Raw genomic sequence first — 140974 nt, 5'->3', positions numbered from 1 at the left:
TTTCGGTGGTTTGTGAGGTTTAAAAAGTGTTTCTTGTGCTGACAAAATCCGCCCCCTTTTCTCCAGTCAGTAAGAAAACTAGCTTTATTTTGTTCCTCTTTTTGTCACTAACCCAGAGGATTTGAGATTTACTGGAAGTGGCATTTGGGATGTAATAACTCAGCATGTAAAACAACAGTGTATGTGCTGTATTACCACATATAGGGCATGCCATTAGCCTAAATTATGCCATTTCTAAACGTGTCATAGAGACTAGCCTTCAATCCTGTTATAGCATGGTAAAGAAGGTCGAAAGCATTTGACAAGTTAAACGAGACGGAAAATCATGTTTGCTTTTATTTTCGGGGCCACTTCATATCTTAATTTATAGAGCGTCTGCCTTGAAGTCGTCTCTAAAACCTGAGATAAAACGAAAAAATGGTACTTCTTGTTCTCAGCCCTAAAGAGGCCAGAGCAAAGAAGCATAACTGGTTTTGACGCGATGTCAGTATAATGTGACTGGGCGGGGAGTCATGTCTTATCAGCCATGATCACACACCGTAAGAGCGCACTGGATGCTAACGGGGGTTACCAGGTTATGACCAATGTATAACAGTTCACGAAATTCTTCATTGTGCACATTGAGTACATTGTCGAGACCAGTATATCGCGCTCGGAAAACCATGCCAGTAAGCAGGATGGCACAGTATATCTTATTTATTTATTTGATTGGTGTTTTACGCCGTATTCAAGAATATTTCACTTGTACGACGGCGGGCACAGCCGGTGGGTGGGATGGGGGGCGACCCACGACCATCCGCTGATTGCTGAAAACCTTCCCACGTACAGCCGGGGAGGAAGCCGGCATGAGCTTGACTCGAACTCACCACAAGTCATTACGCTGCCCTAGCATGGAGGTCCCCTGCGGCACAGTATAAGCCACTGCATTTGATTAATCAGCTATGAAAAGGCGTTTTGAACAAAGCTGATGTTAAACAATGTGGAATTAAAACTCCTCAAAGGGCTTGACCACTTGACAAGAATAAATTACCAAAGGGCTAACAAAGGAAAACCAAACCCGAATCATTTGGTTATCACATTAAATTATTTATTTTAGGCGAGTATCAAAGATATATATTCAAACTGTCAACACCTAATTTTCAGATCTATTTTCTTAAGGCCAAAACAACTTTCATCGTAAATTTTCCCAAAAAATGTAACTATTATTGTCCAAATTAGCCCGATCTAGAATTATTCGCAAAAAACTATGACGTGTTGATATATATTTATCTGGCTAGCAGTACGTATATTTCAAAGATAAACCTTTACATGGTACCCATGAAAGAAAAGGTTTATTAATGATTTAGGTGAAGTGAAATTAATTAAACATTTAATTTAAAATGCTGTAATTTAGACAAACAGAACCTCCTTCAGAAATGACAAAATTCATTTTAGTATATAATCCCTCAGCATGTGGGGCCTTGGTGGTCATTGTTTGACCTTCATACTGTGAAAACTCAGACACCCTGAGCTCAACTCCTGACTTAAAGCCTCACTGGAACCGCTATTTTCAGGGGTCTCATGAATGGAATATCAATATATATGGATGTATTTGGTGCTGACGATGGCAGTGTACGTGAACGCACTGTTCCAGTATTACCGGTACTTGGATTATTCACAAATATTAAAACAAAGCTAACGTGTGCTGATTTGATTAATATTCACAAATAAACCCAAAGCGTGAATAAGAGAGGTGATCATCTAACGCCCATTTCCCCGTATAGTGACCAAGAAGCACCAAGCCGTTCTCGGGGGAAAGTGGTTCGCCCTTATGCCAGTTAGGACTGTCTATCGGCAGTTCGTCGCCATTCAACCAGAAGAACGCGTTCGTCACCCAACGAGCTCCTACCCAAAGCTGCCAACCTGAGGAAGGAAAATGTCGGTGTTTTAGAGACGAATTATATACTCAAACCTTTTAAAAATTATATTTTAAGATACATTGGAACTTGTTAAATGAAAGGTTTCCCGCCATATTTGAATAGCTTTTGTTACGCAGCAGTAGTTTATATACTAGTATTTATCTGATTGGTATTTGACGAAATCTCTTCCGAAATAAAACTTCACTAGTACGACGGCGGGCAGCATGATGGTGGGAGGGAAAACTCACGACCATCCGCAGGTTGCTAACAAACCTTCTCACGTTCCATACCAGAATTTGATCACTGAATGATATTCATCAAACTATCGCCTGTCAACGAATATCAAGACAAAATGGTGAGTAAACTGCCATTTACATGCAGTATAGCCCATAAAGTTTACCTCGTGATTCATACAGCTGCTAGCCGACTACATTTAATATGGTGCTAGCTGACTGCAATTAATTTGGGGAAAGCAAAAAAACAAAAAACAAAAGTAAACAACAAAATTATAAGTAAATGTACTTTAAGACACGGTCTTTTTCCTGGTTCACTTCATTTTCCGTGTCTTCCTTTGAAAACGAAAAACTGCCATCTAAACTGCATTTAAGTTTTTACTGTGAAATCAGTTATATGCATGCTTAGAACAGAAAGGCGTACAAGTACACATTTTTATTTGAGAACTAAAATGTAAAAATTCCGATATCATTTATTCTTCTACAGGTTAACGTCCCATTAGCACCTTAAACGGGCAGTCTCACATATGTTGCTTTATGTATATCGGGTGGGCATAAAAACGGGCTGTACTTTGACACTCACGATCTCCGATACCCGCTTATGCCAGCTTCTAAAAATTTACACACTCAAAGCCATTATGTCCTAAGCATACAGACCAAATTTCAATTAAATCCTTTAAGATTTCTGTTCATGGGATAAAAATAGAGTCAAAAACGCAAGTTCCGGACATTTCAAAATGATGTTCTACCTTCTTTTACTTGGAAAAGTAATCAGTTGGTCCTCCATCTTCTCGGTATACCCGCACTATCAAACAATAACTACGATAAAGACTGACTAGCCTAATCTCCCAAAATTAAAACTGTCTAAAGCTACGTCGGCTAACCATAGCCGGATATGAAGTCTGGATGCAGCAATTTGATTGGTAGAATCCATGTTGATGATTGTTAAATTGGCTTCAATATGTATAAATAAATTTTCACCATGTGCAAATAACACCGAATGGTGACAGTTTCTTCTTCGTTTTTGTTTTCATCAACACTTGAAACCAAAGGGCGGTAACTCTCACAAGACAGTCGGAGCGAAGCAAGAACAGTGGATGCGTTTTGGTGGTTTGTGAGCCAAACAAGAAAACAGCAAATTTATTTCCACTTGCCCCCAATATGAACATTATAAAATGGGACACCTCAAACTTCAAATCTGTTTCCTCCTAGCCACATTCCCTCGTTACTAAGGGTTTTTGGGTATCAATCAAAATCTAACACAAAAAGCTCTAGTCGATATCCAAATATTATCCATCTAAGCTTAGCCTTTAACTTTTGTTTGTGAAACTGGTGTCAGGCTTCCAACTAGCGCGCTCAGAGTCAGGCACCAAATCGCCATAATGCTGCCCGCAAACGTACCAATTCAGCTCGGCATCAGACACAAGTACATTTGCAACAAATATTAATTTGGCCAGAGGAAAATAATAATGTCGGAATTTTATCTCACACAGAGTTTCAATACTTCATGTTTACTTCAGAGATGGAGGCTCCGAGAGCCACAAGATTAGCTCACTTATCACGGGGTCGTCAAACGCTTGAAGAAAGCCGTGGTATTTCTCCGCAGTATTGAGAACCAGCAGGGATCCGCCATTGATGGCACATTTGTCTCTGGCGACTTCCCACGACACTTTCTTGGAGATCACCTCATAGCACAGATCCAGGTGTCGCAGGTACGTTCTTCCGCTTTCACACGGGCACCGGGCTAGAAGAAGAATATATGACTGATTTATTGATTTATTGACTGATTTATTGATTTATTGACTGATTGATCGATTGAAACTCACTGACTAGAACGATTAATCGAGATTGAGTGATTGACACTAAGTGATTGATTGATTGATTGACACTGAGTGATTTATAGAGATATAATGAGAGAACAAACGATTGATAGATTGAATGATTTAAAATGTATTAATTGGGAAAGTAATTGACTAAATGTTTGGTTGATTCTTAATTGGTTGGTAAGATGATCGACTGATTCATTGATTGATTGGTTGTTTGACTGATCGTATGATATATTGGTTGATGGATTAATGCATTGATGGATCGGAGGAAGAACTTAAACTGATCGGTTGTTGGTAAATAAAATTAACAAAATGTACTTTCAAAAATATCTTTTCTGTGATGCTTCCTTCTTTTATGTTTCACTTTTTAGTGGAGTACCTCGACATCCCCTGAAGGGAGGTATTGTATCTGACATAACCCTTTCATACTGCAAGGAGCCCTACTGCCTAATGTAACGTAAAGCTAAACTGTCAAGTGCTGATATTGTACCCTTGAGTATTATGATAAAGAAAACACCTCTTTGTTTTGTCTGAACACATCTGATAACATACATCGGCATACATTATAAGCACGCGTTGCAAAGGATGAAATCATGAAAAATCGTGAAATATTATGTCGTCTTGGAATGTACACAATGTAAACTACACTCTCTCTGAGAACACCGCTGCTGTAAGTTTTGTACAAGAGTCCATGTGATAGCAAACACCACTGATGGGACTGTGAAGTACACCACCATTCGGAAAGTGGATAACTTAAATATTATTTCGGACTAAACGATCAAGTTGTTCTACAGGAATGACCCATGCGACACGGATACATTTCCCGAACATATCACTCTTGTCTCTACACATCAATGTCATTTTATAACCACCTTTCATGATAACAGTGCTGCTAACAAGCTTTAATCATACTAACAGCCCCCTGATCTGTTAAAAAAAGCTGTTCCAAAGTTGTCCTTGGGGCATGGTGGCGTCTCTTCACCATGTGTTGCAATGGATAGATACTACGTTAGGTGCAATTACTTTGCAGAACAGGCACCAGTCGATCGAATCTGACAATATAAAAGACCACGGCATAGAAAGTTAATCCCGAGCAGTAAGTACAGTGAGAAAGATTTGCAAATATCCACATGTAACCGATGAAATTCGGCCTCTTGTCAGTTTTCCTCTGTTAGGGTTTTAATTTAACTGTTTATGTATATGATTAAGAAGTAGGCACGCACACGCCCTCTTATAACATGGCTTAAGCACAATCATATAAAATCAATCTTGTTACGTTAATAGCAATTGATTACATGTCACTGATGTAGGAAGCTATTTAACATTTCAATACTTGTGTAGAAATATAGAAACCATATTTACTACAGCGCATGCCCCGCTCTCTACATTCGCTTTACATAACTTCCACTACTGTCAAGTTTTATATCTATGTCTTCAACAACGCTAAAGCCATTGTTGTCACGATAATGAGGCATGATATGACGCCAGAAATAAAAGATAAGTCTCTGTTCACATTAATACCCGATAAACATGCATTCTTTTCACATACACTATGTACAAACATTATTTTATTGGACGCCTGAAACAATTTTATTGTTGCATGCTGATTATAGATTTATGCAAAGACATCCTAGCAGTCCAGGTGGCAGTAATCCGAAAGGAGCGTAGAAAAGAGGAGATGCGCTGTGAGGGGTGTCCAAGGAAACGAATCAGACAACTGCAACCATTTATGGCTTGTTAGTTCCCCGTACTGGATGCCCGTGCGATCAGCGCTGCCAAATACTAACTGTGACTATATACAGTGTTAAAATGCAGTAGCTTAGTCGTTTGATAGGTCATATTTTTCCACATATGTAACAGGTGATATACTTATTTATTTATTTGATTGGTGTTTTACGCCGTACTCAAGAATATTTCACTTATACGACGGCGGCCAGCATTATGGTGGGTGGAAACCGGGCAGAGCCCGGGGAAACCCACGGCCATCTGCAGGCTGCTGACAAACCTTCCCACGTACAGCCCGAGAGGAAGCCAGCATGAGCTGGACTTGGACTCACCGCGACCGCATTGGTCATTACGCTGCGCTTGCGCGCTAACCAACTGAGAGCCACGGAGGCCCACCAGGTGAGACATAAGCCTCCTTCTCCTTGCTCAAGAAAATGGTCAACTAGTCAACCGTTGACTACAAACCAAGAGATCGTTTGTCTAAAATCCAAAATGTCGCCACACGTGGCACTGAGAGTAGGGTTGTGAAGCCTTCGTGGACTTTGTGTTTGTGTTCGACATTCTTTTTTTGGCATGAGTAGTTACGAGAAAGTGAGAAGGAAGACGGGGTGGAGACAGAATGTAACGAGGTGATATATCAGCGATATCTACCTCCGGGCTATAAGGAATTTACATTTAACTATATACATGTGGTGAAAGCGTGTGCGGAAAGCCCACCTTAAAATTCGAAGTTTTCAGCACCTTTAATTCCTTTCACAAAATCTAAAAAACAAAAGAACGTATATTCATGTATAGTTTTAGGTGATTTGCCTATTTACGCCTACTTCGATTTTTGGAAGTTTCCAATCGATCACCAAATCAACCCGTGTTAGCAACAATTCGGTTACCTTCATGGACAATATCTTCCTTAATTTCCATGAACAAAACGTATTATCCGGAATTTTGCTCACGTATATCTCTGATCATTTTCCCGTTTTTCATATAAACTTAACAACCTAAGTAGCTTTTCAAGGAAAACTTCAAAAACAAATTCATGTTTAAAGGAACATGGATGGTACTAAACCAACTGCTTGGTAAAAAAGCAGAAAACCTCGTCCTGACGTTTTTGAAATAAATAACATAGACATATGCGATAAGCAGTCTTTTGCTGTCAATTTTAACAACTATTTTATATCCGTAGCTTTCAACCTCGAGCAGATTATACCGATTATACCGTCTTCCCACACTTCTTTTCACAAGTATCTCACTAAGCCAATGCAAGTTTGATCTAGTATCTAAGGAAATGGTCACCTCGGTTATACTCAACAGTAAATCATCTCCTCTGGGAACAGATTGGATTCCGAGGTCTGTATTGAAAATAGCTTCAAACGCCATCGCTGATTCCCGAGCGCATATTATTAATTTGTCAATGTTAATTGATCAGTTTCTTAATTCGTTAAAAATAGCCAAATTCCACCAGTTTATAAATAAGGAAGTTGCCAAAAAATAAATAAATAAAAAAATTATCGGCCAATTTCAGTTCTATCCAATATCTGTAAAATTTTTTGAAAAAGTCACAGCAAATATGATCACAAACTTTCTAGACTTTTTTGAAAGTAACAATAGTATAACTCATCATTGGTGTGGGTTTCGATCAAATCGTTCTACATTTAATTCCGCATGTGATCCCTATGACACAGTTGTTGCTGCCAAAGAAAATAAAGAATTTAACGTACCAACGTTCCGTGACTATCGAAGATATTCGACACCTTAAATGACAGCATTTTACTCGACAAAGTGAAGCATTATCGATTCCGTGAAACATGCAAGAAATGGCTTGAAAGTTATTTTTCTAATCGTTATCAATTTGTACAATACGATGATGTTTTCGCACGGCGTCCCCCAAGGCTCTATTTTGGGCCCATTACTATTTTTGATCTACATTAATGACATCTTTGCTGCAACCAGCTTAGCCAAATTTATCTTATTTGCCGACGATACTAGTAACCATACCTCTTCTAAGAGTCAAAAAAGCGCAACAAACATAATGGAAATGGAGATTAATAAAGTTAAACAGTGGCTTTTATTCAACCGCCTATCCCCTTATATGGCCAAAACTAAGTATATCCTAATGAAACCTATCAGAAGGGAACACACAAATGAACCCCCCCCCCGCCCACCCATTTAATAAAAAACGGTGAAATTATCCCTTTTTCAGAATTTAAATTCCTTGGAATTGTCTTTAATGAAAAACTTTCATGTGTCTCTCATATAACGCACATCTGCAAAAAAATATTCAGATAGACAGAAATCCTAAGTCACATTAAATGTTCACTCAACAAAAAATGCCTTGCTTACACTATTCCCTGATTAACCCTTATTTAACATGTGCAAAATCTCACATCTCTTATTGTTAATATATGATTACCTGCACGGAACAATCAATTTTGTATAACTATTGGGATAGAACAAGTCCATAGGACTTCATTCACGCCCTCCAACTTCGAAAGACACTTGCCTACTCATGTACTAAACTATACGGTGAATAACACAAAATTAAAAAAAAAAAAAAAGAAAATGAAGATTAACACTATAGGGTATGTATGATGAAAGTATATGAATACAGTTGAATGCCCGGTTTCCAGCGAATTATATTTCTTTTATTGGACAGGTGTTTTACGCCGCACTCCAAAATATTTCACTGGGTTTCATTATGGTTATACTGCTTGGAATATGTTGCGAGGAGACCGGTCAGAGTCCGGTCGAAACACACGATTATCCACATGTTGCATGTTTGCATAAAATCATATATAGTTGACAATGTACGCCCATGAAAGGAAATAAAAGACAAAAAGCAAAACTCAGTTTTTATTCTGTTTTTTTCCTTAATGGTGACGTTACACTGTCAAACTTGGCAAATACAAGTCATGATTTATCTATTATTACATACATGTACTTACTTTTGAGGCTGAAGGCTTCTTCGTTGCATTTATATAATCGAAGACCATTACCATCTGTGTTAAAGGATAGGCAGTTGAGGTCAGAAATACAAGCCAAGGCTCCATCCATCAAATATTTTCGTGAATCTTTAAAATTTTTACCAGTTATTGTTTTGTACGGCTCCTTGTTGTTTGTGTTATCGTTTTTCCCGTTAAAACTGCTTGAAAAATGGAAACTCCGCACGTCTCCAGTTTCTTTCAGTTCACAAACGGATAAACACTTCATCACCAGTATCAGCAACAGCAACATATTATCTGTATAAAATGCGATGTTTACAAATCTCCGATTATATCTGCTTAACGTAACAACCAGTACGAAGAGAAGCCTGTTATCAATTCAGCAACGCTGTGTGAAGCTTGCCAGAGATTGCTGCCGCTTTACTGCAGATTAGCAGCAATCCGTTTCTTCTCCACAGTGACAGAACCTTTTGTACCAATATCGGCAAACAAAATCCGGCGGAATTTTACTTACAATCGATACCTTTTTGTGGAGCTACAATGTAGTACGGCAATCTATGTAGATCTTCTACGAAAGCGACAACACAAGTATATGCACTTATATTGTATATAAGTGCCCCTCTACTTAAAATATATATCGCATTGTCTCATATAGTGTAACACCAACATAACCCCCTCGTGGAGTGGAGTCATATTATCTACAAATATCTGTATAGGCTGAAATGTTACCATGGTGCAAGGTCATTAGCATAAGAATTTACTTGCACAAAACAATGCTTACAGCTCTGGAAACAGCCATCATCGGAGCTTGCCACCTAAATCAATATACACTTTAGGTTTGTGCTCCACAAAGGATGGTGTTATTCACCCCAGTTTGTTGTGTCTTATATTTCTTTTAACAATAGTTAAGAAGGTATTCTCGAAATATAAAGTACTGACATACCAAGAGCTTCTATGGATTTTTTAAAAGAAATTTATGCATTCTTTTGTCGCTTGCAGAGAAACCCTGCGAGAAAAGAATCAGTGAGAGAGCACCTGGGGTGAATAAGTGCATGTCCGATCCCGCAAGGATGCTGACCCTGTCTGCCTAAGGCGACTTAAGAGTGTCCGTGATTTTAATGAGAGTTTGGACATGGGCCTTGTTGATTTCCTGGGGAAACCAGACACATCCTTCCGGACCGAGCGCCCACCTCGAGACCCTCAACGATACAGACCAGTTTACTCGGTGATGCTCTCAGCTCTATCTTCCACTGGACAGACTGTGTTATCTCCTGCCACACTAGAACCGTCTCTTGCCACCTATGCTTGATTCCGCTTTGTAATTGTACACATCTGTATGTTACCTTTATATTCTTCTGTACTTCATACTTGTTCTGCCTTCTACATCATAATAATGGACAGATCTATCCTCTAAATATAAAAATGGAATACAGTACTGTCGATTAATCCACATCCACAGCGGCTGCGACTTGCTGAATATGCTTTGCCACTCCTCGATAGTGCCTATTTAAGCGGTTATGTGTTCAATTGTGCAAATGTTCAAAAGGCAAATTGGACTCCGTGGCAAGTTGGAAACGGTCTAGAATGGCACTAAATATAAAGATGGGAAACAGTACTGTCGATTACTCTAGATTCCACAGCGGCTTCGACTTGCAGTACATGTTTTCTGACCGCTCAAATGTAACCGTATAAGTGGTTATCTTCCTAAGAATACCCATTTTTTTCAGAAGGCACTTTTGACACCGTGGCAAGTAGCAGACGGTCTAGAATGGCACTAAATATAAAGATGGGACAAGGTACGATTAATACCCATACCAGACGGTTTTCTGTCATTGAGTGTTGGTCTGTCGTTTTCTAGCCAATGGCTTCAGTGGTAAATTTTTTTGACTGATGCCCTGCATCAATCTCATCTGTCGATACTGATCTCACGCTCTTCTGATGACTTTAAGGCACTTCTCATGGTCGGCTCACGTGATAGTCTTGTCTTCCCTTTTCCGTGGAGCGTTTTGTTTTTTCTTTTGAAAATTGATGCTTCTACTTCTACATTAAACGCTCATCGGAAAGGTTTGTAATCTGGTTTTCGAAAATGCTATCAGGTTACCAAGATAGCCAATCCGTTATTCGGTGCTACATATGATCCTGTGACTTATCATGTTACGCAATTAGCTTATGTAGATGACATTGCCAGAGAACACATTACATTTTACAAATCTCTGAAGCTACACGGAAAAAACATGGACGTGTGTGTGATTATAATTTTCATGGTTGTTGTTGTTTTTTGGTTTGTTTTTGTAGAGCTTCTGTTTGCTGAAAGCTTGTTGGGTGAAATTTTACTTCAGAGAGAAACTGTAATTTCTAATACAATGTTTAAAATTAAAACCCATCGACAAGCATGCGAACTTCTCCATACCCACACAGAAGCCCATCTATGAATTTCTTTTGTTATGTTTAGCAAAGTCACATTTGAAATGATTTACCTGGTACTGGTATTGTTATATCTGTCAAATCTGAAGATGGGACACACACAATACTGTCGATTATTCCCCATTGCCACTTGCAGTAGATGATGTTTGATCCGACCAATGTACCATAAGTGTTTGTTATCTTTTAAACATTACCCATTTTTAGAAGGCTTATTTAATAGTTGGTAGATGATGAGAATGTGCATGAAGAGGGTATTTAGCTGAAATAACAGTGAATGTCGTTCACTGGACAATGCAATACATATGACACAATTTGTTGTCTAGTGGTGTGTTGTATTTGAATATTGTGCTAACATTACCACGGCAGGTAAAAAGAAAAGTTGTACAAGTTACATTTTGCCTTTTTCTACTCCCACATTAAACGCTCATCAGAAACGTTTGTAATCTGGTTTTCGAAAATACTGTCAGGTCACCAAGTTAGCCAGTCTGTTATTCGTAGCTACATATAATCCTGTGACTTATCAGTTTACGCAATTAGCTGATGTAGATTACTTTTCCAGAGGACACATCACTTTACATAACAAATCTCTAAAGCTACCTCGAGAGAACATGAAAATGTGTGTAATTATAATTTTTGATATTGACATCTCGACTATAAAACTAGGACAAGACTATTGCTTATTTTAAATGAACATCAGCTTGCTGAAAACTTGTTGGTTGAAATTTTGCTTCAAAGACAAACTGTAATTTCTAATACAATGTTTAAAATTTAAACCCAGCGAACTTCTCCATACTCACACAGAAGCCTGTCTATGAATTTCTTTTGTACTACTTAGCAAAGTCATATTTAAAATGATTTGCCTGGTACTGATATTACTAAATCTACTTAACAAACCAGTGCTGTTGTATCACTTTCTAACATCTACCGGTAGAATCCAAGCATTTTGATTTGATGTTTACCGATTGAGTCTCTTTCACTGGTGATTTATCAGCTACTCATGTGTTACAACACAAACTGTCTGTATTATAAAGAGATGGCTTGTTCAAAACCAGCAGATTTTATTTTTCAACAATTTATTAGGTTTAACAAGAACAGATAAAAAGACTTATACAAATACTAAAGTACTTAAGTTTAACAAGAAAGGATAGAGGTATCTATACAAATACTAAAGTACTTACATGTACGATGGTGTCAAGTCCAAACGGACGCATATACTCCACAATTCTTAAAAAATGCACAGAGGCAATATTCACAAGAGGGAAAATCCACAGTATAACAGAGTGTATGACGAAATATACACAAAATTCCACAGACAGGGTCCGTGTACTAATAAGCACTGTGTACAGAAGAGCACAAATTAAATATACAAGTTCAGACTGAACAAGTGCTCGGTGGGGATAGGATATAACAAAGCCAGAGGCTATAAAGACACCAAAAGACAGCACAAACGGCCTACTATAGTAACACATAGCGAAAGCATCCCAAACTCTCAATAATTCTCCTTTCCCTTCCTTTGACCTGCTTTCATAGGTCTTATATAGACTGGTGGAATTTTCTAGAATAGGAAAATTCTTGAACACTTGTAAACAAACAGAGCGTATTCTGGAACATTCTGGAAAGAATTCTGGAACATTCTAAGGCAGAGGCAGACAGCAGGTCCTGAACTCAGCATATGTAAACAGTGGCAAGCTAAATTTAGAAGCTAACGGCAGTTGTTCACATAACGGATGTTAAAAAGTCATACATATAAGAGCCGTCCCTTGACGTTTGCACTTCTTTTACTATGTCGTTCGATGGTACCTTTAGTGTGAATAAGATTTTCTGCTATAATTTCATTCAGGCCAGTATTATCATTAACTCAACTCATTAACACAATTAGCGGCCTCCGTGACCTAATGATTGTGCGTGCAGCCAAATGGCCCAGGAGAGTCTCACCAAAATAGTCCATGTGAAGTCAAGTCCAGCTTAGGATGGTCGTGGATTTCCTCCGTTTTCCTCCCCTCATAATGCTGTACGACGTATTAAACCAATAAAATAATTAAATAAATAAACATTAAATAAACAGAATTGTATTATGTTGTTATGAATTCATTCCAGTTGTCTATGTAGCCGCCACAGTTAGTAGCGGTGTAAGCTGTTCTTTTTCTATCTGACAATCTTTGCGAAATATTTATTTCCAGACAGATGGTTATTTAGTGAATTTGCTTTCTTCAATTTGCCAAGGTAATAGCCCAAAACAGCATCAGTAAACAACCCCTTCATTGTCGAAAATAGCAAGTCAAGAGCACTCTGCAACATGTATAGCATGCATGTATACTAGGGACGTTTTCTTTTTAATCCGATTTCGTTGACAGCCTCTTTCGGTGTCAACTTATTTTGAAGATAAGCCGCATCGCAGTTAGCTTTTGTGCAACAACAACCAGTTACCATTATGTATAACAAAGTTTTTTTGCCACAGTGATAAACTGGTCGTCGGGTTCGTGAAGATTTTTTTACGTGATATTTCCGGAGACATTTTCCTAGAGATTACTACTCCTGCCTCGTCTGATTTTGTTTTAATGCATTTTTACATGCTGGTGGCTGGAACAAGAGTTCCATATATACCTGCATTTCGCGCCGCAATGTTTTGATTTACTGCTCACAAGGTTTTGTGTTTACTGTATTGCCGCGATTGACGGGTCTTCGGAACTGGCGGAAAGAATTATATTAATTCGAATCTTTTTAACAGAATTCAATCCATAATCCTTGCATCAATACCAACAGTGATATGATCAGTGGTATTTTCACTCCAAACACTTATATCATGCTTGATATATTGACATACTGACTACTTTTAAAGACTGAAATATTTTAGTATAGTATCGAAATTTCTTTTTCTACACTACAACTCTGTTCCTTTGGTAAACAAAATATATTTCATTTTGTACTGTGACGTATGTGTGAGGTAATGTATGTAATTTTTCATGTAAAAAACTTTATTATCAAAGATTCACCGTGGCGTAATTATATCATCCTAATTCGTCAGGTCGATTTGTAAATATACAAGGATTAAACAATCTGATATATAATTACTACTTTATTGATTTCCAATGTATATGTATGTTAATGAGCCGTATGGGGATTATCAACGACTCTTCTAACTGACAATTAGGATAGCTTGACTTGGCCCAGCGGTACCTGAACAGGGAATTCCTACATTTCCCCGCCCTCATTGTTTCGGAAGGCCTTAATTTACATTAGTTCACGCTAATAAGCGGCCAGTCTCTCACGGGTTCTTTACGCTGTCTGGCGTTCGTTGAAGATCATGTGCCATCCATCATGCCTTACTAGTATCTACATGTATGTCACACTTGAGAAAGTGTAGACATGTAAACAGGCTGACATCTGGAGATTGGTCTCGTTAATGTTAAGATGGAAAGACAGAGTTCTGTCACCTCTACGATATGTACCATTTATTTGTATGTGCAACCAACTTATAGATAGGTAGCATGATGCACGTGTGTTAACAGACTTAGCAGCGATACTAAACATGACTTCATTAATCAATAAAGCAAACATTGAAGAAATTAACACATATTAGATATGCAAATCCATATCAAAGTTCATTTGAAAGCAAGAAAGTGGTGTAGACTTGGGTTTTACAAACTTACAAAATACATGCTCTCCACACCCAACTCATGTTCTCTTACTTTGCTCACATTCTCTTAATAACACACCTGCCCACACTCTCCATAGCTCACTCAGGTCACATTCTCTCCATAGCACACCCAGCTCACACTCTCTCCATAACACACCGAGCTCACACTCTTTTCATAACCCACCTGCCAACACTATCCTTAGCTCACTCATGTCACACTCTCTCCATAACACACCCAGCTCACACTCTCTTCATAACACACACAGCTCTCACTCTCACCCGATCAGACTCAGCTTTCTCACCCTCTCCAGAACACACCCATCTCACACTCTCTCCATAACAGACCTGCCCACACTCCCCATAGCTCACTCAGGTCACACTCTCTCCATAACTCACTCAGCTCACACTCTCTCCATAACACACCCAGCTCACACTCGTCCATGACACACCCAGCTGTCACTCCCTTCATAGACTTCAGTTCACGCTCTCTCCTTAACACACCCAGCTCACGCTCTCTCCATAATACACCCAGCTCATCCTTCCCATGACACACCCAGTTCTCACTCTCTCCATAACACGCTTTAGTTAAGATTCCATCTCTTATCCTGCTCACATTTCCTTTAAAACATTCAGGTAAGAGACTCTTTACAGCTTATAGCCAGCTCACATTCTCTTCAGAGCATATTCCAGCTAAAAACCTGTTTCTGCGCATGTACATCTACCATGACTTACAAAACGGCTGTCGCGCTTTTAGGGTATTTTATAGTCATTACATGTAAAGCACTGGCAGCACTGGGCCATTTATGCACTAGTCGCAATAACAACTTCGGATGAAAGGAATTTTATTTTTTCCGCTTTTGTAGATTTAATGCTGCATTTCGCCGGAACCGGCATAGGAGTACAGTAGCGATGATGGTGACCAGAGCAGCACCAGAACCACACCCCACGGCAAATAATTATGCTTCCCTTACTGAGACCGACCTCAGCCAAAGTCCTGAAATGACGGGAAAGAGATTATGATCACTTTTGTGGACCTGTAAGGCGTAGAATACCAATAAGGTTCCTATTTAAAGTATACAGAAAAAGTGAAGTGCTTCTCGCACAGAAACAGACAAATTCATTTCATTTTTTTATTTTGATTTTGATCAATTTGTTTGTATTTACCTCGTGTTTTAGGAATGCAGAAATATGAAAGTGAGTGTAAACAAGATAACTTTGACAAAGCTGGGAAATCATATTCAAAGGGCCTGGTACGGTTAGGCGGAGAACTGGCACAAGAGAGGAACGATAAAAAAGTGCATTCTAGACCCCCGGCACAATTCTGTAAATTTCCAAATGAGAAGGATAAAACTTGGTCGAATCACCCATAAAAGTTCTAAGACCATAAAAGAGTTGATTGCCAAAAGTGAACTCTCGATCAAAATCGCAAAGTTTGGATTTAAACGGAGCACTGTGTCCTTACTTCACAGTATGAGGATCAGCGTTAACCGAAAACTATCTTTATTAAAGCTTTCATGTGCGTGTTTCTACGTGCTGTCAAAGCTCTGTTTAGATTAACGTTTGTCTTCATTTTTAAAAAAATAAACTTTATGAAGTGATCAGTGATATTTTGGCAAGATTATAATCCATATATCTGCATTACTCCGTGAGGTTTCCTCTTAGTACAGTGAAACAACGAAAATTTGATGATTATGCCACTCTCAGCTATAGTCAGTTTCGCTTTTTGAAGTGCGAACCGTGCGAACCATGCGAACTGAGCCTACTCACTTTGAACAGTGCACGTAGCTTGAGCATATTCGGACAAGGCAATGTACCAGTCGGGCTGAAGTCTAAACTGATATAACACCCCAAGTTGTAGATTGTTCACACAAGTTCATCCACACCCAGGTTCCTAACGGGTTCTTTCGTCCACACAGCCTCTGTGCCTTTGTATTGTAGATTATAGTATCCCACCAGAGAGTTGTCAATCCCAGAGACCCAGAAAAGAGAAGCCTGGTTGTTGGCGCATGACGTCACCATTAACTTTTTTCGGAATGTCGTGGTATTCTGCATTAATAATCATATGGATTTACAAATTGATAATGTCTACCTGAAAACGATCAACGCTATAAAGTACATGTAATATACAAGAACTTCAAAACATTGCACGAACCTTTCAGATGCATCTAAATTTAGCAGAAACAGAATCACATAGAAACATTTTATTTTACCTAGCATAACGAATCAAAAAACAAATACCTGGCACAGTTATTTCCATTTTTTAGGACCCTGCGCTGCTCGTAGCCTCGATCTGATATATTCCGGATGATGTATTTCCGGGTGTTTCAAATTCCCATGTCACTATGCTGACGTCATGTTCTGGACAGTGTGGAGAAATTCTTATAGCTCCCTCAAACATTTGACCATCTTTAACCGACAGCATATTGGCATCCGGGTTTGCTATGATTTCACATGTTATTTTCATCCGTAGGTCCTCTAATGTTGCCACGTGCATTTGGTTACAAGACATCTTGGGTGGATCTGATGAAAAATATGTACGGGAAATAGAGAGTACTTGTCCCTCAGGCGATCCCCATGTGAATTTATTTGCAGTTATAAATCAAAAAGATAACGGTATAAAGCAAAAATCTTTCAGTTATCTCACGTGTGTTTTCGGATGAAAGTTCAGATGAGTGGGAGATTAAGTAAAGTGTTAATTTTGTACCAAACAACATCATGATGGAATGACAAAACCTTTGTAATAATGTGGAAGGCTCAAAGGTAGGTCGGTTGCGACCTTAAAGCCTGCCAAGTACATAACAATGGATGTCGGTGACCGGTATCAGTCATAAATACTTGCGTGCAGTCCTAAATCGCCATATGAAAACAAACAATGAACAAAAAAAACCTGATTTTGATATATGATTACTGACTGCAAAAACTTTCTAAATACTAAGATTTCTGTAAAAAAAATTTTGCTTTCAAAAATCTAAATTTTCCGAGCTAAACATTCTTGACGGTAACAGGTCTGATTTATTTATCAGGCATATTTATACATCAGTATCACGTCTACAAATCGATCAACATTCATCTAGTTTTATGTTAGAAAATAACTGACTCACTACTCACATTGTATATTGAGGGTGTAGATTTGTGACCGTACAGGGATATCTGTCACACTGTTGGAGGCGTTACAGTACAGCTCAGCTCCGTTCTCCTCGCCACTAGCTGTAAACGTCACTGTCCGGGTTGTGGCCTGTATCGAGCTGGAGTCCTGGTTACAGTTACCCGGATCTAGCTCTCGGGCCTTACCGGAACTCCGTATGTACCACATAATACAGGGTTGGGGATTACTGTCCGATGTCACACAGGTAAAGTGGCTGGGGTGCCGCTGATTTACCTCCTGGCAAGCTGCTTTCCTACCTGCGGATGGCCGTGGGTTTCCCCCGGGTTTTGCCCGGTTTCTCCCACCATAATGCTGGCTACCGTCGTATAAGTGAAATATTCTTGAGTACGGCTTAAAACACCAATCATTCAAACGGTGCTTTCCTCTGCCCACAAACCTGATTATCATGGAAAAAGTGAAATTTTCTTAAGGGTGGCGTTATTGAACTATCAGATAAGCAAACAACTGATAATTATTGAGGGCGGGCCGTGGTCGAGCGTTCCTTTAAGCATTGGGACACACACTGAACGGGTTTAATCCTGGTCTTTGACACGGAATTTCTGAATTCCCGTTTTCACAGTTAGTGAGACCTTGTTAACAATATGCGTTCGATCAGGTCGTTTGCGGAGTATAAAGTTTGTTGAAGATCAATTGTCCTTTAACAGTATGGCATGCAGATCGACTTTACAATTCTATCAACATACGCCTCATTTTTACCATTTTTGTGCGCACATAATTTGATACATGCTCAAATGCCTTAGTGGGTACTGGTTATATTTGAATCTGAACCTCCACCCCACTCGCTCAAAAAAGGGAAAGGAAACTAGAAGCCTCAAGAGTGAAGGAACTCATTAAATCTTAACTGTTTGAATGCCCACGGGCGCCACAATCGCTGTTAAACTGCAGCCCCATACCAGAGTAAAATCGTACATGGTCGTGTTCTTTCGACATTCTAAAAAATTAATTTCTAAACACTGTACAAAGACCACAGCATTTATTGTCTTCCGGAGTCATATACAAAATAAGGGCATTTCAGCTCAACATGGTGTAACGCGTAGTCATTGTTGAATGACATGACAAAGATTGCATTCTAAACGTCGCGCCACGATTTTATTAGAAATTTCTCTATAAATATACTTGACTTCCTTGACTTGACTGTGAAACGTACTCATTGCCGTTGTATTGTAATGTATTGTATCTTTGCACAAGGAATTTTTGGATTTTCCGGTTTTCAATGTTGAAGCAGGCCTAGATGGCAATAAGCGGTCAATGATGCTGTTGTGACCGTTTGCGCAGCAGTGTAATCGCTGAAGACTACCTCTCTTCCCCTACTGTGTATGTAACGCAGTGTTCTTGATTCAAAGACATAAATATCATTTACGTCAGCTTGATACAAAGATCAAGACACGTTCTCCTTTTTTACACAACAGCCTGAAAAATATCTCACAAATAGCACGTCGGATTTTACTTCTCCCCGCCACATGCATTTTACTTCTCCCCGCAACACGGATTTAAATTCTCCCCGCCACACGGATTTAACTTCTCCCCGCCACACGGATTTTACTTCTCCTCGCCACACGGATTTTACTTCTCCCCGCCACATGGATTTTACTTCTCCCCGCCACACTGAGCTATAAAAAGTACATCAGTCTCTGCACACATTTCACATAAATTAGAAACAAATCTCTTTTGTGTTAACTTCATACCCTCTAATATACTATACAAGTTTTTTTTCTATTTGTAAAATAAACATGCTTTATTCCATATTAAAAATTAAATTAATATATAGATACAGGAAAAAGGGGGTTTTGAGAATTTGAAAAGAGACAGCTCCTCAAAACTAACACTTCAACTGTAACATATAACATGTAATGTTACAAATAACTCGCAGCGTGTGATGTTACATGGGATTAGCATCGTGTATGATCCGAATATATATGCATCTTTCGCAGTTTGAAATACAATGACTTGATTGCAAACCAACAGTACTTGGTTTGATCCCGACACTCACTGATGCAGGGCTTTTAGGTCAATCTGGTGTTTTCATACAGACGATTGGTGTCAACTATGGGTGCTGGATTCGTCTGCAGTCTCTCATAGGCTGGGTCTGCGAATAGGAGCAATGAAGTGGTCAGCTCTAATGTCCAAAACTAGTACCATAGCCAACCCAGAACCGAATTAAGACATTTTCTCAATACGCTCAAGTATAGTCAACAAGCTAAACTTATCAAATTTCCCCAAGACGCTATCAGTGTCACATTATTTGGAGCATCTTATAGTATCAAATAACGTAGTTTCAGCTAACGTAGACATTTCACAAACTTATTCAGATTTGCCAACTTTTCACTTTTTCAGTTTTCGTTATTTCTCTCAGGCCCTTACCTGGGTATTGAGATAATTACATAGTGGGGATACAAAAGTTGGCGAAAAGGAGATCAACTACGATTCAACAACACAAGAAGAAGACAAAGTTAAAAACTAGACAAGACGTGATTAGCATATTGTGCTAGCCTTCTCATAACCTCATTGCTTTTATTTACGGACAAGCTATTTAATCATTTGTTGCCAGACTTTTTCGTTCCTTTCGTCACTTAAGCAGTTCAAAAATATAATGCTTTCCATCATTTTCATCTACACAGTTTTGGCACTTATCACTAATTTGTTGATAAAAGCCTACTTCTATTTGACAACTTTCACAGGTAGTGATAGGTTTGACGTTCGAAAGCGCAGTAAAGAAAGTGAGAGTTGTTCAGGTAAGTCGTAAAGGTATTTTTTCCAACTCCAGTTTGACCATGATTTCCTGTAGTAGGAAGTGATGATATTTTCTGTCCATTTTCGAATAAATAGATCCCCTAACCATTGGTAGCAATAGCTATTTGCTAATTGTTTAAGAATAATTTAATTTGCTTTAGCCATGTGTAACAATCACATTTTATCACCAAATGTCTAATACCTGTGGAGTCATTTTCCGTTGTCAGTGTGAAAGTATTCTCATACTCGGGACTCGGAACACTGGAAAAGTAACATTGGCACATAGAATGTTAACGTCATTTACGGGTAGTAAAATCAAATTGAAATTCAATTCATAGTAAAAAAAATTAAACTGTAGCACGCTTTCTCCTCGGTCTACGTAACCCATGTGTGAATTTTTTCCATGGTCCACGTAACCCATGTGTGAATTTTTTCCATGGTTCGAGTAACCAATGTGTGAATGGTTTCCATGGTTATAATTATACGTGTTGAGCTCCACACATGTGAAGACGAAAAGCCTGATATGTCACAAGGAAACAAAAATGAGTAATAATAGGAAAGTGTACGGTTTTGATTATTACCAATTTTCTAACTAAAATACATCCCATTAACATGTCTTTGCTGTTGTTTGTTGAAATGAGGTTACTCACGAATTGACGTAGATGGGAATCTCTGGGGAAGATGATGGCAGGTTTAAGGTTTGATAGACACGCGCTGAAATATAAACCAATGGGATAGGTGCCAAATAAGGATGGTAATACACATTTGCCGCAGTCGTTATATCATAAAGCGATTGTTGTGCAAGACTTCAATATCAACAGTTTTTTGTGTCTCCTGGTTTTTGATTCATGAAATGAGGATAGTCTATTTACTATATGGCTTGCTGACTTTCAATGAAGAATGTCATGTTTGGTGCCATTCTCCCAAAGCTGAAACATGGGTAAAATGTAAAAATGACGGCATCGACAGATACAACGGGCTCCCGCTGTGGTATATCAAAAATGCACGTTGAAAACGTGATATTTTTAAACATATACAAAAAAAATCAGAATTATAGTTATGTTTGTAATCTTACGATTGGTGCGAACCTCCGTCATTTCCTGGTGATTGGGCAGTGTTCTGAAGAGACATCAGATACCAAAGTAATTAAGTGAAAGTTCTTCTAAGAATAGATTCTATAATTACTACATGTAGGTGGTCAATAAAACAAAGTAAAGCTGTACTAAAATATTGGTGTCTTATGGAATGTTGGTGTAATATATGCAATATAATTCTGGCCTGCAACTCACTAAATGAATATGAAAAAATATTTTACTAAGCAAGAAAGACATATCTTTGTTATAATACAAGCGTCATTAATACAATGATGCCATACAAGTATTATTTGGCTTATTATTTTTTTGGGTTAGTGTTTGCCACACTGTTCAAGAATATTTCACATATACGATGTCCGTCATTTATTACAGGTGGAGGAAATCGGACCGTCTACTTCCTGGAGATGGAACACTTAATTGTATCGCCCGGCTTTAAAGAGTAATAGAGTATTTCAGCTGTTATTCTCTCCCTTCAGACTACAAATAAAAATTCAATTTTCCTTTTAAAAAAAGCAAAAACATTATCTTATGGCACCATTACGCTTTATTGTAGGTTTCTTTTGACCGTGTTTTGTTCTACTTACATCGCAACACGTCATGTTTTGTGTTACACCCTACCTTTGACCTTGGGACTGTGTTGTGTCTGTGCCTGGAAAAGAGTCGGATTAATCATAAACATTATAAAGGCAGAGTAGACTAAACGTATTTAAGTTATAGGTGGGAATCTTTCTATTAATAAAAAAGATTACATACTGCTCTGATCAAGGGTAGCATCAATTGTTCATACAATTTTTGTGTGAACTAGAATGAAATGTCTTGAATGTCAATCTTAACACATCCATCTGCACAAACGCATGAACATCCACCTGGTCGAATAAAAGGCATGCACTTCCACGTACACATTTATTTGCACAAACGCATACAGTTCCTTCTGCTAACAATAAAGACATGCATTCCCACGCACACAGTTATTTTCACAAACGCATACACTTTCATCTGCTCACAATAAAGACATGCACTTCCACGTACACAGTTATCTTCACAAACTCATACACTTCCATCTGCTCACAATAAAGACATGCACTTCCACGCACACATTTATCTGCACAAACGCATACACTTCCATCTGCTCACAATAAAGACATGCATTCCCACGCACACAGTTATTTTCACAAACGCATACACTTTCATCTGCTCACAATAAAGACATGCACTTCCACGTACACAGTTATCTTCACAAACTCATACACTTCCATCTGCTCACAATAAAGACATGCACTTCCACGCACACATTTATCTTCACAAACGCATACACTTCCATCTCCTCACAATAAAGGCATGCACTTCCACACACACATTTATATTCACAAACGCATACACCTCCATCCGCTACCAACAAAGACATGCACTTCCACGCACACAGTTATCTTCACAAACGCATACACTTCCCTCTCCTCACAATAAAGACATGCACTTCCACGCACACAGTTATCTTCACAAACGCCTACACTTCCACCTGCAGATGGAAAACACATGAAGTTCTAATTACACATCCCTCTCCACATAGAAAACAAATCAACACTCCATCTCCACACAAACACCATTTGTAAAAACATTGTACTCTATCAGATCTCCTTTTATGTACAGAAAACAAAAGAAAAAGTCAGTAAGAAGGCCTTCAATTTGACGACGAAATGTGAAAACTAACCTGATTTTTTTCCGTCGTTTCGTTATCAGAAGGATTGTTATGACGATCACAGTTATTACCAAAAGCCCGGCTGTTGTACTCACGCCAGCTATAACTCCCACCAGGGATGAGGGTGAAGATACTGTGGCAATAGCTGAAACTGTTAATAAATTACCGTTGAACTTCATAGTTTATTTGTAGAATTAGCGTTTGCGCGGTAATTAAAAAAATATTTCACTTATACGACGGCGGTCAGCACTATGATGGAAAGAAACCACTGAACGCCACAAACAGATTAGTCACATTAGCAGAACTCGGAATCAGTGCTTGAACTATTAACTGTTATCCATGATCAGTCAGCACGTTGGTCTTGCAGAGCTTAATACTTGTAAACACGGAGAATGGCTGAACATTTTAAGTACATGCAGAAACTCCCTCGTCAAAGGCCTGTTTAGCAAGTAAAAATTTTCTGTTACCTGAACAAAGCCTTGATTTTTAACAAATATTTGTGATGGTAAAGCTGGTCCATACCGTGTCAGTTTTGTTAAACTGAACTCTTTTTTCTCAAATTTACCAGTGACTAGAGCAAAGTAATTCGTATTTGCCCTTTCACAGCCTTCTAGTTCCACTGTTCTGGACATCCACAACACAATGATCACATTCACCGGAGACTGTACAGCTAGTCTATGCCACTATGGTATTACTTAACGGCACAATATACCTGTTCATCTGTCTTGTTCACCTGTTATACCAATTGTTCTCTTGTACTTAAAACATAACATGTTACATATATCTCAGACTTGCCTGCAACTGTACAACTCATATCTGCCGTGTCACTTTTGTTCAACCTGTTGACGCCGTACACCCTGAAGCTGTATTGTACCCCCTCCTCTAGACCCCCTACAACCTCGCTCACTGTCAAGTCTTCACCCGGGTCTGTTATATCCTTGAGTAATTCAACCCAATTACCCCCCTTCTTTTTGTACTGGAGCTTAAAAGTCTGAGTGGAGCCGCCATTGAAACACGAAACCCACGTCACATTGGCCATATGATTTTCACAAAGGACGCTTGTTAAATTGGGAGGACATGGACGATCTGGAAAACAAGGCAATGAATAAAAACATATATTCCTGATCTTATTATCTTTAATCATATAAATTAAGTGTTGGCTGCATGTGTATACTTAAAACTAAATTATATTATTTTAAGCTCATCGCAAGTTTGTCAATGGAGAATTTGCAGTTCCATTTCAAGTTAGTTTCATATGAAAACATCGTCCTCGGGCAGAAGTACCAGGGGAGCTAGCAGGGTTTTAACAAATTCGGGAACACATTTAAAATAAACAAGAGGACTTTATGATAGATGACGCAAAACTTTAATAAATTTATAGCAGCTCTGACATGCATAAGGGAAGAGTGTATGGTACACTTGGGACAGAAAATGAATTAACAGTGTCTTGTACCTTGTATTAAAAATACATGTATATTTTATTTTTACATGTATACATAGCATTCTCAAGTAATTAAGTCGAAGCTATTTTGTCTCCTAACGACAAGCACATAGCGGGTTTACAAGGGCCTGTCAACTGTATATTATTCTCGTAATACATTAAGTTCAATCTGATTTCGTTCAGCATGAAAGAGATAGTGCAACGACTGGTTGACCCGTATGTGTTTAGTGGCTCGGTTGGGGCGACTTTCTTGCCTTCGGTAAGGCGCCTCAGTGAGGGAGCACTAGATAAAGAAGCGGTGGAAATCCGCCCCGCAACAAGGAGGCACATTACGTACACTCTAAGGATTCCTTCGTCGTCATATGACTGAAAAATTGTTGAGTACGACGTTAAAGCCCAAGCACTCACTCACTCAATCTGATTTACAGTGCAGACATGACCTGATTCCATTCAAAACTTCTTATCTGAATAAAGGAAGTTTATATAAACGTTGAACTTGGCCATGCATTTTATATACCATATCTATTTAATAATTTGATCCATGTTTAATGACGTATTCAAGACTGCTTCACTTATTAGGAGGTCAGCTTTGTGGGTTAACGATCGGATGTATGATACATGCTGGGTAATGAGCATATATCCCATTGTAAGTGAGAATACTACATTACCTATGAAGTTAAAAGACATGATGAACTCAGAAGATCTAACGCCATTTTCAGCAACAAATTTGTATTGCCCGAAGTCATCATGTTTAAGGTCTTCTGTGCTGAGGCTGTTTCTAGGTCAACAATATAAAATATCAGAATATTGTCGTTATATGATAAGAAGCATTTTAGATATGTCGTCTTAGGGTGAAAACTGCTACATATTTGGCCTGGGCTCGTCCCTCGTCGTTTTACCTTCCGTCATTGCCGATTCAGTGTACTTTGCAGTGGGAGAATGTTTAGTGTAGCCTCACTTAATGGTATACGGCTTGGACTATGCTGTAATATGTAGGCTGAAACATCAGAAATTAAAAAAAACATACATGGATATTAAGACCAATCAACAAATTGTAAAGATGTTCATATTAAAGCTGCATTCATAATGAAGAAAGACTTACACCTGACATCCAATGTTAGGTTGGAAGATACACGTTTACTGCTTCGAATACCAGATCTCCGAGCTCCACATCTGATGACGTCACCATCCTGATATCGATCAACTCTCACTTTGTACCTTTGTGTTGTCAGGTAACCGTGATTGCGCCCTGGCGGTGAGCTGACCTGTGATATCTCTGCTGCTGCTATAGGCCTGCTGTTGATGTTCCAAAAAAGGACGGCAGCAGGATTGGATTCACTGGTGTTACATGTAAATGTCACGTTGCTGTTTTCAGTGACGGTGACTGTGTTTCCCGATTGTCCGAAATCTGCCCGGAGCTGTATACTGTCAGGTCCGACTACATACATCAACAAACATGACATACATTACGGTAAATAGAAACACAAATACATAAAACATGGTGCCTATATGCATCATTTTCCAGAAAAGGTTTTGAATAAAATAGTCACCTTGACACAATTATTCGAAATTTGGACATTATACGATATAAATGTTATGCCATGATTGTAACGGTCTACATGTACGTGTGAAATGTCTTTATGTGTAATAAAATATTGTGGACAGAAATTAAGCCTATATATTTTATTGTGGACTTCCCTGCCTGTACTCCAGAATGAACTTTACAGTCAGCCAAACAAAAAAGTCTTAGCCCCTATATAGTCAGTATACAGTGCAGAATTCCTTTCACGCCTAATTTATTGCCTGGCAGAAAGAAAGAGAAATCAGAACGGTATCCGAGCTTATAACACATTTATACACCATTTTTGGTAAAGCAGAAAGACTAAATACCAATTCTGCAGACTGAAGGAAAACGACGAAAAACATGATCTCCAACGTTTAATCAGTAGGGAGAAAGCGAGTATTAAGTTTGGAAGCTCTAATCGGAAATGTTTATCTTTTTAGAAATCGTGCTAATAAGATAAAACATTTCCTGAAAAAAAATTGCCAAGTCTAAAACCTATAAAATTTAGAAAAAAAAGTAGAAAAACCTACTGCTTCTGAGTTCAGAATTTAACGAGGTCATTTGCACGTTGAGAAAAAAATTGTGTAGCAGAAAAGACATGTACCAGCATGGGAAGCCTTTATCGTGTCCAAAAGCAATACAAATGCACACACACACTCGTACCAGGTGTATGTCAAAGGGAAATCAGTTATAAAGGAGATGTGATTTGATAGTTTTGCTATTCTAAAACAATAATGTAACTCAACCTCTGCGGAGGTCAGCCAGTGACCTGTGGATTGTCGTGGGTTTCCCCCGGGGTCTGTCCGGTTCCTCCCACTGTAATGCTAGCCACCGTCATATAAATAAAATATTCTTGAGTGTAGCGTAAAACACCAGTCTAATAATTAAACAAATAAAGTCACTCAAGCTTTGTATTTATCATGGCCTAGGAATATCTAAACTTTTCTAAAGAGATCTGGTAATTGGTAATTACTGTCCATTCTATAGAGTCATTCTGCCAAAGCAAAAAGGCATTAAATCAAAAACACCTGTTGCGATATTCAGTGTTTTCGTTGCACGCATATATACATACATACATCTGCTGTATTTGTTGAGCTTTACATAGTGCTATAGATTCAAACGAGTATACAACTGCTCAATACACAAAAAAACTAAAAGGTAAAAATGTTCAAACCCACACAACACATTAAATGTTCTGCTCTTCTGCTCTATCCATCTTGTCATAGCCCCATCCTGACTCCCTCTACACACACACGTCTTCTGGTTCAGGGACGGACTGACAGTTATAGTGATACTGATCTGCTGACTTCCATCGTTTCCAGGGATTGTGTTTGTCTGGCCACACTCTGATGACCAGGAGAGCGCTGGTTTGGGATTCCCCTTTCCCACCTGACAGGTCAAGGTCAGTTTTTGTCCAGATTCCACCGCTGTGTTGTTAGCATAACCTGACAGGCGGACGCCACTCTGTGGAGGATCTATGCGAAATATACACTATTGTATATTTTACATACATAGAAATTCATTACTTGTCCCGATGGATTAATGGTATGAGCTGAATTAGAAAGGTTACTATCTGCTGAGAAGGTGTTGATAATACCGAAAGTCATCTGTTGTAAACTGTGCACGGTTAGTATTACGCTTGTCCCTTGAGTTACAGAAGACACAGTTTGTATATCGAGTAAGATGGATTGTAATATCGTTAGAGGTTGAACGAAAACCGAAACATACTAGTTGCTTCTAACATCACGTGTTTCTGGTTGTTGTTCAGAAGTCTTTGATATGCATGTTGTGTTGTTACACTGCACAACATCGGGATCAATCGTGTAATTCTGCTGCCATATAAACATGGAAAGTAAGGAAAATGTACAAGTTCCAAGGAATTCCCATTCCAACGTTAAGAGAACCTGCTTAACACGTATATAATACATGTATATTAGTATATATGAAATACATGACTGATATCAGCAAAAGTGGCCCGCGTTTGTTCTAGATAAACACTATAATATTAGTAGACAGATAATTTTTAATACTCGAACATCATTGTTAAACATAGCAAAGTTCTCCAACAAACAGAAGGAAAAAGAAATTTTCCCTCGGTGCCTAATACGTGTAGCTACATTAGCACATATCACGACACTCGTTTTACTACAACGCAGTCATTTTCCACAGGACGGATCCCTGGACCCTGGCTTAAATTGATGCTTAGCCCCCGACTTCGGAAATGGTTCCGCTGCAACTGTTCTTATGTATTCACCAGAAAGGTAATCATACTTGAGCAATGTCCTCACATGGTTTGATCCAGCTCACCTGGGTATGATGATGTATTTGAGATCAGCAAAGCTTGGTCTCAAATATTTTTACTCAGCAGACATCACACATATTAGCTATACATCGAAATTGCATCGATGCATTGAAGACCTGGTTCTCTATATTTATATGACTACTAACATAATATGTACAATATGATTCTATTCAAGTGAATACTCACACTGTACATTGAGTGTGTAGACTTGTGAGCGTACAGGAGGATCCGTCACACGGTTGGAGGCGATACAGTACAGCTCAGCTCCGTTCTCCTCGGCACTAGCTGTAAACGTCAGTGTCCGTGTTGTGGTCTGTACCAAGATGGAGTCTTGGTTACAGGCATGCGGGTCTAGCTCCCGGACATTACCGGAACTCCGTATGTACGCCCTTATGCAGGCCTGGGGCTTACTGGCCGAGGTCACACAGGTTACGTTGGTGGGTTTACCAGCTAGTACTGTATATGGAGGGTTCGTCAGGGTCACCCGAGTCACCGGTACTGAGAAGATGAAATATTACACATTTTTCTTGATTTTTGAATTGACTGATGACAATCGGAAAATATTTACTTAGGCAAATTGTCAAATTCAGTTTGAACTAAGTCAAAGTTTGTCATCTTTTTATTTCTCTAGAACAAAATCACATATCTTTAATAAGAGGTGGACGTCTAGACAAAGAGGAAAATACCATTCCGCAGATTCAAAAAGCATAACCTTACTTGCGGTTAAATTGCAATAAACCTATCGCCGTCAGCTCTGTTGCGAAAAACGACGCCTGGGTGAATTGACCGCTTGAGCATGCTTAGTGTGAGACAGCTATGCCTGCAGCACCTTTAGTTCCAAAACACAATCTCAAGAAGCTTTGGATTTTGTGTGTACTCTAGCCATAATGGGCATAAATGATTTGCACATGGACGATGACCTCTCTGTAAATACCTGTGATACAAAAAATATCTGTAATATATGATACAATGTATACTGAAATTGTTTGTATGGTATACGGAAAACTTTACACTAACCCAGCTGTTATATTCTAAAAGACAATTCTTAGAACGCTATACTTGGCAACAAAATAGTTTGGCAGCATATTTCGATATCCGATATCCGTCATGAAAAACCGATTGAAAGATACATTCAGTGTGACCAGATCTCATGACCACGTCTACATACTGTGGATGTTCACCATGGGTTTTGATGTACAAATGTGTTGTGGTGCGGACAACTACACAGCTGGCGGCATAATCTCTCATTTAAATATGGCCTTCACACACAATACATTTCTGAGCACCAATAAGGATCAACACGCCCACCAAAACACTAGAAAACGTGACGATAGGTTTAATTTGAGCATACATTTCTTACTCGAAAAAATGAAAGCAAACAAAGGCATCAAACCAATGAATACAATTATTTCCTCAACCTTTAAGAATATTCTTCTTATTTATAAAACTTATTACACAATTCACACCACATCTGGGCGTCAGAATCAACCTAAAATAAATAACAAAGTAAGCTTAACAAAACACACGCACAAAAACCAGATACCCTTCTCTAGTACATAGTATGCACTAGTCACTTCAAAACGAGGTCATATTTAATTGTTTGCATGGCAAATCTGGCAACCGCCTGAAATATGCTTTTCTTGCTGTAAGTGAGAGCTGACATACAGGTAAAGGCTGCAAGTCAGGAAAGTCTGTTGCGAGCAATAGTAGGACTCGCACAGAGCAATAAATAAAGAATTATTGTGTCTCGGACTATAGACAATTTTGACAGTTCCTATTGGGGTAGTGACCTAATCGGAAAAGATGAATGATTACAGGAAAGTGGTGTAAAATCACGCCACAAATTAATGCATCTTCTTCCACAGCAGATTAAAGTTGGAGAGCATTACAGAAGGCTGGACAAGAAATTTATCTGACATTTGTTCGATTTCTCTTGCCGTCTGTAGATAAAATACTCCTTATTAGCATCGACATTACATATGAGGACAACGACTGCTTGGCATAGCTGTCAGACAATCCATTCTGGCCAACACTTGAATCATCAGGAACTCACCCCAAAGACACAACAACAACACCATAAAACACCCTTTTGACGATATGCAGAATGCCATAAAATAAGGCGGAGATCGAGACTAATGTAAGTTACTTAATGAAGTTAAATGGTCCGCCAGACTGAGCAGACTTAAATATTTGCACCTTTGACTGTAGACTGAATGGCCCATAATCGGGCATTACATTTTTTATGTGGGAAAACCAGTAGTTTGCCTATTAACATAAAGACTGACGATTTTTATTTCAATTATTATCAGAAACATTTTGACAAAAATATATAGTTTGGTTTAAATAGACGACCTACTTTTTCTTTGATTAAAATATTTTCAAACGATGGAAATGACGGTCTAGAACACGCCTAAGCATGTATAATGTTCTGTTTTTATTCAGACATTCAGACAAGGAAAATATTATCCACTGGTTTTTCGGATTCCTCAGCGGGTGTACGGGATGTGAGGTAGGCTATTATGGTGCATACGCGTGTATGTAAACTATATATGAACACCAAAAATTCATCAACAGACATGCTTGATGTATGTATGAAAACGATAGTTATGTAAGTGTGCACCATGACCCACTTCACATGTTTCTAAATTTTAAATGAATAATATCACCTGAGATGTTCAAAGTCTTCTTGCAATGTCTTTAACATTTAATCTTCCACTTTCGAGACAGGCTTCAAACGTGTTCTATGTGTGCTCCATGTTTGAGACATGTGCTCCATGTTTATGACATGTAGTCCATGTTCATAAAAATAAATGGAGGAGATCAGTCATTCATGTTGCATTGACCTTGAATAACAGCTACCCGTCGGAAGAAAATGTCATTGTGAAAAACATACTGTGTTAAGCTATGTGTTTCTCTATAATAAAACTGGCTTCTCACAAATCACCTTTAACATCCAGGGTAACGTCGATGTCCTGCCCTTTATACTGAGATGTCCATGTGACTTGGGCTGTGTCTTGTGTGACGTTCTCTATCGTCAATGTGTAAACCTCTTCACCGTTGACGTGTTGACATCCCCCTGATAACCCTGCTGGTGATTCTGATGATACCGGTATTGACGGTGTACACACACGGGTGGAGTATATATGGGATATGTTCTGATTATAGCTGTAATACCAGGACATAATATTCCTGTCACCTGCCGGTCTGGTTATCTTACACTCCAGAGTAAACGGACGACCGGCTATGACATCTCCCATTGTTGTGACTGACAGACTGGATACGGATACTACTAAAATGGAAACAACGGACATGTACAAAATGATTTATTCTTACTGGTTACTAGACAGTGTTAAAAGAGTGTTTATTATGTAAAATGCGTGTAAATTACACGTTGTGTTGTGGCCTGTACCGAGCTGGAGTCGTGGTTACAGGCACGCGGTTCTAGCTCCCGGACATTACCGGAACTCCGTATGTACGCCCTTATGCAGGCCTGGGGCTTACTGGCCGAGGTCACACAGGTTACGTTGGTGGGTTTACCAGCTAGTACTGTATCTGAGGTGTTCGTCAGGGTCACCCGATTCACCGGTACTGAGAAGATGAAATATTACACATTTTGTTGATTATTGAATTGACTGATGACAATCGGAAAATATTTACTGAGGCAAATTGTCAAATTCAGAAAGTTTGGACTAAGTCAAAGTTTGTCATCTTTTTATTTCTCTAGAACAAAACTACATATCTTTAATAAGATGTGGGCGTCTAGACAAAGAGGAAAATACCATCCACAGATTCAAAAAGCACAACTTTACTTGGGGCCAAATTGCAATGAACCTATCGGCCTCTGCTTTTTTGCGAAAAACAAAGATGGAAAAAAATGCATGGTTGAAATTACCATTTGAGCATACTTCCGGTGAGACAGTTATGCCTGCAGTACCTGAAGTTTCAAAACACTAGAAAACGTGACGATAGGTTGAATTCAAGTATGCAGTCCTCACTCGAAAAATGAAAGCAAACAAAAGCATCAAACCGATTAATACAATTATTTCCTTAACCTTTATCTACATTCTTATTCGCTTAAAACGTAATTCTGAACAAGAGTACACGCAAAGACTTTTCACTTTATATGTGATCTAACTTCCACACCCAGTATACGTGCTTCATCAATAATCAACAAATCCTCTACAACCGATAATAAGAAATGTTTAACATAAATGAAACGAAAACCTCGTCATTCTGGAGAATCAACTTGTCATTAACGTTTATTACTTCATTTCCTGCTACACTCCACGAATCCTTTATAAGCACTCTATATCATACAAAAAACGCAACAGATCAACAGCAGGGCTATAGCGTATTAAGTTATCCCCTTTGAGCACCCTGTGTTCCATAAGAGGCAGAAACATTATTGGTTTTCAACTTTCGTCAGTGTTCTTATCAAAATTACTTTCCTTGATTTTGTGAGCATTCAATTTTTGGGAAAATGTGTAGTTGTTTCTATATAACAACTGTTCATGTCATGCCGACATCCGGTGAATGCTATTTTAAAACTATTGTTAAGTTTTAAGCCCTCCTCCACTGGAAAAAATGGTTATAATATCATTTGTGGAAAAAAAATCTCCCTGTACTATCCGACTGACTGGCTGGTTGGTCGGTCTCTTGAATTTATTGGTGCATGGAAATTTTTACACTATTCACACAACATCTGGGCGTCAGAATCAACCTAAAATAAATAATGAATTAAACTTGACAAAATACAAAAAAACAGATACCCATTTCTAGTATATCGCATGCACCAGTCACTTCAGAAAGAACATATGTAATTCTTTGCATGGCAAATCTGACAACCGCCTCAAATATCTTTTTCCTGCTGTAAGTGAGAGCTGACATACAGGTAGAGGCTGCAAGTCAGGAAAGCCTGTTGCGAGCAATAGTGGGACTTGCGCAGTGCAATAAATAAAGAATTGTGTCTTGGACTATAGACAATTCTGACAGTTTCTATTGGGGTAGCGACCTAAACGGACACGATGCATGTTTACAGGAAAGTGGTGTAAAATCACGTGACAAATTAAAACATCGGTCTCCCTGGACAGTGGATTAAAGTTGGAGATCATTACGGATGGCTGGACAAGAAACAGAAGTTTCCCTTTATTTGACATCTGTTCCATTTCTCTTGCCATTTGTAGATAAAGTAATCCTTATTAGCCTTGTCATGAGAAAGCTGTACATGGACATTACATATGACGAGAACGACTACTTGGCATAGCTGTCAGCCAGTCCACTCTGGTTAACATCTGAATGTCCTGGAACTCACTCAAGACACCACAACAACCCCTGTAAAACACATTTGACGACATGCAGAATGTCACAAAATAAAGGCGGAGATCGAGACCAATAAATGTTACTTAATAAAGGTTTGTGCTTATATGGTCCGTCAGACTGAACAAGGTTTTAACAGGCTTAAATATTTGCATCTTTAACTGTAGACTAAGGAGCCCCTAATCGGGCATTACATTTTTTTAAAAAATCTTTGTCTTAGAAACAATAGTTTGCCTAATAACATAAAGACCAACGATTTTTATTTCAATTATTTTCAGAAACATTTTGACAAAAATGTATAGTTTGGTTAAATGGAAGAGCTACTTTTTCTTTGATGAAAATAATTTTAAACGACGGAAATGTCCGCTTTAAACAAACACAAGTCTGTATAATGTTCCTTTTTAAGCAAATGGTTATCAAGGGGATTTTCTGATGTACACAGCGACATGTAGGTGTAACGGGTGTGGCTTGTATATGTAAGGTAGACTATTATGGTGCATACCCGTGTACGTAAACTATATACATGTATGAATAACAAAAGTGTATCAACAGACAAGCTGGATGTATGTCATAAGATGATAGTTATGTAAGTGTGCGAAGTATTAAAAAGACGATACACATTAAAGTGTGCGATGTATGTAATAAGACATATTCATGTAGGTGTGCGGCATAACGCACTTCACGTTTTTAAATTTTAAATGTCTTAAACATGGAGCACATGTCTCAAACATGGAGCACATGTCTTAAACATGGAGCACACGTCTCAAACATGAAATATATGGCTCAAACATGGAACACATTTGAATTCTGTCTTGATTTGAAAAGCGATTAAATGTTGAACACGTTGTAAGAATACTTTGAACGTCTCAGGCGACATTATTCACCTCACAATAGATGGAGGATATCAGTTATTCATGTTGCATTGACCTAGAATAACTGTTACCGGTCGGAAAAAATTGCCATTGTGAAAAACATACTGTGCTAAGCTATGTGTCCCTCTATAATTAAGCTGACTCCTCACAAATCACCTTTAACATCCAGGGTAACGTTGATGTTCTGTCCTTTGTACAGACATATCCATGTAACCCGGCCCGTGTCTTCTGTGACGTTCTGTATTGTCACTGTGTAAACTTCTTCACCGTTGACGTGTTGGCATCCCCCTGATAACCCGGCTGATAATACTGGTATTGACGTGTTACAATCACGGGATAGGTATATTACGGAGTTGTTCTTATACCAGGCCGTTCTATTCCTGTCACCCGCTGATCTGGTTATCTTACACTCCAGGGTAAACGGACGACCGGCTAAGACATCTCCTGGTGTTGTGATTGACAGACTGGACACGGATACTACTAAAATGGAAACAACGAACATGTACAAAATTATTTATTCTTACTGGTTTCTAGACAGTGTTAAAGAGCGATCATTATGTAAAACACGTGTAAATGTACATGTATATACAAGAAACCATGCATGCATTTTGCATTATGCAAAAAAGTTACACATGTACCCTAGATTTGGGTTCAATGGTGCTCTCCTAACATGTCAGCATAACTGATTCTTATTTTTGATGCTTTGATAATGCAATGATTATTACCCTAATTATTGTTATTAAATTTGGATTATTTGGATGAAATAAGTATTATATGTATGTGAATTTAACATGTACCAATTAAACAGCATTGCGCCATGAATTAAAAACATTCTGAAGCTTTTCATGACAAAATTACATTGATTTTATATAAGTAGCCTAAGTAAAGGCGCGAGGTGCACGCCAGGTTAGCAAATTTAACCATACATACAAGAATACTACAGCGAAAAACGAGTAATGTCCCTTCAACTACAATACAGTTGGCCCTATATTTTAGTGAGCTATAGATTTATATTTGCACAATGTTTGTCTAAACATGCATACTGATAATGTTTCCCAAAATAATCACTAGATGGTGGAGATAAACCTGGAGAAACTATACATGATAAATTTGATCATGTTTTCCTAAATAATGGCAGTGTGAATCGCGTCGACAATCACAGTTCACGTTCTTCGTTATGCTAATGGTGGGCACATTCGATAGTGACTGCTGTGAACTGTGATTACCGACCACTCTGTTTTCACGCTGTCGTAGCTCCTGAATTATTGCCCTAAAATATGAAATTTTGGTGAAAACTGAAGCCACAATTGATAATGAATACCTACTTTAATTGTTGAGTGAACACATTATTTATTACTGAGAGAAAACAATATCAAATCTCTTCGGGCCTTTATATTTTTGTTGAGTATACTTTGTGCCCAATGTCATACTCCTGTCATGTTATATGCGCAAGAATTAATCAGGATCCAAGTCGTGTGCCTTACTACGTTATCATTTATATTCACCCGTGAATATATGTATCTCATCTGGAATTTGATTGTACCTATTTATATGTCCAACATGGCGATTTTATTGAACACGATGAACAGAAAATTTAAAACATAAATGATGCAGAAAGACGGAAGGAATTTAAGAATGGAATATCACAGTTCACGCTCTTCGTTATGCTAATGGGGCATACATTCGATACTGACTGCTGTGAAGTGTGATTACCCGACCATTCTGTTTTCACGCTGAATTAATCAAGATCCAAGTCGAGTGAGGTTCACTCGTCACCAGTGAATATATGTATCTCATCTGGAATTTGATTGTACCTATTTATATATCTAACATGGCGACTTTATTGAACACGATGAACAGAAAGTTCACAACACATACGATGCAGAAAGACGGAAGAAATTTAAGAATGGAATATCACGTTAGTTTTGGTTATGAAAATTTGTGACGTTGACTGAAATCACTACACAAGACACAATGGTCCCCACTACGGGCCACAAGGCGAAGTATGTACACGAAACTTACAGGACTTTTCAGTGCATAGCCATGAAACTAAAAATACTTAACAATTCCAAATTAAAGCACTTCTTTCTGCCGTAAAATCTACAATAAAGGAAACCGTTGAAACGCGCCTTGAAGTAATATATAGGCCGTTTATGAAATGCATAATTTTACAACGATTGCTACTGTCATTGTAAATCTTTTACCTTTTTTCTAGCCTTTTTCCTTTAACTGAACATGTCGCTTGATGTAGGTATACATTAGACCTATACTTACCTTGGCAAAGGCAGACGAGAAAAGTATAAAAGCTTTCCATTACACCTGGTCCGTCTATGTCCAGTTAGTGACTCGTTCACCTGTAGAGTACAGATTACACCATTAGCATCGCATCCATGCCCACGCACTTACAGCCCTCTGTTCACTTCGTCTGACTTCGTCCAGTTAGTGACTCGTTCACCTGTACAATACAGATTACACCATTAGCATAGCCTCCATGCCCACGCCCTTACAGCCCTCTGTTCACTTCGTCTGACTTCGTCCAGTTAGTGACTCGTTCACCTGTACAGTACAGATTACACCATTACCATAGCATTCATGCCCACGCCCTTACAGCCCTCTGTTCACTTCGTCTGACTTCGTCCAGTTAGTGACTCGTTCACCTGTACAGTACAGATTACACCATTACCATAGCATTCATGCCCACGCACTTACAGCCCTCTGTTCACTTCGTCTGACTTCGTCCAGTTAGTGACTCGTTCACCTGTACAGTACAGATTGCACCATTACCATAGCATTCATGCCCACGCCCTTACAGCCCTCTGTTCACTTCGTCTGACTTCGTCCAGTTAGTGACTCGTTCACCTGTACAGTACAGATTACACCATTAGCATCGCATCCATGCCCACGCACTTACAGCCCTCTGTTCACTTCGTCTGACTTCGTCCAGTTAGTGACTCGTTCACCTGTACAATACAGATTACACCATTAGCATAGCATCCATGCCCACGCCCTTACAGCCCTCTGTTCACTTCGTCTGACTTCGTCCAGTTAGTGACTCGTTCACCTGTACAGTACAGATTACACCATTACCATAGCATTCATGCCCACGCCCTTACAGCCCTCTGTTCACTTCGTCTGACTTCGTCCAGTTAGTGACTCGTTCACCTGTACAGTACAGATTACACCATTACCATAGCATTCATGCCCACGCACTTACAGCCCTCTGTTCACTTCGTCTGACTTCGTCCACCTGTACTATACAGATTATACCATTAACATAACATGTAAGATCATGTCCTGGCAACCCTGTATTACCCCTGGTCTGTCTACATCCACTCAACCAGTTCGCCTGTACTGGACAGATTACACCATAAACATAACATCAAAGAGCATGCCCTCATAGCCCTGTATTACACATGGTTAGCCTACGTTCAGTTAGTGAACCGCTCACCTGTACTGTACAGATTACACCATGAACATAACATACAAGAGCACTCCCTCATAACCCATTATTACACATGGTCTGCATACATTCATTTAGTGAACCGCTCACCTGTACTATGCGGAATAAACCATGGACTAACACTCAAAACCACACACTGATAGCCCTGTATTACACCTGGTCTGCCTACCTTCAGTTAGTGATCCGTTCACCTGTACTGTACAGATTACACCATGAACATAACATCCAAGAGCATGCCGTCATAGCCCTGTATTACACCTGGTCTGTCTACGTTCAGTTCACCTGTACTGTACAGATTACACCATTAACATAACACCAAGATCATGCCCTCAAAGCCCTGTATTACACATGGTCTGCCTACGTTCAGTTAGTGAACCGCTCACCTGTACTGTGCGGAATAAACCATGGACATAATATTCAGGACCACACACTCATAGCCCTGTATTACACCTGGTTTGCCCACGTTCAGTTAGTCAACCACTCACCTGTACTGTACAGATTACAACATAAACATAACATCCAAGAACATGCCTTCTTGGCCAAGTAATACACCTGGTCTGTCAACGTTCTGATAGTGAACCGCTCACCCGTACTGTACACATTACACCATGAACATAGCACTCAAGACCCCCCCCCCCTCCACCACCAGCACCACCAACAGCCCTATATTACACCTGCTCTGCATACGTTCAGTTAGTGAACCACACACCTGTACTTTACAGATTATACCATAAACATAACATGTAAGACCATGTCCTCACAGCCCTGTATTACACCTGGTGCAGTTAGAGACTCGATCACCTGTACAGTACAGATTACACCATCAACATAACATGCAAGACCATGTCCTCATGGCCCTGTATTACACCTGGTCTGTCTACATCCACACAATGAAAAGTTTACCTGTACTGCACAGATTACACCATGAACGTAACATCCAAGAGCATGCCCTCATAGCCCTGTATTACACCTGGTCTGCCAATGTTCAGTTAGTAAATCGCTCACCTGTACTGTACAGATTACACCATCAACATAACATGCAAGAGCATACCCTCACAGCCCTGTATTACACCTGGTCTGCCAATGTTCAGTTAGTAAACCGCTCACCTGTACAGTACAGATCACACCATGAACATCACATCCAAGAGCATACCCTCATAGCTCTGTATTACACCTGATCTGCCAATGCTCAGTTTGTCAACCGCTCCCCTGTACTGTACAGATTACACCATGAACATAACATCCAAGATCATGCTCTCATAGCCCTGTATTACGCCTGGTCAGCCTACGTTCGGTTAGTAAATCACTCACCTGTTCTGTATAGATTACATTTATTCTTCGATTGGTGTTTTACACCAGTCAAGGAATATTTCAACAATACTTCACTTATACGACGGCGGCCAGCATTATGGTGGGAGGCATCCGAGAAAAGCCCAGGGGAAACCCACCACCATCCGCAGGCTGCTGCAAGACCTTCCCACGTACGGCCTGAGAGGAAGTCAGTATGTGCTGGACTTGAACTCACAGCGACCGCATGGCTGAGAAGGTTGTGGGTCAATAAGCTGCACTAGCACGTTAACCAACTGAGCCACAGAGGCCCCGCTGAACAGATTTCACCATGAACATCACATCCAAGAGCATGAATTCTTACCCCTGTAATACACCTGGTCTGCCTACGTTCAGTTAGTAAATCGCTTGCTGGTACTGTACAGATTACACGAGGAATATAACATCCAAGAGTATGCCTTCTTGGCCATGTAATACACCTGGTCTGCCTACGTTCATTTAGTGAACTGCTCACCTGTACTATGCAGATTAAACCATGAACATAGCACTCAAGTTCCTCCCCCAACAGCCCTGTATTACACTTGGTCTGCCTACATTCAGTTAGTCAACCGCTCACCTGTACTGTGCGGATTGAACCATGAACATAGCACTCAAGACACCCCCCACCCCACCCCACCCCCCACCCCCGCCAGCCAACAGTCCCGTATTACACTTGGTCTGCCTACGTTCAGTTAGTGACCCTCTCACCTGTACTGTGCAGATTACACCATCAACACCTAGTTTTTAGTGACTTGTTTACCTTTACCACGCATGAAAACGATAACCAACACAGCTCTACTCGCTTCTCGTTTGCAGCTCCCAACTTTAAAGCACACTCGATTATCCCGGAAGTAAAATGTTTCGATCTAAATCAGGTCAGTGGTAACTCCAGTCTGCATGGTATCTGTTATGCAGGGCTATCATTGGCCCGAAGGTGAGTGTCCCATTTGTGTTGGGGGTTTTATCTATATTTCAGTAATATGAATTCCATTCACACAATATACCGTGGTATTTTATGTCAATGTGAGTCAAAGTCGGTACTCTAAAAACTTCTGTCAAATTTAATAGAAAGCCTGTTGTCTGAGTGATGCTAGAATGTTTTGTTTTATTGGAACAGATTATTCTGTTAAATATAGCACGTATATTCTATTAATTCGACATAAACATCGTATTAGACCAACAGAACATTATGTTGAATATGACCCAGTATTATGTTAAAATAAAAGAACACACTCTAGCATAACTCAGACTTATATTTTTGATTGTGTGCATATTATAATGTAGCGACATTTTATGAAAGGATTAATATTTTTACTCGTTTTATAAAATTACAGGTGTATCATTAAAATACTGGGAGTATACAGTAAAGTATTTTTTCTATGAGTCATTCCAATGAATATGATGTACTGTTTGTGAAAAGAAGTCCAGAAAAAGGCTTCTAAACGGACTAACAGAATGACTGACGAACGGAATGACGGATAAGATATAAACCTTTAGTCGGGTGTATCGGTAGGCAAATAATAAAATAGTTAATTGAATTAACATTTTTTTTAGAAAAGACGTCATTTAAAAGGAAAATAACAATAACGTAATGAAAAAAGCAGACAAGAATATATTTTAAAACAAAAACTTTTATGACAGCAAAAAATATTGTTCTATATACAAGAGTGCTTTGCATGTGGTTATTCATGTACCTTATGAACACACTTGAATAGCTCCACCAAAGAAGGCATGATAATTGTAAAATTGCTCAGGCGTCGCTTAAACCTACCCACACTTTTTATTCCAATGCGCAATTTCCCCGAACAAAAACCCAAACCTCAAATCCAAACAGGGTGTCATGGAAAACTTTCTTTATGACAGGTGAGTGAGTGTGAAGCGATCTAGGATTGACCCTGGATCTACCGCTCCCGAAGCGGACGCTCTACCAACTGTGATATCAGGGGCTGTCTTTATGAAAAGTTACCGTTATATTAGGCTAAGGGAATAAATTGTTAAATGAGAAAATAAAGCCATTATAACCATTTCTTTATTCAGTCATATTGAGAAGAATAAGCAAAAACATATTAAGGCTTCGTAACATTCCTAGATGCGATCTATGTAGCTTGATTGGTGGGTTTAAAAACTGCACACAAGGCCACATATAATTATTGTTTATAGGTAAACATTTCATACAAAACTTAAACTAAAAGCAAAATTTAAGCTAAAAGCAAAACTTAAACTTAAAGCAACGAATAAAGCTAAACACTCGACAGATAAAATATCCAGTAAGATTGAGATGCATGTAGACTCAGACGTTAAAAGAAGACAAAATAAAGTAGTATCCGACGACAGAAACATAATAATCACGTTTAATATCTATATGTTTATATCAGAGTTTTAAAAGTTCATTCCTTAATGTTCGGTTCGATATCTTTATCTCCGATTTGTCAACCATGGCAAACAACACTTCATTTTGAAATATATTTACATGGTTTAATTAAATAACTACACATAAAGCCATATTTTATTTACAAGCTGGTTGGCAGCATTTGTTTCCTGATAAATTTGTATTGTCGATAGTTTATTCTTAGTAAGTTTATTGTCTTAGCTTTGTTATCGGTATTTTTCTTCAAATTTAACGCCGAACAATTCCCAGATGTACATATCACATATCCCATGGTATGGGAGAGATTTTTTGTGGAAGCTGAAGTGGAAACATGGCTAACCGATGTCAGAATAGATCGAGTTGCGAATCCATGACGATATGTGATAAATGAATTACAGCCTCGGGCTGATACCGCAGTCGAGACCTGACAAAAAGACTGATATCAAAGCGGGTATGTAATAATCTCTATGTACATGTAGCGAAACAAAGCCGTTTATGTTGTTAATAGACAGTTGTCTTTATGCACTGATCGAAAAGGTGGTTGAGCTGTAGTTACACACAAGTAGCTATTTGTGGTTGCAGTCTCCAATGTTCCATGGTTTCCTAATCACACGTGCATACCTATTCTAGACATAGACTTACAACATTGACAAAATTACTGGAGGAATATATATTCTCCTGAAAAAAAATTAGGTAAGGTTAGAATTAAACTCATGCGGCCAACCCGAGTCTTCTCAGCACATTGTTCAGAACTCTTCTCACAGCGCACTAGTGTTCTCGTAATCCCTGTTGCCGGAGGCCCTTGATGGTGACGTTTTTCTTGAAAGAGTCTCGTACTGTGATCCTGCAATTATAATTAACGAATGGTAAACTTCCATTAAACTTGCATTAACTGCATGTTGCTGGCAAACCGTCCCACATAAGACCGGAGAGGAAGCCAGTGCATGCTGGACTCATAAACTCATAGCAACCTGTGTGTCAGTGATGTGCACATAATGTGTTTGTTGTGTGTCAGTGTTGTGCACACAGGGAGTTTTTTCTTGTGTCTATGCGTACCTGTTATGTGTCTGCTGTGCGCCAGTTATATGTCATTGCGTGTAAACAGTGTGTCCTCGGTGTGTCCGTGATATGTCTGTGATGAGTCCTTTGTATGTGTATATCTGCCGCGCTGATACGCCAGTCACCAGGTCACAGAGGCCCCAGGAAGTTTTAAATTCTGACTTTACATACTAAAGAATCATACCTGCATTGCGTGTAATGTCCAGGTCTTCGTAGGCACCTACACCAAACGAGAAAAGAACACTGATATAATGAAAAAAAAATTCTTGATAAAGAAGAAATGTTTTATTTCTTTTTTTTGGGGGGGGGGGGGCTTAAAACACATTGCTTTGCAGCTTTATGGTGGCCCCATTTGAAAGTATTTAGAAAAGAATGGCTTATCGGGATGCCTAAACAAACCGCGCACATTGAGAAAATCAAAGATGTCTCCATGATGTTAATCTTAGCCAATTAGCGGCAGACTTTTATATAACCGGAGAATTCGCTTGTTCAGCTGTGACGTCACACGGTTTCTGTTAGCCTTTATTTCATACAGGATAGAGAACGAAACATACGAGTGAGGCAACGTCGTGTTTTTGGTGCCTTTAATATGGCATAACGCATGGCCTTCCAAGAATTCCCACGCCCTGTTGTTCGAAAGTGTATTAGTTAATACTGGTATTAAGTCATACATGTATTTTATATATGCGATCTAAGCCAAATCCAGCAGCCAATGCATTTGTTCAATGTCTAAGTATTACATTAGTAGGTTTAGTTAAACTATTAATATACTGTGACGCAATAATTTCTGGGCTAAGTACAAAATTGAAGAGTTTGTTTTGGTATTAAATCTTAAAACAGGACCAATATTAACAATCTATACCCAATACAGCCAGAATAAAATGAAATCGGCCGTTTAAATGTTTTTGCACTCATCGCCCGAATTATGTGCTGTCTTTTATTTTAATGCAAATGGAAGAATAATTTGGTTTACCTGATGTGGGATCTTCAGGACCTGTCGTTTTTTCAATGGCCCTGTCAATGCAAGCACGATTAATGAAACAAAACTAAATTCAGATATACTATACGTCTGTCGTTTACACATAATACACCAAGCATGCGAAAGGCCTTAATGACTTGACTGAAGCTCTGCAATATGACACCTGTGACAGGCTTCTATCTTTTCACAGAAAATAACCTAGCATTCATGATAGGGCTTATAGCATTCATGATAGGGCTTATAGGGCTTATAACGCTGTAGTCTGTAGAAACTGTACAGAAATAATTAGGACATCCTCTGAGTGTTCTACAAGCAGTCCACTGACACACAGCATGAAAACTCCAGCCAAACTACTGCCTGTCCAAACCCACACCACAGATACACCACAACCTGTCCACAGACACACAAAGGACACACAACAGACATCTTACAGATATACATACTAGTATACAACCGACTCACCACGGACATCCCACGGACACACCGAGGACACACCGTGTATGGACACATAACTGGCGCACAATAGACACATAACAGATATGCAGAGACATAAGAAAGACACATTATGTTCACTTCACTGACACATGGCAGCATTATAAAGACACAACCGACAAATCCAAGACACACCACGATCACACCGAGGACAGACAAAGGATCCATCAAAGACATACCACAGACATATCCAAGACACACCATGAAAACACCGAGGACAGACAAAGGATACATCACAAACATACCACAGACATATCCAAGACACACCCTGGGCACACCGAGGACAGACAAAGGATACATCTCGGACATACCACAGACATATCCAAAACGCACCACGGAAACACCGAGGACAGAAAAAGAATATATCACAGACATGCCACAGACATATCCAAGACACACCCTGGGCACACCGAGGACAGACAAAGGATACATCTCGGACATACCACAGACATATCCAAAACACACCACGGAAACACCGAGGACAGACAAAGAATACATCACAGACATGCCACAGACAATTCCAGACACACCACGGACAAAACGTGAGCAGACAAAGGATACACTATGGACATACCACAGACATATCCAAGACGCACTAAGGACACATCCTGACCAGACAAAGGATACACTATGGACATACCACAGACATACCACAGAAATACCGTGGCCACACAAAAATGCACAAAATGGCATATCACAGACACATCGAGGACAAACAAAAGAATTACTACAGACATACCAAAAACACACGACAGACACGTCAAGGGCACATCATGAGCACATCATGGGCACGTCAAGGGCACACCATGCACACATCACAGGCACACAACAGACACACAACACACACTGAGGATATATCATGGGACCAGAACAGACAAGTGAAGAATACGCCATGGACACGTCAATAGCATGCAACAGACGCACAAAAAAAAACATATCACAGACCCACCACGAACACAAATAACTCACTGCAGACACACCACAAACATATTTAGACACACCATGGTCACACAACAGACATACAAATGGCACATCAAAGACATAGCTGGGTTTGTAGGAAAGCGAGTCACATGTAAAACGACTTTTAATTTTGGTTTGTACCTAAACCACTCGAAACTTCGTGAACATTACCATTTAAGGTGCTTTAAAATGGTATTGTTTAAAAGTGGCACAGTCAAGAACGTTTATATTTAAGTCCCATTTACATAGATACCTCATGGCGTGTTCCGTATCTTGTCTTTTGGGCACATGCTGCTCTGAAACCGATAAAGCAAAAGTAAGATAGAGGGCGTGGCAAGTTCCTTATGTATCTATGTATGTTTTACGATTGTGGCTTGTTTGAGTATTTAGTTATGTTTAAATGTATTTATTTACTTTTACTCACAACGTTTTTATATTGTGGCGGTCAGGTTTACTGATCGAGGAATCGAGGACAGCCCGGGCCCAAATGCACGAAGTCTCCTGAAAGTTGAGCTCGTAACTAACATGGCAACCAGCACTGTAGGCATTACGTTGCCATGGTGCTCTCAACGTTACGAGGGTTTCGTGTAAGTCCGTTACCGTTAAATTTAATTTATTACATAAACCTACATTAGAAGTTGGAATATTTCAGTAGCAATATACATCAGTCATGAAGTGTAAACTTGTACGTGGGAAGGACTACCGCAATCTGCGGCTAGTCGTAGTTTTCAGAAGTTTTCTCCCACCATTTTCCTGGCGGGAGTGGAATGCAAATAAACAAATAAATAAATATATATGTGTGCTTGTAAACAGTGTATCGGCCGCAAGCCAGATGAACTAGTCTTTAAACATTATTTCATGGTACATGTAAACTGCTTGAATTATATGAGTCTGTCTTCGCTGCACTGCATTCTGGTTGCCATACCGGTCCACTATGTGAGGTAAGTTTGCTTCACTCCACTATGTGAGGTAAGTTTGCTTATGTACATGTAGCGAAACAAAGTCGTTTATGTTGTTAATAGACAGTTGTCTTTATGCAATGATCGAAAAGGTGGTTGAGCTGTAGTTACACACAAGTAGCTATTTATGGTTGCAGTCTCCAATGTTCCATGGTTTCCTAATCACACGTGCATACCTATTTTAGACATAGACTTACAAAATTGACAAAATTACTGGTGGAATATATATTCTCCTAAAAGAGAATCAGGTAAGGTTAGAATTAAACTCATGCGGCCAACCCGAATCTTCTGAGCACACTGTTCAGAACTCTTCTCACAGCACACTAGTGTTCTCGTAATCCCTGTTGCCAGAGGCACTTGATGGCGACATTTTTCTTGAAACAGTCTCGAACTGTGATCCTGCAATTATAATTAACGAATGGTAAACTTCCATTAAGCTTGCATTAACTGCATGTTGCTGGCAAACCGTCCCACATAAGACCGGAGAGGAAGCCAGTACATGCTGGACTCATTAACTCATAGCAACCTGTGTGTCAGTGATGTGCACATAGTGTGTTTGTTGTGTGTCAGTGATGTGCACATAGTGTGTTTGTTGTGTGTCAGTGATGTGCACATAGTGTGTTTGTTGTGTGTCAGTGATGTGCACACAGTGAGTTTTTTCTTGTGTCTATGCGTACCCCTTATGTGTCTGTTGTGCGCCAGTTATATGTCATTGCGTGTAAATAGTGTGTCCTCGGTGTGTCCGTGATATGTCTGTGATGAGTCCTTTGTATGTGTATATCTGCCGCGCTGATACGCTAGTCACCAGGTCACAGAGGCCCCAGGAAATTTTAAATTCTGACTTTACACACTAAAGAATCATACCTGCATTGCGTGTAATGTCCATGTCTTCGTAGGCACCTACACCAAACGAGAAAAGAACACTGATATAATGAAAAAAATTCTTGATAAATAAGAAATGTTTTATTTCTTTGAGAGGTGGGGAGCTTGAAACACATTGCTTTGCAGCTTTATGGTGGCCCCATTTGGAAGTATTTAGAAAAGAATGGCTTATCGGGATGCCTAAACAAACCGCGCACATTGAGAAAATCAAAGATGTCTCCATGATGTTAATCCTAGCCAATTAGCGGCAGACTTTTATATAACCGGAGAATTGGCTTGTTCAGCTGTGACGTCACACGGTTTCTGTTAGCTTTTATTTCATACAGGATAGAGAACGAAACATACGAGTGAGGCAACGTCGTGTTTTTGGTGACTTTAATATGGCATAACGCATGGCCTTCCAAGAACTCCCACGCCCTGTTGTTCGAAAGTGTATTAGCTAATACTGGTATTAAGTCATACATGTATTTTATATATGCGATCTAAGCCAAATCAAGCAGCCAATGCATTTGTTCAATGTCTAAGTATCACATTAGTAGATTTAGTTAAACTATTAATATACTGTGACGCAATTATTTTTGGGCTAAGTACAAAATTGAAGAGTTTGTTTTGGTATTAAATCTTAAAACAGGACCAATATTAACAATCTATACCCAATACAGCCAGAATAAAATGAAATCGGCAGTTTAAATGTTTTTGCACTCCTCGCCCGAATTATGTGCTGTCTTTTATTTTAATGCAAATGGAAGAATAATTTGGTTTACCTGATGTGGTATCTTCAGGACCTGTCGTTTTTTCAATGGCCCTGTCAATGCAAGCACGTTTAATGAAACAAAACTGAATTCAGATATACTATACGTCTGTCGTTTACACATAATACACCAAGCATGCGAAAGGCCTTAATGACTTGACTGAAGCTCTGCAATATGACACTTGTGACAGGCTTCTATCTTTTCACAGAAAATAACCTAGCATTCATGATAGGGCTTATAGCATTCATGATAGGGCTTATAGGGCTTATAACGCTGTAGTCTGTAGAAACTGTACAGAAATAATTAGGACATCCTCTGAGTGTTCTACAAGCAGTCCACTGACACACAGCATGAAAACTCCAGCCAAACTACTGCCTGTCCAAACCCACACCACAGATACACCACAACCGGTCCACAGACACACAAAGGACACACAACAGACATCTTACAGATATACATACTAGTATACAACCGACTCACCACGGACATCCCACGGACACACCGAGGACACACCGTGTATGGACACATAACTGGCGCACAATAGACACATAACAGATATGCAGAGACATAAGAAAGACACATTATGTTCACTTCACTGACACATGGCAGCATTATAAAGACACAACCGACATATCCAAGACACACCACGATCACACCGAGGACAGACAAAGGATCCATCAAAGACATACCACAGACATATCCAAGACACACCATGAAAACACCGAGGGCAGACAAAGGATACATCACAAACATACCACAGACATATCCAAGACACACCCTGGGCACACCGAGGACAGACAAAGGATACATCTCGGACATACCACAGACATATCCAAAACACACCACGGAAACACCGAGGACAGACAAAGAATACATCACAGACATGCCACAGACAATTCCAGACACACCACGGACAAAACGTGAGCAGACAAAGGATACACTATGGACATACCACAGACATATCCAAGACGCACTAAGGACACATCCTGACCAGACAAAGGATACACTATGGACATACCACAGACATATCCAAGACGCACTAAGGACACATCCTGACCAGACAAAGGATACACTATGGACATACCACAGAAATACCGTGGCCACACAAAAATGCACAAATGGCATATCACAGACACATCGAGGACAAACAAAAGAATTACTACAGACATACCAAAAACACACGACAGACACGTCAAGGGCACATCATGAGCACATCATGGGCACGTCAAGGGCACACCATGCACACATCACAGGCACACAACAGACACACAACACACACTGAGGATATATCATGGGACCAGAACAGACAAGTGAAGAATACGCCATGGACACGTCATTGGCATGCAACAGACGCACAAAAAAAAAACATATCACAGACCCACCACGAACACAAATAACTCACTGCAGACACACCACAAACATATTTAGACACACCATGGTCACACAACAGACACACAAATGGCACATAAAAGACATAGCTGGGTTTGTAGGAAAGCGAGTCACATGTCAAACGACTTTTAATTTTGGTTTGTACCTAAACCACTCGAAACTTCGTGAACATTACCATTTAAGGTGCTTTAAAATGGTATTGTTTAAAAGTGGCACAGTCAAGAACATTTATATTTAAGTCCCATTTACATAGATACCTCATGGCGTGTTCCGTATCTTGTCTTTTGGACACATGTTGCTCTGAAACCGATAAAGCAAAAGTAAGATAGACGGCGTGGCAAGTTCCTTATGCATCTATGTATGTTTTACGATTGTGGCTTGTTTGAGTAATTAGTTATGTTTGAATGTATTTATTTACTTTTACTCACAACGTTTTTATATTGTGGCGGTCAGGTTTACTGATCGAGGAATCGAGGACAGCCCGGGCCCAAATGCACGAAGTCTCCTGAAAGTTGAGCTCGTAACTAACATGCCAACCAACACTGTAGGCATTACGTTGCCATGGTGCTCTCAACGTTACGAGGGCTTCTTGTAAGTGAGCCCCAGAGTAAACCAAAGTTATTTTAGCATACGTAAACTAATTAGAAGGTTAGGCATGTTTTACACTACACCGAATATCTAATTCGGATCTAAAGAATTTTACTTACCCTTGTTCTGCATGCCTAATGCTTCTTTTCGGCGGAACCAACAGCCCAAGGCCACACCAATGACGCCGACCAAGGCACCACCACTCACAAACCCCACAGCAAACATACCTTCTTTACCGAGGCCGTCCTCAGGTAAGGCGTCGTTCGGTTCTGCAGAGAAAGAAAACATGTTATGTGGCTACAGGGGTAACCTCTGTATGAATATGAATCGTTAAACACCCTAATCATCACAACAGATAAGACACGCCATCAAGATCTCGAGTAGACGATTACCACTGCTCCCATCGACCAGCCTTACGGGTATTCCTAAAATAGATGCAGTTGTAACCCCTTTTCATTTTCCTTTTAAGACCGTAAAATACAAGACGTGCGCGTTTTGCGTTTTAGTCTGGATTTATTCATTTTAAATCAGCTTTCGTCGACTTATATTCATCATGCGCTGTCAGTACACTGATCTTGTAAAACAGAATAGAACAGGTTACTTGAGAAAACAAAGAGCATTCTCACTTTCGGTTTTGCAGTCAGCCTCGGCATATTCGGATAAGGCAATGTCCGAGTTTGGCTGAAGTCTGAACTGGTATAACACGCCGGACTGTAGATTTTTCACACTGGTCACCACAAGCTCCATTCTGCCTGGGTTTTTAATGAGTTCTGCGGTCCACTCCTCCCCTGTTCCTTTGTATTCCAGTTTGTAGTATTCCACCAGAGAGTCGTCAATTCCAGACGACCAGACAAGAGAAGCTTGGTTATTGGTGCACGATGTTATCATCAGCTTTTTCGGTATATATTGGCCTTCTAAAATTAGAAGTATGCAGGTGTTGTGAAGTGATAATGTGTGGTCAAAGATTAGTATTTTACATCACATAATAAAGTATAGGAACTTAAAACCTTACATTGTCTGCATAATTCAGATGCAGCGAAATTAACCGTGAATTGAAACACATGACCATGTTTTTTTCATTGGTGACTAAGAAAAACAAAACAAATACCTATCACACTAATTTCCACTTCCGTGTTGGAAGACCCAGCGCTGTTCCTGGCCTCAATTACATACATTCCGGCAGACATCTTCGTAATTGTTTCAAACTCCAGTGTCGATATGGTGACGTCATCTCTCGAAGGATCACGGACGGCTCTGGAAGCTCTCCGTCGTTTATCCTTTACCCACACGATGTTGGCTTCCGGGTTGGCCATGACATGACAGGATATGTGCACCCTTTGGCCCTCAAAGGAAGTCATTTTGATTTGGTTACAGGTAATATTTGGTGGATCTGATGAAAAATACACACGGATAAATAAGTCTCAACAAAATAAAAAACGGCCAAGAAACGGAAGGATCAACAACGACGAACAAGATGTTCAAATGCTAATTTTGCTTTCTAAGGTATCTGGTCAGTTTATAGAACGGTAGAGTCCATTTATAATTCAAAATTTAAACATAATTGAAAAGGTGGCACGATTTATCAACAAGTTACAAGTACAAGTTATAAAATGATTTAAAACGCTTTAGATCTCCCCCAAACCATTGTGCCCTAATATAATCCGTGATGGTATTTCAGAGATGGACGTTTAAGTGTCTCAAATCTTTCAAATGTGTCTCAAATGTTGTAACGATGTACACGAATGAAAAGGGTGAAACAGAATGTGAGGTAGGCTAACGCTGAGTGCCCTGGGTAAATCACCAAAATAAGGCAAGATACTAATGAACTTTACATATCATAATGGTAGAAGAAAAATAATATTAAAACAAATATTAAGGCTATCCAAGCGCTTATTGTCCCAGAGGCCCCACAAAGTCTCCCACTGTGCGGCGGGGGAGTTTACAAACTCCCCATCAAAAACCCGGTACCCCTGATTTAGTAGCAAAGAGTATGTTGAGGGAAAACGTTGTTCCCGCTAAAGCAGATCGGCATCTGACTAATGGTTACTAAAAATTACGTGCAAGTAAAGAAAATAGATGTCAATAAAAATGTCTAAAACTTAAATAAAATTGCATTTTCTGACGTACCTGTGACACTTCCCGATCATAGCAAGCCTAATACTTAAAATGAACAAATTGCTGTAGCCTCTTATTATATGTGCCCATGATTGTTTATCTACAATCATAGAATATCTTAGGCTCTTGTGTATCTACAATCATAGAATATCTTAGGCTCATGTTTATCTACAATCGTAGAATGTCAGAGGCCCTACTCACACTGTACATTGAGTGTGTAGACTAGTGATCGTACAGGAGGATCCGTGACATCGTTAGAGGCGTTACAGTACAGCTCAGCTCCGTTTTCTTCGGCGCTAGGGGTAAAGTTCAGTGTCCGGTGTGTGATCTTTGGCCAGCGGGAGTTCTGGTTGCAGTCACTCCGTTGAGGCGGGTCTAGCTCTCGAATGTTTCCGGAACTCCGTATGTACCACCTCACACAGGCCGTAGGTTTACTGGCCGAGGTCACACAGGTAAAGTTGCTTGGGAGGCCGGCTAACATTCCATCTGGGAGCTTTGTCATGTTGACCCGTGCTACCATTACTGAAAAAAATGGTTTCACTTACCGTTAAATTTAATTTATTACATAAACCTACATTAGAAGTTGGAATATTTCAGTAGCAATATACATCAGTCATGAAGTGTAAACTTGTACGTGGGAAGGACTACCGCAATCTGCGGCTAGTCGTAGTTTTCAGAAGTTTTCTCCCACCATTTTGCTGGCGGGAGTGGAATGCAAATAAACAAATAAATAAATATATATGTGTGTTTGTAAACAGTGTATCGGCCGCAAGCCAGATGAACTAGTCTTTAAACATTATTTCATGATACATGTAAACTGCTTGAATTATATGAGTCTATTTTCGCTACACTGCATTCTGGTCATCATCCCGATACATGGTTACCTGTGTATTTAAGTAATTGTGTTGAGACAAGTTTCATTGTGTGCTACATTGGGAACATTCTAATTTTCAAGGATTCTATAGTAGTATCCCCACATTGATTCCTTGGAATATGCGGAATTACGTCAACAAAAATGAAGTGATTTAAATCGCAGTTTATTACAAATCAGAGGGCTGACCTCAAGGCGGTCGTAAAGTTACGACGGTCGCAATTAAAGGCGACGTATGCCATCAGTATGCATCGTCATGGTGATAAAGTCGGCCTAACGTTACGACCTCTTAGAGAAACAGCCCCCAGTGGTCTAGAACTACTCAAAGCGCTGCGTTGTCATCACATTTATTAAACATTTACATGAACATTTACAAAGCAAAAGGACTAGGCCTCGTTTATGCTTAGTCCGGCATCAGAATCCTGGTTTATAAAGGTACACGTACACGCGCTACAAGATGGAGACTGAAACAAAAGCAGTGTTACGAAATCGACGTGCATCTACTATACGCTATACACTGGCTGAGCCAGAGTATCTATTTTTAGCTTGTTCATCGAACCTGACGGCAAGAGGAGCCCACTATGTGAGGTAAGTTTGCTTAACTCCACTATGTCAGGTAAGTTTGCTTCACTAGACTGTGCTGCCATGCCGGGCCAGACGAGCCCAAGCGAACCAAGACGCAGTCGGCTGGTAGCGGCCATCCCACGCTTGGGGCCGGTAGGACGTTTGCGTCATACCACTGGGTATGTGTGAGAAGCACCTCTATGGCCGTGAACATAGCGCCAACGGCGTGGCTGCTATTTTGACTGTTTCATTGAGGTATGGAGCCGAGGCCGCACGCGCCGTAGAACTTAACGAGAAGGCCGCATATAGCCACGGACTGAACCGCAAGTCGGGGCAAATGAAGGGCTTGGAGCCAGCGGCCTGTCAATCTTGTGTAAGTTGGCGGTGGCGCTGAGCAGCATTTTCTCTGGAATATTGGACCGACCGAGAGGGCCGGAGACCGCGACGAGACCGGTACGTGGTCGCGAGGGCTGCGAGGCGACCGGAGACCGCCTGAGGGCCGCGACTGTCTAACGACCTTAGTAGGCTACGACCAGCTGGGCCGCGATACTCAAGGACCGTTACGCCGAGGGGCCGTGGCCAGGCCGGGGACCGCGGAACCGGAGGGAGTGTGTGGCCGGTTATCCGTCCACCCAAGGACGTGGCCTTTACCAGGTCAGCGCGTTTTACCTTTCCATCGTTTCATTTCACCTTTCATGTACACTGTTAATACCTGTATTGCACTTAATTCACTTTATTGCTTCTCTCCACCTCCTAGACCCTGCATGGTGACATCTGGTATATCGCTGAGAAGTCGAGAAAGTGAAATATCGAGTTTTGTGTGTAAAATTGTGTTTTGTGTATGGAAATTAGTTGTCCCGAAAATTTTGCTTTTACCGGCAAGTTTTCTTTATCTATGTTTTACATAATATCCTATGTAGCGGCATGCCATTTACACTCTCTGACAGCTCTGAATTATCTTCAACAAGCACTGCGCTAGTGCAAATAAATGATCTTCAGTCAGGGATCTCAAGAAAAATGTTATTGTGGTAAACAAAATGAGCAATTTTACCACATGCATGGTTAATTGATTTAAACCTAATATAAAACATTTGATACCAATAGGAGTACATGTACACATCAAGTTTGATCTCAGTTATGGTGATATCTTTACCTTTGACGTTTAGATTAATGACGTCCCTTTCTGAGCCAAACTGACACGTCAGTTTGTCCATGCGCATTTCCCAAAACCAAGACTTTGTCATGCGTTCTGTTACAGGATTGATCGTCAGTGCGTAGACCTCTTCGCCGTTGACGTGTTGGCATCCCCCTGTTATTCCAACTCCAGGATATCGAAAGATGTATGAATCACCATGTGATACTGATATGGACGATGTACATTCATTGCTTCTGTATATGTAAGAGTCTTTCCTAGAACCATACCTCCAATAGACCGTGTCATTGTTACTCTGAGTTCTGTTTACCCTACACTCTAGAGTAAGTGCGCGTCCGGCGATAGCATCCCCTGATGGCGTAATGGACACGCTGGACACACTGGACACAGATAATCCTGAAACACAAGTGTTTTGCCATAGACAATCATTACTTCTGGTGTATATTACACATGACAATATAGTTGTGAGTATAGTTGTTTTGCGGTAGTGCTCTAACCACTGAGCCACTGAGGTTCCGACATGAAAATCTGCTTACATGCTGCAAAATACATACATGAATTTGCTGAAGATAGGACTTACCTGTCCAAGCGCAGATGATTAGTATTATCAAATCGTTCATGTTGTATAACTACCACAAAACTTGTTAAACCATCATAGAAGCATGCACAGCAGGAATATACTTCTACAGGAGGACAAGAGCAGTAGCTGACTGTAAGGGTGATAAGTATTTCTAAATAGGCATATCCCTCCCATGTTACGAAAATTATCTAGCAAAATGACCTATATTTTATACACTGACAATGTTTATTAGTGTAAATCCCTATACAGTTTTCAACTACAGGGAAGTAACCTTATATGGTTAACAATGGACAGATGTAATGGGCTTTGTGTGTAGTTTTGTCAAATCGTGAGAGAGTGTCTGATATTTACTTCCCGGTTTCTACATACGAATTTGAAAGCTGCCCGTGGCTTTTTCAGTAAAAAAAATACTCTGCACTCAATGACAGAGGACTCCAGAATGTGATTGAATACGTTTGTACTTTACTATGTATTATATAGTTACTATATATTTTTACAACGGCCTTGAAATCTTTCACATTTAAACATAGTAAATACTTTTTTAGAACTTTGTTTCCAATGCCTCTTCACCCTTGGAGGTCGAAAGAAGCCAAACTCTCCACAAAGTAGACAACATTTACAGAATCGGAAAATTTAATTTTCTTCTAAATGTTTTCTTGTAGTTAATTTAAGTATTTGATATAGTTATCATTGCCATGCGCATTTACTGTTAATATAGCATTGCGTTTTCTTGATAGCTACGAACACCATGTGTGATGAGCCCTGGCTGTGATTTTCTCTTTGTTAAGATGTAGCCCCGTAAATTATACACAGTTCTATTCATGACAGCATTGCCTGTCGTCATGGAAATCAAATACGACGCTGAATAAAGAAAGACAAGCGCGTACATGTATATATATTTTCAAAGCTACACCTTGCACAACATTTTAACATTGCACGGCACTTTCATCGTAGCTTACATATTTTGCTACTATTTCTGCATCCCCCCCCCCCTCTCCCCACCACCACCACCACACACACATACACTTCCTCTCTAACTCTAAATGCCATACTGCAGACTGTATTAAGAGTTTACTAGACCTGCCCAGTGTCTACAACTCTCTCTCCCTCGCTGCCCATCCACCACTGTTCAGCACAGGGGGATCTACAGAAATATCTGCATCACCTGAAGCAGTTTGTTTCTTCCTGAAGATTACGAGTTTGAAGATGTTCTAGCGGTGTCATGGAGTCCATCATTAGATAAGAACAGCCTTTCACACGTAATATATGATTTCTTTGAGGATTGGGGGAAATCATCGGGTCATCTAAAAATTCATGAAAAATGTAGATTTCCCCATCTTTCCGATTTCCTCATTAGTTTTACCCGCTCATCATTAACAGAACTCGGCGTACCTCTATGAGATGGGATAAAACCTTCCCCTGTTATTGCATGTGCCATGGACTGAATCGAAATGACTCGATGGTGGGCATTTCTTATACTAGTATATGTCTATGTCTCCGGTCGTACGTGGGAAGGTCTGCCAGCAACGTGAAGATGGTCGTGGTGGAATCGTCCCCTTCCATTGTTTTAATGGTATTGTAAGTTAAATGTGACGACAACACAGCATTTTAAGTAATTCTCGACAAGTGACGTTTAATAAATCGCAGTTAACATCACTGCATTTTTGTACCTAATTCTGTTTCAGTCACGGTACTAGGGTGAGTGTAATTTGCTACTGCTATTTATATGAACAGTTAGAATAAAACCCTAACTGAGGTAAACTGTAAAGAGGCCGTATTTCACTGGTGACGTGTGAACATTTGCCCATTGTCACACTGTGGTCGGTGCTCTGGCTTTTATCTCTATGCTGTACGACTTAATTAAACCAACTTCAAACATGCACATTTTCAGATTGCCACTTTAAAGAACTACATTTAGAAACATTTTATATAACTTATACTGAAAGCTTTATGAGGAGTTCAGTGAACACGCCCTCATCTTTGCAAAGTCCCAGAATCAGGCCCAATCAGGCCACCAGCACGTAAACCTACACCAGCATACACACCGCCATTTTGTTCATATCATGACAATATCTAGTGTTACTGTGTAACGTCGAGCTATGAAAACCATTCGCAGGCTCAGTTTGTTAGAAGCTTACATGTTCTCCTAGTCCGCTGAAAGAAATCAGTTTAGAGTCGATTAAAGCCGTGTTGTTACGGTATTGAAAACAGCAACAGAAAACAGACTCAGTGACTCAATATACAATGTAAACAATGCTTTATATATATAAAATGAGACGTACAGTTTTACAGACAGTTAAACAACAACAACTTACAACAACAACATACACATCAGTATTACCGGTCTTTACAAGTTTCCAGTTCACCTTTGCATCCCAAGGAATGTATTCCAGGAAATCCAACGTAAAGACCATGGAATAAACACACAATTCACAAAAGTCACAAATTGTCCTAGACAGGTACTTCGCCAGATTAGCGAACACGAACACAGTACACAGGTTACACAGAACTGGAACAGTCAAGCCTTTGAATGACGTCACACCCGCAGAGCACAACACAGGGTAAATACAGGCATGGAGGTATAATCCACTTCAGATCAGTCACAGCTCCCGCAGAAAGCTCACAAACGAGCCGTTCAGAGACGTAGAGTTATGTCACCTTGTGGCAGAACGAACGTCCTTTGCAAAACTGAAAATTTCAGTTTAGAGTCCTTGACGACCTTGTCGTCAGGTGAGGTCAGCGTGTTAAACAAATTACACAGTCCACACTGTAAATCATAATAAAGATCCGAACACCAATAAACGTGGACTTCCGCAGAAATTCACATAAACCAGACATCAGTACTACTGTGGTACACAAACGGTGCCGGCATAAAAATCTGTCCTCCCAAATGAAACGGCATCACCAGCTCATATAAAATAATGGACTCGATACGAGAGCGTCTCACACTCTCCTGGCTCCCAGTGGATGCAGCAAAAATACCTCCCCTCTGCACAGAAAACACGGCTTATATACGTGCCAGGTGGATTCAACTATTTTTCAACACAGAGTTTAACAGCCAATGAACAGCCAGTTAAATAAACAGAGCCTTGAACAAGGTGCTTTCGGCCAGGTCCGCCACTGTACATATATAAACAGGGCCTGTTATGCTTTCACAAAGGTCCGCAGACTAACAGTACATGAAAACGTTAAATAGTCATACATAACAGTGTGCACAAAAGCTTCCTACATGCTCGAGTGCGTGCAGGATTAAAGTAATGTTGCGTTTTTGATATGCCTCAAACTAGGTCACTACGTGCATATCAATCCCGTATGCTATTTACAAGTGCATTGGTAGTCTCGGTGTTCCCCTTTTTAGTGTGCAGTAGACCCCACTCACGTTCACCTGGAGCATCAAGTGACGCAGGGTAAACGGTCAATAATATTCCATATTTTTCAACAATTTATCAAGGCCAGCCATATTACTAATAGTGGTTTTACAATCATTACCAACGACAAAGTGTTTGTGTTATGTGTAGGAATGAGATATTTCACTGTTTCTCTCTGTAACTGTAGCAACTGTATTACTCGATGAGCTATCCCACCCTGAGTTCCCCTTTACATGTAATTGGTGTCTTGTAGGTCTTAATCTGCCCATCATGACTTGCTGTATCGACTGAGCCAACGAAAGTTCCAAAAACTCACCAGAGACAAACAACTGGCGGACGAGTAAAGGACTACTAGGTGGTTACTACTAGAGAAAATTTTTCTGCCGTTGTCGGCTTTTTAGACTCTCACAGAACAGTTTCAGGAATATATCCGTCGGGCACTGGGTAAAGGCTGGTAAGTTCAGCTCAGCCGTGAACCGTCTTTCAAAGACCCTTAAAGATGCAATTTCAGAAACCACGCCTGTTCCACAGAATAATTCTCTAGGACACTGGAATCACGATATATCATTGTAACATGTTAATATGTGGAATGCCTTTTCGCGGTGTTGTAATAATGTGACTGTGTGGGCTGTTTCGTCGTAGCGCCATGATAATGTGACTGTGTGGGCGGCTTCGTTTTAGTGCCATGATAATGTGACTTTGTGGGCGGCTTCGTTTTAGTGCCATGATCATGTGACTGTGTGGGCGGCTTCGTTTTAGTGCCATGATCATGTGACTTTGTGGGCGGCTTCGTTTTAGTGCTATGATAATGTAACTGTGTGTGCGGTTTCGTTTTAGTGCCATCAAAAGGTGACTGTGTGGGCTTTTTAGTCGTAGTGCCATGATAATGTAACTGTGTGGGCGGCTTCGTTCTAGTGCCATGATACTGTGACTGTATGGGCTGTTTCGTCGTAGTGCCGTGATAATGTGGTCGGCTTCGTTTTAGTGCCATGTGAGCGGCCGCGACAGCCTAGCTGGTAAAGCATCTGCTTCGCGGGCGGTAGATCCAGGGACAATCCTGGTTTGGATCACACCTGAGACCTCAAAAGAGGGAGCTGTAACTTCCTGGCTTGGCGTTCAGCATTAAGGGGATAGTGCAACGACTGACTGACCCGTATCAGAATAATGGCTCGAGTTAGGCGGCTTTCTTACCCTCGGTAAGTCGTCTCAGTGAAGCATCACTGGATAAAACAGCGGCGGAAATCCGCCCTGTAACAAGGAGGCACATTACATGCACTCTAAGAGCTCCTTCGTCGTCAAATGACTGAAAATTGTAAAGTGCAAAATCAAACTTCAAGCACTCACTCGTTGTTAGTGCCATGATAATGTGATCGTGTGGATTGGCTTATCATATGTACTGTCATGCAAGTGTGACTGTGTGGCTTGGTTTCCGCTATGTATATATTTAATTATTTAGCTCCTTTCAGTGCTAATCAGTCTTGATGGAATTCAGTGTTAGGAAAACACTTTCACCTCATATGCTATATGCAGTATACGTGCGAACCTAAAATTTGCATGTTGCACTGATCAGGAAGTAGTTGCAAGAAGTAAGTCATACATTCTCGGCTGCAGCTGTAAATCAGAACAATGTTTAGTTACTTGACAAAGTATTCCTAAATCCTCCACCTGCGCATTAAACATAAGGTATGTGTCAGTAATATCACCTTTTTATTTAAATGGTGTTTACCTCCGCAGACAAAAATCACTTATACGAAAGTGGTCAAGATTATGGTTCGAGGCAACCGGACAAAAACTGTTTGAAAAGTAGCTGACGCACCTTGTAAACTACCTGATAAAGCCTCGGAGAAGGCCAATAAGTTAATCAACCTACCAACCTTCCAACGCACATGTACTGAGCAATCAGCTAACCCACCAACCTTCCAACCCACGTGTACTTAGCAATCAACCAACCAACCAACCAACCTATCAACCCACATGTACTAATCAATCAACCAACCAACATACCAACCCACATGTACTAAGCAATCAACCAACCAACCAACCTACCAACCCACATGTACTAAGCAATCAACCAACCAACCAACCTACCAACCCACATGTACTAAGCAATCAACCAACCAACCAACCTACCAACCCACATGTGCTAAGCAATCAACCAACCCGCCAATCTACCAACCCACATGTACTAAGCAATCAACCAACCCACCAACCTACCAAACCACATGTAATAAGCAATGAACCAACTCACCAACCTACCAACCCACATGTACTAAGCAATCAACCAACCAACCAACATACCAACCCACATGTTCTAAGCAATCAACTAACTTACCAACCTACCAACCCACATGTACTAAGCAATCAACCAACCAACCAACATACCAACCCACATGTGCTAAGCAATCAACTAACTTACCAACCTACCAACCCACATGTGCTAAGCAATCAACCAACCCACCAACCTACCAACCCACATGTGCTAAGCAATCAACCAACCCGCCAATCTACCAACCCACATGTACTAAGCAATCAACCAACCCACCAACCTACCAAACCACATGTAATAAGCAATGAACCAACTCACCAACCTACCAACCCACATGTACTAAGCAATCAACCAACCAACCAACATACCAACCCACATGTGCTAAGCAATCAACTAACTTACCAACCTACCAACCCACATGTACTAAGCAATCAACTAACTTACCAACCTAGCAACCCACATGTGCTAAGCAATCAACCAACCCACCAACCTACCAACCCACATGTACTAAGCAATCAACCAACTAGCCAACCTACCAACCCACATGTACTAAGCAATCAACCAACCAACCAACATACCAACCCACATGTACTAAGCAATCAACTAACTTACCAACCTACCAACCCACATGTACTTAGCAATCAACCAACCCACCAACCTACCAACCCACATGTACTAAGCAATCAACCAACCCACCAACCTACCAACCCACATGTAATAAGCAATCAACCAACCCGCCAATCTACCAACCCACATGTAATAAGCAATCAACCAACCCACCAACCTACCAAACCGCATGTACTAAGCAATCAACCAACCCACCAACCTACCAACCCACATGTACTAAGCAATCAACCAACCAACCAACATACCAACCCACATGTTCTAAGCAATCAACTAACTTACCAACCTACCAACCCACATGTGCTAAGCAATCAACCAACCCACCAACCTACCAACCCACATGTGCTAAGCAATCAACCAACCCACCAACCTACCAACCCACATGTACTAAGCAATCAAACAACCCACCAACCTACCAACCCGCATGTACTAAGCAATCAACGAACCAACCCACCAATCCACATGTACTAAGCAATCAAACAACCAACCAACCCATCAACCCACATGTACTAAGCAATCAACCAACCAGCTCACCAACCATGCATACAACCGTGTGATTTTTTTTTCAGATCAAGGATAAAATAATGTAATTGCTTCAGTTGATTACGTTTATACCAGCTGTGCTTCTGCGAGGTCAAGTTACAACAAAAATTGTTCACACCGGTTCTGGGATTATTCAGCTTGTGCAAGAGACTGGCACTTGTCAGTTTTTTAGGCGTTCCTTTTGCTGAAGTTCCTACTGGGGAGTGTCGTTTCGCGCAGGCTGTGTGGAAAACGCGCCCGGAACGTATAATGCATCATACTGCCCGGCCACGATGCTCGCAGCAGTTGGTAAACAATCCAGCCATCAATCCTAATAGTATGATAGACGAAGACTGTATCTGAACATATACACGCCACCAGATGCGTCTATATCGTCACCCAAGACAGTTATGGTGTGGATACACGGCGGTGCTTATAACCTGGTGCGGGAGAAGACTATCCGGGAACCATCCTTGCTCAGAGATATGACGTTGTTGTTGTGAACACGAATTACAGACTCTGGGGCACAATGGACGACAATGCTGTCGAAAATTTCGGTCTCAGACAATGGCCCTAGAGTGGGTTAAAGTGAACATTGCCTCATTTGGGGGAAATCCATTTTCGGTGACAGTGTTTGGTGAGTCTGCCGGCAGTGCAGTGTGACGCTCCTGGCACTTTCTCCATTCACTGAAGGCCTCTTCCAAAGAGTTATCGCTGAGGGTGGTAGCGCTTTCGCTTCATTGAGCATTTCCCCGAATCCTCTGAAAGCCGAAAGAGGTTTTGGGAAAAGTCTTGGTTGCCCAACCACCACGAACGAGATCCTCGTTCAATGTTTGCGACGTCAGTCCGCTTAGGGTATAGTGGAAAGTCAAACACCTCATACAACAGGAAGGCGCTTTACCGCCGGTCTTAAAACAGAGTTTTTACCTTATTGTCCCATTTAACTGATCACGACTCAAGTAAACTCATCACTGGCCAGACGGTGTGCACAAGTGGACTTCATCATCGGCCAAAACACAGACGAAGCTGCAATGTTCTTCAAAACCTACTTCGGACCGGTGTTGGATCCAGGCGATGTCGTGGATAACGCTAGCAGCATAACCGCGGAACGTTTGACGCTTTTCTTGTGCACAACATGCTCTCTGATACGCAGACAGACCATAAACTAGCTGAGAAGTTAATAGCTCCCGTGAAATTCATGTACACCGACTGGAACGCCCGGCAGGATGGTATAACATGCTCAAAAATGCTTCTCAGATTCATGGCCGATGCGACGTTTACTATGTCCGTCGTCAGGTTAACCAGAGACCATGCCTTCTAGAGCAAACACTCGAACACGACTGTTGTCAGAGCTTCTGTGTCTATATGATCACCGTGGTAGCTGGGTGTCTACGGAACCTTGACGATCTGGAGCAGATCATACCGATGAAATAGCTTTTGTGTTCGGCCTACTTTTGACGGGTGTAATACCGAACGTCACCGATCACTTAAAACAGCTGAGTGACACGTTGATGAGATACTGGACAAACTTCGCCAAAACTGGGTAAGGACAGTAGTTCTGATTAGCGTTGCGCATGGTGTGGATACTATTCTGTTATGTATTCGTTTGATGGATCATTTGGAGGTTTACCTACTTCTCAAAAAAATAATCTTTTAAATCTGAAAGGAAAATCTGTTGTCTGAGTGATGCAAGATTGTAGTCGGGCATTACAATGGGATATTCTGCTATTTTATAGTAGCATATATATTCTATTAATTCAATATAAACATTGTATTAGACTAACAGAATATCATGTTGAACATGACACAGTTTTATGTTACTGTACCAAAATGCATTCTGTAATCACTCAGACAACATGCTGTCTGTTAAAATTAAAAGAATATTTTTGGAGGGTAAGATTAGTTCCTCATTAGAGACATATTTTGGGAACATATGCCCACCGTTTCACGTATTCCGAAAAAACTATCCCGAAAACGTTCATATTTAGTGCTCTTTGTAGAGTCAGGATTTTGGGACATGTCCGTCAGGTGTAAATATTCTGTGACTGATTAATGCGTCGTATGTCTGGTGTCTACAACCGGATGATCCAGTGAGGCAACATTATAAATATGCCAATTCTAAAAGCCCACTACATACTAATAATGGTGAAAGTTCTAAATGTAAAGTGAACAAACAAACGACACCGATTATCGGAAACAGTTTGAAATTCGTTGACCATATTGTCGACTACACAAAAGCCAGTTTCATCTTACTTCAAGATACACGCCATTATTGCTGCGCAAGCCTTCATGTATATATAACTAATCTATCATTCGCATATTTTAGTGCAAATTGTGTACACAATTTACAATTTTTTCTGTACAGAGATCCGAATGACCCGACAGCCGAGTTGAGTATCGTAAACTGGCCGAGGTTTGAAATCGGTACAGAGCTTCACACTGGGATGACGTCAGATTCCGTGGGATATAGGCTGTACAACGATAGAGTGGAGTTCTGAGCAAATTATTTCCCTGAACAAATGGCAATTTACCGAAAAGAGCCGGCTCCTATAGAATGTAACAAAGGCGTCTGAGCGTCCTTTAATGTCACAGAAAATGGATTTTTTATTGGGGTTTTATGCCGTACTCAAGAGTATTCCACTTATACGACGGTGGCCAGCATTATGGTGGGTGGAAACCGGACAGAGCCCGGGGGAAACCCACGACCATCCGCAAGTTGCACAGAAAATTGAAATCTTGTGTCTAAAGTATTATATGAATGCATTACAATATACTTGACTGCAACTGAGGAACCTAAGAAAGTAAAGGTTGAGTAAAAAAGAACTGACTTTTTGTTTATATCATGGGCAATAGCAGGGAAATTCACATCACTATACTTTTAGAGGTGATAGCATTTCAGTGAATAGTGATATTGATTCTTTCGATTGACGTTTTACGCCGTAGTCAAGAATATTCCATTTATACAACTGCGGTCAGTATTATGGTGGGAGAAAATTGGGTAGAGCCTGGAAGATTGCTGGAAGATTTTCCCAGGTACGACCTGAGAGGCAGTCAGTATGAGCAGGGCGGGAACTCACAACCATTGCATTGGTGAGAGGCGCCTGTGTCACTGTGCTGCGCTAGCATGCTAAACTGCTTCGCAAGCACTAGATATGAATTATGATTTTCAGTGTTACGTTTTTCTTCTGTCTATTATTTCCTTTCCTTTTCTTTGCTTCCTTTTAAACTGACCGGCCCCGATAGCACAGTTGGTAGAGCGTCCGCTTTGGGAGCGGTAAATCCAGGGTCAATCCTGGGTCGGGTCACACTTAAGACCTTAAAATAGGAAATTGTAACTTCCTCGCTTGGCGTTCAGCAACGACTGGTTGACCCGTATCAGTATAATGTCGTTGACTGGGCGGCTCACTTGCCGTCGGCTAGTGAAGCAGCAGTAGATGAAAGAGTAGTGGAAATCCGTCCTCCAACAAGGAGGCATATTACATGCGCTTTAAGGATTCCTTTCTGAAAAATTGTTAAGTACTACGTTAAACCCCAAACACTGACTCACTCCTTTTAAGCTGTATTGTTTGTATGCACAAATAACTTTTACACAGGATTATGACGAGCGATGAAAACAACAAATGGCATGGCAAGTTTAGGCGTGTCTGTATGTATATAAGCAGAGATCTAGACGCTGCCTATGCTCAGTGTAACCCGTATTTTCTGTCCTGAACGGGTCAGTTGACCAAGTCTTACTCCGGGGAGCCATGATGTTGTATCTCGTACATATGTACAAATAAAACCGTGTGTGTGTGACGCGAATATTTTACAACGGAACATCCGTTGACATTAGACTGTCAGTTGAGAAGTCACCTACTGTGTGGACTCCCCTGCACGTTTTCAAAAGCAGTCGCAACACGAGGCCAAGTTCATTCATCATGATGCGTGAAGTGTGTCTCTTCACGACATGTTGTCTTGGAAGTTACAGCAGGTGCGATATGCGACTGCTGCACTAACAGGCCTTTGATGGATGAATTCACACATGTAGAAATACAACAAAGCGTATAAAACACAACACAGCTTCGTTACAATATAACTTAGCGTTGACCACGGACTGGTGAAATGAGAAATAGTTACAATCGCGCTACGATACTTTAGCTACAAAGCACATCATGTTGTTAAATATGTGTACACCATTTGTCTCTTGAATAATGGGCGGCACCAGTATTTCCAGAGAAGGACCGGACCTGGTATGGCAAGGCAATGATCGGCCTCATCACAACACACTCTGCACCCCAAGAAGCGAAACTGACCATAGCTGTGACTGACAAATAGTGTGTACCCCAGTAACGTTTGCTGGATGTATGGGCTTTTACAGACACAGCCTGTTGGCAGAAAATTTATAGCCAATTGCTTACGTATGTGAATGTACAGAATCACCTGACACTTTTTTCGTAAATAAAAGGCTGTAAATGGACAGACACCAATGGAATGAACACCAGCATGATGTTAGAGTACAGCTAAAATCAAGGTATGTATGAATGTAAAGGTATAGTTAAAATCAGGGTACATTAGAATGTGAAGTATAGTCAATGGATCACTTTTTCGTAAACAAAAGGCTGTAAATGGACAGACACCAATGGAATGAACACCAGCATGATGTCAGAGTACAGCTAAAATCAAGGTATGTATGAATGTAAAGGTATAGTTAAAATCAGGGTACATTAGAATGTGAAGTATAGTCATTGGATGTAATGGTACAACTAAAATCAGGGTACCCATGGATGTTAGGTTCAGCTAAAGTCAGTGTGTGTATGTAATGATACAGCTAAAGTAAATGTGTGTGTCGGAAACCGCCGAAGTGCAGTTCGTACATTTCCGATTGAACTCAGAAGGTAGCGAACAGTACAGTTCGTTTTCCGCTTGACGATCGGGAAACCGGAATGTAGGACGTACGTTCCGAGTATACAGATCAAGCCGGCAGTTTTAACGACTCTCATTAGCTGAGAGGCAAGACTTCCCCACCATAAATTAGAGGGTGTTAAATATGGAGGACACGATTTATGCCAGCTTTGCTGTTTTCAGGCTTTACGTGTATGGCGAGGAAAAATCGCCAAATTATGCAGCAGGCACCACCAGATAGAAAAAAATGTGCTCTTTTTAGCCTATAGTGTCATTTTTTTTAAAGTTTTTTTCTCCTTTAACAGTTGTAATCAATTTCGGATTCGCGGTTATGTAACGTGATGTCTCTGCAAGTCACTACAAATTAAGGGTGAAAGAGTTCATGAAAATCAGTATTTACCGCAGACTTAAACATTGAGGCGCAAAATCTCCCCACGGTATATATACTTTTATCCAGTATTTCAGGATATATGGGCCTCCGTGGCCTGGTGATTAGTGTGCTACTTTAACACAATATCCACGCCGTGAGTTCACGTCCAGTTCATGCTGACTTCCTCTACGGTCGTTCGTGAGAATGTATGCCAGCATCCTGTGTCGTGGGATTCCCCCGGGCTCTGTCCGGTTTCCTCCCTCTATAATGCTGGCCGCCGTGGTATAAGTGAAATATTTTTGAGCACCGCGTTAAACTCGAATCTTATCCACTCAAATCCTCTGGATATATTATACGCTGAGTGCTGGACTTGTGAGCGACGACTATACTATCCTGTCCTAACTAGAAAGTATTCTCAGAGATTCCTCAACTACAAAGCGAGAACCTTTAGCAAAGACGAATAATTTTAAATTCCAGGATCTTGATAATCACCAAATGTTTAATTTATTAACTTTTTATTTGATTGGTGTTTACGCCTATTCAAGAATATTTCACTTATAAGTATAAATACGACGGTGGCCAGCATTTTGATAGGAGGAAATCAGGCTGAGCCCGGGGGAAACACACGACCATCCGTAGGTTCCAGGGTTTTACAGATTGGCCATTAGCTCTAGGCCATTAGCCTATGCACAAATCTTCATCACTCACACGCACAATGTTTTCCCCATAGTTGGCGACCTACGGTCTGACAAACAAACGTATAATTTCTTTACAGGGGCATCCGTGGCCAAGAGGGTGAGCACCCCAGCGCTCTTACCAATGGGGTCGCCATGATTTCAAGTCCAGCTCAGTCCAGCTTCCTCTCCGGTCGTATGTGGGAAGATGTGCAACAACTTGTGGATGGTCGTGGGTTTTCCCACCGCTCTGCCAGGTTTCCAAGCATTATAACACTGGCCGCCGTCGTATAAGTGAAATATTCTTGAGTATGGCGTAAAACACCAATCAAATAACTAAATAAGTCATAACATAATTGCAACTCGAAATCAGTACCTTTTCATCACTTTCAATTTTCTGGGGGCGGGGGCAGGGAATATAAATTGATATCATTATTCTGAGTATTTTAGCACATAGAGTCTTTTTTTTCTGCCAGCCAGCCAGCCAGACAGCCATTTTTGATGTGTAGGTGCATGATCGGTATAAAAATAATGAAAGTTGTCTTAAACCCTGGGCAAGTTTACAAACAAAAAAGTAAAACAAACAAGATATTAAACTTGGCCGCTAAGGTATGAACCATAGCAGAGAGAAGAGAAATAAGATAGAGAAAATAATTTTCCAACAGCCGTTACTTTTAAATATATAATTTTTATTATATATGGTTATAATAGCACAACGAGGAAATGTTCCGTTACTGACAGAATTTTAAACAATAATCGCCAAGAAAAAATACATGATTTCTGCAACAAACCACGGATTTCCAACGCCCACATTTTCAATACTATTTTCCAGCTAAACTTTAAAATCTGCCATAACAGGACAGTCTTTACATTCTTTCTCCGGAAAAGAGCATGCTAAGTTAAAATCTATGTAAACTATGTACATTATCAGAAGTTTATTACGCAAATGTGTGCATCCACACGTCATTGGGGGCCAGTGACGTCACACATCAAACCATTCTGAAATGCCCTGGAACAGTATGGCAAAGTACTAATTACCACATGTAACACAATACAAGCAAAGTTCAGATGATTCTTGGAGCGGCCGTGGCGTTAGGCTGGTCGCAAGCACCAAGGCGACGTATGCTGTCATTTTGTCGCCATGGTGACTAGGCCGGCGTAACATTACGGTCCCATTGGGAAACAGCCCTCTGAGGATTTGAAGACGACAAGTGGAATACTGCCGCTCTAATCATGATATATATTATGGTGAGCAATAGAAAGGGTCACAAAAGCCCATTAAAGCAATATCCCTTCATGTATCGGGCATTTTCGCCATTTCCACCGTTTCGTCATATCAGTACTTAAGGGTTCTCAACCCTCTGTGCCATGCATGACTGCACACTCTTAATGAAATCCTGAAATTGTTTCTATTGGTAAATATCACACCTGGGAGGAGTACATTCAATTCTCTTCCTACAACAACACATATATCATCTTAATTAAATGTACTTTCAACAGAAAGCAGGAATCTTCTGCAAGTAAAACTTGTGTTTGCCACGCATACATGACACCATCTTAACCATTTGCGCCTAATACTTTTCAACAAATAGCATCTTAACGCATAATGACATCAATAATAACTCTGATGAGCAGCAGCTGGGTCGCTCTGCTGATTTCGTGTAACTTATCAAATTTTCTACATATGTACTTATAACTTTGTGTCACTGGGAAAGGCTGGGAACGCTGCTGTGAAAATGTGTTGCCCGTAGACGTGTAACTTGTGGGAAATGAAAAATCTTAACGATTTAAAACAGTTTATGTGTAAGATATGTGCATTTTACTCAATACTCAAACTGCTCAAAATTATACAAACTAGAAATATGACTTGATTGCTTTTTCTGTTTTTACTACATATATTCTAGTTTAGCAAACGAAGAAAAATGGGAAATAAATACTTTCATATAGCAATTATCTCAGAAACTTCAAATCACGGTGATGTTTTTTTACCACGGATATAGGCCCTCTATTTTTGAGCAAAATGATAAACTGACACACGCGTCCGTGCGTTCTAATCATCATAACAATATCCATACCCGCAATTCATTAATTTGCCCTCAAAGATGGCATGGTCGAAGCAATATTAATACCATTCCACTGATACAATTTTACTACACATGCGCTAACCAGTAAAATGTGGAAGAATATCAGGCTGTTCAACAAATTACGTTTCCACAGCAACTCCAGACGATTCACCGGAGCAACTCTGCACTTCCATTGGCATCGGTGGGCGAGTTTTCATTTTCACTAGAGCGTCACTAATGATTGACAGTTCACCTTTGACTTCATTGATCACGTGAGCCACACTGTCCGTGGAGTTGAGTACTTGCACACTCTGTGTGTATGGGTCATAACGGAGCGCAAATGGCCTCTTGATGGTTCGTGCAAAGCTCCTGTAAACCACAATAACAAATATAAGGGTCAAACTTGGCCTGTCCAAACCTTTATGCAAAAAAAAACTATTAGTTTTCGCATTTGAAGATCTCAGGTTCGAAGTTCATGCTTGTCGGTCGTGCGTAGGATATCAGTAGAATCTATTATGCATGCATTGGCATAGGCGTGAGAATTGCAGTGGAGTAATCATTCGAAATCACGCGCATTTCTACGTGATCCTGTGGTACCGAGACAAGGCTCGTGAATAGATGGGTGCCATCAGCGCGGTGATTTGCCCTCAAATGTGGGGACAATTGTTGATAGAGGAGTGTCAGATATTTAGTAAGTATTTTCAGATTCCTTGAGCCTAAATCTCTACCAATGGTATAAAAATCAAGCACCTGCCTGTATCTAAATTAATCAAAACTTCCAAAGTAAAAATGAATTATTTACTCAAGTATAAGCTAATGAATATTAAGCTATTCAACATGGCGGTGCCGACGAAAGACAGCATGAAAAGAGTGTTCGAGGAAGGATTCGCGTATGTGAGGGCAAACGGTCGAGTTCAAGGCAAAGCAGGTCACCGCTCTACGTGTGGCATGTGAGAAAAAAGATGTCTCTGCAGTCTAAACGACTGGGTATGGTAAAAGTCTTGCATATCAGCTTACGCCTTGGGTCATCCAGCATCGGGAACACAGTGAGGAACCCACGAGAACTATTGCCGTATCTCCTCTGAATTTTGTTACGCAAAATCAAGGGGTAAGTGTGTAAATATATTTAAATCGCTATGGTTCAGCTTGAGCACGGACGTAGATGATAATACTACCTACTAACGCCTGTAAATAATGCATTACTCAACACTTCCGTACGTTCGACATCACGTGCTTTTGTTTACATGAGACGAAAGTAGTCATCTCAGATCAGGTGACGTAATACACGATCCTCGCTTTTGACGTCGCTGTTGTAAAAGGCACGGCACCCAAGTCTATCAGATATGTGATCTCAACGGAGGCAGTAGGTACATTTCTATTTTAGAATGTAAATATTTGAGACTTTTATAAAGTTTATGAACAGGCTTGCATGTTACACGAGCAACCCGCTATGATATACCGTACCTCATTTTTTCCTTTGCATCTTCAAAGCTGTCAGTGTAAAAGTAAACATCTTGAAATGTTGTAATTAGAGGCTCTTGATGGCTGGTCTGCTCTGGCTCAAAGGGAAGTTTTTGAGCCTTATCAGTCAAGACATGCTGTCCAAAAAGAAGATGGCGGATGCTGAATGTTCGTCACCAAATCGGAGATGTGACATCCTCTGCATTTATTGTTCAGTGATTCATTAACTATTAATTTTAATTTATTTGTTTATTACTTTCATTATCCATTTTTTCACCCTCTTCAAGAATGTTTCACTTGAACAACGGCTGCCAGCAATACGGTGAGCGAAATGTTTCTGCTTACCATCGCATTCAAGAATATATTCACTCACATTGCCTGCCTTTATTTGGTGAAGGAAAACCGGAAACCACCGCACATCGCAGGGTACCTGGTAAACTTCCTCACTTAAAGGACAAAACACCAACTGGCTAAAACATTTTTCAATCGAAATAAGGGTACTCAAGCTTTCCAAAAAGTATCATATTTTATCATTTCAATGAGATTTCACTGAATTATATGTAAAACAAAGTGGCATTACTGCACAAATGGCTGGTGTGAGTCAAGGCAACCATCTTGAGAATTTTATCCAGTCAAACATGTTGCTATCAGATTGCGCGGCCTAAGCTGTGACGTAGCCTTTACCCATTCACTCCAAGATATCACAAAACTACTGTATAAGACATCATTTTGAAATCTACAACAATTTAGTTAGGTATAGCAGAAGGGCAATTTCACGCAGTGTCGGGGGCAGGGATGTACCTTTTACGGATTCCCATAGACATAAAATCAATGGGTTTACAAAACGTATAATATTCAACGATCGCATCACAAATTATGTTAGAAAGTAGCACACTGTCTAGGCCCAAACCGCATTTATCTCCACAAAATACATTTCTGCCGTGTATTTTAGATTTTAGTTGTTTTTAAATAACAAATATCCGAGTCCGTGCAAAATTCATTAGGGATGCCGAAGGTATATGGGAATGAGAAGACGGCATTTCACCGGACTACGCTTAAAATTACTTAAAAGTCTTATGATATAATTTTTTTCTCTGAATTTATTCAAAAATACAGTAAAATTACTGAAACGCCATATTCAAGCTGAGATGGTCCGCGATAACTAGGTCAGCACTGCTATCATGTTAGAAGCAGCCGCTACAAAATTGAAGCATAGAATCCAACAACAGTCGAATGCCTAGATCAGCCTCAGTGGCATCTTGGTTTTATTTTCATTTGTTTCATAATTGAACATAAGGTCTAGTTGTACAACAACTCTTTCGTAATTTTGCAAGCATTTAATTGGGATCAAAATCACCAGCACAACCCCTCCTACGACTACGACCTACGACCTGAAGCAGGAACACCCCGGCCGTGCGTCTGCAGCTTGGCTATTGAAACAGAGTCGCTGGGTTTTCTTGTAAATGATATAGTAGGCCTGCTGTATCAACAGTTCAGGCAGTGGAAGAATATTCTTCCTGTATGTCCAGTTTCGGAGAAAACTACATTTATCACTTGGGCCTTCGTCTCCGAACTGCACAACTTTTATTTGTCATAGGCTACTCCTTACACTGTTACACATAAAATACCTTCGACGTTGGACAGCTAGAGTAAACGTTACGTCACTTTGCCCTCGACAATGGAGACGTGCTGAATCTGTGTCAAGACGAAGTTTCATTAAACTTTTACTGGATTGAAAAAAATCTAAAAAAAAGAATATTCAATGCCGGTTTAAGATATTTTAAATGGTAGTCTTCCAGTGGACATAAACATTAGTCAGGCGGTATGTGTCACTTTAAAGCCATAGTCGATTACAGTGCAGTTGGATTTTAACGTCAAACCTCGTTTAAAAGCTATATTTCCAGAGGAACCCATTACAAGCCAAGGCCAGCGAGGGCCAAAGAAACTGGCGTATGTATGCATGAACAGTATCACTCAGGAAACAAAGCCATGTGTTTATTCATGACAGTCACGCAGGGAACACCAAGCAACACAATACGATAATTCCATACGATCCCGTATGGAAAAGGTTACTAACCTTTAGTTCTCCACATGAAGACAATAAACCAGCGCCATAAACACGCAATTCACCGTCTTCTTTGCACAGTCCAAACTCTACCGTGAAAAAGTAACACTGAAAGCATAAAAACAAAAATAGTTTAGTTAATGTTTCAATAATTACAAGAACAATTTAAGAAACAACGTTTAAAACGTTAAACCTCCAAATAACTAAGAAAGTATATAAAGTAAGAAAATAAGATGAAGTCATGTAAATAAAAGGATTTTTTTATTTCAATGAGGTTAGGAAGAAGAACGAAAAATTCTAGCCGCATAAATTTAATTAGTATCCTGATCCAGGATGAAACGAAATTAATTATACAATAGGTGAAATGTGTCTTTTTTTAAAAAGAATTTCCAATGAAAGATCTTCAGAAGGATTGAGATACTTTAGATGGTAACATGCTAGTAACAGTAGTACAAATAAAGTATCGTGGCAGAGCATGTGCGCCTTACAAATCAAGAATTATATGAAAAACCTTTGTATTATTACCGAACATTGACTTTAAAATCACGTTTTGTAAATGACAGGTCGTTTTTTTTCGGCAGTTCTCTAGTTATGTATCATTATCAGGCCTTAATGTAATCTTAGTGTTCCCCTACCGTCGCCAACTTTTGCACTTCTTCTTCGGAAGCTCCGAGTGAGGCTAATCCAATTTCTTGGGAAAACTGGGCGAAGCTGGGATCGGCAAGGAGGGCCACGTGTCCCAAAAGCTCGTGACAACAATCCCTGAAAACGATGACATCATGGTGAAAATGGGCTTGATTTTCTTATATTTGGATTGTCATTGCATTTTGACTTTCTTCGACTTGTAGCGCATCAGACATTTTTTTCCTCCGCACAAAATATTAACGGGATCTCTGTGAATCATGGTATGATTTCATAATTATCACTACAGATGTACCACCGAGAGGGCAATTGTCCTATGGCAGACAAAAGAAATTAATGAGGTTTAAAGTGCAATACTACATTTAAGAAAAATTGCTTCTAATGACAACTTGAGCCTTAAAAATCTTCATCATCCGGGGTTATTTAAAAAGAAACTGTGATAAGCACAGGGATGTACAGAGCAAGGGCAGACTACTCACGGCTCAGGAGTGTAGAAAGGATCAGAGCTGTGACGTATGTACTGGGTGCAGTGAAATACTTTGAACGCCAGGCCCGCCAGAAAATCACGTGAAGACAAATAGCCAGCCACGGGACGAACTTGGAAGCCTGTTCTACCTTGAAACATAACAAATGACGGTAATAAGGTGTACATACCCTTTATTTGTAGGATATAATCTCAGATAGATATGACAGCAGTATATAGCGAACCTTTATAGTGTTGAAATATATAAATTACAATACAACATTAATAAATTCAAATAAGAAATAAAAAAAACGAATATATTTCAGTTTATGTAGTTATTTCTTTTTCATTTCGTGAAATATATTGGCCTTTACTCCATAACTCAGTGATAGGTCTGCATATTTTACCTTTTAAGAACCGAGATACATCCTCCAACTGTGGCACATTTCCTTCTCTGTAAACAAAGTTAAAAGTCAAAAGTTCATAAAGGGTAACATCAATACCCTCATGTTAAGTTATTGGGGAAGTGTTCCCACTTACACTACTTCGGACCAAAGCTGTTGTTCTGTATTGCGAATTCTTATCTGCACGATGACGATATGCGGGCAACACACAACACTAATGGTAGATTACACGACAAGAATGGGGAAACCGGAGTGAACTCAAGTGGGGAAAAGCTACCTCTTCCGTCTTATTTACGTACTCGATTAGTGTTTTGCCAAACAAACTAAAACAATTCACTCAAATGATTTAGGCCAGGGTTTTGGGTGCAAGGAGAAACCATCCCAACTGGTAATGTGTCTGACAAACCTTCTGAGACCACTATATGCGGAAGCCAGAATCGAACACGCGACTGTTAGCTCAGATTACTATGGTAAGAACTGGCTCACTGCAGACAACTCGGCCACACAGAGCTATATCTTATAGTAGGTTAAAGAATGGGAAACCTTTGGTAAAGTAATCTGGGTATAAGTTGGGTAATTCGTGCCTCTGTGATGATGCTTTGTGAGCATACTGATGACATAGTGCTTATATGCATTGCTAGACATCAATGGTCAATTCAGCTCCCTCTAGACTAAACATTGCTGTACAAAAAGATACCCCTTTATGGAACGCTGTTTTCCAAAAGAAGTTGTTGTGAAGTTCCTATTTATCACAATATAATTCATTCTGGAAGCAGATTACGTGTACAGCGTGTTTTTCTTAAATATATATCCTAACGAAGCATGTATTCTCTCCTTAAAACCCTTAATCCACTATTTCGGTCTGTAATCCTCTAGTGCTCCTACTGTAGCAGATACAAATTCCACACTAGCACAAATACTTAAACAATGGGATGTTAATTTACCTGTATCCGCACTCGTTAATCAACAACGGAAAGTTAGCCAGATATTCTTTGCACGCATGCGTGGGATATAGCGACGTGAGTTCCCGGAAAACCGTACTCCTGAAACATGTTTTAGAACGAACAAATTTGTATAATGTCTTTGTTGGTCTTTACTGTGTGGCATATGGATATATTTCATTTGGTGCACGGAGACGAGTCGTATAGTATACGTGTGGTTTAAATCAACAATCCGCCTGAAGTAAGTCGATCTAAATGGTATACTCTATGTTCCTTTCTATTAGACGTTACAGTTTCTGTAAAGAGGTAGTCCACAAGAACTACATCGTACCTAACAGCACTGTTTTACACATCTTGCAACTTGTGTCCCATTTACGTTGCTCATGACCTCAACAAGACGTATAACAGCAATAAAGCTTTTTGATGGAATACAAACTCTTTCACAGTAGTCTCCCCTTTCCAGAATGTTCGCTACTCTGGAGCGGATCTCACAAGAGGCGAGTTTCGGCTAGCGAGACTACCAGCGACTAACGACTGCCTGCTACCGAGCGTTGTTCTCACACCGTTATATACGTGGCAAAATGCTCGCAAAGGACTCTCTCTGGTTCGCTAGCCGAACCTCGCTTCGCACGAGACCCTCTTTAGCGGAGAGGCTCTTCATACGTGGGACACAATGAGGATAGCCTATTAGCTAACAGGTTATCCACACCGTATCCAAAATGTGGGACTTCGGGTAAAAATGAAGGAAAAGAAATTTATTTAAGTAGGTCATAACTGTGGGAATAAAACCGTGTGTGCCAAAAACTGAATGATATAAGATTATAAGTTTTTTTCAGTCGACCAGCCCATACGATTTCACATCTCAATGTACACATGCCATGCGCGCGCGGATACAGATTAACATCAAAAGGGCAAACCAAGATGTTTCCATTTCATTTACAACGTGCTGAGGGTTAAGGAGGGCAAATCGACATAAAAACTTACCAGGTTTCCACCTCTTCTTCTGTGTATTCCACTCTCGGAATTGGTTTTCCGCTGAAACATAAAAGTGTGTGAAATTTAACCACTGTTATATATAGATTAATATGACTCAGGAAAATCTAACTTATATGTGGAGAAACCGAGAAGGTGCCGAGGGAAACTACCGCGATTCGCTAATTACCTAACAAACCACTTGGTGTAAAGCCACAGTCGAATCAGCAGAAACAATACTGGAACAGACGCACTTATTGGCCAGGGTGTTTGCAAGTGATATCCACAGAGTTTCATGTAAGGCTACACGAGAGACTGCCTATTTGTGGTCCCCAGAACGATGGTGGCAATAGTAGAATGAAATGGCTAACACCTTATACATGTTGCCGCGACCCGCTACGGTCATGTTTTCAGGAAGAAATATAATTCCCAGATATCTTAATGATTTTGAAGAAAAATCTATTTATTTATTTCATTGGTGTTTTACGCCTTACTCAAGAATATTTCACTTATGCGACGGCCGTCAGCATTATTGTCACCATCGGCAGGTTGCTGCATGACCTTCCCACGTACTGCCGGAGAGGACGCCAGCAAGAGATGGACTTGAACTTACAGCGACCGCATTGATGAGAGGCCCCTGGGTCATTACGCTGCGTTAGCGCGCTAATCAACTGAGCCACGGGGGCCCTCGTGAAAAAAAACATATTTGCATTAATTCATCATTGCATTGACAATTTCATTGATACTCACAATTGATGATTCATTGCAAGGTCAGTGAAGAACTTCCGGCGCTGTCTGTAAGTATTGTCCTTGAAACCCTGCGAAATACACAAATATATATATGTGAGTGAGTGCTTGGGGTTTAACGTCGTACTTAACAATTTTTCAGTCGTATGACGATGAAGGAGTGCATATAATGTGCCTCCTTGTGGCTTCCTCCGGTAGCATATGGGAAGGTCTGTCAGCAACTTGCGGATGGTCGTAGGTTTCCCACGGCCACTGCAGGGTTTCCTCCCATCATAATGATGGTTGCCTATGAATAAGTGTAGTCTTCTTCGATCACCAATCAAATAAATAAACAAATTCAAGTGAAAGCGCCCCCAGAGAAAAGGTTACCAGACCTAACAAATACTTGCAGTGTTGACGCGAAAAACATGATTTTTAAGCGATGTGACTCAGAAGAAATGGCACCAATTAATACTTTAACCATCCTTTTTATCAATACTGTATTTAGGCTAATTGCAGACTTTAATCCAAAATTAATGAAATCCTAGAGGAGATTTTTTAATTTGAGGAATAAATTCGTATTAAGTTTCAGTCTATTGTGAAAGGATTATTGTTTATTCTTCAGTTTCCATGGAGTAAATCTCATCCCATGTTATGCTGATCTGCGCCTGTTCCGTTAAGTATGAAATATGAACTTGAGAATATTGTATTTTTCGTTTATTTACTGCAAAACTTACCGGATGGTCAGCGTCTAGCTCTGAGCCGTACATCAGAACTCTGTTGGCAGTTTTGTCCAAATCCGCGATCTTTTTAGGAAACCACGGTGTACCGTCAACTGGTTAAACACACGGGAGAGAAATAACATTTCTGATTAGTAAAGCGAATTGTATATCGAGCACTCGGATGCATGAATTATTCTGTGAGGACAACTGATTGATTGAATGACTGACTGAGTAATACTAGTCTTTAAGTCTTCTTGTCCACTGATATTTTATAATTTTCTGGGAGATGTAGTGAACATAATTTATCTTGTTTCATTGTCCTTTGAATCATTGTTGCTTCTAATAAAACCCCATCATGAAACACTCGCTGTGCAATCAATTCAATGGCTTTTACCGAAAGTCAACTATTCTTTGGTAAATGGGGTCACATGTGCGCACATGCGCACATGGTCACACGAGCGTCGTCGTCCGCACACTTTAACTCGTAGACTACTTCTACTCATGCCAAGAGTTTGTACTCTTTGTCTTTAAACTATTAACATAATTAGGTGAAATGATTTCTTTGGGTATTTCACTGTTTCTTCAATACAAAAGCCGGACTTCAGCTATATAAACAAAATATATCAACTGAGAACGGCGTCAATCACTAATCAAATAAATAAATTAATCGGAACAGTGTCCCATAGGCCTATACATACTCTCTTTGCCATTTTTGTCCAAGCCAGGGCTGAGGGGCGTGGCTGTTGACGGGGGTAGGAAGGTGACATTAGCCACTTTATCCCCCAGACAGCTGACCAGGTCTTCCAGTCTCATCCTGTCAGTCTCCAACTCCACAAAAATCTCGTACTCAGAGTTCCGGCGGCGAGACTTCCGGGATTCAATATGTAAAACGTTGATGTTGTTCTCCTGGAACAAATATGCCCAGCTGCTGGATTAATAATTGGTAATATTTGATCTCTTTTTGAGAATCGTGCCAGTGTTCAAAATTCTATTGATGCTGCACCCGACAGCTCAGCTTAGCAGTGAGATGTTTGCGGGTATTCTGAATCAATAGTCGAAGGTTTTAAAAACAACAACAACACGAACAATCGTGAGTTTAAACAATACCGTAAAACACTATATTTACATAAGGCAATTAAACCAATGATGAGATAAAGAGTAGAAATATTTAATTTGAACTTCGACAGGATGCCAAAATTCAGTATAGTATATAATATGCGATTTCTACATATTTTTTCCAGAAAGTTGATCCTCCTCAGCAGGCCTCGTATTGTTGTTGGACATCGCCAGATTGATTCAATAAAGACGCGTGAAAGCTAGAGCAGTTGAACTTTTGTGCGGAAACAAAAGGTCTCCGTATGTGACTCAGTGTGTAATGAGAACGATGAATTATAATGCAGAGATTTTACTCTACCAAGTCCAGAGATGCCGTATATGAAATCATTCTCCTCTAAAACTTAGCTAAATGGCACACCCAAGAGCAAGGCATCGTTGACATTACCAGATATTGCAACTTTGCTCCCTGGCTTATCGGAGTCACGTATGTTCTAATGAGGTCATTTTCTTTCCTTTACATTCAGGATGAGAGCATACTGACGACTGTAAATCGATTAATTACTATGGGCACTTGGGTTAAGCCTGCTTTGGTGTAGGCGTACCTTGATTAATGTGAAGCCTGTAACAGTACAAAGAGATGTGAGATACGCATCAGCGAGTTGCAACTGTTACGCAAAGGGCACGTCTATAATTAACAACACAATGAATATTCATATCCGCATGTTACCGACATGCTTTGGTCAGATCAGTTAGACGATTAATATTAATCATTCTGCCTGGACATGCCTTTGGGTTATATCTACACTGACATTACTGGAACACGCCTGTACAATGCTACCACAAACACATTTCGTATGCTTTGTCATTAACTCGTAGACCGTTTATGTCTCTGGGGCATACACGATGGACATCATCAGCGAGGTGTTTGCCCGGGATTTCTGATGCTCATGGCAAAGGCACACAGTCCTGAACAAAGCACGTTCATTCTTAAATGCTGAATTATCAGGGCGGAGCAACTACGATTAAAATTTTAGATAATTTTTACGTATTTTTTTAATTTCAACATGAGCGCTCTGTTTGTCCAATTCATTGACACATAAATTAAGATTCTCTTGGCAACTTTTTCGATGACGAGACAGCTATAGGTATTGGGTATTATTTTTCAAATACTACAAGGAACGATATTCATTTTAATTCACTGATCGTGGAATTTAATGATTCTTGATGAATACTTCATTATGAAGAAAATTAGATAGGCATAATTTAAGGCTGCAGTTTTCGTTTTGTCTGGCACACAGTTCATCTAAACCCCGAAGTCTCTTCACTAGCTTTATATAAAGGTTTACAGCCTAGAGAATGAAAAATGGCAGGCACCACAATGTTATTGCATACGCAGTTGTTAAATATGATCATGAGTTACCTTACCCTCCAGCCGTACGTTGGTAGGTCTGTCTGCAACCTGCAGAAGGCTGTGAGTTTTCACCGGTCTATTCCCCCCCCCCCACCTCCCTCACCACCAACTCACCACCACCAACATAAAGTAAGTGAGTACGGCGTAAAACACCAATCAAATAAATAAATAAGTAAACCCTGAGTTACCTACTTAAATATAAACTGAAGACTTAAATGTCCCTGTCGTATTATATGGGTCAGTTGTTTAGATCTGAAAGAGTTAGAATAAGTATTTAATAAGCCGTTGTGTTAACCGCTGTCAAGACAAACCGTTCTTTGACTCTAAACTTTAAGAAGATTTTCCAGAATTTGCATCACATAACGCTTACTTTAGTTTTAAGGTATATTCTATTCTTATAAGCCCTCTATGTTATGCATGTTTTCATTAGCGGTGGGGCATATTCGGAAATGACGTCATCGACGAACATGCTATGAACGCGGGATTAGCTTAAAGCGGAATTAGCTTAGCGCCACTAAGTCGGGCTATCCTAGCCAAAATATTTGATAGCTATCACCGTTGACATCACCACGGCAGGCTTTAGGTAGTTAATCTTCGGATTGACTTCTGGGATGTTAGGAAATCTGTAGTCGAATGCCATTTTCACTTCCTAAAAAGAAAGCTGAGAGGCTTTTCTTGTACTATTATATGTTTGGTCTCAACACATATTCCGTATTAAGAAATAAAAAGTAAGCGTTTCCTGTGTCTTTTAACGTGCTCACATGTAACCACTTGAGTTCTGTCTTTCTCTCAAACTCAAAATGGGTTTGACCGGTTAAAACATGTACGGTATCATCAGGGAGCACTCGACCATTTCGCAAGGTCATGAACTCTAGTGACTGCTTACCTCGAACAACTTGAGCGTGCTGACAAGACCCCCGATCTGGTTCTTCATCGAGAACACGACGGATGTTCGTGTTTGCGATACCCCGCTCCGTATGCTTGCATTGTTCCGACGACGTTCCTAGGCAGACAAAAAGAGCGGTTAGTTCGTCAGATGTTCTTAAGACAAGGGCAACGAATTGTTTCTCCGACGTTCCCATCTGAGGACAAAAGATGCGCATTATTGATATAGTATATTGTTTCGTTTGTCATCTTATGATTTCTTTCCCATATCTTGACTTATTTAGAGTGCTTTATTTTGTATGTACACCAGACTATAATGATACTTTGTTTTATATTAAAACTATATCTGCATGAATGTCATGGTACGTGTACATACAATAGATGGATATCGTTCAACAATGCGACACAACACTGTAAAAAAAAACTCCTGTAAATTCAATGAATTTTCCGTGAATGCCTAAAGGCCAGTGTTGCGGTTCAGATTCTTGGCTTTTAATTATCACACACAAAAAAGCCTTCTTTCCTGGGATTTGAACAATCACCTTATAAGGCGTTGTGCAAATTACAAAGCATAGGAGGGTCGTCAATATATCATGGACTCTCAGTTAATAACATAATAAGACTAGTTTAAAAGTGTGGTTTGTATTGTTTATGAAGCAAAGAATATTTAGCACACCACATTTATATTTTCATATTAGCTGAATATTCAATGGACTTGTACATTTACATGTAAGATTTGCAAGGTTTTCTGCGGGTTGATAACAGTTTATCAACAGTTTATATGCCCAGCTGTGCACTTCATTTATTTACACCTATTATTACGATGAGTTAAGGTAGATTAGTTCAAGTAAGTAAACGTCCGTGTCATTTTACTAAATTATTCCGTAACACTCTTTGCAGAATGTAAAGGTCCGTGTCATTTTACTAAATTCTTCCGTAACACTCTTTGCAGAATGTAAGTGTCTACTTTGAAGTTAGACAAAAAGATAACCACTATTATGAAGTGTATGTCAGATGAAATACTTTTTTTACCTAGTAAACCTAGTAAATTATATTTAACACTCTGAATACTTGAGTAGCCTTTTCTGGTCATATATTGTGAACAGTGACGTCACATAAGGTGTTTGCCACTTGATAATTGCTGTCTGCTAAACTACTACATCAAAATTCATGAATACACTCTAAAGCAAATTATTTCTCAGTGGATATATCATTCGGCGTATAAGTGAAATATTCTTAAGTACGGCGTAAAACACCAATCGGTGGACATCAAGTAACAGGGCTTGAATATGGACAAATTTCAAAAATGTAACATGACTGCTAATTCAATAGTATTTTCACCATGACAAAGACTTGACTGTACTACCAAAAGCTTTCCACCCCAAAGTTGATGTCAAGATTTTTGCTCATCGTTGATGAAATTGTGCACATACCTCTCTCCTAGCAGTAAAGCAGGAAAGATGTTTCACGGATTATCATGCAGATGCAGTTGTTCTTTAATGGACGAAAACAGACGAGCTCCCTGTCCAGTTTGCTTAACTTGGTGCAGATGGCAGCGTACTTCAAACAGCAATCCAAACACCTGACCAAAAACTCTTTATGCTACACAAGTTGGATTTCGATGCTGCATTCGAGAATTAGAAACTCTAGAGTTTACATAAACTGCAGATTTCCTCTAGAAATAGCGGTGTCAATTCATAATCATTCATTTATTCCTCCAGAAGTAGTGCACGGAAGGAACAGAAACTGACTGCAGGAGTTAATGAAAACGTACAATGAAAAACTCTTCCTATGAGGAATGTTCTCCTTCTAAATCAAAAAGTTCTACACTTGACAGATTTAATATCTAGGTCAAAACGTCCACAAGCAATAACGTTTCAGTGTGAGTTGAATGAATCATTTTACTTTTTTTCGGATGACAAGAGAAATCTCCTTTATCCAGAAAGCTTGATGATACAACGAACCAATGACTGCTAACGCCCAAGGTTCTGTAATTAAAGCCACCATGCTGTTAAGACATCAAATTAAGAAGCAAGATGTTGATTAAACATCCATCGCACGCGTTTACAGATAAATGAAAGCGTGAATATCCCTCTGAAAGAATCAAAAGTTTTTGGCTTCCTTCGGTGTTTGGGTCATGACCCTTACTGTGTGCCATTTGGAATTTAACCACAACCACACCAGAATGCCCTAAAATGTTACAAAACATAAACTTTATTTCTTCTGTCCTTTTCTGGCTGCAAAGAAAACTGCTGATTTAGTCCTTTTCGCTCCTGCGGCTCTGTCACCTCTCGTCAACAAATCTGTCATTGTATTTGAAAAGATTAGCTTGGATTAGTTAAGGAAGTATTCCTTAAGGTAAACACGCTGTTCTTGAGTTGGTTGGGGGTTCCAGTAGCGATGTTATTGTATTGCTGTTGGCAATATATGAGTTCAATATATACACTGAACGATAAGCATGTTTATTAAAGGGGGCATACCCTAAACAAACTACTCATCTGCGAGGACTGTCAAATCAAAACATGAACTAAAGACACATATCAACTTGAAAATAGCAAGGAAATTTGGCTACCCTGAGTGGTAACAATATGTGTAATTATGGACCTTGGCCCATGGGCTAGTAAGAAGAATTTATGTAAAAGTAAAATGTGATGATGTTAAAGGGAATGTCTAACAAGGCTTGAATCATATTTCTGTCCTATCCATTGGTGTCGAGAGGTGGCGTGCATAATATAATGTGACCGCTTGTATAAAGCTTTGTAAATACATTTTTCAAAACTTTATTGAAAAATCACTACCCAAAAATAAAATGGGACCAAGGAGTTTCCAACAGAATGCCTTTTTGACTTATGCTCACGATGGCTGAATGGGGCTCTTTATTGGCTGATACATGTAAAATGAAGACTTATTTTGTCAAATGAAAAGCATGCATCTACATCAACGTAACAAACTTCTGCCAAGTAAAGTCTCCATTCGTGCCCAACCTCCATGTAATGTAATATACCATTATCGTTTGAATCAAGAATTTTCTCCATATTTCAGTGACACGAGCTGTCCATTATGGAGCTATCGCCACGCTAATGTTTCTTCACAACGACCAGAGCGTTTAAGAAAGAAAATCGTTTATGAAACACATTTTTAAATTGTGAAATCAATGTCGAGCTCTTATAGTTCTCTTAATGCCATGAAAAGAGACATTTGTTCTGAATACTCCAAAAGTAATGTTCTGTGGTGCATCAGGCTACAGGCCATGGAGCCTGTCGATACTTTGGGTGGTAGTTTCCTGTAAAGGTGCCGCTTTCCAGGAATTTTAAATTATTCTTTAAAAAAGATGAACTCATGCATCACGGTGTAAAACCACAACTTTGAAAAATCAATACATTTGTAAATATTATCAGCCAAGCTGTTTCTTAAAAAGGGTGTATGCGCCAGGTAACATGAGCATTTCGTATCAATCTGTCAGAAGGTTCGTCGTGGGACAGACTTGTTTAACATAACTTTTAAATCATAAATCACTGTATGATTAAGATGTAGAGTGGCCATCTTTTATAGGTTAAGAACAATCCAGCTCATTTAGAGAAAGGTATGTATTTTTATTTGAGATTTACAAAGACCTCAACTCTTTTGAATTTACGTCATCATTATTTTACTTTATGTTATTTCATATTGCACTGGTTAACTGATTAACATTCCACATACAGGATATTCTAAAAAATAAAACTCAAAATTTACAGTATTCTAATTAAGCTCGATGAACCATGAAAACATGTGATAGCAAGAATCACATTTTCAGACGTGTCAAAATCTCATTATATTTTGCAAAATTTACAACCACACTTTTGAAAGAAATAAAAAAGACATGTTTTAATGAAGTTTGTAGCTCCCCTGTGCCAGCGGAATTTTGCCGGTAAAATAAACTACATTTTGAAAGTAATACCTTGGGCTGGTGTTTGAAAAATTCCATATTCTGCGCAGGTTTCTACGACACATTTCCTCGAAACTTCCCGCAAAATCTTTCCCTTGGGAGAAAAGTTCAACGAGACAATTGTTTGCAGACGCCATTTCCATCACACTGAGTCAATCGCCTCCTGATTATCCAGCCTTTAAGACTTGCGAAATGATTCTGACCACTACTAATGTTTATTGTAGTCACGTTTTTACATTAACCGTACTGTGCTGTTTTTCCCATCAAACTGCTGAAGTTTCATGCGGTGTCATTCAGTATGCTGTCTTAAACCTTTTATCGTCCAGAAGGTTAAAGCGTTTGCTCGCTTCGACCCTCAGGTCCTAAACGTTGTGCGTTCGAATCCAGCTCTTATTTCTACGTCTGCGACCTTCAGAGGTTTGTCAAGTATACTAGGCCAAGGGTAGTGGTTTTGCTTTAAGAACTTCGGAGTTTTCTCTACTCATAAACTGACAGCCATCATATCATACGAAATCCCATGACTACGGCGTTAAACAGAAGTCAAATAAATAAATGAATAAGGTTTGTCCCTCATCACAACCTTTATCAATAGCAGCAACAACTGATGGACTGGTTGATCAATGGTTTCCTGCATAAACCAGGATTCTGTTGGTGGTCTGTGCATTCCCAGGCTTGGTCCCTTTGTTATTGTCTGTTAACTGTGATGACAACACAGCATTTTGAGTAATTCTTGTAATTAACATCAATGCACCTTTTTAGCTTAGTCTGCTTCAGCCATGTTACTAGGGAGTGTGTAATTTGCTACCATTCAAGCATTTACATGAATAGTTCGAACAAAACCGTAACTGAGATATATAACTTGACAAGAGGACGTATTTCACTGGTTAAGTGTGACCATTGATCAATTTTACTCTCTATTGTAAGCCTTTTATTATATTTAATGTCTCACCCAAGGATATTTGGATACGATGGCGGTCAGTTTCATATGAGAGGGAAGACAACTGTTCTGAGCAAGCAACCAGTAAATGACGATCTTTCTCACGTCTCATACATAGATTGCCCCACACCTACTCCAGTAAGCTTCAGGCGTATGTTGTACTTGCGAAGCCAAGTGGTCTTAAATTGGCCTGGGGCCTCTGGTTACTGTTTGTTTCCAGCAAGGCTGTGAGAAAACAGGAGTCTATCATCGGATTTCTGGCGCAACAATATCAGTACTTCAGTATATATGACGATTTCTTCCCACAACATTAAAATTGTACGTAAGCTGCACAAGCAGGCACCAACTCTGGTGACATCAATGTCATATCCACCCCCCCCCCCCACCCCCCACCCCCTCCTTCACAAAATGCCGAATTATTTCATTCAGACTTGCAGGTTATCTTACCCGAATTGAAATAAGAATTTGAGCGTTTCATTGCCCATTAGACCTCTATTTGAAATCCGATCATGGCACAATTTGCAATTTATCAGCCTTGTATGTTGATCTTTCAAAGTATGAGAAACAAATCTTAATTTATCTGCATTTGTAATTTTCGCCGCACATTCTCACTTACTTTACCCGCTGTTAACACTAATAAGCCAGAGAAACAGTGATTTAGAGATCAGCATTCACGGTTTCTTCTGAACGCATTGCAGCGTTGAAACCATTTGTTGCCAATGTCAAGCTCCTAAAAGATCTCTTATCGTATCTTTCTTCATGAATAAGTTTAAATACACAAGGAATCGTCCGATTTCCAGCTGATGCCGGAAAAATCCCACCGAGACAAGAAACGCGGCAGAAAATCTTTAGTCTTTCCGGTTTTTACGAGCGTGGCCTAAACGGTCATTGGAGATAACACCAAATGATACGTCTTCGACCGACAGGATACGGAAGGTGCCTATCTTGCTGGATTACACGCAATACTTCTTATCGGAAACTGGACTGTTGGATTTGTCTAGCGACTTGGGGAAAATCTTCGCCATCTGAAACTAAATTGCTTTTTGATCGATTAAAAGAAAAGACAAAGGCGAACACCTCCAGGCAGGATAGAAATGTTTTTGAGAAATTCAACCAGAAACAAAGTTCAATGATCTTTTACAAAGCCTGTGAACGGGATAAAGCGAAAACCAAAACTACACAAGTAAATGATACATCTGAAAATAGATGTAAACATTTTTTCCCTTTCTACAACGAACAGATCACTAAACAAACTCTCTATATGCCCTTGATTTCAAGAACCCACGCATTTCGAAAGTTTTTCTTTCATAAAATACAAAAAAGTGTTTAGCTTTCACTGTGGCAGAAAGTGACACAAATGCTGTTGTCATGAACGCCATTTTGTTCTGCTTTATGGGAACCAAACACAAATTAATGTATCACAAGATATAACATATGAGCTGATTGACTGGCATAATTCCGCTGGTTGGAAGATCTCGCCATTTTTAATGCTGCTGAGAAATTTGGAAGTGAGTATACTAAGACCGTATCGTAAATTTAGCAGAAGAGGAGAGCGAATCATTAACGAAAGGTAATTTTTGCCCTACAAAACTTTATCAAAGTAGTATAACTTCTATAAATATATACTGTCCTATGACGAAAAAATTAATCAATATATACAATCTCATTAATTGTCTTGTAAAATCCTTCCAGTCAAAACAGACTTGCATACAAATACTATTGCAGCCTTTCTAGGTACATACATCCAATAATGTACCTTGAAATTAATAAAGGTTTTACGTTTCTGGGCCTAATATTTAGCAAAGGAGAGAAGGTATTGCCGTACTTTTATGCATGAGTGCATCCTGCAAGGTCATGAGATTTGGCAGACTCGTATTTGCATTCATGTGGGCCTGTATAGCGTGCTAAGTTCTCTCATTTGCATGAACGGAAAAGCGATAAATGAGAAGGCGGCGTCGTGGGGGGTGTTAATATGAACGTTACAGACTGATCTTAACAGCTTGGCAGCTGACAGCAATGCAACGGGCGAGCCTGCACGATTCTAGTGCGCGAGGTATTACAGTATATCGGTAATTTTCACAGCTATCCCGTATGAGATCGTTTGTTAATTTGTAAAGTGAAGACATGTGCAAGCTGAATATATTGCCACGCTAAATCACATGTCCAGCTATGCCTTTGATGTCATTCCCACATTCCATTGCCAGTGTTTTATTGCAAAAAGTTCCACGTAAGACTCAAAGCCATTTCTAATTTTGCATTTCATGAATACCATTTGTCTTGTGTAATTATGAAATTATTTTAATGTCTTTGTAACGTCAGAATTGGGAGGAAGGTGAAATGTATATATTTTATATTTTAGAGGGTGAACTATATTTCAAATCTGTATTTTATTTTTTCAACACTTCCAAAATGTCATTTACTGGGAAAATGTGGGTAAAGGTGATATATATTAGACGCAGAAATACAATTACACCCAGTTAACAATCTATTCCCCATCCTGGAGTCATCGATGAACTTGAATCATTGACGAATTTGAGTCATCCACAAACTTGAATCATCGACGATCCTAAGTCATCGACGAACATGAATCATTGACGAATTTGAGTCATCGACGAACTTGAGTCATCGACCATCCCAAGTCATCGGCGAACACAGGTGATCGAAGGGCTCGAGTTTTTGATGAAATCGAGTATTTCACAAAAACAAGTCATCGATGAACACATTCGATGAACACAATTAATCGCAGAACTCGAGTATTTGGCGAACACAAGTAATCGACGAATTCGAGTACTTGACAAAATTAAGTCTTCTACAAACTCGAGTCATCGATAAACGCGATCGTTTGTGTATATATTGTTTGTGGTGTGTAATCGATATTAACGTAAGTAATCGACGAAGTCGAGTAGAGCTGAGTCTGTCACGAAATCGTGACATCGATCCAGTCACCGATCAACTCGATCGTTTGAAAATATATTGTTTGTGGTGTATAACCGATATTAGTGTACGTTCCATTAAAACGATCTTTTAGAACAAATTAATGTTACAGATATCAAACTGAAGCAAGACCCGATTCTGTATCACCTGGCACGAAGTACTCCAACATTCCATCATTTGCACATTATTACTGAGGAAGTTATAGATCGCACACGCCGTAACTCACAGTTTAAGAATCAATGCTAAGTACATGTATTTATAGCACAGTGATGGCACCATGACGACGATCAACCAATCAAATGATTCAGAGTTTTTGTTTTGTTAACACCATGTTGTAACCATCTTTTGAGACGATCATGTCAAAAGAGGCTGAATAAACGTGCAGCTCTGATCAAATTTTCGTAATCTGAGATGAAACATGAAAAAAGAATAGTGATATCCTCTACATCACGATTATGACAAGTGACAAGTGGCTAAAACATTGCAATACAATAATACTGTTTGCTTGGAAATATTATTTCGTTCTAATGGGGTACCATTTCCGGCACAATGGCGACTCGGGTCTAAGCTGACTTCACCATTGTTCTCTTGTAATACATGAGTGCTTGGACAAGAGTTTCCAAACAAATCGTCATCACAAAGTCAGGTGTGAATAACAGAATACACAACGTAGGCTCGTATTACTTTGGGCAGGAGTTGGTTCTCATTGTCTCATTGCCTGTTGTTGAAGTTAAATAACGAAAGGATTACTCTGCGCTACTAGAAAATAAAATGACTACGGTGACATGCTCTACATATTCATGGGTTGTAAGTTGTTCACAATGTTAAACTCCATAACCCTAGTTTCAAAACCAAGAACTCAATGCCTCGGATGACGTAATAACTATTCAACTCTTGTGGCATGCTGGATAATGGGCTTGAAGAGTAATTTGGTTTACAAGAGCTTCACCACACCGTAACACGCACACACTCTACACTACTGTCTCAGTGAATTGACTTGATTGTTTTAATAGTGTTTTTAGAATTTCCTAACATCCAACTCTAAAACCAGACTGCCGTGAGATCATATACTACAACAGATAAAATAATATTCAATTATTAACAATATATTATATTGAAACGTGTAAACAATTTCAAATATGACTGTCTGAAACAGGTCTTACTGTAAAGTTGATAGCTTTTTAGGCAACTGCAGTAGCTCTTTATCAAAACATATTGAATTCCGCCCAATGTCCAGTATGTCACTGGTTTTTAATAATTAAGACGTCACCCGAGCCATTGAGTTTTAGCGTCGAAACCGAGCTTATGCAGTTTGTCATTATGTAATAGTAAGAAAATATTTATTTATTTATTTGATTGGTGTTTAACGCCATACTCAAGAATATTTCACTTATACGACGGCGGCCAGCATTATGGTGGGAGGAAACTGGGCAAAGCCCGGGAGAAACCCACGACCATCAGCATGTTGCTGACAGACCTTCCGCCGGAGAGGATGCCAGCATGAGCTGAACTTGAACTCACAGCGACCGCATTGGTGAGAGGCTTCTGGGACATTACGCTGCGCTAGCGCGCTAACCGACGTAAGAAAATAAACACCCATCTGTAACCATTAAGTTATTCACTGTTGATTTTTCCCTATAAAATACCGCTAACTCTATATTTTCACCCTGATAAAATAGCTAATTGTGTGAATATCCATTTTACGCATTATACTGATAGTGGTCACTACAATGACGTCCGTCTGCCGAAATGTCGTCACTGAATTTGAGGCATCGTATAAAATACAGCCTTCAGAGTAAGAATAATTGGGGTAAATTTTGCATGAATTTTATCCATTGGTAATTATTTAAGACGAAAAAATTCGGCGTGGCGTCACCGTGCTTGTAGATTGTTAATATAGCTCATAAAACCCACTATAGGGTTCACATATTTGATGACAACTGATATAGATTCCATACGTTTTTGGTGATAGTCTTGGTACCGAGCAGTTATTTTCCCTTAAGATTTCCGGCCAACTCCCTTCAAACATTTTTTGTTAAGAAATTATACGACGACAATTTTACTGGGGATTACGGCTGCATGGAGGTTACATTTTAATCCTATCGTCATCAAACTGCACACCGTGTAAATTTGCTTCACGTATTGTCCCTGCTTCTGTCATTCTCTCCGCTAATTACAATACTAATCAACCTATCTAACCTGTGGTGATTAAACCCTCACTTGTTAATGGCCTATGACCACCAGTGTACACCTGGCGTACAAATTAACACGTTTCCACCATGCACTCATTAATACAATCGAACATTTAACGTAAAGTAAACATAAATCTCTAACATTAGAGACACGTACGTAGCTGTTGGAGCGAATAGAGATATAGAAACTGCTGTGTCATGCTAAACGCAGTCAATCATAACGCCTGTTTGAAGATGAAGTTATCCGTCATAATCGTGAAGATTTTACATAATGAACCCCATCCGGTTTAGACGACTGATTGGCTATAATAGATAACGCTTCGCCCTTTTACTCGCGCGCTTTACCGTTGTAATCTGCCAAGAAATCCCACAATAATTTATTGATAGGTTTAGAGGCCTTGCAGGTGACGTTTCCCTTGTCAGACTTTGTCAATCAGTATACGCCACGGTTTGCTTAGCCCTGCCCAGCAGGTCTTCATGTGAAGAATTTTTCTACAGGAATAAGTACTTGGAAACTAAAAACTGTGATTGGCTGAAAACGCTACCCAAAGCCAATCAGTTGTCTAATATCTTATGGCGAACTATGCATTCATTAAAGGTAATATAAAACAGGCAAAGCGTAAGACCGAACGTGAATATAGGCCAAAATATAGATGTACATCTATGTTGGGATTATCTCAATCCCAGATCTATGAGGCAAATTAATCACTGATCTAATCAGTATCAGTGCGTACATTTAGGCCAGTAATTGAAACAGTAAACAAAGAATTTGTCACATTAATATATTGCTGTTGTTGCATGTGGTGCATTTCTCCATTCTCTTCATGTTCTTTAACCGCTGCCTGGCTTTGTACAATCAGGGAAGTGTCTTTGGCATATAATTGGTTGTTCCATCAGTCTCATGCCCTCGTACAATATGCATGATTGACATGGGACCAGTCAGAGGTAAAATTTTAATTCGAGAAGCCATTGAAATGTGATGCTACATTGTGATGTGAATGAAATAAACCCAGTGAACACATAAGTCCTACCCTTTGCTATGAGAATTTGTTGCATGCTGTTAAGTGACAACCTCCAGTAGTTCTATCTGGTAAGCCTTGTGTGTTAAACTAGTGTGGCCTATACATCAACAATGGTTAACGTCCATGTTTGTAGCTACCAGGAAATAATTTGCAAGTCAACATGCACTTTGAATACAGAGAGTACATGTGAACTATCAACAAAACTGAGGAATAGGAAGCCTGTAAATTGATTGATAGGTAACTGGTTTACAGGTGTAATTCACAATGCAAAAGTGACGGGTAGGCTACCTGGGCAGTATAGTACATGTTTTTCTCCAGGTTCTGTCTGGTTTTATTTAACTAAAAAATTGAGCGATACGTATGCGACATGTACGTGAGCAACTTTTATGTACTCCATAAAGAAACAATTGAATAGTGAGAACATTGCCATGATGACAATGTGAAATAAATGAGATATCCATGTATATACTTCAAAAAAAATTTATCATTTAATTTATAGCTACCTGTGCTATAGAATTATTTGTTATTTCATTTCAAAATCTGTAATGTATATGGCTAATAAAAGTAAACAACAAGTAACAGGAAGTAGGAGATGCAGTTTGTAAGAAAATGAAATTCATGTATATTAATAATGATTACATAGTTGTGGATATCTTCGATTTATTTATTTATTTGATTTGTGTTTTACGCCGTACTCAAGAACATTTCACTTATACGACGGCGGCCAGCTTTATGGTGGAAGGAAACCGCGCACAGCCTGGGGGAAACCCACGACCATCCGCAGGCTGATGACAGACCTTCCCACGTACTGGATGTCTTTGATATATTTTGGGTTGATTGGAGCTTAGCGCTGCACTCAAGGACGTTTCTTTATGACAATTCAAACACTACAAGCTTAGTGTTTACTGGATATTACCAAACACATCAGATTCTATATACATATGAAGATAAAGAATTCTAGATCAAAAAAGCATACCTAAGTGCGACGCCATGTTGTGTGTAAATAGTACACACCTTCCTTAAAACTTTCACTGATATGGATGAACGTGAAAAGTATGAAAGTGAAGGAAACCATGGAAAATCCAGTCACGCAGACGTTTGTCTTCCTTAGAGATTGTCCCAACACTGTTAAATTTAATATGTCATCTGAATGATGATAGAAGATAATGTTACCGCAGTATAACACTACATTAGGAACAAGAAGAGTGCCGCGTCACACCAACAATAGTATTCTGCTGGAATTTATCTCATCGTTGTTTAACGACATTCTGGAGAATTTTACACTGTTGCGATGGGTGTCAATTTTCTGGGTGAAGAAAACCGGGGAGCCCCGTGTAAAACCATGGACATTGGGTAAATTACTGACGCACTTTTTCAAATGAGATGTACAGATATACAGACTGCATTGGTGGAAGACAAGTTGTTAGATTGCGCAACAATCACACGACCGTCGTGTTTGAACCCGCATCTGTGACAGGTTAAGTCATTCATAAATAAAATAGCACGAAGAGTATTCTATCAATTTAGCAGATTAGTTTTTAAATTGTATAGCCATCGTCATAACAGCGTTTCCTAGCGATTTATATGATTGTAGTGTAAAAGCCGAGATGTATTTCACATAAGCACTGGAAAGATAAACAATGCTACATGTACTGAAAGCCAGGGTTATACATGAGTAAACGATTACAGAGCACATGAATACATAAACGTTATACCGTTACGTTTACGAGGGATTAATTTAGATCATAACGTCAGATGCATAAATTTGGCCAAATCTGGAAGAACAATTGGAACATTTCGTGTAGATGACCCGTTTTCTTTAAGTGAGGGTCACGGGAATATTGATGGAGCTTTTCAGAGGAAATCCTAGGTAACGAGAGGTAGATGTAGGTAATTTGGTACCGGGAAATATTTTAGAGTTAATAGCGGTTAAATGCAATGCATCTGAGACAAATATCAAGGGAAAGTAAATGCCAGACAGTCTTGAGCGAATTGTTTGTTACATATGCTGTATCAACAGTTTTAAAGCCCTTAGCTTAGCTGGTACATACATAACCTGATTTCGTTAGAGTGTAAAATAAAAATAGTCGTAAACGAAATCCTTCAGGTTGAGTCAGTTATTGAATGACTACAATTGTGCTCTTCATCGTTCTTCATAAAAGCGTCACTTCATCCTAAAATCTGAGTTGTGCGAGAATCCGATAAAGTACCAGCCCACGTTGTCCTACGCGGATCTATTGTTTGGAAATACTACGTCTTCTGGATTTGTTTATTTGACTGTTACCTAACGTGTTTTCCGATTCATTTAATATCTAACACCTACCGTTATTGGAATCTCTTCTTGACTTTTTCTCGATGACAGTGTCCTGGACCTTATGCAAGGTAGGCAGCTCTGTGAACAGCCCCTTTCTGTGGTGTGTTCCATTTTCGTCACCAACCCTGGCGTATGCCGAAGGGTGATCTTGCAGACTTCCACGCAGTTCCCCGTCTTGACGATTTTTGGTCCGCACAACTTTCTAAGAGAGGATAATAATACTTTCAATGATCTGTGACGAACGCCTCTCAGTATAATCGCTCACAAAAGCAATTAATCGATGACGAAAGAATGGCTAAAAATGTTGCCACCTGTAGCGATTGTTGAACCACTAACAACAGAGTTCATGAGGACGATCGGGCTTCTTCAGATTGTAATACTCCTCTGTTCCCAGACTCCAATCTCCGCCTTTGTTTCCGAACCGATATGGAAAATAGATGGTCGGTATGAATTTATAATGTTTACAATAGTCACGTGAGTGGCAGAACCGCTTGTCTTGTCCATTGACAACGTGCGCGTCAGAAAGGCAATATTTGAGCCAATCGCCGAGGGGGGTTCGGAGGGGAGGTTACACATACGGTGATAACTGATGTTATTATTCTGTGACCGCAATCCAATGCAACGAGATAAATCAAAGAATTATCAAGTCGGTGGACGTATCAGGGAAATGACCGTACAGCATCAAACTAAGGACACGTGGAAAGACAATGCGGACATTCTATCCATATTACCGGTATGCTTAATTTATACTGGATCTGCTAATGATGATCAGCTTAGGTCCACAGAATATAGAACCGTCTAAAATAGAATTGATGTAGTTAAACCAGGCATACGGATAATGTTAATTCACCAAAGTGGATATCATCAATCATCGCAAAACAACATACTTGTTAATGAGGAAACGTTTGAGTTTATAACATATGAGTGCGTTACAAGCACATCAACAATGCACTTCAAAGCAATAAACACCATTTGGGTTTGAAAGATTCAGGGTTACAAAAACAAAGATGATTTTAAAACTGGTGACCGTATTCCAAGCTTCAATGTAGTGAGAGGTTGTCCATTTAAATAAAAATAGGGAAAGGGGTGAATATATAAAGCTTTAACAACCATCAAATCAATAAATAACTATCCAAGGCAAGTAATGGAATGCCATGAGATGACCATAAGTGCCCTAAATCGAATGTCATTTGAACATAACAGGCGTCAAGTAAACCAATTTTAAATTTAAACACTCATTTTCCACTAATCAGGGATGAATTCCTCCGTCCATTTACATACGTGCACTAAGACGTTATTCCATGGGCTTGTGCAACAGTGCAGGTCCTGGAGTTGGGTCAGGCAAAAACCGAAATCTGAACACAGAGACGGAAGAGGTATGTGGATGATTCGTTAACGACAAACACGGCGTCACATCTCGCTCGGCTTCATTCAGAAATTGGCTCGTATGTAAATGACGCCTCTAAAATGACTCTGTGATTTGGCATTCCGAGAGCCATATCATAGCGCTCATGAATACAGATAGGTTTCCGTTCATACCATCAAGCCGGTTGTATTGGATGGCAATGCAATCGAAGCGAATCATATGCATGCTGTCAAACGGGGTACGCGGTTTTATTGTCGCAACAAATTCAAACATATACATAGACCAGCATAGCTCTGATGATGATAAAATCATCTATGATAACCTTGCCCCTGTTTTGCGCACATCGTGATCAGTCGTGATTTATTGTTCTTTACATCGGGGTGTAATTGTCCCGATATCGTTCAACGATTTAAATTCCGGCGTTGGATTATTTACTGTCTTTTGTCATTTATGACTGACAATAAGATCCTAGTCTATTTTCGTGTGATATATATGACTGGGAACAAACAGATCAGTTTTATCGCTAAATCGATCAGTTGATTCAAAAGTTCAGATTTTAAACCAAACGAATGCAAATAAAATACTATAACTACAGCTAATTTCTACAAGACTGAATTTCAGATATTGTTGTCATAAGTTCTTAATATGGAAGACGGATAAAAGTGATTCTGACTATTACAGGACAGTTATTCCCTTCCCAGGAGGAATAAGAGCCACAAGATTTCCTTGTCAACGCAAGCCAACCGAAGAAGTGGTCGCTCTACTGGCGTTATTGGTCCCAAATGACGAAAACATAATGGCCAAATCCTAGCCGGATCCGTGTGATTCTGTGTTATAAGGTAGCAATAAATGTAGACGATCTGTTGACGGAGTTAATGAGCAGTACAATAAAAAGTACTTCAATATTGTCTTTTGGCGCGTCGACAGTTAGGCTTATTTGTGGAATATTTACTCGACCCCCTGCTCAATGTTCTGTGTTGTCATAACACCCGCTGGATATCAGTTTGGCTGCGGACTGAAACAACGAACTGTTGTGATCGCAATGGTCCTGCCTGATGAAATTTACCGACTGTTTGTATAGCCACAATACGCACAAAAAACACAAGCTCTGGACAAACATTGCATTGGACGCGGTAACGGTAATAAAACACTACGAAGCTTAGAAAGGTGTGACGGTGGCGAAGACAATGTAAACATGGTGGACAGACCGTAGCATAACGGCACAGAATAAATACAACTAGGCTAGTAGTCCTCACAGGCTCCGTGGAACCACACTAAACCGCATGTGACCAAAGCAACTAGAACGTGCGGACGAATACTTTTTTGCTGGACATTTATATCAAATTATCAGTATAACAAATAAAAGTTTTTAAAAAATTATATAATAGCTGTTACCAACAAGTAATGTTCGTGTCCTTTTGCATCAACTAGCACATGAATACTTCTGAAATATGTCGTATAAAAGTGTCATTATTAAAAAATACATCTCGGTTCTATGTAGCGAACTGCTGCTAACCTTAACTGACGACGTTAATGTAGAAAATATCTGCCTTCCTGCAGTTGAGATAAGATGTGAAGGTAAGGCTTTATTGAAAAGTTTCAATGGTGATGTTTGCAATGAAAACTAAAGCAATTAATGGTTTATATATGGGCCAAAAATGTTTTTTGATTTGACAAATTTATGAACTGCCCATTTAATTATGCTCACTGAATTGCAAAACTGCAGCTGATTATAGTTAATATTCGTTGTAGTTTTCTTGTCCATGTTACTTCAACAGTTTTGGGCAATGACCTGTTACATATTACTTGCACAACCTATCGCCTACAAGCACCAGTACTTACAAGTGTCACTGAAGGAAATAAGTAGATGCGATTTAGAAAGTGGTTTTCATTATATTGCTGTCGTTATTTTGCATTGCTCAGATTCCATTGTGGTTACAGATGTTCGAGTGGGTTTCCAAGCAATGAGGTCGAAGTAAAGAGGGTGAATCGTCCAAATACGGCCAAGAATATTAAGCTGAAAGACCCCCGCGGAAAAATTTATGGGTATGGGTAAACATTGCCGTAAGCAGAGCCTCCGTGGTCCAGGTGGTTAGCGTGACCCAGGATATATATATATATATATATATATATATATATATATATATATATATATATATATATATATACTTTAGAAACATTATTGTCGTTATTTGTCAATGTATTTACTTTCATGGTATGACAAAGGACTGAAAAGACTGAAAAAGCTTGGTCAACATTCTGCACAGGAGTTTGTGCTATACCACGCAAATAAACCCCTAGATGTCGATAGCGCTGCTTAACTGTTAGTTGCAGAATTATCTGTTACATGTACGCCTTCCAAATCTGGGATTTTCCTTAATAAGATATTCGCTTTATGTAATACAAACATTGATTTTATTGTACACCAACAACTTACAAGTTTCACTGAAGGATTAGTAAGATTTTTATTTGTTATATTTCAAAGGTGTTTTATCCCGCACTCAAGAATATTTCATTTATGCGACAGCAGTGTGCATTATGGTTGGAGGAAACTGGGGAAAGGTGATGTAAAGTGAATACACATCATTATTGCCTAAAAGCCTTAGCTTGCATCACAAGCCTCGACGTGTTGTGTGAAAAAAACTTTTTTGTACAATGCTTTTGCGTGTGTGTGTGTGTGTGAAATACTTTGTTTTGTTTCCCTCCCAGCAACTCTTCTTGTCAGAGCTTTTCCTGTACAGGATGCCATAAAGAATTAACTACGTAGTTTTAAAATTAAATCCTTTCTTGGCAAAGATGATAATTATTAACGTAGTTCACGTACCAAAGCGACGTCATTGTGATGTATTCCACCTACATTCACATACAGACATGCGTGTTCTATGATGTCAACTCACTTGAGTGATAAATGTTCGTGTCTAGTGTTCAACAGGTGTTAATTGACAAGCCACCATCGCACAGGATGTTACTGCGCCTGCACAGGATCAACCACGCGCAGCGTACTGGTACTGGTAAACACACGGTTTTCCATGACTGCTTGACAACCTAATGTATATGCATCCAATGCAAATCATTTAACCTGTAAGTTGTAAAAGCTTTAGTGTGGAATCGTCATGTTAGCGTGACATTAAGTTTTTCCACCGCTTTTATCTATATGCTACTTTATTATTATTTGTCTCTTTTTATGTTATCATCTTGAAGTAATATTGTGCTAAACTTGATCAAAATGTTTACATATACTAACATTATCTGCTGTAATTCTTCTAATTTTTTTAGATATTTGGTCTGCTCTTTTCAACGAATATAGATGTAACTGTGAGAGAAACGCACATTTTCTCACATGGTTCGTCCATCTAATGAACAACACATACCCCTAATTTTCCGAAAAAAAACTGAGAGATTTCCTTTCTAAAATTGTCTTTAAAATAGATTAATTACGGTAGTACTATAGCTATTGTTATTAAGATCGGATTTAGTTCAATTTAGTTCCTACTGACCGCGTTATCGTTTTATGTGAACAGATTTGTCAAATACATGTGTATGTAACAAGATCTTCGCCCATGCCAATAGTGGCATAAAGAGATTATTTTATATACATGTACATATAGCTTCAAACACACAATAAATAAATAAAGAAATAAATACACCAAATACCCCATGTGACTGTCTCCTGTATTCTTTGGATAATGAACTGTTTTATTACGTTTTTCGTGCTGAACTACAAGTTAAAATAGATACAGTAACAGGATGGCAACAGCGGAATAAATATACTAATAGCTCTGAAGACTGTTATATGTCATAAAATATGTCAGGTATGTATCTCGATTGACCGAGCTTTTACCCAGCACCAAACTTCTAACGAAATTGTGTAGTGAAATGGTTGCTATTTTAGAAGAGCAGTTACGAAACATAAATAGCTATTTAAAACAAAAACTAATAGCAATAATTCAACTGTATCTGTCTCCTCAACATTTTTCAGAGGAGATTGACTTGGCGTCACTGACTTCGGCCTCTGCTCTTTTTGAGAAGACAAGGTCTTATGCATAGTTTTGCGATTCCAACACCAGGAATCGAGGCCGCGCGAATCTCGGATAACAGCGAGAAACGGCTCGGTGTAGTGTTTGGGAACGCCAAATGGAGGGATTTCAAACAAATCACATTTTATACCGCCTATCGTTGGATATGTATATGAAGGGGCTTAAGTTGTCGCGGTGAGGGATAAGGTCGGGTATTGCGGACGAAGATATGGCTCTGAGCAAACCTGGTAAAGGCGCGAGCGTTTCAGGACGAATAGACGAGGAGGCGTCAGTAATTACTGCGAGGTATCAGCAGACAATCCGAGGTTTCGCGCGATCCCATTGCCACGGAAGGCGCTATAATTAGTGTTGTATCAAAGATCGGCGCGACCTCTTCTGCCCGTCATTGCCATTCGGCTCCGCTGAGATATCACCGTACATGTTCAATGCTTACTCGGTGAGAAAAAGCGTATCCGATATCCATGGAGGACATTCTTTGATGTGAATAACTGTAACACTGCTTCAGAAGAAACACATGTTGGAGATGTTTTTTATTTACGCAAACTTTCTTGATTGATACTGCAGATTTTTTAAATTACCTGACAGGTTGACCCAAATTGTAACTGAAAATGTCCGATGCAGAATAATTCTGGTAATCCTGTAATACATAGACAAAATATTATCCATGTTGATGTCCTCTTTACTGTATACTTGCCTAAATCAGAATATTGCTGATGAATTGTTAGCACCCCACCCCACCCCACCCCACCCCCCCCCAACCCCAGGTATGATCTCTATACATTGTTTACATGTAAATGTTACTCAGTGTGATGACGGCACACCAGTTTGAGTAATTACACAACCGTGACGTCTATTAAATTGTATTTAGCACGATTCCACTACTTCTTAAGCCATGGTTCTATATATGTAAGGGGCTGTATAAGTTTTTACTTTTGAAACACTTATTCGAACTGTCATACCAAAACCATATAAACTCAGGTAAACTGACAGAAGGCCGGATTTCACCATCTTCATTTAATCAAGCTAGAGATGTCCGATTACAAAGCCTACAGCAAGTATCAAGTTTGTCGACAAGAAGACGCATTTCCCCCTTTTAACTATGCCTATAAACAATCCATACTGTCGATGGAAATCTGCACATTACATGCACTCTAAGGACTCCTCCATCGTCATATGATTGAAAAATTGTTAAATACGACCTTAAGCGCTAAGCACTCACTCACCCGAGGGTAACTGATAGGAGACCGGAAACCCTCGAAGAGTTCCGAATGTAAGCGGTGGCCATGTTGGATATAAATGGCCTCCATTTGGCACAGAGTGTATTTTTAGTAAGTCTGAAACGTAAGTCTGCTGTTGAACACTTTGTTGCCAAAATAGACAGAACTGTTCTGGCATGGTCAGTCAATCAATAGATTTCTCATTATTGCCAAAGGCGAGTGTGAATGAAGAGAGCGTCACGCGTGTGGGTGGGTGGGTGGTCATAGTGGCAAAATATATCTCCACGGGCCAATCTAGTTCATGTAAATCTATATAGCAAACGCTTACGAACACACAAAAGTAAGTAATCACCAAACCGTTCTAAAGTAGAAAGCCATTCCTTTATGGATTAATCTCTGAAGACAAGTAATGGTTCTAGGCTAGAAGTTTAGCTTTGTGATCGTCATTTTTGCATTTGCATATACCGCCACAGTTGGTTGATTGATGAACTGATGAACAGATTGACTGCTTGATTGGTTGATTGATTGATTGATTGATTTATTACTTCCCGTAACTAATTTAATTGCTGAACTACTCCCACGCGGACTGATTCGCTAATGTTGATATGTCAGTCAAGCAAAAGAAATCAGAGAGATACCAACTACGACGTTTTCTGTCCTCTTAACGCTCATAGCGTTATGTATTTAAATGATTCAGAAGACAATTTGCAGGACAAGAAGTATTGCGTATCCGTCGCCTTGTTCCTTTTGCTCTGTAGGGGCCTCCGTGGCTCAGTTGGTTAGCGCGCTAGCGCAGCGTAATGGCCTAGGAGCCTCTCACCAATGTGGTCGCTGTGAGTTCAAGTCCAGTTCATTCCTCTCCGGCCGTACGTGGGAAGGTCATGCAGCAACCTGCAACCTGCGGATGGTCGTGGGTTTCCCTCGGGCTCTGCCCGGTTTCCTCCCACCATAATGCTGGCCGCCATCGTATAAGTGAAGCATTCTTGAGTACAGCGTAAAGCACCAATCAAATAAATAAATAAATAAATAATTTTTTTTCTGTATCAGTTTCACTTTACAGTTAATTTCGCTACGATAAAGTTAATTTGAAACTTACCGTGGCCTTATTCCAGAAAGTTGAAGATCAAAACGCAGTAAAAGTTCTAGTCATCTAGTAAAGAAACACACGAAAAAATAAAAGACAGAATAAAAAAACGTTCAGCCAAGTCTGAGTAAAGGTACATATGCGAAACTGGGATACAGATCAGGTTAGCAGTGGTTAAAACAAAAGAAAATCTCTTAAAAGTAACAATGGTGGATGATGTCTAAGTCTTTGGGAATAAGGATAAAATATTGAAACTCAATCGACTTTCTAACAGTGAGTAGATTGCCATCTGTTAACGATTCATTGATTACTGAACAGATAGGCTTACAGCAAATATATCACATTTTTTGTATCAGAATGTCACATCACAAGCAAGCTCGATGTCTCCTTGTCGTTTTGCACCCATGCTTCTTGTCAAATGGCTGGCCTATGGTAAAAAGCTGAAAGTAAAAACTAAAAGACAGCTAGAGCGGCATGCCGAGCTACTTCTCACAGCTAAAATTACATCATGCAAGTGATGGAAATGTGCTAAAGATCACTGTAATAGACACATAACAATCAGCAGGTTTTATGTATAGAAAAGACTAAAGCATGGGGAATAAAACCAGAGCAGTGACGGCAGAGTGATGGTCACATTTATTAGCAGTGAAAGCCGGCCACTTGTCTATTTACCTCAGTTAGGGCTTTATTGTGCTCATGTATATATATGCTTTTAAAAAAGTTACCACGTAGACGCCCCCTATCCCCATGGGTTTAGCAATATTAAGTTTTAAAAGAAACGCAGTGATGATAGTTACAAATTATTAGACGTCTCTGGTGTAGAACACATGTAACATAGTGCTGTGTTGTCATCACACTTAACATACAATGCAAAGACATCAGACCTCGGGAATTCTTAGTCCACCAGCAGAATCCTTGTTACAACATTAATAGTAAAAACACAGAGGGTTAATTTATCTTAATTAAGGTTTTATTTTCACTGTTCTTGACCGATTACCATTAAATTAATCTTTTTGAACAAACCAGGATGTTAACAGAAAAAACATGGTGGTTCGCACTATTTAACATAAGAGTCCTTTTGCATCATAAACAAGTGACATGTCTTTATTTGCAGTTACAAGTATGTGCATGAACGGAAATTGTGTAGAACGTCCCTCAACCCCACACCCACATGTCCCCCCCCAACTCCCTCCATACAAATCACGAACGACTCTGTAGGAGTTGAATTTTAATTCAAGATTAAAGTGATATGGGCCTAGTTGTAAATAACAGACGCTGCATGATGGTCATCTATCAAGTTTCTCGCCGCATTTTTGGAATTGCATGACAGGAGCAATACCATATATGAAATTAGCGAAAATTCGTAATAAGAGGGGGGAAACATGTTTTTTGATTCATAAATAATGGATTACTTCTGCCAAAATTGCAGTTAATAGATCAAACAGTCATAAAAAAAGTCCCACAAAATTGGTTTTTTGGAAAACTTTTTTCTTGAAGATGCGTCAAAGCTAAACGTCGTATTGTGTGAATAATGGAGATCGAATAGCTACATTCAGGAAACATATTCCAATGGCTCGTATATCATGTTGGCGGTATGACAGATAACATTCGCGATGAGGGTTTATGAGGAAAATTTGTGATCGGTTTTGTGGGAAGTATATTATCGATCAGTGGAAAGAATCGAAGAGGGTATGACGACGGGTCAAGTCCACGATCATACATCCAATGAATGGTAAGTGAGGGTGAGAGAAACTCTGTGCACTCTAGGGATCTTTCGTCCGTCAAGACAGTGTCTGACGAGAGACATGCAAACCGGTCATCTGTTGAAAACGAAGCCAGAGTAAACATTATCGGGCATAGATGGACCTCACTTTAGGTGCTAACGCGCTTCAAACAAGTTCCTTAAACTGGAAACGTCACTTACTGCTGTTAAATTTCATGAACACACGTTATTTACCTGTAATTAACACCTTGGATTTTATTTAACAAATAGCACTAAGATTGGTCATGCTTTACGAGGGTACAAAACTTCTAATTTGGCTGCTTTCTTGGTTGGATCTTGGTTGGCGTAATATTGGTCAGCCGTGTGTTAATCTGCACATCACGGCTGGGGTGTCGTATAGTGTAAAGCCCCCGTTTACACACGCTACAAATTGTGGAATCAACTCGTCGAATTCGATTATTCGAATCAAAAAATATGACGCACTCTTGTAGAATTCGACCAGTCGCACCACGTGATCGTGACACATGAAATGCAACTTAGTCTACGGTACAACGAGTGGGACCGTGTCACCACGGCTTAAGGGTGACACAGTTACCCGAAGGGTAGTCTTCTTTCTGCAGAATGTCATATGTATAACTACCAAATGAGCAAGGAGGAAATTCCAACCGTCTTCAAGCTCAGTGTATCAACTGAATCCTGCAAACCAGCATGGTGTTTGAAGCGCATCTCTCATTTCTAATCCACTACATGTACGTTTAAATAATTAACTGATTATTTCAGATAAATCGATTTTGATATTAACCATATTATCAATCAGTATAACACAAGTATTGCCCTGGTACTTAAGCAAAAGGAGTTTTAATGTAAAAACATACAGTACAACTGCAATTGGATCAATCATCTTCAACGATTACGATATATTTCATCTGACTGTCCAGTAATCTTGTGATAGACACAGACATATACAACTAAACAGGCATGCACCAGGTATGTACTGTGTAATTTAAATATTCACATTTGTGAAAATTAACGAACATAACTCCAAGGTATGTCACGTGAGATAGAAAATTATATGCAAAACATATGTACGTACCGACGGTGTATCTCAGTACAGCTGGACTAGCGTGATTTTGACACAATAGGAACAAAATGATGTTTTAAATATATAAAACAAAATGCATGTACGATAGAGGATATTTTACTAAGAGCGCCCGTTTGTAAAATCACGCGATGGGCCTCGTCTCCGAAAACGAGGCCTTATTTCATTACTTTGCTCGCTTTCATTGTTTTCACTGTTCTCCTCATCTTCGATTCTTTCCCTATCCCCCTCAGGGATTAACTCCATACCCCTCAACCCGTGACGAGGAACAGGACGTCTGTGTTCTGGCTTGTCATCATGGCCCTCTTCTATCGTAATATTGTTGTTGCCATCCCTGTCGTGAAGTGGGCGGTAGCCATGACGACCGAGCGGACACCCGCGGGTAAAGTTGTGCTCCTCGTCATTGTCTATGGTGTAATTTGCCATCACTGATTCGACCCTCCTCCAAAGTGAAGTTCCCGTCTCTCTCTGGCGTTGGTCCCGGCTTGTCGTGTGGTGATCCGGGTGGTCCTAGGGGATGGGTATAGAGCCTTAGAACTGATCATTAAACAGAAGAGAACGGCGTCGATCAAACTAGCTGCTGTCTTTATACGTAGGTATAAATAACTATTCTAACAAAGTTTTGGACAGTAAGGGACAGACTGCTGAGATGTTCAATCATATTTGCCATTACCGGTGAAACAACAACAACATGTACGAGTGAAGGAAGACCAATTTCTCCATGTGTCCGGTACAGGCAATATTTTGGCCACGCGAAATGAAAACACAACACCATTTGCCTGCAAAGATAATGGCCCAGCAAGCCAGATAATTTGTCAAAGAAACCATTCATGGGAGGAACCACAGGAGATCAGATTATATCCGAGTTTGCCCGCTGTTTATGGCATTCATAGCGGAGACCTCAGCATGGAGCTAATCCACTGCCACAGTGCAGGGGTGTCCGGACAGTAACCAGCTAGGCCTGATTAAGGAACGGTAAGCTTCAGTGCTATTGACCAGTAATGTTCACACTTCACTTATCATCACAAAGGTGGCAGGTTGTAACTTTTAATCACAACAAAAACTATTGAAGTCGAGTGGTCGCCATTTTGAAATTTTTGGATGTCCGATGCGGCAATCATCATTACTCTTGAAAGTCTCGACCGCTCAGGACAGGCTGATATAGAATTTGGTGGCAAAATATATTGGCCGCTGGACGCGTTGGACAGGTGCCCGCATATTACAGGTCGTTTAACATGGAAAATTGTTTGGTCGCGGCAGAGAGTGGCTGCTTACGGCAGATGGACGCTGATTACAGGTGGCTGTAGGAACAGGTTTGACTGATCAAAATAAAATATATAAAATATCAAGAAGGACGTATAAAGGAGAATGAGACGTAACAACGGTAGTAAAAGTGTAGTGGTCTTATGGAAAGACACTGTGAACTACAGTAGCCTACCTAAAGATCAATGAATGATGTCGTTGTGACACAAAATGGGAAATGAGGATGAGTCGAGAAGCAGGTGTGTTTACTGCTGTTATAGTACCTTGGAGTCTGGTAAAGGGAAGCTTTCTGAATTGAACGCAAATCCACTATATTTACAGTAAAATTTAGTCGAAGTTAAGACTGGGAGTCAGGTGATTGATTACCAAGAACGATCTGCACGTTTACATTCACCTCAGTAATTCGCCGAAATGATGAAATGGCATACGCTATCGTCCATTTTACTGTTTTGCACTGGCATCCTTTTGTCGCCCTGTCACGATCGTGTGTGTACAGTCATAAGAGCTCTCCCGAGGGTCAGGTCGACCCTAGATTGTTTACAACACACATAGGACGACGTATATGTTATTCATAACCTCGGGTAGCGCCTTTAATTTGTGAATCGGTGAATCATTAGATTTAAATGTGTTATGTGCACAACTGCCGTCAGCTTCTAAATTTAGCTTGCCAGTGTTTACATATGCTGAGTTCAGGGCCTGCTGTCTGCCTGTGCCTTAGAATGTTCCAGAATACCCTCAGTTCGGGGCCTGTTTGTTTACAAGTGTTATTTACAAGAATTTTCTTATTCTAGACAATTCCACCAGTCTATATAAGATCTATGAAAGCAGGTCAAAAGGAGGAGAACGGAGAATTATTGAGAGTTTTGGATGCTTTCGCTGTGTGTTACCTTAGTAGGCCTTTTGTGCTGAATTTTGGTGTCTTTATAGCCTCTGGCTTTGTTATATCCTATCTCCACGAGCACTTGTTCTGTCTGAACTTGTATATTTAATTTGTGCTCCTGTGTACACAGTGCTTATTAGTACACGGACCTTGTCTGTAGAATTTTGTGTATATTTCGTCATACACTCAGTTATTCTGTGGATTTTCCCTCTTATGAATATTGCCTCTGTGCATTTTTTTAAGCATTGTGGAGTATATGCGTCCGTTTGGAATTGACACCGTTGTACATGTAAGTACTTATATATACTATATATATATATTAAGTATAGATACTGCTATCTTTTCTTGTTAAACTTAAGTACAGTAGTATTTGTAAAAGTCTTGTTATCTGTTATACCTAATAAATTGTTGTAAAATAAAATCTGCTGGTTTTGGTTACTTTTTTGTGCGGCTAAACTGTCGTGTATTTCGAACAAGCCGTCTCTTTATAATACAGACAGTTTGGGTCGTAACAACATGTCACCACTGGATATCCTGCTCAGGTATGACGAAAAACTGACAAGATGTACACAAAGCTCAACTCTCGGATACTCTCGGAACAAACGTGTGTGTGTGTGTTTTTTTTTATCTCTGTCACACATTTCTTTATTCCAAATTTTAATCACTTTCAATGGAAGACGGCTTTCTTAAGCAGTCCACTACGGTCATTCATTCTTAACGTGCAACTTTTTATCGCTTGCCGATCTCGCCAGTTTTATTCGGCAAATACGTCATTTCATGGGTCCTGTGCTGTCGGAATTTGAGTAGGTTTGTAGAATAGAGTGTAGCATAGAATGACGGCTACTGAATACCCCGAATTCATTTTACCGAGTAGATAGTCAGTATTTAATATCGCGGTATTGACACACACAACATCATATTCGTTCTATAGTCAAAACAGTTTCAACACACGTACAGAGCATATAGTTGTGTAAGGAAATGAGGTCGGCGCTCCCCTTTCTGAATGACAGCCGGTAACACTTATATGGCACACAAAATTCAATTTACAGCGCTGGACATCCATCCCCTGACTGAGAATCATCCACAGGTATGTTAAGGGAGTGTGTACATTTTTTCATCTGTGATTAGTTTTTTAACTGTGTACTTTTTGCTCGTCAAGATGACAACATATGATGTCGTTTTGCGCCTGCCTGGTCAGATCATACCAAAGACTTCAATAAAAATTGTACTTGCTGCTGCCTCGCACTGCGTTCAGCATTGAGGGGTTAGCGGAAGGAAACATGACTGCTTGGCCCGGTGTCAGTATAATGTATACTTGGGTGAAGTGTCATGTCTGGTGTCTGCGGCATGATACTTCAGTGGGCACATGACTTGTGTCTTCTTATGTCCCTCCTGGACGGTCACAAGAAGACACAATGTATGTAGACACACCTAGTGACTCCTCGTCTTTATATGAGTGAAAAATTGTCAAGTACGACATTAAACTGAAAACATCCGTACATTAATCACGTGTCCAGCTTTAGTCGAATGAGCCATCCAGTGCCAATATAAATTTTGGACACATATTATGAGATGTAAGTTATTGTACTAATAGCGTCAGTAGGTCTATTCCTTTCATTTTCTTTATAAGAGAGTAATATGTTTTAATTTATTTATTTGATTGGTGTTAAACAACCTGCTCAAAGTAATCTACCTATACACAAGTAACTGCAGTCAGGTTTATGGGAGGAAAGAAACCGGAATATCCAGAGTAACCATCTTCGCCATGTAAATATGTTTCAAGGGCGCATTAAGTCAACAGTTTGTCTGCAGCAAGTGAAAACCAAACAGTTTAGTTTAGTTTCTCAGGTGGGATTTTAGACCTTATTTTTCAACTTACCTGTAATAATCGCTGGACGGGGTTCGTGTGGCCGTGTATGCCGTCTTACGTAAAGATCAATTTCTTCCCGTCGGTAAACATAACAGGCCAGTATATATCAGACATGGTTCTGGCAGCAGCCTTCGGGTTGTCGTGGGTTTCCCCCGGCCTCTCCCCGGTTTCCTTCCACCATAATGCTGGCTGCCGTTGCATAAGTAAAATATTCTTGGGCATAATGTAAAGCATAATAAATGCATCACACATGAATGGTTTACGCCGTACCCCACTGTGTTCTTCACCCATAAAACTGCTAACGCAGTAATGAAACATTTTAAGTATGGTATTAAATAATCATCAGATAAGAACACATTTCCTTATCTTTCCTGGATGTTGTGGTGTAAATAAATATATGAGACAACAGAATTCCATAATATGCAATTCTCAGCTTGTTATTTGGAAGTATCTCCCAATGTTTGGTTTCCTATTCATGAAATGGACAACAAATATAAGGTTCAAGTCTCTGTGTAACGATACATGTATCTTATTTTATCAGCTAACGATAATAATATACATAAAACATTAGAGTCCGTTGAATAAATCCTTAGTGATCTTTAACAAGATTATCTTACATTTGACGTCTTACATCATTGATCGTCCTTTCAAGAGTTATGGCCCTTTATTCAACCTACTCTTAGCCGTAACCGTTTACACAATTGCCGAAATCGTGTTTATATTAGTACACTTCTACACCAGAATTAGAACAAACGTAATTTTGAGGCCATTGTTCAACCGTGTTTGTACTTCTATTCGGATATCCTTAGTTCTTTGAAAGGCAATGATAGCACCTCATTAGAGGTTATATCCTCAGAGATGACACCAGTAAAATGATTAACAAATAAAGAACACAGTTATATGTCAATTCTTCTATAGGAAAAACTGAATGGCTCGCGCTATGTGCAGGTTTAAAACTCATTTCACCCAATCAATATGTACTATAACATAAGAGGAAATATGGTGATTTTTAAGGCCCTTCAGTGCTGATGTTTTGCTAACATGCTTCGACAAACTTGCTGTTAAGAAATATAACAACGTACCTTGGCATGGTTATATACGGCCAAAACGGCGAGAAAGTGGCTGAACATTCGATAATGTTCGTGCGAAACTGTCCTTCATAAAATGCCGAGTTATGCATAAAAAGAGTAGAAATTCTCAGCTTATCTGGACATTGAATACTCCTACGATGATCTAAACAATCTAGCTACCTAGCTTGCATTTAGTCATTATCAACAAACAATAACATACGTTGCGCAATGTTATTTTCCTGTTAGTTTTAGTCCCCGTTGACCAATGGCCTTAAGATCACAGTGCTGTCTTAGGCACATGTATAACACGAACTCGTTTGTGGACTTATTCACCATCTTATGTGTTATCTTAAGCATTAGTTTTCATCTTTTCTGTCAAATAAGTTAGCACAGCAAATAGTTCTGGCTGGTCAGCCACATGATTGTGGGTCCGGCCTTTACGTTATCAACAGGGTTCTCTGTCCGACCCTGAGGTGGCTATCACTGTCTACGATTAATCACGTGATTTGTGACAATATTTGTTGTCCGTTGACCTTTAAGCTCAGTTTTAAGAAGAGTAGAAGTAATATATATATATATATATATATATATATATATATATATATATATATATATATATATATATATATATATATATATATATATATTTATTTATTTATTTATTTCATTTGGTGTTTTGCGCCCTACTAAAGAATATTTTATTTATACGACGGCCAGCATTATGTTGGGAGGAATTCAGACAGATCCCAAGTGCAACCCACAACTATCCTTGGTACCAGGTTACTGTTAGATTTACGCACGGAGAAGAAGCTAGCATGTGCTGGAGTTAGCCTCTCATTCAAAATCAGAATATTTTCAGTCACACAGGATATTTGCATTTTATTCTCTTCACTGATGGAGTGGAATAGTAATATTAATCGTATTATCCAATTATTAAACATCAGATTTTTAAATTTGACACCAAATAATCATATCTATTTCGAAAGCGGTTTATTAGCTACCTTGAGAAAAGCAATGTCTTGTATACTTAGCGGACAGTGCGGCTTCTTCCAGCCATAGATCTGATCGCGGTCCAGTAGGTGAAAGATTCCTTAGTAGTACTTAAAACAACAATCAAATGTATATAAAATAAATAAATAAGTAAATAAATAAATACTAGGTGTGCATTTTGGAACGGTTCCAAACAACTACACTAAAACTGTATATGAGCATACGATATGTGAATACGACAAGACGAATTATTACAAGTTTGATCCGATTGTCCCGCAATCAGAACATTTATTACAAACTATTAACATCAGATGCACCCGGCATACATTTGTAAATTGAAACATGATATATAATTTCAAAAATATTGTTAGAAAAAGTCTAACGGACTTCATGGTTTATAGATTCGGTGAGGGATAAAGTATTAGTCTGTCTTAAAAGGCGCATAATCTCAACATGCCATCTACGTTTCACCTAGTGTAAAATGACAGATGACCTGCAATTTCTTGTTACTGACTGTTGCCAAGGAGACGGCGAGAAGTCCAATTCCTGAAGACCCGTGGACGAACCCAACTGTGGAAACTTTGAAAGCGGGGCCTCATTCTTCTGCTTTCATGACGTTCCTCACTTTCTCTCTCGTCATTCTCGTTACTTTCCTCTGACATGAACTGGCCACTCCTCAATCTGTGAGCGGGAGGATGACGTCTGTGTTTTGACTCGTCGTCATTGCCCTCTTCTGTCCTAGTGCTGTTGCCCTCTCTGTCGCGATGGGAATGGTTACCATGCCGACTATGAGGGCCACCGCGAGTAATGTTGTGCTCCTCGTCATCGTCTATGGTGTAGTTGGCATCATCGATGTCCTCCAAAGTAAAATTCCCGTCTCTCTCCGGAGGGGGTCCCGGTCTATCGTGTGGTGATCCGGGTGGTCCCGGGGGACGGGGATGAGCCTTAGAGCTGATCACCAAGCAGAAGAGAACGGTGATAGAAACGAAGATTGCAGATTTCACCATCGTGCCAAGCTAATCTGAAGAAGAAATATAAAAACTGTCTTGATGACAGAAGACTTCTTTCTTGTATTCGACCAAATAATTCTAATACTTTGTTTGAAAGGGTATTTTTATAAAGCTCTTTATGGACAGGCTTATACATGTGTCATTTACTTACGGAAATAGATAGTGCAAGATAATTTTAAAAAATGCGGATGGCCATAGGTTTCCCCCGGGCTATGCAAAGCAAATTTTTAACGAGGCTATACCAGAGATTCTGGAGGAACTTTTCAATATTTACCAAGAATAACTAATGGCTGCCTTTCAGTAATATCATACTCATATGCCTGTACTGTTTAGCTTGTTAAACTGATTCTAAAGTTTTAAAAAGTTATAATACGACCCTATTTACAGATTTTCAGAACTCTATTACCGATTTTGAAAGGTAACGCGTGCACAGACGAGGATGATTTTTTTATGAAAATAAAAGGTAATTAATTGTGATATTCCAAAGTTATAGCAAAATTAGATTGGATTTACACTGATCGATTTTTTGCCAAACATCTCCGTTATATCGTCTTTAACATCAATCTGTTCAAATGTTTCACATTGTCTTTCCAGTTGACAACATTATAGAGCCAGAAGTGTATGATAAACACCTGTCTTACCTGAAGTAAAATAAATGCCGAACAGGACTCGAAGACGAGGATGATGGCTTGGATTAAATTGCCTCGTGAATGAAATGAAGTCTGCTGTAGAAACTTGCTGAGATTACAGACAACTCCGCTGTATTTATAGGAAAATTTGACTGACGGTTGTAGTCTTGTTGACTAAGATGCATGCCACGTAAGTGTTTACAAACACCGACATGCATGATTTCTTTTCTACCAAATATCTGTATTAACGACCAGTCAATTCAGCATTTCTCATTTTGTGCTTTGTTCTTTTTGACTTAAGTTTTTGTGTCCTGGTCACGATTAGTGTGGTGCACTCAGACCACTGCCATTCAGATGAGCTTTAGACCGGGGCTTTAGACAGAGAAACTCCGATGACGTATATGAGTTATTTATAGCATAGGATATCCTCTGACCGAGAAAACCAGTGAGTTATACACTCGTTATTTGTCACTCAAGGATGACAAGTCAAGCCTGACAATCTGTTCGGGGTAAACACGCACCTATAACCTTATTCAAGCTGACAATGACAGCAGTCTCACGTGAACTTGTGTTTACCACTCACCTGACCCTTAATGAATATCCATTACCTCATTTTTCTGCGTACTACTTTGGAGACAAACATTCCAAGCGGCTAACCCAGTTATTGTTAGGACACTTTCAAGACACATGTACTATAAGCGCCAGCAGAACGTATCAGGTCGAGTGAATTTGTCTGTGGGTACAACTGCCCACGACAGTACACAGTCTACAGATCTCGTACGTCACTGTAATTGAGAGACGGCTTGAACGGCTTGCGCCACCACACAGTGGCACCTCTCACACACTCGAACTGCATGGGTTTGTCACTAAATATTTGTAAAAAGTGACTGCTGCGGTTCATTTTTCTACCTTCCATGCTTATCTTTATATTGCAGAGGTACCATCCACGTTATTGGTGAATATCATATATCCTTTCTTTGACGCGGTTTAATGCAATACTCAGATTTATTTCGTATTTAATATATAAATAAATTTTGTTTACAAAATCAGTTTGGTAGTATGTAAAAAATGGGCTTAAAGTTATATTTAGGGGCCTCCGTGACCGAGGGGGTTAGCATGTCAGCAGGGAGCAATGACCCAGGAGCCTACCAATAATGCGGTCGTTACGAGTTCAAGTCCACCTAATACTGGCTTTCTCTTCAGCCGTTCGTGGGAAGGTCTGCAGCAACCTGCGGAATGTCGTTGGTTTCCCCCAGTCTCTGTTCGGTCACTCCCCCCCACCCCCCCACCCCCCACCCCCACCATTATGTTGCCCGCATTTGTACAAATGAAATATTTTTAAGTACGGCGTAAAACACCAATCAAATAAATAAATATTGAGTAGGTTATCTTCCTTCGTTCGGTTGTGAATACTCATGGATAATCTCTTATTCATATCAGATTGGAAATGCAATTGGGATAACTTGACTGTACTGAGTATTTCAAATGAAATACATGATCGGTATAAGAGCAGATAATACGACAACACGAAAATGGCGCAAAATGTTAATAAATAACTGTCGTCTGCAGCTTACCTGCACCTCTGCTGTTAAGTTCTAAAACACTGACACATTACTGAGTTTTATATTCAAAGGAATTCTCGTATCGGCTGATCGAGTCTGAAACGAGCAATCACCATTATCGAATTTTTTTTGAACTGTGAGACTTCCTACATGTCTTTTGCATGTCTAACCTTTTATCCTTAACGAAAATGAAATACAAGAAGAGTTTCATGGGGTCATTTTGATAAAGGTATGTGCTGTTGACGATCGATTACAACAACAACAGTCAAATTTCAGTGACCGATTGTCACAGAATTCTGGTATAAAAATGTACTCAATGTAGGTTTGAAACTCATAGTTTATGAAACAGGTATATATTGCTGCAGTTTCTATGGTTTTACCACAGTTAGAAGCCATTTAGATATTTATTTCCGGCCGAAATGATTCACGTCACTTCGTCGTGGTTTGTAAAGTCGGCTCATGAGTTACATTAGTATCGTTAGAGAAAGAGCAGATTTTATGGTATCTGTGTTTTTCAAAATAATATTTAATATAGCATTATTTAATAGAAATTATGGAGATTTTTATCCTTACATAAAGAAAATTACGCTATGTTAGCCATATTTTCTTCGACATCATAGTAAATTATAGCCAATCAAAATGTAGGATTTTTTGGTGATTAGCACCGCCTACTCCGTTTGCACGCTATAAAAGAGTATCGTTCATGGCACCTCTCGCATGAGCAAAAAAATTTCCCGCGTGAGAGTTGCTCGATCTGGCAGGAGATCAGCAATCTTCAGTATATTACACAGGGAGGATTTAGTGTTATATTGAAGGGACTGTGACCCCATTGATGATTTGAATGCATGTATGTGATTAAATGGATTTCACTGTTTAGTGTTCAAACCGATAAACAAATCTTCGGATCTTCTATTATACTGTTCTTGCTGTTTCACAGTAATAAGTCGTAAGACTTCTCCAAGAGTTATACTGGAACAATACAGACTGGGAATCTATTTGGTATTATAAATAGAATAAAAGCATTGAATAAATGATTGAAGTACTGAGAGTAAATCTATATTTCTGTAGTTCTGTCTCCAAATACCCGAGGTAAATATCGGTCTCATACGTTACCCAAAGACCTTTTATCTCGGAGTCGATAGGGATTAACTGGTGATAAACAGAGAGTAGAACAAAGCCTATATTCTTCATCTCTAAACGTCATAAGTCTGGGTTTTTAAAAATCCACTGCAATACAATGGTTACACCGCTGAATCGATTCACCTATGCATCGGTTTTCTGCACTGAATTGGTGGGTCTTAGCAGGATAAATTCGTTACATGGTTACTCAGTGATAGGATACGGAAATATATGGTGTCGGTAATTTTCTTATTTCCTGGCAGCATATATTTGCGTATCCTATCACAGAGTAACCATGTAGCTAATATTACTCACCTGTGACCCACTTTACCCACCACAATTATATGCAACGCTAGCCAGCCCGGCTTTATACGCATCCACACCGGGAAGCTGATAAGCTGCTTCTCTATCAAGTTAACACGATGATGGAATATCAAAAGATACTTTCAGCAATGCACGTCACGACAGTTCAAGTGCCGGAATCCCAATATACAAATTAAATAAAAATTCAGTTTGATGCAATATGTTTTAGTTAGTTCAATATCGACTTAAAATTTGTGAACTATATAGATTTACAAACCTGTGCATGTGCCTAAAGTGTCACATGGTTTAGTTAAGGTGTATATTATTATTTACAAAAGGGATACAGAATCGACGATGATTGGCTGACAATGGAGATTTGCTTGGTTAAACCACGCACGCTTGGTCATGCTTGAATGAGTGAGTGCCTAAGGTTTAACATCGAACTTAACAATTTTTCAGTTATATGTGGAACACGGAGTCCTTCGAGTGCACGTACGTGTAATGTGCCTCGTTGTTGCAGGATGGATTTCCACCGCTCTTTTATGTAATGATGCTCTACGGAAAAGACCAATCCACTGGGACGGATGCCTTACCATACACCTCTTTTTGACAAGCGATTACTGGGGCACGTAAACCTTGACACATTTATCAACTGGTGAATTACAGCGTCTAGCACTTTATATTCCATATCTATATAGTGACCCGTCATGCCACCAAGGGGAACTAAAGTGTCTCTCATTGTTGCGTGGAGAAGTATGTCTAAAAAAACAACATTCTTTCCCTAAAGCGGTGATCCGATTGCACTGAAATTTGATATGGTGTACAAATCTAATGGTTGTATAAGCGTGACGAGTACACACGACAGCACGACACAGCACAACAGAAGACTTGCCGTCATCTTGTTGGGATGTTCAATCTCTTTTGAAGACAAAGACATTTCATAATACCTAGTAGTGTTATTATGTGTTAGTAATCTACAAAGATTTGAACGAAAAACAACTAAAATGAAGAAAAACATCTGACATCTTATAAGTTGTGTGATGTGACGGGCAGAATACAGTATAAAAAACATTAACACCTTGGAATTCACACATTTGCCAGCATTCAATTCACCGAAAACAAAAGTCAAGTTACAAAAAAGTAATTTTCCGACTGAATTTGGACGGCGAATGTGGGCAAAGCAGACATTCCATGAACGATGCATTCTGCCACAAGTGTATTGTAATTCCTTCACAACAGGATCTACCGTGGGCTGTCAAACCGCTTGTGACCAGACGACAAAGAACTTAAAGCCTATCATCGATAATACCCTTTGTCAAAAGCACTAAACCTATATTTTGGTCAGCGTCAAGTCACATGTTCGTGACAAAAGTTTCCTACACTGTATGCAGGAAACCACTGGCCTATGTCATACGATAATAATGGTTACATGATATCTTTTTATGTTTTATAAAATATTTCAATTTTCTTTCCACCTTTAACCTTTGTTTTCATCTCTGGTTTCTTACAGCATATATCTTTCCGTAATACACAAGTAGTGTAACTCCGAAAAACGAAAGCCTTGTTTTCACTCAATATTTCAGCTCTTTATTATTATTGTGTTTTATGTTAAAACACTTTTCAAAAGTGTTTTACTTATAAACACTGAAAATGTCTTGTGCTGACAAGCTTAAAAATACATTCAGTGTTTTCTTTAAAAACATTAGTTTATTGTCAATATAAATCAATATTGTTTTAACACTATTAATATTTATTTAAGAGCACCATTAGTGTTTTATTTAACGACACTTTTAGGGTTTTGCTTAAAAACGTTTGTGTGTATTAAAATAAAACACGTGTCCTGCACAGTAAAACGCTTTGCATAAAACCTTAAAACACTAAATGTATAAAGGGTAACACTGAAGTGTGTTCAATGCGGGGAAAAAATGTACTATAATTTTTATTTACCGTGAATTGACTTAACATGATTGGTGTGTAATGCCGTACCAAGAACGTTTCACTTTTTATATGCCTGATTATATATGCGGTTAGATTTATGAACAGAAGGAAACCGGTATAGCCGGAGTAAAAAAATGGCCCCTCCCCACTTACTTAATATAACGTTGGGGGGGGGGGGGACTAGTGGTTAGTCCACTAGGGCAGCGTAATGACCAAGGAACCTCTCACCAATGCCGTCGCTGGGATTTCGAACCCAGCTTTCTCTCTGAAAGTACGTGAGGAGGTCTGTCAACAACCTTGTGGGTTTTCCCGGTTTCTTCCCACCATAATGCTGGCCGCTGTGGTATAAATGAAATATTCTTGAGCACGGCGCAAGACACCAATCAAATAAATAAAACCCGCTACCAGTTCAACAATACCCCAATGGCCAAGTACCTGTATTAACATACAGTTTGTGAAATAATTAGCTTTGCCTGCATACATTGATAATTAGTTTCCTTTGAGAGAAAATGTTGCATATTAGGTATTAGTGATAAAGACATAATTGCATAAACTGGTTGTTTTGCGGTTTTAATATTGTATTCAAGAGTACGATGTCGCTTCAAATCAATATCCGCCACCTGGTGGAACCCCAATGTTTTCATGGTCATCTTCGTTACTATGGCTGTCTTCTGAGTTTCTACTTTCCCCGCCTCCACCAAAACCACCGCCCCCACCTACTGGTGGGACACCAATGTTTCCGTGATCATATGAATCAATGTCGCTGTCTTCATAATTGCTACTTTCCTCGCCTCCACCAAAACCACTGCCACCATCACTGAAATGGCTATCGGAGTCATCACGCTGATTTGTCACCTCTTCCACCACCACCAAAACCACCGCCGCCTTCACCTTCACTTCCACTTCCACCTCCACCTCCACCTCCACCTCCACCGCACTCGCCTCCGCCTCCATCTACACCTCTCTAACGTCGACGTCCATGCCCATACCAGCCTCCACGTCCATTTCCCCCGGTTCCACCTCCATGTGCCCAGACTCCGTCTCCACCTCCATCTGCCCAGACTCCGTCTCCACCTCCCCCGCCTCCACCTACAACATCACGCCTGAGTAGGTGGGCCTCGATTGAGACGGGAATGCACAGCAGCACAACACACAGCAGGAGAAGACATGCCCTCATCTTGTTGAGATGTTCAGTCTGTTCTGAAGGCAAAAATATTTCCTTATGACCTCCCTATTTTGTCATGCGTCACAACTACTTAAAATCAAAACATCTGTTCAAATGCCATTAAAAGTTGTGTGATGTCATAAGCAAAATACACCACAGTTAAACATTACCATCTGACAATTTGATGGCATTCAGTTCAGCGAAAACAAGAATCAAACACAAGTAAAAAGTATTTTGAGATACAGTTGTTGACGATATTTTTTTTACTGATGTTTACTTAATTTTTTTTTAACGTTTAAGTGTAAACACACACTTAGCGAAGAAGTAATGATTTTTATTACATTGGACGATAATGTTCAGTGAACACTACGTATTCATTTCACAAATGATTTTTCGTCGATGACCTGCTATAGAGACTGAGATTCAAAGAAAAAGAAAATAGCATTTTCTCACCACACCAGCTACAGTGGCAATGCTAACAATCCACTAAAGGTGGTACCATATGATTCATTTGCACAAGGGATCTTTCTTCGGTCATAGTTAAGCCACGGAGGATTAGTTCTTAGAAGAGCAGTTTAGTAAAATTCACAAAAACATGATATAAGGATTTAAACAGTTCGAGAATACCCCGCTCTGTTCCTTGAACCTTGGTGACAGTTCGAGATTCGCCCACTATCTCTGTTCCTTGAACCTTGGGGACAATAAGCCGCCGACGGCATTAGTCGTAGTGTTTGCGCAGTTTTACTTTCATTCGTTCAACGCCACTTGTTTTTCACCAGTATATATATTACAAAAGTCCGTCATTAATTTGCTGTTGGTTTACCCTGGGGAATTTGGTTTTCACCATCCACTAAACTGATCAAAGTCGTACAGGTAAAAATTCTAGAGAATGAAGTTAAACAAAAATCAAATAACCACTCTACTAGTCTTCTCTCATAAAGGTCCGCTTCCATATCCTACCAAAGCAGTGCTGCAATCACCAAAAAATGGCATAGGTGTAATAATCAAATTACAAACAGATATTCAAACAATTGTAAACAGAACTTACTTCAGCTGAGGTTCCAGACACAGGCAGAAAATCTTGTCAGTTTTGCTCACAACTGTAAAAGCGCCCAAGATATATAAGCCCATCCAGGGGCGCGAGGAGGGATATCATGTGACAGTCACGTGTTTTGAAAGTGAATACTTGAGAAGTGGCCACGAAATTGTCCTCACCTCACAGCGCTTAAGAGAATATTTCCAAACGATGGGTCACCTGATCATAATCTTTCTTTTAGTCCGATGATTGGATTGTTTCTAGTGTTGGGTGCCAAACATTCAACACAAAAATGCGTTGAAGTTTTCGACCCATCGTTTGGAAATATTCTCTTAAGCGCCAGGAACCTGATGTACTGCAAGCCTGCCAGCTCAACCACTATTGAAAGGCGATTTATGCCATGGGATACATACTTCGAAAAATAAATGAGGCGTACACCCTTTTAAAGACGGTAAAGAACGTCGCAAGTGTGTCTGGATACTTGAGAAAAATATATATATAACCTTATCCCTGGGCGTTTTGATCTAAAATTTAGAATAAATTGTTAGCCTCGGGACAGATTTATCAGTTTAAAAAACCCATAATTTATGGTATTTTTTAACGCTTTTTCCATTTCGATGTTATTGAAAATGAGATTTCGCATAACTTGGGAACTGCCATCTGTAACATTATTGTCATATTTACCGCTAGTAGTTTCACACGCCATTGATTTCTCTTTGCACTTTGACACAGTTGTTATAGTCAGAAATTTTAGTCACACCTAAGAGCTTGTGTGTTCAGCATTAAATAGTGTGCAACGGCTGGTTGACTCGTATCAGTATATTAGCTCAGGTAAGGCAGTTTACTTGCCTTTGTTAAGTCTTCTCCGTGAAGCATCGTTAGATAAAAGAGCGGTGGAAATCCATCCTACAACTAGAAGGCACATTGCACCTACATGCACTTTAAGAACCCCTTCTTCCTCATGTGAGAGAAAAACTGTTAAGTTCGACGTTAAACCTTATGCACTCACTCATTCAAGCATGACCAAGCGTGCGTGGTTTAACCAAGCAAATCTCCATTGTCAGCCAATCAGCGTCGATTCTGTATCCCTTTTGTGAATAATAACATACACCTTAACTAAACCATGCGACACATTAGGCACATGCATAGGTTTGTAAATATATATATTTCACTAATTTTAACAACATATTGAATTAAACTGAATTTTTATTGGAGCTAATTTGTATATTGGGATACGGGCGCTTGAACTGTCGTGAGGTGGATAGCTGAAAGAATCTGTTGACATTCCATTATCGTGTTAACTCAATAAACAAGCTATATAGCTTATCGGCTTTTTGGTGGGCATGCGTATTGGGCTGGGCCGGCTATCGTTGCATATAATTATGATGGTTAAGTGGGTCACAGGAGGGTAATATTAGCTACATGGTTACCCAGTGACAGGATACGCAAATATATGTCGTCAGTAAATATGAAGATTACCGACACCATATATTTCCATATCCTATCACTAAGTAACCATATAACGAATTTACCCTGCTAAGACCCACCCATTTATTGCAGAAAACCGATGCATAGCTGAATCGCTTCAGTGGTGTAACCTTTGTAATGCAGTGGATTTTTAAAAACCCAGACTTATGACCTTGATACATGAAGAATATAGGCTTTGCTTTGCTCTCTGTTTATCGACTCCCAGGTAAATAGTCTTTTGGTAACGTATGAGACCGATATTTACCTCGGGTATTTGGAGACAGCACTACAGAAATATGGATTTACTCTCAATAATGCAATGATTCATTCAATGATGTAATTCTATTTATAAAACGACATAGATTCCCAGTCTATATTGTTCCAGTATAACTCTCAGAGAAGTCTTACGACTTATTACAATGAATTGTTTTAGTTCATACACCAAACAATTAAATCCATTTATTCACAAATATACAGTCAAAATCATCAAATATTCCATCAGAATCAGCAATACTGCTTGTGACTGTGAGCTTCAGAGGGAATAACTCTGGCAAGCTTGTTGACACGGCTGAAGACGGTGAATAATGTCTAGCAATTTATAAAAATATAGGAACAGGTATATGTGCCGGTATTTCTACCTGTTTACAACACAGGATACCCCAGGTCTGACAAACATGTAATCATCTACCTGTCGTTATCAGAAACTTCCAGGGAGAGACAAAATAAAGGGCGAGAGACATCGTATTAAGACATAGGCTATACACAGTATACAGACGGGTTATGGCTTAAATGTCCGCAGGCTTTAGGAGAATTACATAAGCGGCATTTACATGTACACTCAAAAAAATTAATCTGTTAATCTTAACAGAAAGTCTGTTGTCTGAGTGATATCATATGTATTTTGCTATGGCAGCGGATTGTTCTGTTAAATATAAAAGACATATTCTATTGATTCAACATTAAGATTGCATTAGTCGCTGTGAGTTCAAGCCCAGCTCATGCTGGCTTCCTCCCCGGCCGTAAGTGGGAAGGTCTGTCGGCAGCCAGCGGATAGTCGTGGGTTTTATCCGGGCTCTGCCCGGTTTACTCCGACCATAATGCTGGCCGCCGTCGTATAAGTGAAATATTCTTGAGTACGGGGAAAAACACCAATCAAATAAATAAATAAGTAAAGATTCCATTAGACTAACAGGATGTTATGCTGAATATGACAGAGTAGTGTGTCATAATAATAGAATGCATTCAAGCAATACTCAGACACCAGTATTTCTGTTAAAATTGATTTTTGAGTGTAAATAGTAAATGCTTCCTGCCGTTAATATATTTATTTGCAAGTTTCTTTCCAAAAAATGTACGTCTTCTTGTCGTATTTGAACACCAAACAATGACTTATTTTATTTTAACTGAAACGTGACACTACGAGGGAAGGACTGGCACAGCCTGAGGATGGTCGTGGGTTTCCCCCGAGCTCTACCCGGTTTCCTCCCACCATAACACTGACCGCCAAGTGAAATATTCTTGAGTACGGTGTAAAACATCAATCAAATAAATAAATAAATAAATAAAGCGAGATAACTGAAGAATAAAGCGTGCTCGATTCAGTGGCTGACAGATCAGCATATGTAAGAGTTCATCTCTAAAAAACACGGATTCTTTCTAACGGTGTATAAAATTCCACATTAACGGTGGCGAGGAACGTTTTCATAGACGCTGTTGTCATTTATGTGAACTATATTTAAGTATGGCGAACATGTAACTCCCCAATAAAAGAAATTTAAAAAAAATATATGTATACTGAAGGACAAGGCTGATAGTGGCAAAAACATAACAACAGCAAACAAACAAACAAACAAAAAAAAGGAATAAAGCCGACCCTGCTGCAACCCGATCGGAGCAGCCAGAAACCTGATAACCGACAAGAAACTTGATGGCAGCCAGAAACATGATTTACGGCTCAACCACAATTGAAAGGCGATTTATGGCATGGGATACATACTTGTAAAAATAAATGAGGCGTACACCCTTTTAAAGACGGTAAAGAACGTCGAAAGTGTGTCTGGATACTTGAGAAAAATATATATGTAACCTTTCCATGGGTCGAAAATTTCAAGGCATTTTTGTGTTGAATGTTTGGCACCCAATCAATCCAATCCTCGGACTAAAATAAGAATATGCGACCCATCGTTTGGAAATATTCTCTTAAGCGCCGTGACGTGAAGTCAATTTCGCGGCCACTTCTCAAGTATTCAGTTTCCAAAACACGTGACTGTTACATGATATCCCTCCTTACGACCCTGGATGCGCTTATATATCTTGGGCGCTTTTACAGTTGCGAGCAAAACTGACAAGATTTACTGTTTGTGTCTGGAACCTCAGCTGAAGTAAGTTCTAGTTACAATTGTTTGAATATCTGTTTGTAGTTTGATTATTACACCTATGCCATTTTTTGTGATTGCAGTAATGCTTTGGTAGAGGTTTTATTAAATAATTACAAACATTTCAGAATTCAGTCCAAGTTAAATAGGATATGGGTACGCATCTTCACGAGAGAAGACTAGTAGAGTGGTTATTTGATTTTTGTTTAACTTCATTCTCTAGAATTTTTACCTGTACGATTTTGGTCAGTTTAGTGGATGGTGAAAACCAAATTCCTCAGGGTAAACCAACAGCAAATTAATGACGGACTTTTGCAATATATATATTGGTGAAAAACAAGCTACGACTAATGCCGTCGGCGGCTTATTGTCCCCAAGGTTCAAGGAACAGAGATAGTGGGCGAATCTCGAACTGTCACCAAGGTTCAAGGAACAGAGCGGGGTATTCTCCAACTGTTTAAATCTTTATATCATGTTTTTGTCAATTTTACTAAACTGCTCTTCTAAGAACTAATCCTCCGTGGCTTAACTATGACTGAACAAAGATGCCTTTTGCAAATGAATCATATGGTGCAACCTTTCCTGCATTGTTAGCATTGCCACTTTAGCTGGTGTGTTGAGAAAATGCTATTTTCTTTTTCTTTTAATCTCAGTGTTTATAGCAGATCATCGACGAAAAATCATTTGTGAAATGAATACGTAGTGTTCACTGAGCATTATTGTCCAATGTAATAAAAATCATTACTTCTTCGCTAAGTGTGTGTTTACACATAAACGGTAAATAAATTAAGTAAACATCAGTAAAAAATATCATCAACAACTGTATCTCAAAATACTTTTTACTTGTTTTTGATTCTTGTTTTCGCTGAACTGAATGCCGTCAAATTGTAGATTGTCAGATGGTAATGTTTAACTGTGGTGTATTTTGCTTATGACATCACACAACTTTTAATGGCATTTGAACAGATGTTGACTTCATTTGGGGGCTTTCCTTTTAAGTAGTTGTGACGCATGACAAAATAGGGAGGTCATAAGGAAATATTTTTGCCTTCAGAACAGACTGAACATCTCAACAAGATGAGGGCATGTCTTCTCCTGCTGTGTGTTGTGCTGCTGTGCATTTCCGTCTCAATCGAGGCCCACCTACTCAGGCGTGATGTTGTAGGTGGAGGCGGGGGAGGTGGAGACGGAGTCTGGGCAGATGGAGGTGGAACCGGGGGAAATGGACGTGGAGGCTGGTATTGGAGTGGACGTCAACGTTAGAGAGGTGTAGATGGAGGCGGAGGCGAGTGCGGTGGAGGTGGAGGTGGAGGTGGAGGTGGAAGTGGTGGGAGGCGGTGGTTTTGATGGTGGTGGAAGAGGTGACGAATCAGCGTGATGACTCCGATAGCCATTTCAGTGATGGTGGCAGTGGTTTTGGCGGAGGCGGGGAAAGTAGCAATTGTGAAGACAGCGGCATTGATTCATATGATCACAGAAACATTGGTGTCCCACCAGTAGGTGGGGGCGGTGGTTTTGGTGGAGGCGGGGAAAGTAGAAACTCAGATGACAGCCATAGTAACGAAGATGACCATGAAAACATTGGGGTTTCACCAGGTGGCGGATATTGATTTGAAGCGACATCGTACTCTTGAATACAATATTAAAACCGCAAAACAACCATTTTATGCAATTATGTCTTTATCACTTATACCTAATATGCAACACTTTCTCTCAAAGGAAACTAATTATCAATGTATGCAGGCAAAGCTAATTATTTCACAAACTGTTAATACATTATATATTCTGTGTGCAAGTTTCAAAATGGTTGAATTTCTGTCAATATTCCCACTACCATGTTTGTTTTGTTCTTTTCCTCTTTTATTTATTTCATTGATTTCATTGGTGTTTTATTGGTGACATACTAAAGAATATTTCACCTATAAACAGCGGCCGGCATGAAGGTTGAAGGAAACTGGGCTTGGAGGAAATCTTCTTCAGTGCTTTTGACCGGCGAATAAAATGTTATTTATTTGATTGGTGTTTTACGTCATACCAAATGATATTTTACTTTCTTACATGAAGGGCCCTCCCTGGATTGGATGTTTTAGGTACTGGCATGGCCACTGGGGTCTTGTTGAATTGGTAGCGGGTTTTATTTATTTGATTCAGTTTATTGGTGTTCCACGCCTTACTCAAGAATATTTCATTTATACCACAGTGGCCAGCATTATGGTGGGAAGAAACCGGGCAGAGCCCGGGGGAAACCCACAACCTTCTGAGGGTTGCTGCTGACCTCCCACGTATGGCCGAAGAGGAGGACTCGAACTCACAGCGACCGCATTGGTGAGAGGTTCCTTGGTCATTATGCTGCGCTAGTGGGCTAGCCAACTAAGCCAAGGAGTCCCCCCTCCAGCGAGATATGAAGGGGGGGGGGGGGGGGTTATATCACGTGATTGGAGAGGGGCCATTTTTTTACTCCGGCTATACCGGATTCACTCTGTTCATAAATCTAACCGCATATATAATCAGGCATATAAAAAGTGAAACGTTCTTGGTACGGCATTACACACCAATCATGTTAAGTCAATTCACGGTAAATAAAAATTATAGTACATTTTTTCCCCGCTTTGAAAATACTTCAGTGTTACGATTCTTTACATTTAGTGTTTTAAGGTTATATGTAAAGCGTTTTACTGTGCAGGATATGTGTTTTACTTTAATACTCACAATTGTTTTTTAGTAAAACCTTAAAAACGTCCTTAAATAAAACACTAATGGCGCTCGTAAATAAATATTAATATTGTTTTAAACAATATTGATTGCTACCTTTTTTAAAGAAAACACTGAATGTGTTTTTAAGTTTGTCAGAGCAAAAAACACTGAAAGACATTTTCAGTGTTTATAAGTAAAATATTTTTGAAAAGTGTTTTAACATAAAGCACCAAAAATACTCACTTTATATTCCACTTATACGACAGTGGGTAGCATTATAGTGGGAGGAAACCGTGCAAAGCCTGGGGGAACCCACGACAATCCACAGGCTGTTGACAGACTTTCCAACTTACGGCCAAAGAATAAGTCAACATGAGCTGGACATGAACTCACAACGACTGCATTGGTAAGAGGCTCCTGGGTCATTACGCTGCACTAGAGCGCTAACCAGCTTAGCCACGGAGGCCGCCCTTTGTATTTGTTGACGTAGGCCTAGCCCTAAACAATGGGTTAAAAGCATCTAAAGATCCTGTGTTATTCCTAGCCCTATACATGTATATGTCGTTGCTGCTTATTTTATATTGCTCCTGATGATGACATATTGAAATGCTGAAATATTGAATCAAAATGAAGCTTTCGTTTTTCGGAGTTACACTACTTGTGTATTACGGAAAGATACATGCTGTAAGAAAGCAGAGATGAAAACAAAGGTTAAAGGTGGAAAGAAAATTGAAATATTTTATAAAACATAAAAAGATATCATGTAACCATTATTATCGTATGACATAGGCCAGTGGTTTCCTACATACAGTGTAGGAAACTTTTGTCACGAACATGTGACTTGACGCTGACCAAAATATAGATTAAGTGATTTAGATTTGGTCGTGGTGGATATCCTCGTGGCGGACGTAGAGGTGGCAGATGTGGAGGTGGAAGCGGTGGTGGTGGAGGCGGGGAAGGTGACAAACCAGAGGGCGGTGATGAACATGGGGACAAACTAGATGGTGATGACATACGTGACGGACGTGACAAACCTAAAGACGGCGGAAAACCTGATGGTTTTGGTCGTGCTGGATATCGTCGTGGCGGACGTAGAGGTGGCAGACGTGGAGGTGGAGGCGGTGGTGGTGGAGGCGGGGAAGGTGACAAACCAGAGGGCGGTGATGAACATGGGGACAAACCAGATGGTAATGACATAGGTGACGGTCATGACAAACCTAAAGACGGCGAGAAACCTGATGGGTTTGGTCGTGGTGGATATCCTCGTGGCGGACGTAGAGGTGGCAATGGAGGCAGACGTGGAGGTGGAGGCGGTGGTGGTGGAGGCGGGGAAGGTGACAAACCAGAGGGCGGTGATGAACATGGGGACAAACCAGATGGTAATGACATAGGTGACGGTCATGACAAACCTAATAACGGCGGAAAACCTGATGGTTTTGGTCGTGGTGGATATCCTCGTGGCGGACGAAGAGGTTGCAGTGGAGACAAACGTCGAGGTGGAGGCAAAAGAGGTCGCATTGGTACACCATACATTTTGATTTTATATGACAACTACAAAATAATCAGTGGGTGAAGTTATTCATTTGCTTTGACCCATGCACTATAGTCTACTTCTTTTAGCCACTCGCCTGTAATCAGCTGTCTGTAAAATCCGTCAAACTCACAACCACAATTGCGTTTAGTTTAGATGACTTCATTACTATTTAGAAACGAGATCCACACAAGGAAATATTCTCGAGTACTGCGTGAAACACCTATCTAACAGCTATCTTGTTTTTTTTTTCAAAATTCAGACATAGGTGAAACGGCTGCCACACGTCTAGGACTGGTCTGAACAACACCCATTAGACTTGTACACCATATCAATTTTCAATGCAATCGGATCACCGCTTCAGGTAAAGAATGTTGTTTTTTTTAGACATTCTTCTCCACGTAAGCAACAATGAGAGACACTTGAGCTCCCCTTGGTCTCATGAGGGGTCACAATGTATCGCTAGACGCTGTAATTCACTACTTGAGAAGTGTGCCAAGGATTACGTAATCTCTTGTCAAAAAGAGGTGTATGATAAGGCAACCGTTCCAGTGGATTGGTCGAGTTGTTTTTAAGTGCGGGACAACCTGGGGGACGACAAGGCTTTACAAACATATATCGGATCTTTGGAGCTGTATGTTAACTCCAGTCTGTGTTAAATATTGACATTTAATTATATACCAATAAAGACAATACACAAAAGCGTATAGTACTTTTAGATGTGCACTCGAGTGTATAGGTAATATGTGGAGTCAAAGCCATTAATACTATTATAACCCGTATCAGTATTTTATCTCAGGTAGGGCAGTTTACTGGCTAAGAAGTTAAATCTTCTCCGTGAAGCACTATTAGATAAAAAAAGCGGTGGAAGTCCGTCCTGCAACAAGGAGGCACATTACACGTGCATGCACTCGAAGGACCCCTTCTTCCTCATATAACTGAAAAATTGTTAAGTTCGACGTTAAAAATTAAGCAATCACTCATTCAAGCATGACCAAGCCAGCATGATTTAACCCAGGAAACCTTTCTCTCCACTGTGAGGCAATCAGCGTCGACCATGTATCCACTTTGTAAACAATAATATACAACAATATACAATAATTAACTAAACCATGCGACACTTTAGGCACATGCATAGGTTTGTAAATATATATATTTCACTAATTTTAACAACATATTGAATTAAACTGAATTTTTATAGTCTTTTGGTAACGTATGAGACCGATATTTACCTCGGGTATTTGGAGACAGCACTACAGAAATATGGATTTACTCTCAATAATGCAATGATTCATTCAATGATGTAATTCTATTTATAAAACGACATAGATTCCCAGTCTATATTGTTCCAGTATAACTCTCAGAGAAGTCTTACGACTTATTACAATGAATTGTTTTAGTTCATACACCAAACAATTAAATCCATTTATTCACAAATATACAGTCAAAATCATCAAATATTCCATCAGAATCAGCAATACTGCTTGTGACTGTGAGCTTCAGAGGGAATAACTCTGGCAAGCTTGTTGACACGGCTGAAGACGGTGAATAATGTCTAGCAATTTATAAAAATATAGGAACAGGTATATGTGCCGGTATTTCTACCTGTTTACAACACAGGATACCCCAGGTCTGACAAACATGTAATCATCTACCTGTCGTTATCAGAAACTTCCAGGGAGAGACAAAATAAAGGGCGAGAGACATCGTATTAAGACATAGGCTATACACAGTATACAGACGGGTTATGGCTTAAATGTCCGCAGGCTTTAGGAGAATTACATAAGCGGCATTTACATGTACACTCAAAAAAATTAATCTGTTAATCTTAACAGAAAGTCTGTTGTCTGAGTGATATCATATGTATTTTGCTATGGCAGCGGATTGTTCTGTTAAATATAAAAGACATATTCTATTGATTCAACATTAAGATTGCATTAGTCGCTGTGAGTTCAAGCCCAGCTCATGCTGGCTTCCTCCCCGGCCGTAAGTGGGAAGGTCTGTCGGCAGCCAGCGGATAGTCGTGGGTTTTATCCGGGCTCTGCCCGGTTTACTCCGACCATAATGCTGGCCGCCGTCGTATAAGTGAAATATTCTTGAGTACGGGGAAAAACACCAATCAAATAAATAAATAAGTAAAGATTCCATTAGACTAACAGGATGTTATGCTGAATATGACAGAGTAGTGTGTCATAATAATAGAATGCATTCAAGCAATACTCAGACACCAGTATTTCTGTTAAAATTGATTTTTGAGTGTAAATAGTAAATGCTTCCTGCCGTTAATATATTTATTTGCAAGTTTCTTTCCAAAAAATGTACGTCTTCTTGTCGTATTTGAACACCAAACAATGACTTATTTTATTTTAACTGAAACGTGACACTACGAGGGAAGGACTGGCACAGCCTGAGGATGGTCGTGGGTTTCCCCCGAGCTCTACCCGGTTTCCTCCCACCATAACACTGACCGCCAAGTGAAATATTCTTGAGTACGGTGTAAAACATCAATCAAATAAATAAATAAATAAATAAATAAAGCGAGATAACTGAAGAATAAAGCGTGCTCGATTCAGTGGCTGACAGATCAGCATATGTAAGAGTTCATCTCTAAAAAACACGGATTCTTTCTAACAGTGTATAAAATTCCACATTAACGGTGGCGAGGAACGTTTTCATAGACGCTGTTGTCATTTATGTGAACTATATTTAAGTATGGCGAACATGTAACTCCCCAATAAAAGAAATTTAAAAAAATATATGTATAATGAAGGACAAGGCTGATAGTGGCAAAAATATAACAACAGCAAACAAACAAACAAACAAGAAAAAGGGAATAAAGCCGACCGGATCCCTGCTGCAACCCGATCGGAGCAGCCAGAAACCTGATAACCGACAAGAAACTTAATGGCAGCCAGAAACATGATTTACGGTAAGTCTGACGGCTGCAAATCTAATAGCAACACCAAACTGAAAGGCGACCAGAAACCTGATCACCGGCTCGCTCTACAGAAGCAGCCTGCATAAAACATGATACACTCCAAGAAACTTGGCGGCAGCCAGGAACCTGATGTACTGCAAGCATGCTGGCTCAACCACAATTGAAAGGCGATTTATGGCATGGGATACATACTTGTAAAAATAAATGAGGCGTACACCCTTTTAAAGACGGTAAAGAACGTCGAAAGTGTGTCTGGATACTTGAGAAAAATATATATGTAACCTTTCCATGGGTCGAAAATTTCAAGGCATTTTTGTGTTGAATGTTTGGCACCCAATCAATCCAATCCTCGGACTAAAATAAAAATATGCGACCCATCGTTTGGAAATATTCTCTTAATCGCCGTGACGTGAAGTCAATTTCGCGGCCACTTCTCAAGTATTCAGTTTCCAAAACACGTGACTGTTACATGATATCCCACCTTACGACCCTGGATGGGCTTATATATCTTGGGCGCTTTTACAGTTGCGAGCAAAACTGACAAGATTTTCTGCCTGTGTCTGGAACCTCAGCTGAAGTAAGTTCTAGTTACAATTGTTTGAATATCTGTTTGTAGTTTGATTATTACACCTATGCCATTTTTTGGTGATTGCAGTAATGCTTTGGTAGAGGTTTTATTAAATAATTACAAACATTTCAGAATTCAGTCCAAGTTAAATAGGATATGGGTGCGCATCTTCACGAGAGAAGACTAGTAGAGTGGTTATTTGATTTTTGTTTAACTTCATTCTCTAGAAGTTTTACCTGTACGATTTTGGTCAGTTTAGTGGATGGTGAAAACCAAATTCCCCCGGGTAAACCAACAGCAAATTAATGACGGACTTTTGCAATATATATATATATTGGTAAAAAACAAGCTACGACTAATGCCGTCGGCGGCTTATTGTCCCCAAGGTTCAAGGAACAGAGATAGTGGGCGAATCTCGAACTGTCACCAAGGTTCAAGGAACAGAGCGGGGTATTCTCCAACTGTTTAAATCTTTATATCATGTTTTTGTCAATTTTACTAAACTGCTCTTCTAAGAACTAATCCTCCGTGGCTTAACTATGACTGAACAAAGATGCCTTTTGCAAATGAATCATATGGTGCAACCTTTCCTGCATTGTTAGCATTGCCACTGTAGCTGGTGTGTTGAGAAAATGCTATTTTCTTTTTCTTTTAATCTCAGTGTTTATAGCAGATCATCGACGAAAAATCATTTGTGAAATGAATACGTAGTGTTCACTGAACATTATTGTCCAATGTAATAAAAATCATTACTTCTTCGCTAAGTGTGTGTTTACACATAAACGGTAAATAAATTAAGTAAACATCAGTAAAAAATATCATCAACAACTGTATCTCAAAATACTTTTTACTTGTTTTTGATTCTTGTTTTCGCTGAACTGAATGCCGTCAAATTGTAGATTGTCAGATGGTAATATATTACTGTGGTGTATTTTGCCTATGACATCACACAACTTTTAATGGCATTTGAACAGATGTTGACTTCATTTGGGGGCTTTCCTTTTAAGTAGTTGTGACGCATGACAAAATAGGGAGGTCATAAGGAAATATTTTTGCCTTCAGAACAGACTGAACATCTCAACAAGATGAGGGCATGTCTTCTCCTGCTGTGTGTTGTGCTGCTGTGCATTTCCGTCTCAATCGAGGCCCACCTACTCAGGCGTGATGTTGTAGGTGGAGGCGGGGGAGGTGGAGACGGAGTCTGGGCAGATGGAGGTGGAGACGGAGTCTGGGCACATGGAGGTGGACCCAGGAGACGTGGGAAAGGTGGGCGTGGACGTCGACGTTAGAGAGGTGTAGATGGAGGCGGAGGCGAGTGCGGTGGAGGTGGAGGTGGAAGTGGAAGTGAAGGTGAAGGCGGCGGTGGTTTTGATGGTGGTGGAAGAGGTGACGAATCAGCGTGATGACTCCGATAGCCATTTCAGTGATGGTGGCAGTGGTTTTGGCGGAGGCGGGGAAAGCAGCAATTGTGAAGACAGCGACATTGATTCATATGATCACAGAAACATTGGTGTCCCACCAGTAGGTGGGGGCGTTGGTTTTGGTGGAGGCGGGGAAAGTAGAAACTCAGAAGACAGCCATAGTAACGAAGATGACCATGAAAACATTGGGGTTTCACCAGGTGGCGGATATTGATTTGAAGCGACATCGTACTCTTGAATACAATATCAAAACCGCAAAACAACCATTTTATGCAATTATGTCTTTATCTGTAATACCTAATGTGCAACATTTTCTCTCAAAGGAAACTAATTATCAATGTATGCAGGCAAAGCTAATTATTTCACAAACTGTTAATACATTATATATTCTGTGTGCAAGTTTCAAAATGGTTGAATTTCTGTCAATATTCCCACTACCATGTTTGTTTTGTTCTTTTCCTCTTTTATTTATTTCATTGATTTCATTGGTGTTTTATTGGTGCCATACTAAAGAATATTTCACCTATAAACAGCGGCCGGCATGAAGGTTAAAGGAAATTGGGCTTGGAGGAAATCTTCTTCAGTGCTTTTGACCGGCGAATAAAATGTTATTTATTTGATTGGTGTTTTACGTCATACCAAATGATATTTTACTTTCTTACATGAAGGGCCCTCATTGGATTGGATGTTTTAGGTACTGGCATGGCCACTGGGGTCTTGTTGAATTGGTAGCGGGTTTTATTTATTTGATTCAGTTTATTGGTGTTCCACGCCTTACTCAAGAGTATTTCATTTATACCACAGCGGCCAGCATTATGGTGGGAAGAAACTGGGCAGAGCCCAGGGGAAACCCACAACCTTCTGAGGCTTGCTGCAGACCTTTCACATATGGCCGAAGAGGAGGACTCGAACTCACAGCGACCGCATTGGTGAGAGGTTCCTTGGTCATTATGCTGCGCTAGTGGGCTAGCCAAATAAGCCAAGGAGTTCCTCCCCCCCCCCAGCGAGATATGAGGGGGGGGGGGTTATATCACGTGAGTGGAGAGGGGCCATTTTTTACTCCGGCTATACCGGTTTCACTAAGTTCGAAACGCATGTGTTTTTTTTCACATGACAGGAAATTCATAATTGTGTCTCAAGTATATGCTTAGTGTCAAAGCATCTCGGGTTCAGTTACTTATGCATAAAACCACAAAAAACCTGTTATTTACCATCTAAAACTGTGTACGCATGGTTTGTTTTCCAAAACATTTCTTACCATACAACACGTTTCAAAGTTTGGCATTACGGTGGTACATTGAGACTGTTTTCTCCCACATTGCTTAATGGGAAGTGTGTCAGCAACCTGCGGATGGTCGTGGGTTCCCCCCCCCCCCCCGTACTGCCCCCGGTTTCTTCAGTACGGCGTAAACCACCAATCAAATCAAATAAATAAATAAGTAAATAAATTTACCAAGACAGTTATACCATTAAAAAGGCGATTGGCCGCTTGTTTGGGTTTAATATTAATTTTTGTTTTTATATTGAACAGTAGGAACAATATACAACTATTGCGCAAAAAGAAGAAGGACTTAAGTTTCGGAAGAGCCCCCGTTTCCGCCCTAGCAACGGAGACGCGTGATTCAAAAGTGGCCCATTGCAAAGATTCATAATTTCGACGTTATGATCCTTAATTATTTAAGCATAATATGGTGATATAATAATTTTTCAGATTACGAGACAAATGTTTTCGTCGCGTACAGATCTGAAACAATGAGGACAGCGCAGGTGAATGCGTTGGCGAATGCAGCGATTCAGCGAGCTTAATGTGTAGAGAGCTAAGCTGGGAAAATGGCCAACGGATCTTAGATTTACATTATAATCGACGTTCATTGGGGTTTTGGTCGCAATCAAATTTTTGCACACCACCAGAATTGTCCCTCATAATTTTGTTTAATTTCAAATTGTTTCATTGGTGATTTACTCCGATGCCTGACTGAAATATAATTCACTGAAATGAAAGCGCTTTCTTTTAGGAGAGAAATGTTCGCGTGGGCCCTTATAAAACCTTGGGCAAATTCAATTAGAGAGGACTTAATACACGTACTGACCTTACAAGACTTATTCGGTCCGGAAAAAATGCTAAATTACATATTAGTTTATTTACAATACATATTTACTCTCTTAAAGGATTTATGACCGAGTTGGTTATGTACCAGCACGGTGCAATGACCCAGAAGCCTCTCACCAATGCCGTCGCTGTGAGTTCAAGTCCAGCTCATGCTGGCTTTCTCTCCGGCCGTAAGTGGGAAGGTCTGCCAACAACCTGCGGATGGTCGTGGGTTTCCCCCGGGCTCTGCCCGGTTTCCTCCCACCATAATGTTGGCCGCCGTCGTATAAGTGAAATATTCTTGAGTAGGGCGTAAAACACCAATCAAATAAATCAAATCTCACCAAAGTGGTCGCTGTGAGTTTAAGACCAGTTCAAGTTGGCTTTCTCTCTGGTCGTGGCTGGGAATGTCTTACAGCAACCTGTTGATGGTCATGGGTTTTCCCCAGCGGATGTTTATCTCTTATTCACAACTTTTCATTACTCTCACTGTCTCGTTGTTCAGAGACAATAAGCCGATAGTCATAGAGGCTCGTGTGACCGTTTTGAGTTGACTGCAGTTCGTTCAATGCCACTTGTCTTCTACCAACAAACTGGTCAGTAACGTGCCAAAGATCGCATCGTGTCAGGAAAGTTGTTGAGTATCACATTAAGCAACTATCAAATAAAAAAAGAAAACAAACTAAATAGGCACATAATTTATTATCATTACAAAAGCCAATTTGTCCTGCATTTTTTTTTTTTGCATTACATTGCAGCTTTTAAAGCATGCATGCTAAACAGCCTCTTAGTCATTTTGCGGGATATAAGGAATAAAAGCAAACCCTAGTTTCCCCCGGGCTTTGCCCGGTTTCCTCTCACCATAAATCTGGCGACTGTTGTATCAGTAAAATATTCTTGAGTACGGCGTAATACACCAATCAAATCAATAAATAAATAAATAAATAAACGAATACAAAGGGCGTCCTTTAACAAAATGTTGGACCATTCGTAGGATTAATCTGTAATAGTTGCTTAACTATTTTCTCTCACAGTGAATAAACAAAGATTGAGATATGTATTTTATAATTTGATATTTCTGATAAAACCGATCTAGTGAACAAACCCTCATTAAGGCCTCACAGTCTCGTCCACATAAATAAACAGGGTATTGTTGACCGAAAATTACCGAACTGGGACAGTAAACTTTCTTTTGTTTTGACTCTGACAGTTTAGTTAATAGTCATAAGCTGATATTATGTCTATAAGGTTATGTTCCTGGAAACATAAATAAAATATTTGAAGTAGTATACATAATGCTTACACTGTCAATTAGACTGGGTTTCAGACTTAAAAATCATTTTAAACTTCTATGTTTCATAACAATTTACAAAATATAGCTAACTTTAAATATACTATTAAGAACAATTTCAGTGAGAAATTATTATTGGTGATGTATGTTACAACACTTTTCAAAAGTGTTTTGCTTATAAACACTGAAAATGTCTTTATAGTGCTGACAAGCTTAAAAACACTTTCAGTGTTTTCTTTAAAAACATTAGCAATCAATGTTGTTTAAAACGCTATTCCTATTTATTTAAGAGCACCATAGGTCTTTTATTTAAGGACACTTTTAGGGTTTTAATTAAAAACACTTATGTGTATTAAAGTACAACACGTGTCCTGCACAGTCAAACGCTTTGTATATAACCTTAAAACACTAAATGTATAAAATCGTAACAATGAAGTGTTTTCAAAGCGGGGGAAAAATGTACTATAATGTGTCTTATTTTTGGACACTTTTTATTTACAGTGAATTGATTTAAGATGATTGGTATCTGACGCCGTACTCAAGAATGTTTCACTTTTTATATGCCCGACTAGTTATGCGGCTAGATTTATGAACAGAGGGAAACCGGTATACCGGAAGTAGAAAATGGCCCCTCGCCACGTACGTGATATAACCTCATGACATGGGGGAGGGGGGCGCTCCACGGCTCAGTTAGCGCAGTGTAATGACCTGGGAGCCTCTCACCACCAATGCGGACGCTGTGACTTCAAGCTACCTCTCCGGCCGTATGTGGGGAGGTCTGACAGCAACCTGCGGATGGTCGTGGGTTTCACTCGAACTCTGCCCGGTTTATTCCCACCATAATGTTGGCCGCTGTCGTATAAATGAAATATTCTTGAGTCCGGCGTAAAACACCAATCAAACAAATCAAATGAATAAAACCCGCTACTGATCCAACAAGACACCAGTGGCCAAGTCAGTACCCAGAACATCCAATCCAGAGAGGGCCCTTCATGTAAGTAGGTAAAATATCTTTATTTGGTATGACATAAAACACCTATCAAATAAATAATATTTTTTTCCTAGGTCAAAAGCAGTGAAGAACATTTGCTCCGAGCCCAGTTTCCTCCCGCCATTATGCTGGCCGCCGTCTTATAGGAGAAATATTCTTGAGTACGGCACTAATAAAACACCAATAAAATCAATAAAATAAATAAAAGAGAAAGAGAACAAAACAAACATGGTAGTGGGAATTTTGACAGTAATTCAACCATTTTGAAACTTGCACACAGAACATTTTATGTTATTAACATACACTTTGTAAAATAATTAGCTTTACCTGTATATCTTTATAATTTGTTTCCTTTGAGAGAAAATGTTGCACATTAGGTATTACAGATAAAGACATAATTACATCAACTGGTTGTATTGTGGTTATAATATTGTATTCAAGAGTATGATGTTGCTTCAAGTCAACCCCGCCACCTGGTGGGACACCATGATCATCTTCAGCACTATCGCTGTCTTCTGAGTTGCTACTTTCCCCGCCTCCACGAAAACGACCGCCACCACCTCATGGTGGGGCACGAATGTTTCCTTGATCATCTTCGCCACTGTCGCTGTCTTCGGAGTTGCTACTTTCCCCGCCTCAACCAAAACCATCGCCGCAGATGCCATCACCTCCCTCCTCAACCGCCAACATCATGCCTGAGTGGGTGGGCCACGAGTGAGGCAAGCACGCACAGCAGCACAACACACAGCGGGAGAAGATATGCCCTCATCTTTTTGGGATGTTCAGTCTGCTCTGAAGGCAAAAATATTTTCCTGTTACCTCATTGTTTTGTCAAGCGTTAGGGCTACCGCTGTTTAAAAAGAAAGCCCCCAAATAAAGTCAACACCTGTTCAAATGCCACCAAAAGTTGTGTGATGTCATAGGCAAAATACACTACACTAAAACACTACCATCTGACAATCTACATTTTGACTGCAGTTCAGTTCAGCGAAAACAAAAATATAAAACAAGTAAGTAAAAAGTATTTTGAGATAAAGTTTTTCGACGCTATTTTTTTCTGATGTTTACTTAACTTTTTTAACATTTGTGTGTAAACAAACACATAGCAAAGACTTAACGATTTTGATTATATTGTTCGATAATGTTTAGCAAAAACTACATATTCATTTCACAAATGATTTTACGTCGATGATCTGCTAAAAAGACTGAGATTAATATTTTCTCAATACACCAGCTAAAGTGGCAATACTAACAATCCACTAAAGGTGGATGATTCATTTGCAAAAGGGATCTTTGCTTAGTCATAGTTAAGCCATGGAGGATTAGTTCTTAGAAGAGCAGTTTAGTAAAATTCACAAAAACATGATACAAGGATTTAAACAGTTCGAGAATACCCCGCTCTGTTCCTTGAACCTTGGTGACAGTTCGAGATTCGCCCACTATCTCTGTTCCTTGAACCTTGGGGACAATAAGCCGCCGACGGCATTAGTCGTAGCGTTTGCGCAGTTTTACTTTCATTCGTTTGATGCCACTTGTTTTTCACCAATATATATATTGCAAAAGTCCGTCATTAATTTGCTGGTGGTTTACCCTGGGGAATTCGGTTTTCACCATCCACTGAACTGACCAAAATCGTACAGGTGAAAATTCTAGAGAATGAAGTTAAACAAAAATCAAATAACTAGTCTTCTCTCATGAAGATGCGCTTCCATATCCTATTCAACTTGGAATCAGTTCTGAAACATTTGTAGTTATTTAATAAAACCCCAACCAAAGCATTACTGCAATCACCAACAAATAGGTATAATATATAATGGAATAGGTGTAATAATCAAACTGCATACAGATATTCAAACAATTTTAAGCAAATTTTATTTCAGCTGACTTTCCAGACACTCGCTGAAAATCTCGTCAGTTTTGCTGGCAACTGTAATAGCGCCAAAGTTATACAAGCGCATCCAGGGGAGGGAGGAGAGACATCATATTACAGTCACGTGTTTTGAAACTGAATACTTGAGTAGTGGCCGTGAAGTTCACCTCGCGTCATGGCGCTTAAGAGAATATTTCCAAACCATGGGTCACCTGATCGTAATCTTTTTTGAGTCCGAGGATTGGAATGTTTTTATAATTGGGTGCCAAACATTCAACACAAAAATGCGATGAAATTTTCGACCCATCGTTACGAAAATCCTAAAATTTCTCACTAGAACAACTGTGTCAAAGTTCAAAGAGAAATCAATGTCGTGTGAAACCATAGGTGGTAAATAGGACAGCTCACAAAATATAACTGAGCAATAACTGCTTGACCATAACAAGGGTCCCCTACAACTTACGAACTTAGCTGGAATGTAATACATTTTCAAGTATAGCAAGTAATGTTGTACAAGTCATAAATATTTATAAAAGCAGCAAAAAAGGAAACCATACGTTCGGTGTTTTATAGAAAGACCTACTTACGGTTTATGGTGGCTTATTAATTTATTTTAAACAATGTGGGTGTGTTGAAGTAATTACGCATCCTATTAATCCCACACTTCGCTAGAAACTTGAAGACACACACATCCCCTAAACACGCAGGCCTACATGTAAGTGTATTATGCAGATGTGCTTCATTTGAAAAGGATCGGCAATTAACCTGAACTAGGCACCAAAATTATTTTCGCTCCCATCCTGGACAAAGCCTTATGTGTAAATACTAACCTTAACTATTATAAATATATATATATAAAAAAAATCTAAAAGCCGCTTTGATGTTGTAAACTTTCGTTTTCGCTAGTACTTATCCCGTCGAGACGGGATTATAATCTTTTATGGCAACATTTTGGCATAGAGTGTTTTGGACTCATGTAAAATATAATAGATTCTTTGCACCAAAACATTGTTTAAGTAATTATTTATTCGAAAATTCCGAATGTTCAGTAATAGGGGTGTATGTGTGGGTTTTGTTTTTCCATGTATAGACTCAAGAAGAAATAACCTTTATGTAAAAACCTTTCGGTTCAGTAGAACCTTCCGTCACTGGAAGGCAGATGCCTTTTTAGCCCGGGGATA

General features: G+C 39.7%; 4 protein-coding genes and 5 long non-coding RNA genes across 9 annotated transcripts; 3 read left to right on the top strand and 6 right to left on the bottom strand.

The window, feature by feature from the left end:
- Positions 1 to 18834: 18834 nt before the first annotated feature.
- LOC135461950 (uncharacterized) lies at positions 18835 to 21278 on the bottom strand. The gene is made up of 3 exons (XR_010443413.1): positions 21226 to 21278; positions 20778 to 20836; positions 18835 to 19931 (listed from the first exon to the last, which is right to left on the bottom strand). It is a non-coding gene; the product is annotated as an uncharacterized LOC135461950 (long non-coding RNA).
- Positions 21279 to 27477: 6199 nt separating this feature from the next.
- On the bottom strand, positions 27478 to 37332 carry LOC135462908 (uncharacterized). The gene is made up of 5 exons (XM_064740217.1): positions 37135 to 37332; positions 35017 to 35340; positions 31617 to 31961; positions 28859 to 29170; positions 27478 to 27845 (listed from the first exon to the last, which is right to left on the bottom strand). Exons 1-5 carry the CDS (start codon positions 37172 to 37174, stop codon positions 27478 to 27480), a joined length of 1389 nt encoding a protein of 462 aa, XP_064596287.1. The 5' UTR covers positions 37175 to 37332.
- A 9444-nt stretch (positions 37333 to 46776) lies between these two features.
- LOC135462899 (uncharacterized) lies at positions 46777 to 55639 on the bottom strand. Its single transcript, XM_064740205.1, has 10 exons — positions 55358 to 55639; positions 54778 to 55173; positions 52391 to 52711; positions 51183 to 51464; positions 50701 to 50988; positions 50194 to 50343; positions 49744 to 49786; positions 48110 to 48150; positions 47328 to 47363; positions 46777 to 46862 (listed from the first exon to the last, which is right to left on the bottom strand). Exons 1-10 carry the CDS (start codon positions 55395 to 55397, stop codon positions 46777 to 46779), a joined length of 1683 nt encoding a protein of 560 aa, XP_064596275.1. The 5' UTR covers positions 55398 to 55639.
- A 14626-nt stretch (positions 55640 to 70265) lies between these two features.
- Positions 70266 to 101907, bottom strand: LOC135462892 (tryptophan 5-hydroxylase 1-like). The gene is made up of 13 exons (XM_064740193.1): positions 101824 to 101907; positions 81875 to 81991; positions 79220 to 79427; positions 78537 to 78634; positions 77824 to 77891; positions 77086 to 77136; positions 76105 to 76203; positions 75164 to 75210; positions 74773 to 74908; positions 74287 to 74413; positions 73664 to 73759; positions 71590 to 71723; positions 70266 to 70494 (listed from the first exon to the last, which is right to left on the bottom strand). The coding sequence occupies exons 1-13, from the start codon at positions 101905 to 101907 to the stop codon at positions 70266 to 70268; spliced, it is 1494 nt and encodes a 497-aa protein (XP_064596263.1).
- Positions 101908 to 112044: 10137 nt separating this feature from the next.
- LOC135461518 (uncharacterized) lies at positions 112045 to 113760 on the bottom strand. Its single transcript, XR_010443366.1, has 2 exons — positions 113448 to 113760; positions 112045 to 112817 (listed from the first exon to the last, which is right to left on the bottom strand). It is a non-coding gene; the product is annotated as an uncharacterized LOC135461518 (long non-coding RNA).
- Positions 113761 to 118911: 5151 nt separating this feature from the next.
- LOC135482100 (uncharacterized) lies at positions 118912 to 120692 on the bottom strand. The gene is made up of 2 exons (XR_010446205.1): positions 120571 to 120692; positions 118912 to 119557 (listed from the first exon to the last, which is right to left on the bottom strand). It is a non-coding gene; the product is annotated as an uncharacterized LOC135482100 (long non-coding RNA).
- Positions 120693 to 124243: 3551 nt separating this feature from the next.
- LOC135461394 (uncharacterized) lies at positions 124244 to 126240 on the top strand. Its single transcript, XR_010443357.1, has 2 exons — positions 124244 to 124406; positions 125455 to 126240. It is a non-coding gene; the product is annotated as an uncharacterized LOC135461394 (long non-coding RNA).
- A 1533-nt stretch (positions 126241 to 127773) lies between these two features.
- Positions 127774 to 128667, top strand: LOC135462881 (uncharacterized). The gene is made up of 2 exons (XM_064740181.1): positions 127774 to 127778; positions 127971 to 128667. The coding sequence occupies exons 1-2, from the start codon at positions 127774 to 127776 to the stop codon at positions 128665 to 128667; spliced, it is 702 nt and encodes a 233-aa protein (XP_064596251.1).
- A 3397-nt stretch (positions 128668 to 132064) lies between these two features.
- LOC135461655 (uncharacterized) lies at positions 132065 to 133989 on the top strand. The gene is made up of 2 exons (XR_010443376.1): positions 132065 to 132140; positions 133194 to 133989. It is a non-coding gene; the product is annotated as an uncharacterized LOC135461655 (long non-coding RNA).
- The last annotated feature ends 6985 nt before the right edge of the window (positions 133990 to 140974 follow it).

The sequence above is a fragment of the Liolophura sinensis genome, chromosome 1 (genome assembly GCF_032854445.1).
Source record: "Liolophura sinensis isolate JHLJ2023 chromosome 1, CUHK_Ljap_v2, whole genome shotgun sequence".
Taxonomy (NCBI): domain Eukaryota; kingdom Metazoa; phylum Mollusca; class Polyplacophora; order Chitonida; family Chitonidae; genus Liolophura; species Liolophura sinensis.
The sequence above is the reverse complement of the archived record's forward strand: the minus strand, read 5'-3'. Positions and strand labels throughout refer to the sequence as shown.

Bases quoted from the DNA above. Each gene is read 5' to 3' on its own strand.
- LOC135462899 (XM_064740205.1), bottom strand. From the start codon at position 55,397: ATGAACGATTTGATAATACTAATCATCTGCGCTTGGACAG. The intron at 50,989-51,182 runs GTATTTGTTTTG...TTCTAATTTTAG, and splicing joins AGTGGAAATTAGTGTGATAG to AAGGCCAATATATACCGAAA. The intron at 50,344-50,700 runs GTGAGAATGCTC...CTTTCTCTGCAG, and splicing joins GGCTGACTGCAAAACCGAAA to AACCGAACGACGCCTTACCT.
- LOC135462892 (XM_064740193.1), bottom strand. From the start codon at position 101,907: ATGGAGGCCATTTATATCCAACATGGCCACCGCTTACATTCGGAACTC. The intron at 79,428-81,874 runs GTAAGCAGTCAC...TATTTGTTCCAG, and splicing joins GCACGCTCAAGTTGTTCGAG to GAGAACAACATCAACGTTTT. The intron at 71,724-73,663 runs GTTAGTAACCTT...CTTTTTGGACAG, and splicing joins CTTCATGTGGAGAACTAAAG to CATGTCTTGACTGATAAGGC.
- LOC135462908 (XM_064740217.1), bottom strand. From the start codon at position 37,174: ATGGAAAGCTTTTATACTTTTCTCGTCTGCCTTTGCCAAG. The intron at 31,962-35,016 runs GTGATTTGTGAG...TTTCCATTTTAG, and splicing joins CGTTACCCTGGATGTTAAAG to TAGTATCCGTATCCAGTCTG. The intron at 29,171-31,616 runs GTGATTTGTGAG...TCATCTTCTCAG, and splicing joins CGTTACCCTGGATGTTAAAG to TACCGGTGACTCGGGTGACC.